This window comes from Schistocerca nitens, chromosome 2 (assembly GCF_023898315.1).
Source record: "Schistocerca nitens isolate TAMUIC-IGC-003100 chromosome 2, iqSchNite1.1, whole genome shotgun sequence".
NCBI lineage: Eukaryota > Metazoa > Arthropoda > Insecta > Orthoptera > Acrididae > Schistocerca > Schistocerca nitens.
In genome coordinates, this window is record NC_064615.1 from 860,643,722 (window position 1) to 860,787,900 (window position 144,179).

Here is a 144,179-nt window from a genome sequence, read left to right on the forward strand (position 1 = left end):
ATGGACGTGTACGGGTACGGAGACAACCTCATGAATACATGGACCCTGCATGTCAACAGGGCACTGTTCAAGCTGGTAGAGGCTCTGTAATGGTTTGGGACGTGTGGAGTTGGAATGATATGAGGCCTCTGATGCGTCTAGATACGACTCGAACGATTGACAAGTACATAATCATCCTGTCTGATAACCTGCATCCATTCATGTCCATTGTGCATTCCGACGGACTTCGGCAATTCCAGCTGGACAGAACTGCCACAGAGTGGCTCCAGGAACACTCTTCTGAGTTAAAACACTTCCGTTGGCCACCAGACTGCCCAAACATGAATTATTGAGCATATCTGGGATGCCTGGCAACGTGCTGTTCGGAAGAGATCTCCACCCCCTCGTACTTTTGCGGATTTATAGGCAGTCCTGCATGATTCATGGCGTCAATTCCTCCAGCACTACTTCAGACATTGTATGTTGTATGTTAACCCGGGACCCAGAAACGACGGAGAGGCTCCGTCCCCGTTGCAGCCGCAGTGGTCCACAACCCCACGACGACTACCGCAGTCCACTTCACCCTTCCGCCTCCCCACACCGAACCCAGGGTTATTGTGCGGTTTGGCCCCCCGGTGGACCCCCCCCCCCCCCCCCCAAAGAACGTCTCACACCAGACGAGTGTAACCCCTATGTTTGCGTGGTGGAGTAGCGGTGGTGTACGCGTACGTGGAGAACTTGTCCGCGCAGCATTTGCCGACATAGTGTAGCTGAGGCGGAATAAGGGGAACCAGCCCGCATTCGCCGAGGCAGATGGAAAACCGCCTAAAAACCATCCACAGACGGGCCGGCTCACCGGAACTCGACACAACTCCGCCGGGCGGATTCGTGCCGGGGACCAGGCGCTCCTTCCCGCTCCGGAAAGACCTGCGTTAGACCGCTCGGCTAACCGGGCGGGCACATCAGATATTAATCGAGGCCATGCCACGTCGTTTTACCGCACGTCTGCATGCTCGTGGGAGTCCTACACGATATTAGACTGGTGTACCAATTTCCTTGGCTCTTCAGTGTATATGACCTGAATTAAGAAGTTGACATGAGATTTTCATTGCCCCCGAACCCCTCTTTTAAATGAGAATTAGTGAGATTTTGCTGGACCCCTACCCCCTCACTTTGATCTCCCGTCCCCTTAAACAATCATTGCTCCCGAGCTCGAGATGAGAGTAGAACGATGAGAGCACTAACAAGTAACAAGACGTCCCGTACACTGTTCAATGAAATTCAGAGTCTGCACAGATGCAGGTGTAGTGCCCGACGGTTTCCATGACCGCGGCCTGCGGAAAGATTAGTGCAGCACGTGAGAGGGGGCGAGCTTAGCGTAGGTCGCTGAACTCGCGCGAAGATTACCTGGAGTGCGGAGGGTCCGGGAGCGCCTAAGCGGTTTTGCGCGCTGTCTGCGGAGACTCGCGAGGCGTGGGCGGCCATCCGAGGTCTTTGTGCCCCGGAGGAGCCGGGGCGGGCGGCGGCAGATGCAGATATCAGCAACTCTAGACGCAGAAGCCATACGCGTGGCCCAGCCCGGCCCGGCGCGGCGAGGCCCCGCCGCTGTCATTGTTTCCTAATGACAAAAGGGAACAGATGGCGGCTGCCTGCGCCTCCTGCTGCTCTTGTTGCTCCTGGGACGAGAACGGGGGCACCGGGCCCGGGCCTCTCCGCTCCCAGACAGCCTTGGCGGCCTGCAGGCGGCGGCGCGTGCAGAGCATCCCACCCCTACCCCTCCAGCGAGCCATTGTCGCCCGCGTCTCAGCGGCCTCTGGGAAAGCGCTCTCTCCCCTACTCCGATAGCAACACTTGTTGCGCTGTCATCGAAGTACCACACACCGAGAGCTGTCGCCCTAAATTTAAATATATGACAGTTTAATCAAGTCGCGATCTCAAATGTTGTGAACTGAAGTGCCAAGGCACGAAGGTATTAAAAACAGTAGCCGCCTGTAAGCATTGACATATATCAGTGTGGCAACTTGAAAATTTGTGGTGGATCTGGATTCGAACACGGGTCTCCTGCTTCCTAGCCAGATTCGCTGACCACTACGCCACCCAAACGCAGTGGCCACCAGACGTTTGGTCTACCCTGGCACACCTCCCGTCAGACCAAAGTTCTCAACCTACACCACACACTATAGATATACCACCCGTGCTCATAATGAGCGTGCTACGGTAGTCCGTGGGGTTGCGGTGACCACTGTGTTCGGATGGCGTAGTGTCATCGCATCTGACTAGTAAACAAGAGACCCATTGATATAAATCAGTGCCCACTGACTGCTAATGTCTTTAATTCCTTTGTGTCTTGTTTCATAGTGGCTACAGGGTCAAAATGGTGTCTGTTCTTTCGGACATGTTAGTTAAAATTTTATTAATACCACTATTACGATTCCGAGCCAAAGGAACGAAATTAAATCTACTGTGCAAACCAAAAGCATTAGAGCACTACTTATATACTCGTAATGTTACTTTAATTAAACATGCAGAAACCAGGAAGAAGAAAATTAAATATCGATCATTGTCAGGTATTAAGTACACTTGCCACAAATATACAGTACCAATTTTGAAGAACAATAAGTAAGCATGCATCCGAAAATGAAGTCACTTTCTCTAAATACACTGACGCACCGCACCCATGCAACTACGCGTAACATTACAAACCAACCAGCACCAAAATGAAATGAAATGTGCGTGTGACATTTGTTTGCCGGGAGTCCATTTCTAGGGAGTTCGGCCACCTGGTGTAAGTCTTTTCATTTGTCGCCTCTTCGACGACTTAAGTTCCGATGATGACGAAATTATGATAAGGACAGCACTTATCCTCAATTCAGAGCAGAGAGAATCCTTGATCTGCCTGGGATTCGAACCCGCATCTCCATAATAGAGAGTCAGCAACGCTAACCACAAGATCCCAATTCCAAACACTTGTACATCACGTGTACACGTATGACAGATTTGCGCGGGATGGATATCTGTTCCTTTGACAAAGTTATTTGTTATGAGGGGGCTCGCAATCTGCAAAAATTGAAAGTTGCACTGAATGAATGGGAGCAGGTGTGACAATTTCTTTTTCTAAACAGTAGAAAAAAATATGGGGAGAGTTGTGGGGCAAACACTGCATTTATATGTCGGTACTGTTACAATACTCAATGTTGTCATAGATCGATTAATTACAATCTTAAGAGTGGGACAATGACGGAAAAAAAAAGAATGATTCAGAAGTGTGTTAGAATTTACATCTGAGGAAGAATTACAAGACATGTTTATTGGAATGAAGAATCTAATGAGCATAGAATATGGACAGAGTAAACCAAAAAAAGGCGAATGTAATGAGAAGTAGCAGAAATGAGTGTAGCTATAAGCTTAAAATCGGATTTGGGGGACAACGTAGTACACGAAGGAATTCTGCTACCTTTGAAGCAAAATAGTGCATGAAGGACGAAGTAAGGGGGCTATAATACGATGACTCGCTCAAACAACGAGTATTTCTCGCTAAAAGATCTCTAGTAGTATCAAATGTAGGCCTTAATTTGGAAAATAAATTTCTCAGAATTACGTCTAGAGTGCAGCATTGTCTGAAAGTGAACTATGGATTGTGGGAGTACCGGAGAAGGATAAAGGATAGAACGTTTCAGACGTGGTGATGGAGAAAGGTTCTGAAAATTAAGTGGATTGATAAGATAAGAAATAAGGAAAGTCTCCAAAGAATCGGTGAGAAAAGGAACATGCGGATAACAATGACAAGAACAGTAAGATAAAACTTGTCTTAAGATATCAGGGTAGAACGTCCATGCTACTACATGGAGCGACAGAGGGCGAAAAATGCATGAGGAGACTGAGAACGGAATTTTTACAAGAAATAATCGAAGACGTTCAGTGTAAGTGCTACAGTGAGGACGGCACGTGTGAGGAAGCAGTGGCGAGGAGCTCATGAAAACATGTGTGAAGGCTGAAGAACACACAAACTGTAATCCAACAAAAAAGGAAATACGTTCTACTTTTTAAGGTGGGCCGTGGTTGCCTAGCGGGTGGAGCACTAGACCCCGGGCGTCGACATCCCGTGTTCATTCTTGGACAGGAACGTGTGCTGCTTCTCACTCCAGTCGTTCCAGGAGGGCCCCAGGTCGACTCAACCTACTATCACTTGCTTACTGGAGATCTTTTCCTGTGGTAAAAGGCGAGAGGAGCGGTGGGCCCGCCACTCTCCTCCTCCTGGAGCTGCGGCGAAGAAAGGTTGCACTCTACCTGCATTCAGACCAGCGTTCGATAACAGGCTTCTGCCAAGAATTTTACTCTTTCTGTCGTTTAATATGACAGAATTTTGATAAATTATAACTGCGGATTGGCAAAGAGTTTTCAGATAGTCTGGCAGAATCGTCATCACTCCATGTTAATAAAACCCACACTCTTTTTTATTAACATTCATATTATTCAGCTGTGGAGCAGAAAATGTCAACAACAATTTTTTTATTTATTCTTTTAATTACCGTTCTAGGTGACACAGATACAACGGCCTTTATTCGCATTTGGGAGGACTGGGACTCAGTTCCCTCTTCATTCCTCGAGCTTCAAGTTTACCGTGGTTTCCTTAGATCGCCGAAGGCCAATATCGTAACTGTTCCCTTGAGAAAGTTGCAACTTTGGGAAGCAGCGAGCTCCAACTGATGCCAGGCTGGTGCCAAAATGACTTTCCATACCATGGACGCTAACATAGGCGATTTGCCAGTTACGAATGAAGTCCAAGGCGCTGTGGTTGCCGGAGACAGTGGACGCAGTCGAAGACCTATTGATGAGAGATAAACACAGGGCAGGAAAGGGTTTCGGTGAAACACTGCGGTAGAGCAGTTGGCCGGTAAAGAGCTTACTGGCAGCTTATATTGGAAGAAGTCAGTTTACTGACCGCAGCGGACGTATAGGTTTCTTCATTACTCGACAAAGCGAAGAGTAGCCCTGCCGTAATTGGGATCTAGCTTCGTCACGTGACTAGGTACAGTCACGTTGCAGTTCAAAGTACTGTGCGTTGCTATCTCGTTGCGTTAAGCACGCTGAGCGATCGCGGAAAATGCCTTCGCGGGGAGCCACGACCGATTACTGTTAACGTCATTAAACTGATTAATGGTTAGAAGCAGAAAGGAGTGATAATGTTCACGGAATGTGCAAGTATTGTTTAAGCCAACTGAGTGTAAATTATGGCAGGAGCAATGCTCTAGTACGTTTGAACCAGTTGACAGCTGCTACCATAATCAACAACAAATAACGACGGACGCCAAATAGCTTAGTGCAACCTCAGCAGCAGGAAGGCAAGTAGTCTCCGTGACAAGGTACCTCAGCAAAAAGACAGTAATACCTCCTAAACAACTTCCTGACAAAAAAAAAAAAAGAGTGAAGCACCCAGAGGACGTGGACGGGTGTCGATGTAACTTCGCACACATGCAACTATCGATGAGTAAGTAAATGATTACAGTTGCAATTCTTTGTGACTGGCAGAAAAAGCCACCAAAGTCCATTGGTGTTGTTCGTGTGGGTGATCAGTGCAAAGGACACGGAGACACAGCTTTTTCTGTGATACAGCTGTATCAGCACCTCTCTTGGTTTGAAAGGTGCCTCAGTGTGTGTGTCTCCATTTTGGCTGGCTGTCAAATCGTGCCACATTATGATCTGTGGCATTCGTGTTGACAGTTGCCTGGTATTTGACACGTGGGAATGTGATGACACACTTACTTGTCCTGTAGCTTTCAGTCGACCGCGTCTGACGCCACGAGGGTGAAACGCCGTATTTTACACCAAGCACAGCGTAACTTCTTCACAACTGCGCCTGCCATCCGAGAACAGATTCTGGACTCCTTGCAACATTCTACACTGTGTGATCAAAAGTATCCTGACACCCCCAAAAACATACGTTTCTCATATTAGTTGCCTTGTGCTGCCACCTACTGCCAGGTACTCCATATCAGCGGACTCATTAGTTCGTTAGTCATTAGACATCGTGAGAAAGCAGAATGGGGTGCTCCATGAAACTCACAGATGTCGAACGTGGTCAGGTGATTGGGTGTCACTTGTGTCATACGTCTGTATGCGAGATTTCCACACTCCTAAACATCCCTAGGTCCACTTTTTCCAATGTGATAGTGAAACGGAAACGTGAAGAGACACGTACAGCACAAAATCGTAAAGGTCGACCTCGTCTGTTGACTGACAGAGACCGCCGACTGTTGAAGAGGGTCGTAATGTGTGATAGGCAGACATCTATCCATACCAGAGGAATTCCAAAATGCTTCAGTATCCACTGCAAGTACTATGAACGTTAGGCGGGAGGTAAGAAAACTTGGATTCCATGGTCGAGCGGCTGCTCATAAGCCACACATCACGCCGATAAATGCCAAACGACGCCTCCGTTGGTGCAAGGAGCGTAAACATTGGACGATTGAACAGTGGAAAAACGTTGTGTGGAGTGACGAATCACGGTACGCAATGTGGCGATCCGATGGCAGGGTGTGGGTGTGGCGAATGCCCGGTGAACGTCATCTGCCAGCGTGTGTAGTGCCAACAGCAAAATTCGGAGGCGGTGGTTTTATAGTGTGGTCGCGTTTTTCATGGAGGGGATTGCACTCCTTGCTGTTTGACACTATCATAGCACAGGCCGACATTGATGTTTGAATAATCTTCTTGCTTCCCACTGTTGAAGAGCAATTCGGGGATGGCGATTGCATGTTTCAACACGATAGTGCGTTCATAATGCACGGCCTGTGGCGGACTGGTTACACGACAATAACATCCCTGTTATGGACTGGCCTGCACAGACTCCTGACCTGAATCCTATTGAACACCTTGGGGTTGTTTTGGAACGCCGACTTCGTGCCAGGCCTCACCGACCGACATCGATGCCTCTCCTCAGTGCAGCAGTCCTTGAAAAATGGGCTGCCATTCCCCAAGAAATCTTACAGCACCTGACTGAACGTATGCCTGCGAGAGTGGAAGCTGACATCAAAGCTAAGGGTGTGCCAACACTGTATTGAATTCCAGCATTACCGATGGAGGGCGCGACGAACTGGTTAGTCATTTTCAGCCAGGTGTCGGGATACTTTAGTCACATAGTGTACACCTACATCTACATGGATACTCAGCAAATCACACTTAAGCGTCTGGCAGAGGATTCATTGAACCACCTTCACAATAATTCTCTATTATTCCACTCTCGAACAGCGCGCGGAACATCTTTCCGTGCGAGCTCTGATTCCTCTTATTTTATTACGTTAATCGTTTCTCCCTAAGCAAGCCGGTGTCAAAAACAAAATTTCGTATTCGAAGGAGACAGTTGGTGACTGGAATTTCGTGAGAAGTTCCTGCCGCAACGAGAAACGCTTTTGTAGTAATGATGTCCATCCCAAATCCTGAATCATGTAAGTGACACTCTCTCCCCTATTTCTCTATAATGTAAAACGTGCTGCTCTCCTTTGCATTTTCTCGACTTATTTATTAATCCTACCTGGTAAGGATCCCACAGTGCGCAGCGCTATTCCAGAAGAGGACGGACAAGCGTAGTGTAGGCGATCTAGTAGAACTATTGCATCTTCGAAGTGTTGTGCCAATAAAACAGTCTTTGGTTCGCCTTCCCACAAAATTTTCTGTGTGATATTTAGTTGTATTTACGGCCGAAATTCAACGGATTCTTTTTAGCACTAGTGTGGATGACCTCACACTTTTCAGTGTTTAGGGTCAATTGACAACTTTCCCATCATACAGATATCTTTTCTTAATCGTTTTGCAATGGTTTTTGATCTTCTGATGACGATAAAAGACAGCATCATCTGCAAACAACCTAAGACGGCTGCTCAAATTGTCTCCTAAAACGTTCATATACATAAGGAACAACGGAAGGCCTATTACACTACCTTGGCGAACGTCAGAAATCAGTTCTGTTTTACTCGATGACTTTCCGTCAGGTACTACGAACTGTGACTTCTCTGAGGAAGTCACGAATCCACGTAACTGAAACGATATTCCATAAGCACGCAATTTGATTACAAGCTGCTTGTGAGATACAGTATCAAAAGCCTTCTGGCAATCTACAAATACGGAATCAATTTGAAATCCCTTGTCAATGACACTGAACCCTTCGTGTGACTAAAGAGCTAGTTGTGTTTCGCAAGAACGATGTTTTCTAAATCCGTGGTGACTGTGTGTCTTTGTCACCCCGCACCATTGTTCGGCCACTAGCAGCTGCCTTACTTGGGAATTGCCGACACAAGCGTATGTTGCCGTTACGATCACAACACAAACGGCTGCGTTTGGAATGGTGCCGTGAGCAGGAATCGTGAAATGCTGACGAATAGCGTCAAACTCTATTCAGTGGTTTTGTACCACCCTAGAGACCATTGTCGGTGAGTATGGCGCCTACCTTGGGAGAAGTGCCATTCTTGAATTGTTTTAGAGAGTCACAGCGGTGTCATGGTTTGGGAGCCATCGGATATGATCTCAGTTCACGTCTGGCCTCCACTGACGGAAGTCTGAGGGTACAACCTTGCGTCACGGATTATTCATATCCTCTTATGTAACCGCTTAGGGTTACATTTTTCGACGAATAATGCTTGTCCACTCATGGTACGTGTCTCCATGAACTGTCTGCGCGTTGTTGAGGTATTCCTGTCACCAGCAAGATCTCCAGACCCGTCCCCGTAAGAACATGTGTGGTACCAACCTTGGACATCAACTTCGTCCCTGTGGCATTATTCAGGATGTAAATGGCCCATTACAAGAAACGCGGGCCTTCTTGCCTCAGGAGACACCCTTCCCAACCGAATCAGTGTATGCTCTGGCAAAGAACAGGTACAGCTTCACACTGATAAGTATGTCAGTTATCACTGCAATAACAACTCATACTCTCTCAATGTGTGAAGTTTCATTTCGTTTCCTCCTTCCCCTCTGAGTGCTTCAATTTATATGTCAGGCAGTGTATTATGTAATTTCCGGAGATAGCAAATGATTATATCAAGAACTGGTTACTGCAGTTGATTAATTAGATACTGCGTGCCCGGGAGAGTACCGTACGCTGTATTACTAGCACTCATGCATGTGTAGTCGCACATATTAAACCAGCCAGCGGGAAACCTCACAGAGGAGGCGCCGCCTCAGCGGGCGTCGGTGCCACACCTGCCGCGGACATCCGCAAGGCGTCTCAGAGTAGGCCACAAGTCCCCATCTCCCAGCAGCCCACACAGGAGAGCTTATATTTCCCTAAGTTCTGGGCCCATAAGGAAATCGCTTCTCGGAGTCACGTTACTGCCGCACGTGCTCACTCGTTTCCACACCTGTCCGTAGCATCGTGCAGGCGCTGGGGTTCTCTCACAGCGGACATGTAACGTGAGAGTACCAATGACGCCTTGTTATAAAACAGAAGAAGATCTTTCTAAACTAGCATGTATAGAGCACAGTACTGTTGTAATGTTGATGCATTAAGTTGTTCTGAAAGCGGTGCTGATATTCAAGACAATAAAAGCGGGTTAAAAGCTATGAGCTATCTGGGGAAGTTAACCTTGCATTACTGAGCAACTGTTTCACCAAATTCCCAACCAGACTAACATTAATTATAATCTTTTAATAGTCATCTTACGACAACCGAGAATTTAAATAAAAAGAAATAAATCAGTTTATATTTGGACATTTATTTTAACATTGATCATTGTTCCGTTAACATTTCAGCATATTAAACTTGATTCATAATTAGACTGGTGCCTTATTTAGGATTGTAAAAATGTGAGTTTGTAATCTTACGTAACACATCAAATATGGAGCCAAAATTGGGAGACTGCATACAACACTGCATTCATAAAATAACACACGAAGAACGTTGAAACATATGCAAGAGGGAATTAACCACAACCAACCGATTCAATTTTCACCCAAAGAAGTTACGTTCGTAGTGCAATCCTGTCCGTCATGAAATTACCACACACTGGTATACTAAATTCATACTAACTCTGTGTGAAATCTTCCCGAAAAGAATAGCTGAGGGCTACTTTGAAGATTACACCACATGCTTCACTTGGTCAACTTGGTTTACACAAAGAGTGTAGCTCCACAATAATTTTGATAGTTAAAATAAATTACATCGAAACACAATTTACAAAAGAAAAACGTCGAACTGGTTACTATTGTCTTACTATTAACCTGATGGGTCAAACAATTGTATAAGGACGGGGTACTGGTCTCACAAAGTACACCCCACGTGGGTTGAACATAAAGAAAAGTTGCCATATTGAAAAATATTGTCAAGATGAGACGTTATAATCTCACGCACATTCGCATTTAAGATTGATGATCTTAGTTAGAGTTACCGATCGTCAACACGTGGTTCCACTTTACTCACAAAGTAGTGACAAAGCAACTACTGGAAGATATTCTGAACTTCACACTCGAATTACACTGCGTTGCCATTTAAGATAACATATTTTAGATCTAAACCTGAAATAAAGGTGATTAAATTTTCAGTTAACTTAAGAAATCCATTGTCCTACAGACTCAGCAGAGACGCGCTTAGCCGGAGATCTTACCACTTCAGACGCTCGCTGCGGACAGACTGTCGTGGGCCCCTACCGAGGGTGCTTCACAGCTACAGACGGAAGTGACCAGAGAGGCAGCTTCCTATACCAACATGACAAGGGATGGACAAGACCATACTAAGAATAGAAACTTCTTTGCCTTTAGAAAGCGTAGCTACCTGTTCCGACGTTGGTCCTACTGTTCTCTAGCAGACCAGCTCGTCTGCTACCATCGAGCATGCAACTAGAAATACATTTGCTCATTCATCCTTTCACACAGAAGGGAAGGGGGATGACAGTATCTTATCATATACAGTATATAAAAGAAAGCGGATGTAGGTTCCGTATGAGACTGTGTGACATGAATTACATATAAACTGTGCTTCAAAGTGTTGTAGTGTGACAGATCGTTCTTGATTATGTGTAAAAGTAACACGTTCCACTGCTCAGTCTCCTCCCTGATGGAGTCAGAAACACCACAGTAAATTCAGAAGTGGAATGTATGCCGTAAATGACAACAGATTTAAGAAATTAACATGAAAGGAATCAACAGAGACCTTTCACTGTGTGTAGATGAACTGTAGCTAATGATTTTCGGTCCTTCTCTCTCACGCCTTTGTCGGTGGACCACTAACTGTCGACATTACCAATGAAACTACAACATACAGCTGAGGAAGACCGTTCTGAAACATTACAGACACGGGATGGAGAAAAATCTGAAAACACCGGGAGAAGTGCATGCTTGAACATCCATGCAGATGCTAGTCAAGCCTGCAGGTAGCGTTGTTGTATTTGACAGTGAAAGGTCCCAGTGCAATGTCCTCAATACGTTGCTAGCGTCAGTCATGGGCCGTGCAGTGCTCTGTGTAAACGTGAGTGCAGTATGTCGGAATCCAGTGAATTAGAACGTGAACAAATTGTTGGTGCTCGTGTGGTAGGTGCTTAAGTAACCAAGGTAGCCGAGGTGTTCGGTGCTTCAAGAGTCAGCATATCGAAGATTTATACCGCATACAAGGAAAGCAGAATAACATCAAACTCTTAAGTCACAACGCGGACAAAAGTCTGTGTTTAGTGAACGTCACAGAAGGTCTTTGACGAGGATTGTGACGAAAAAAAAAGAGGACGACAGCAGCAGAAGTCGACGCAGAACAGAACGTCACACTCGCAAACCCTGTCAGCACCAAAACAACAAGAAGGGAGCTCCAAAGTAGGGAACTGCAGGCCAACCTCGAATTCCAAAGCCACACATCAGTGATGTAAATGCCCATAACAGGAAAATGTGGTGCCGAAGCCGTACAACCAGGATCATGGAGCAATGGAAGAATGTAATTCGATATGGTGAGTCTTGCTACACACTGTCTCCAACTTCTGGCCGAGTTTACGTCACAGGAGTGAAAATGACGGGTATTCGTTGATGATTTGGACAGCCAATCGTGGTATTCCATGGCACCATGGTCACTCTGCAAAGTCACATTATTGCAATGACTATGTGACCATTTTATCTGATCAGGTCCACCCTACAGTAGAAAGTTTGTTTACCAATGGTAATGCTATGTACCAACATGACAGGACCCCTTTTCACACCGCTCGCAGTGTCCAAGACTGGTTCTGACTACACGAGGTTGAAGTGTCGCGTCTTCCCTGGCCACTACAGATTGCAATATTATCGATTTTGTGTGGTCTACTGTGGATAGAAGGGTTCCTGACCGCTATCCATCTCCATCACCGTTTCCTAAACTTGCCACTATTTTGCAGGAAGGTACAAGAATCCCTTAAAAACCCCATAGCACCTGTATTTATTGATTAAGAGACGATTGGGAGCTGTTTAGAATGCCAACGGTTATTAAGCATGGTAAAATGTAGTGGTTTTGTTGCGTTTCCATGTTTTAGTCCACCCCTTGTATGAAGTAGAGTACTGTATGGAGATGAAGTATGGATAATGAATTTTGTTTCTTATCTCTTGTCTCTTTATTTGGTGCACTTATATTTCGGATTAGTGCCTTGTACACATAGTCGTATAGTTAACCGCATTACCATGATGTCATCTGTTTCATTTTTGTGAAACTAGAAAAAATTCTGTATCGTATTACGCGTGTTACAGGTAGACACCGGGAAAGGCAACAAAGATAAGTCACTAGTTTCAATGATGCAACACGTCGGAAGAAACCTCTAATTGGTTTTAGCTTGTTCAGAAGAATGATAGTCACGAAACCCCGCATGGAAAGACGTCGGGAGAGAATCACATGCAGAGATCAGCCACCCTATGGAGAAAGAGGCATCTCAATACAAGAAACAGTCAGAAGTCTAATACAGTCTGACTGTGAAGAAGAGAGGCCTCAAAATACCTGTTCAATGGTCTTTAGAGGAGAGGCTGGCGAAGAATGTATTTTATAAGGTAGATTTTCCGTAATTTTGATCTTTGTGTGTCGTTTTCTATTTAAACCTGCAGGAACCATTTTTTGGGATGTCTCAGTCCTATCATGTGATTTGATAGTTTTACTGCTTTTTTTTCCAGCAGTGTGTAACACGAACGACAGTAGGCAACCACCTAGGATCTTCGGTTGCTTATTGTTGTACAAACTCATTTACGTTTTTAGGACGCGAAATCATATCTGAGCATGCGCTAAGTGAAAAAAGAGTAAACAGATTTTGTTTAGCATTGCTATTTTTTTAAAAAAAATACGTTTATTGCTATATTAACCTTCAGACGAGGTATAAACACTCGTGAAATGTGGTGTAGACTACCTGTGATAACCATAACCAAGTTCATTAAGTAATACTCGGGCACTGACAGACATGCTGTGTGCATTATCATATTGGAAAATGAAGACCGCTTTACTACAACTTATCAATGACTTTTTCCAATGTGAGCACAGGACATGATAGCTCAAACAATTATTGAATTCCACTCTGCTTCAAAACTGAAAGAAGATTGGATTGTGTGTAGTCCACATGTGAACATTTCGAGGTTTAAGGAACAGTGTAAAAGTATACTCACTGGGTCACATTAATTGTTTAAATTGGTCGACACGTTTTGTACACAACACTCCACTGAAGGCTCTTTTTTGCATTCATCTAGTTCACGAGAGGTTTACCAGTAGCTGCCCTACAATGCACATTTGATGTAAGTTGTTCTCGCTCCCGTGTTTTCGTAGATAAAGTGTTTTAATGGTTCAAATGGCTCTGAGCACTATGGGACTTAACATCTGAGGTCATCAGTCCCCTAGAACTTAGAACTACTTAAACCTAACTAACCTAAGGACATCACACACATCCATGCCCGAGGCAGGATTCGAACCTGCGACCGTAGCGGTCTCGCGGTTCCAGACTGAAGCGCCTAGAACGCTGGGCCACTCCGGCCGGCTAAAGTGTTTTATAAACGTCTCTTAAGCTCAATATTAACAACGATAACAGTAGACTTTTTTGTTGGAAGTAGTAGTTCTCTGGAATTCAATGGAATGACGGAGAATGACGGCTGAACCAAAGGGCGGCAGTAGAGTGATGATGCCCCTCCAGGACACACGGCGGTCGCCTACTTCACAGAAGTCGCCGATTCGATGCCTCTTGACGGATGGATGACAAGTATCTATATACACCAGTGTCAGGCGTGTTGATATGCAGGTGCCCCATCCGTCATGTAGCCCCTGTCGCAGTGAATTTCTTTCGGCATGTCCGAAAGAACTGACTCCTCGCATTCATATAATTGATTCGCTTAGATCGGCCATGAATCCACCGTCTTCAGTGCGCATGCACAAATACGTCTGACCTCCTGCGGGTATCTCAGAGCAGCGAGCATAGACGAAACGGACAGGGATTTCGGATAGGTGGCACTCGGTGGAATGTGGATCGGTAGGGGGCGTTCGAAGATAAGCCAAGCAGAGGTAACAGCTCTATGTCTCAAATGGTGCAGTGGTTAACGCACCTGCTTACTAAGCAGGAGACACCGGGTTCGATTCCTGGTCTGGTACACATTTTCTGTCGTCGCCTGTGATTCTGCATAATGTCCCGATGCAACTGAGGAGATCAGTAATCACTTCCCATTCATTTCCCTTCCTTTCACCCCCCCCCCCTCCACTTCACCAGTGCAATTCAAAACTGATATAATGATTATAAAGAATCCGCCTCGATTGCAAATAGAAACCGGATGTTGACCTAGGTTTCGGCGCGGATAACCATGCCTTTTTCGGAACACACTAAAACTGCAAACTGCCTAAAGATACATGGTCCAATATTAATACAGAACGCCCAAAAGGGCAAAAGACTCGCATGAAATGTAAAATAAACGGTACATGTGTACCATGTCAATAGCTGTACTTGCTCAAACGTCAGAAGATCTTGTCACACCATTCCACAACGGCGGTTTTCGAGAGATACGCTGTCCAATACACATTCTTTATTCTCCGAAGGGTGGCTGCTGGTGTTTGCCTTTCAGCAGCATAGAAAAGAGTGACAGCACGTTGATCCTGTTTATACGCATGTGGCAATAACGTCGCCATAGTTCACGTTTACCGTACGCACATCAGAAAGACACGAATGCCACACTAATCTCTTATATTGTCAGTGGTTATATAACCGCATCAGAGTTGCACTGGTTGTACACAAGCTGCAGCAACACCCTAAAACCGATGCTTTTTGGCCACGCTTGGACGATAACTCAAGCAGTTTCAAGTCAATTGTTCTGTAAGGTGAAATCCTCATGTTTGCGGGATGTGTAATATTATCGGTTGTAAGTGTAATATTGTGAATTGTAAGTGTAATAGTACGAACAGGCAAGTCAGGACGCAACAGACACATGCACACCCTCTCTTCAAGCAACCTCCTAGGAATGATGGCATTATCGTCATTCTTCTTTATTAACAGTTTATTATTTGGAAAATTTTGTGATAACTTGCTTCTTCATAAAGGCATTAACTGCAAGTCTGCACTTTCGCATCGTCATTCTTCTTTATTAACAGTTTATTATTTGGAAAATTTTGTGATAACTTGCTTCTTCATAAAGGCATTAACTGCAAGTCTGCACTTTCGCATAACGAGTAATTCTCCATCTTCGACGACAACTCAGTGAATGCAATCACTACAGACTAATGTGTATTGTTTTTTGTTACATCACCACCAACTTAGTTGAGATGGGCAGTTTTCGTTAATGGACCATAAGGAGTTTGAAAATGAGTGGGTCGCTTATTATAAACTTCATGTGACTTGAAATACACATTTCCAATATTGATTCCTCAGCTCCTGACACCTGAACTGCGGTGGTCTCGCGGTTCTAGGCGCGTAGTCCGGAACCGTGCGACTGCTACGGTCGCAGGTTCGAATCCTGCCTCGGGCATGGATGTGTGTGATGTTCTTAGGTTAGTTAGGTTTAAGTAGTTCTAAGTTCTAGGGGACTGATGACCACAGCAGTTGAGTCCCATAGTGCTCAGAGCCATTTGAACCATTTTGAACACCTGAATACAGGAGATTTCAGAGAGTTCCATCCGATTTCACGAGGCTATTCAGCTGCCCCTGCCGATGAGTTTTATGCAACCCCCAATGCCTTCAAAAACCATTCGTGAGATTTTCATATTCTCTCCTTCGCTATATGTAAACTATTAATGCTAATGTAGCTGAATTTCGTACTGGGCTACGTTTTCGGTGACGGCCACAGATTTCGAGTTAAAAAAAAAAAAAAAAAATTTGAAGGTTACTTTTGTATGTTTTTTTTGAAAATTCGAAAAATACGGTCTCTAGCGAGAAAAAGTAAACTGCATTAAATTTCCTACAAAAATGCGCTACTAGTTTTTTCTATATGACTAATAGTTTGCGTGTAGTGAGTGAGAGAATCTTGTGTCTGGTATCTGAAGGCTTTGTGGGTTGGACAAAACCCATCAGTAGGGGCAGCTGAATCACCCTGTACCGCTTTCATTGCTGAATACAGAAAAAAAGAGGTGAATTTTCAGCTGCATATACGACTATGAAGTGTTTGTTTTGAAAATAACTTTCTGATTATACAAGGGTATATCATTTACGTCCATGCTCATTCAGCCTTGGTGTACTTTTTACCATTACATTTTTAATTTAATTCTAACAAACGCTGAATATGTAATAGCGTTTATTGAATCCTGTACAGTCCGAAGCACAAATGTCGCCAAAAAACCACGACAGAAGACACACGGGCAATGAAGGACAAAATTTCTGCCGGAACGACCAGTGGACTTTCATGGACTGCATGCGAAATTCTGTTGATTTCACCCGATGTCTTGAAAGACTACACGGGTGCGACCTTACACTATGTGATTAAAAGTATCCGGACACCTGGCGCCCTCCATCGGCAATGCACGAATTCAGTATGGTGTTGGCCCACCCGTAGCCTTGATAACAGCTTCCACTGTCGCAGGCATACGTTCAGTCAGGTGCTGGAAGGCTTCTTGGAGAATGGCAGCCCATTCTTCATGGAGAACTGCACTGAGGAGGGGTATCTATGTCGGTCGGTGAGGCCTGGCACGAAGTCAGCGTTCCAAAACACCCCAAAGGTGTTCCATAGGGTTCAGGTCAGTCCATTACAGGGATGTTATTGTCGTGTCGCCAGTGCCGGCCGCGGTGGTCTCGCGGTTCTAGGCGCGCAGTCCGGAACCGTGCGACTGCTACGGTCGCAGGTTCGAATCCTGCCTCGGGCATGTATGTGTGTGATGTCCTTAGGTTAGTTAGGTTTAAGTAGTTCTAAGTTCTAGGGGACTTATGACCACAGCAGTTGAGTCCCATAGTGCTCAGAGCCCGTGTCGCCAGTCCGCCACAGGAAGTGCATTATGAACAGGTGCTCGATTGTGTTGAAAGATGCAATCACCATCCCCGAATTGCTCTTCAACAGTGGGAGGCAAGAAGATGTTTCAAGCATCAATGTAGGCCTGTGCTGTGATAGTGCCACGTAAAACAACAAGGGGTGCAAGCCCCCTCCATGCAAAATGCGACCACACCATGAAACCACCGCCTCCGAATTTTACTGTTGGCACTACACACGCTGGCAGATGATGTTCACCTGGCATTCGCCATACGCACACCCTGCCATCGAATCACCACATTGTGTACCGTGATTCGTCACTCCACACAACGTTTTTCCACTGTTCAATCGTCCAATGTTTACGCTCCTTACACCAATCGAGGCTCGTTTGTATTTACCGGCGTGATGTGTGGCTTATGAGCAGCCGCTCGACCATGGAATCCAAGTTTTCTTACCTCCTGCCTAACTGTCGTAGTACTTGGCGTGGAAAATGATGCAGTTTGGAATTCCTGTGTGATGGTCTGGATAGGTGTCTGCCTATTACACATTGCGACCCTCTTCAACTGTCAGTCTGTACGCTTTTGTGCTGTACGTATCCCTTCACGTTTCCGTTCACTATCACAACGGAAACAATGGACCTAGGGATGTTCAGGAATGTGGAAATCTCGCGTACAGACCTACGACACAAGTGACACCCAATCACCTGACCACCTTCGCAGTCCGTAAGTTCCGCGGACCGCCCCATTCTGCTCTCTCACAATCTCTAATGACTACTGAGGTCGCTGATATGGAGTACCTGGCAGTAGGTGGCAGCACAACATTCTTAACATAAAAAAGTATGATTCTGAGGGTGTCCGGATACTTTTGACCACATAGTGTAGATTTCCCTTACATAAACAACAGACGGCTTCGAGCTGTAGGGACGAAAATCACGTTGCAGACTTGTAGCTGAATTGCTCCTATTGTAATGGAGGATACAAAACAATTTTTGTCGCTATATTATTGCCACCTCGAGTCGATGTACATTGGTTAGCGAAAGTCAGAACGAGCTAACTAGCCAAACCATGGATACCCTATCGGCAACGACATGTACCAGCAACTTAACAGCTGGCGCCAACGTAGAATTTTAGTTTTGATGCGTAAGTTAACATGTTACCAAGTTTCTATCTTCATTCACGTAGAATATATAGTCTTATGAAATGGGATGAATCTCTCGCAGCATCTTGCATTATTGATTTTGCTAACAGGCAATTGGTCTCATGATAATCAAACTCAGTCAAAATCTCTAACATATGAACAGAAAATAAAGCTACTTAGACTGTTTCTGTAAAATACTTTGTAGTTGTTGATCGCAATGTTTTCCTCGAGACTCTATGTCTAAGGTTACTGCACAGGGCAAGGATAAAGTCTTTTCATGATTACAAAAAATTTAGTTATACGGTTTGTTGCAAATGGTAACTTAACTCATAATATTTTTCTGTTTACACTTCCAGATGTATGTTTATGTATGTAGTTATTTATTTATGAATTTTTTGTTGCAAATTGTAGTTTAACTGACAAAGTTTCTATGGATACTCTGTCTGAGTTTGACTTTTTTTTACCTCTCTTGTTACGGGTAGGGTAATTTAGTCTGTCACTGAGTCATCCATGGCCGGCCGGAGTGGCCGTGCGGTTCTGGGCGCTACAGTCTGGAGCCGAGCGACCGCTAAGGTCGCAGGTTCGAATCCTGCCTCGGGCATGGATGTGTGTGATGTCCTTAGGTTAGTTAGGTTTAAGTAGTTTTAAGTTCTAGGCGACTGATGACCTCAGAAGTTAAGTCGCATAGTGCTCAGAGCCAAGTCATCCATGCAGGAGAAAGCACAATGTGTTTTGTGGTTCCTTGAAACACAGTCGCCATTACAGTTCAGCAGGAGTTCTGAAGTGCCTATGGTCGAGTTTCACCACACGTAAAGAGCATCAGATGACGGAATGAAAAGTTTAAAGGGACCGACCATGTTCGTGGCAAGGGAAGGAAAGACAGACCTGGTGTGAGCACAGCATTTCAACGCAATCTGTGGAAATCGACGCGTCGTTTCTCCAGGGAAGCTGGCATACCTCAGAGCCCCGTGGCGAAGATTTTACACAAATGGGTGCATTTTCATGCATGCAAAGTACGACCCCCTGCAAGCTTTGCAGACAGACGATAGGTTCAGACGTGCTGAGCCTTCTAGGAAAATGCTGGCACAAATCGATGCACACAATATCTGGTGTGTCGGAGAACCCACTTGCTGAGAGCATGTTCACTTACACTACCTTTATGGTGACAGTTCACCTGGACATGCTGTAACTTTACACTGCATCTCAGTTACAGGAATTACAACCGTGCCTAGTGTTTGAAAAAGATGGTGCACCATCACACTGGGATTTATTTGATGGCCAGTTTCTGGATGAGATCTTCTTTGGGACAAATGGTTAGGTAGAGGCAGTACTACAACATGGTCACCATGTTCATTGGGCGTAACCCCTCTTGATCGTTTTGTAGGATTACGTTAAGCATTACATGTTTATTTCACCAATTGGTGCACGGTCTTACGGTACGTTTACGAGATGCTGTAGAGACGGTGACGGAGGATATGAAAAAGCCGTAGAGAAGATTGAATTCCGCCCAGACTTTCTACGGACAACATACATGTCTTTATAAGAGTGCATAGTTTCAGGCGGTATGTACTAATAAAAGTTTATCAGGCTTCCAGCGGCGTCAAGTGATTTAAAATCTACTCCTCGGCCATTGTCAAGTGGTGACTCTCTTCTGGCTGCTGCAGCCGTCCTTATATAGTCGCGCTGCCATCCGTTACGTCACTGGTACCCGCTCCGGTACCATATACAGCCGGCCGGAGTGGCCGAGCGGTTAAAGGCGCTACAGTCTGGAACCGCACGACCGCTGCGGTCGCAGGTTCGAATCCTGCCTCGGGCATGGATGTGTGTGATGTCCTTAGGTTAGTTAGGTTTAAGTAGTTCTAAGTTCTAGGGGACTTATGACCACAGCAGTTGAGTCCCATAGTGCTCAGAGCAATTTGTACCATTTTTGGTACATATACGGTAATGTTTGCGTTGTGCCGCCGCCGCGAACGCTCCAACCTTCCGATGGCCGGGTTGCACGCTATGCTTAGCTGCAGGCCGCCGTCCTTATTGATCGTGTTGTCACAAATTATTTTTTTTTTTCGATTACTTATTTTATTATGCTATCCCAAAATTGTTAGTCCGTGTGATAATAGACGTCTCGTCGAATGCAATACGATGACCGTTTTCTAGTGCATGCTCTGCTACCGCTGTTTTCTCTGGGTACCGTAGACGAAAACATCTCTCGTGTTCTACTTAGCGCTCTTCATTGGTACGCCCAGTCTGTCCGATATAGAACTGTCCACACGCATTGAACAGCGCTGTGTGGAACACGAGAGATGTTTTCGTCTAGGGGACCCAGAGAAATCAGCAGTAGCAGAGAATACACCAGAAAAGGTCATTCTACTGCATTCGACGAGACATCTATTATCACACGGACTAACAGTTTTTGGGGTAGCATAATAAAAGACGCGATCGAAATAAAAATTTTTGACAACACACTCAATAAGACGGTGGCCTGCAGCTAAACACAGCGTGCGATTCGGCCATCGGAAGGTTGAAGCTGGCGCGGCGGCCGCACAACGCAAACATTATGGTGCCGGAGCGGGTACCACTGAGGTCACGGAAGGCAGCTCGGCTATATGACGGCAGCAGCAGCCAGAAGACAGTTCGCAGGCTCACCTGGAAGCATCACATCCGTGATGTGAGAGGGAGAGCAATAGGACGCCTTCGCGCCCTGTATCCGCTGCTAAACTCGCAGTCGTCATTACCATCGCAACACGGCATAACGCTTTACCTAACATTGGTTTGCCCTCTGTTAGAGTATGCGGCCGTGGTCTGGGGGAAAGCCCCAGATGCTCACATTGTGACTCAGCAGCGGATACAGAACCGCGCCCTGAACACTGCTATGCATCTTCCGAGGCGCTTCTCGACGCGCCAACTCCACGAGGACACCGGGATCCTGCCTCTCCGAGACGGGTTTCGCGCCATCGCCAGGAAGTTCTACGAGAACACGGGACGCTCCCGCAACCGGCTCATCCGTGGATTGGGCCAACACCCTCATCACAGGCCAACCAAGCGTTGGCCTGACCTGCTGAGGGATTGTTTTACAAATCCCCTATCAGAGTGTGTCTTTCTCTTTTCCAGGTCACACCAACTACGACCAATCAACAAGAGTGGTATTATACCTTTCTCTCTTTTACAGGAACCGCAGGAATGACAAATTTTGTCTAAATTGCACCACCTCGAGCCAAGGATAGGCTCGTCTTTTTCAGCGTCAGCGTCAGCCAGAAGACAGTCACCACTTGACAATAGCAGAGGAGTACTCGGCCAAAAGCTCGTGGATTTTAAACCACTTGACGTGGCTGGAAGGCCGAGAAACTTTTATTATAACATACATGTCTCTAAAAAAAATTATGGGTTGAGCTACCATTTGCAATAAACAGCTTAGTTGTATCTAGCACAGTTCCTTAGAAATATTATTATTATTATTTTTTATTTTATTTTATTTTTTTTTGGAACCAGGAAAGGAAAACACTTTATACTTATCCTGTACTATTATACACTGCCAGAAAAAATTGCAACACCATCATGTACTCTGTTCAGAGACACCAGGGTATAATAAGTGCCTTCTAAAGGAGAGAAGAAATAAAAACTTTGAGGTATGACGATGATATTGTAATTCTGTCAGAGACAGCAAAGGACTTGTAAGAGCAGTTGAATCGAATGGACAGTCTCTTGAAAGGAGGATATAAGATGAACATCAACAAAAGCAAACCGAGGGTAACGGGACGTAGTCCAATTAAATCAGTTGATGCTGAGGGAGTTAGATTACGAAATGAGACACTTAAAGTAATACATGAGTTTTGCTATTTGGGCAGCAAAATAACTGATGATGGTCGAAGTAGAGAGGATATAAAATGTAGACTGGCAATGGCAAGGAAAGCATTCCTGAAGAAGAGAAATTGGATAACATCGAGTGTAGACTTAGGTGTTAGGAAGTCTTTCCCGAAAGTACTTGTCTGGAGTGTACCCATGTATGGAAGTGAAACTTGGACGCCGCCCGCTGTGACCGTGTGGTTATAGGTGCTTCAGTCCGGAACCACGCTGCTGCTACGGTCGCAGGTTCGAATCCTGCCTATGGCATGGATGTGTGATGTTCTTAGGTTAGTTAGGTTTAAGTAGTTCTAAGTCTAGGGTACTGATGACCTCAGATGTTAAGTCCCGTAGTGCTTAGAGCCATTACAACCATTTTTGAAACGTAGACAGTAAGTAAACGTTTAGACAGGAAGAGAAAAGAAACTTTTGAAGTGTGGTGCTACATAAAAACGCTAAAGATTAGATGGGTAGATCACGTAACTAATGAACAGGTACTGAATAGACTTTTAGAGAAAAGGAATTTGTGGCAGAACCAGACTAGCAGAAGGAATCGGTTGACAGGACACATTTTGAGACATCAAGGGATCTCGAATTTAGTATTGGAGGGAAGCGTGGGGGGGTAAAAATCGTGGAGGGAGACCAAGAGATGAATATAGTAAGCAGATTCAGAAGGATATAGGTTGCAGTAGTTACTCGGAGATGAAGAGGCTTGACAGGATAGAGTAGCATGAAGAGCTGCATCTACATCGATACTCTGCAAATCACTTTTAAGTGCATGGCAGAGGGTTCATCGAACCACCTTCACAATTCTCTATTATTCCAATCTCATATAGCGCACTGAAAGAATGAACACCTATATCTTTCCGTACGAGCTCTGGTTTCTCGTGTTTTATTTTGGTGACCGTTCCTCACTATTTAAGTCGGTGTCAACAAAATATTTTCGCATTCGGAGGAGAAAGTTGATGATTGGAATTTCGTGAGAAGATTCCGTCGCAACGAAATACGCCTTTCTTTTAATGATTTCCAGCCCAAATCCTGTATGATTTCTGTGACACTCTCTCCCTTATTACGCGATAATACAAAACGTGCTACCTTTCTCTGAACTTTTTCGATGTACTCCGTCAGTCATACCTGGTAAGGATCCCACACCGCGCAGCACTATTCTAAAAGAGGACGGACAAGCGTAGTGTAGGCAGTCTCCTTAGTAGTGTAACGTTCCCTGGCAGCACACACTATTAATAAACTAAAATTTAATTGTACTATATACGCCGCTATGAAGCAATTTGTATATATTGCAATTATTTAACAAAAATATTATTTAATTTTGTATAAAGGACATTCGTTATTATTGTAATATTTTCTGTAATAATATTCTCGATGTATTTATGATTGTAATATTTCTATACTCATAATGTAAAATACAGCCGCAGATTGCAAAGAGACATTAACGGTCGGGAGTGGTATAAATAGGAATACATAGTGTGCATTCTTTGTCGTCTTCCTCGAGAGCTGAGAGAGAGAGGAACCTGTGACGTAGCATTTTATGAATGAGTAGACTTCTTTTGTCTGAATCTATCTTTAGCCGCCATTAGAGGAGAAATTACAAACTAATGTAAGTTGAATTATTGTTGTGGTCTAAATACATTATAATTTATCAAAATTGTGTATTACTAATGTAAATTAGCTTGCCCATGTCATGTATAATATTTCTTTAAAGAATTTTCAGCATTTTTAGCAATTATCGCTGGTGTTGCTGGGGTGTGCCGCGATCGAACGATTTGCAGTGGCGGCACATTTAAAAAATTGTTCCGCTAAGAAAAATTAACCAAACCCGTAAATCGGGAGCAGATAAAATTAGCAGTGAATTCCGAAAATATTTTTCTTTTACAGCGATCCTGAGACTGACGGAATTTATTACTGGTTTCACATTTGTGCATTCATAGGCGGATAGTTAACGTTGAAGTTTAACAATCTGTTGGTTCTTTCAATTTCTAAAGCAAATAACTTAAACGTATAGTGAAGTGTGTTTTATCAATGATAATTAAACGTTCAGGTTGGCTTGGCAATATTTAATCAAATGGCTCTGAGCACTATGGGACTCAACTGCTGTGGTCATAAGTCCCCTAGAACTTAGAACTACTTAAACCTAACTAACCTAAGGACAGCACACAACACCCAGCCATCACGAGGCAGAGAAAATCCCTGACCCCGCCGGGAATCGAACCCGGGAACCCGGGCGTGGGAAGCGAGAACGCTACCGCACGACCACGAGATGCGGGCAATATTTAATCATTTTCTGCTAACAGAGACAGTCTTGTGTTCCATAGCTAACGCCGTGAAAGAATTCAGTAAATATTAAACAAAAACACTGCATTTAGAAAATGTGTGCCAAGGCCGAAATACGTAAAAAAATTTAATTTATACAATTTTCAACTAAATTTTCTTAATCAGTTAATATGAATTTATCAGCATGAGAGGGTTGACTAAGTTCACGTAATTTTAAATGTGCTTAATTCTGTCTAAATGAATTTTTATTACCACACGTAAATAAGGGGTTCTACAACAAAGTTCGTACGGAAAGAAAAAATAATAAAAACAATTTAAAGTAACATTTCCAATTCCCCCTACGTTTTTAAATCAATTCACATTTCATTTTAAATTAAATTTCATTAAAGTAGGTCTGTTACATTTTCTAAATGTTCTGCCAATAAAACGCAGTCCTTGGTTAGCCTTCCCCACAACATTTTCTATGTATTCCTTCCAATTTAAGTTGTTCGTAATTGTAATACCTAAGTATTTAGTTGAATTTACGGCTTTTAGATTAGATTGATTTATGGTGTAACACAAGTTTAACGAGTTCGTTTTAGCACTCATGTGGATGACCTCACAGTTTTCGTTATTTAAGGTCAACTGCCACTTTTCGCACCATTCCGATATTTCGTCTAAATCGTTTTGCAGTTTGTTTTGATCTTCTGATGACTTTATTAGTCGATAAACGACAGCGTCATCTGCAAACAACCGAAGACGGCTGCTCAGATTGTCTCCCAAAACGTTTATATAGATAAGGAATAGCAAAGGGCCTATAACACTACCTTGGGGAACGCCAGAAATCACTTCTGTTGTACTCGGTTCCATAATCACGCAGTTTCACTACGAGCCGCTTGTGTAGTACAGTGTCAATAGCCTTCCAGAATTCCAGAAATACCGAATCGATCTGAAATCCCTTCTCAATGGCAGCACTTCGTGTGAATGAAGAGCTAGTTGTGTTTCACAAGAACGATGTTTTCTAAACCCATGTTGACTGTGTGTCAATAGACCATAACAACAACAAAGCGTTGTAGTGTTGGTAATTAATTTGTCACAGTCATGGACCATCAGATGGCGCCCTGGAGGCCTGTCTGTGTGTCCCCTATTTCGTCTCTGTAGGCAAAAATTTTGGTGGTGCAGGACGTGCAGCATTCATCCCAAGATACAACATTGCTGTCCCCCTCCCCCGGTGAATACGTGCGACTGTTGAACAACTTCTGCCATTTGAATGGTGTCGCATTCTGGGCCAGTGGGAAGCTGACTGGCATATCGACAGGTTGCTGCACATGTTGGGCTCAGTGTATCGCTGGTGTGCCGCTGCGCTGAAGAACATTGCCAGACCCGTACACCAGGTTCAGGATGTCCACGTAGTACAGGTGCATATCAACATCGACGCATTGTGGGAGGAGCAGTGGTCAACCAAACATCATCCAAGTCTATGCACATGTGGCACCTGATGTGTCACCAAGGAACTTTCAGAACCACTGAGACTAAGCTCACATGTGACTCTGTCTAGGCTACCAGACATCACGACACCACCAAGCAAGTCTAGTTCGGTGCCGTGAACGAGTCGACTGGAGAGTTGAACTGGGACTAAGATCAAGTATGCTTCAGATCCCGTGTGCTCTGACCAGAATACCACAGACGTCACGACACCGCAAAGAATGTCTAACCCCATGTCGTGAAAGAATCGACGGGAGAGTGGGACTGGGACTAAGATCAAGTTTGGCTAAGACCCCGTGTGACTCTGACCAGGGTACCACAGACATCAGGACACCGCCAAGTACGTCTAGTCCAGTGTTGTGAAAGGGTCGACTAGAGAATAGACTAGTGCTCTTTGAATGGCCTACTCTAGAGTGTATACTCTCACTTCACATAGGTCACATCCCAGGCTTCATTATCTGGAGGCGTTGGGGTGGGAAGGGGGGGGGGTTGCAATTACAAGTCGTGGTCACATTTGATTTTTCTGCGGGTAAAGTAACCAGTGCCCGCTATATTGTGCACCTCGTTATTCATCCGTTACTACCATTTCTTCAACAGGAAGGTGACGTGTTTTCCTGGCTGAACAATGCGCGTCCATGTAAAACACCTGCGACGCAACGTGCTCTTCATTGTGTACAACCACTGCCTTAGCCAGAAAAATCACAGATATCTCGCTAATTGATCACATGCTGAAGCGGGAATTTAATCTTTCTCCAGAGCCTGCAAGAAGCACTGCCAAATTGCAACAAGAGGTGCAAGGTGCTTGGGAGAAGCTATCGTAGAATGCCATTTCTATGATCGTTTGCATGCGAGAATAGATGCCTTCCTTGCAGGGATTGAAAATACCGACCGGTTAAAACCGATATCGGTATTTTAGTTCTGAATAGCCGGTATATATTGGTATTTGTTTGGTCTGGATTATAACAGGTTTCTTTTATTTTTTACTAATATCCGAATTAAAAAACCGAATTATAAATTAGTCACAGTAGCAGTGCCAAAATTTTTCATTTTTATATAAACGTTGTTTAAAAAACGAGTAATTATTATTCGTAAAATTTCCATTGGTTTCAAATATGTCGTTATTACAGAAATAGGAAAAACGATCAGTGCTATTTTAATAATAGTGCCGACAGAAACGACGAACAAATAGATGGCGAAAAATTGGTACAGCATTGCTGAGACAGTAATATCCCTGCTGCCCTGCGTCGTGGCTTAAGATAAGCGTGTACACGCAGCGTGTCGTGTACACTCAGTGTGCAAAACATGCCGCCAAATGATCTTCACAGTATCTTCTCGCTGTCGTCGCCGGACCACCGTTGTACTGTACAAATGCATCAACTCTAGTCTCGAAATATTTTTCCGAACTATCGTAGCAGTTAAGCGCAATGCTTCAATTGCTTTAAGACGTTAAAGATTTGTCTGCCATTTCTATGAGATAATAAGAGAGGAAGGAAATTATGGTAACATTAATGAAATAAAAAATAATTCATTCATAGCGTACAATAATAATAGAGAGTTGCTGATCTGCTGCCTGTGTCTACATATTATGCCTTTATCTGCTTGTAGCGTTCTTCAACCCGAGTCTTCACCCTTTAGCACTGAATATTCCTAACCCACAGTGGTATGACCCCGATTGCAATATATTTTTGAGCCGAATTTCCGGGAAAAGCAGCGAAATGTGGACAGTGTTTCTTTTTTCTTTTTTTTTTTTTTGCCTGTTTAATTTAATAATTTGTATCTTGAAACTCATAGAGTCAAAATTTTTCATCTTTGTTCTGTTTCTGCGTTTGTTACAGGAAATAATAGGAATAAAAAACCAGAAGTCAATTAATTCAGAAAACAGTTATTATGAGCGGTTTTAACAGTCAGGTTAAAATGGCGTGGAAGAAAAACGGTTGTTTCAGCGATAACCTCCCCTTTGCTTTGGCGCAAGACGGGTATACATTGTGTATTGATGAGACTACTGGGCAACATTTACTGTGACGTGGGCGTTTGATTTGGTGTCATTTGTTATCATATACTCTACCGGTGTTGAGCTACCTGCCACATTACTTGTCAACAAAATAACCTTGTCCTTGAGGGGCTGCATCCTTTTCCGGCAGTGATAACGGAGCGGTGAGTGCGGCCACGGTTGCTAGGCAGCCCTGCTCGGTGTGGGGATGCGTGGGCGCGTGGCGTGCAGCGGGCGCAGGCAGTGGCCAAGGTCAGGCGCGCGTCAGGTGCGCACCCACCTGCCTTCAGCTTCAGCGCGCTGTCGCGTGCCCGACAGTTGGCAAGCGTGCGCCCGCCGGGCCCCAAATTATTGTTATTACGATATTAAGTCGTTCCGCGCAGCCCTTTACCTGACGTTTATGCGCGCCTTAAACTCCCGAACCGCAAGCCTGTTGTGACAAACGCGCCGCATTACGCCGGTGAGTACGACTTCCGACCCGGCGTGTGTTACTGATGCTCCACAGAGATACGACCGACTGTTTCTCGACCTGAGCCCTGGGTGTCTCATTAACAGGCCGTTTCCTGCTCCTCTGTGGAGAGAGCATAATTTTTGGCTCACTAGAGGATCAGCACATCGCGACAAGCCAACGATGAAATAGTGAGTTTACTTCAGTAGGTCAGCAAAGTGTAAACACCTTTTCACTCCGCGACTTTTCCGTAGACCGTATGCGGTGAGCAGTTGTCTATACCTGTGTCGTCATTATGTGGCCGGATGCTATTCTCGTCGACAGCAGGAAGAGAAGTTTAGTTCTTTCCGTCAACATCGTGCTCATTAGAGACGGAACATTCGTACGAAATGGATAAAAGAAGGGGGAGTCAGATTTCCCTTTGTTTAAGAAACTTTGTATTCGCCGCAAATGATTTAGAGAAACCATGGAAAACATGAATGTGGATGTTCCGAATATGACCCTAATCTCTCATACCCTCCAACTACTTAACTGACAAAATTTGTTTTTTACTTTTTAAAATTAATTAATTCCTTGAGTAAAATGAATAATTTGAAGGCTATGTTGGGAACAGTTAAGTTCTGCATCAACATTGGTACGACGCTGTGTACAGAAAAGTAAATGATTTCCAGTAACAAAAAATAGAAAAAAGAGTGACTTGTTTGTTAAGACATTCGACTTGAACCGTGGTTCAAGTGAAATGGACCGACAGACGAACAAGTACTCCTAAGAACAGGGGAGGAAGTGGCAGGCATAAAGAAAACATCCGTCTGGGATGTAAACTCTGCAGAAACTGCAGGCAACTAAATCACGTTGAAGAAAAGAATGCAGGGAAGAAAGGGGAGGAAGAAAAAGTTTGGTATGCTAGCTGACGATATTACCAGCAGAGTAACAAAAAAAGACACAGAATAGAGGAAAGTAGAGCGCCTCCAATCGAATCTGTTCTATGATACGTATACGAAAGAAGACATGCAGCAGCATCTAATGCAGTCATCCCAAAACTAATCCATCCTATTTTTAGTGTTGACTTGAAGAATGCGGGTCATGTTATGTTGATGCAGTACTAATTCATGATTCTTCCTGCTAATGGCTTGTTGGTTTCATTCACCTGAGACGGATTGCAGCACCGTGACAGCCTACCGAAATGGACATCTAGGTCCGTGTAAAGCACAGACGTGTGACTGAACACCTCACCGCTCAACAATATACGCCATTTGAAGTCATCGGGCACGTGACCAAGCTGTCTAGTGACGATACGGTAGTAATGTGAGACGGTGGATACTATGTTTCAGTAATGGTGAGAAGGATGTGCACGGGAAGCCGCGTGGGTGTCACGTAGAAGCCACGTTCCTGTCGACCACGCTCAGCTGCCATCCCTTGTAATAAACGTCTCGATCAGTTCATTCCTCACGGTCGACGGACTCCACTCAAAGAACTGTGTACGCAGTCGTATGTCGACTGTAATACCTTAGACAAGTTGTCACACAACCTTGACTAACGTCAAGTGTGATAAGGATCCCGTGATTTCTTACACAGACAAGAAAAATATTTGGAAATTTGTCTGGACGTGATGTACGCTGCGTCCGGCTATCCTAGTTTAGGTTTTCCGTGCTTTCCCTAAATCGCTTCAGACAAACGCCGGGATGGTTCCTTTGAAAGGACACGGCCGACTTCCTTCCCCATCCTTCCTTAATCTAATGGGACCGGGGAGGGGGAGGCGGTGTGGTTCTTTTGGATATCTTGGAACTTAATCCAATTGTCAATTCAGAATACTACAAGGCGACACCGTATATGTTACAAGTCTGAATTCCCAGAGTCAGGCAAGAAGAGATGTTTTCATTTTGAACACAGGAAACGAGAGTCCCCACAAGAGTTATGAGATGATGGAATTCATTGTCAAATTTAGCTTGACTGCCCTACGACATCCACTGTACAACCCTGATTTTTGACCTACAGACTTCCGTCTGTTTTGATGTGAAAGCTGGCCTAGATTGCTAATATTTTATCTCTCAGATACTGTCGTCAAACATAAGTTGCTAGCAGCAGTTTAGTGAAGCGGGACGCGCAGATGCACAGTGGGCAGGACATTTATAAATGTGCATTTGTCCGGGAATTTGTCTAAAGCAGTTTTAAATGCCCAAAATCCGTGGATTTTATATAAAAAAGCACTTTTTTAAAGCTGTTATTGTTAGAATGTATAATTTACCAATTAAAATAGGGGAAAGGGACGATACTCCCGATATTAAAAGTTATTAAATGCTTATTCTTGCCTTGTATTGAACTGGGGACCTAGAAACGACGGAGAGGCTTTTTTCCCACAGTAGCCTCAGTGGTACACACCTCAGTGGTACACAACCCCACAACAGGCTACAGCAGTCCATTCACCCCTTCGCCGCTCCCCCCCCCCCCCCGGAACCCAGGGTCATTGTGCAGTTCGGCCCCAGTGGACCTTCCTCCCCTCTTCCCCCCCCCCTCCCCCCCAGGAAACGTCACACACCAGGCGAGTGTAGCCCCTATGTTTGCGTGGTAGAGTAATGATGGGGTACGCGTACGTGGAAAAAGTGTTTGCGCAGTAATCGCCGACATAGTGTAACTGAGGCGGAATAAGGGGAACCAGCCCACATTCGCCGAGGCAGATGGAAAACCGCCTAAAAACCATCCACAGACTGGCTGGCACTAATCAGCCGGGCAGATTCGTGCCGGGGCCCGGCGTCCCTTCCTGCCCGGAAAGCAGTGCGTTAGACCGAACAGCTAACCAGGAGGACATTCTTGCCTTTATTACTAACAAGTGAAACTCCCCATAAAAACTTCCTCATATTTAGTTGTATGGCCCAGTGGATAACCCGTCAAAATCTGTACACAGATCAAGCATGAAAACAGGAAGAAGGTGTACTGAACTATGAAAAAAGAAGCAAAATAGAAAAAAAGATCGGCCTAAACTCAGGATGTGCAACGTCGAGAGAACCACAAGAAGCACGGCGTCGTTGTCGTGTGATTACGGCGTTGGCCTACAATGCGGTGCGGGAGATCCGTGTTCAAATTTCCCTCGAGCTCTCTCTCTCTCACACAAAACTATGAACTTCCCGTCCGGTCGTTGATGTGCTTGTTCTTCTCCTTCTATAATCTTGGCATTGGTCATACTATACATTGATTACAGAGTATGAGTCATGTGGTAAAAATATATTACCGTCGCACTTGCGATGGATGAATAGCGAGAGCAGGCGAGACGCCGCACAGACCTCTCACAGTAAGGAAAACTACAAATAAATGGCTGTGAACTATGTTACAAAAAAGGAGTTCAGGAATCAATACTTCCACTACGGAACGCAATAGTCATAATGAGAGGTTCTTGTGTAGAACAAATACTAAGTCTAGAAGTCTCTTTCTTAGACCTCGCATTTACAGACGGACGTTACACCACCACACAGACGCAAATCTGAATAAAGCGAACAGACACGTCAATGACCGGATGGACAGTTCATAATTTTGTGGGAAAAAAAATATATATGTATGGGATACGACGGCGATTTGAACACGGATCTCTCCCTTTCTAGTCCAACACCGTGACTAGATAACCACGAGGCCGTGGGTACGCCCAGTCGCTCGATGTTGCACATTTTGAACTTGGACGTTTACTGTTTCTACTTTGCTTTTTTTCATACTCAGTACACCTTTATCCTGTTTTCATGCTTGATCTGTTTTCAGTTTTTGACGAGATATCCACTGAGCCATCTTACCATTAAATCTGAGGGGAATGCGATGGGAGTTTCCCTTGCAAGGAAGGGCGCGTGTTGCTGACAGCTCTTATCATTTATAATGTCCTTTTTTTGTATCCTTCAGGCGCGCGCGCCGCGTTGAACAACTTTGTAGTGATAAGCCGGTATAAAAAATATAGTCCATTCTTAGGTCATCGCTTTGTAATAACAACATTATTACTGAATGTATTGAACAACTCGCATGTGTTTCTTGATGATAAATGCATTCTTAAATGTTAAACTGTTTTCAGTGAAAAAACCAAAAAATGGTTTAGTGTCAGATGAAGTGACATTTGAGACAGACCATAATTTTTTACTCTGCTCCTTTCTTTATCTGTTTTCCTATGATTGCACTGCTGTGACAAAGAAACGAGAACACTAACATAAAAAAGATTTAATAACAAAGAATCTATGCCCAAGACACTGGAATATTCAAGTCCGATGCTAGTCGATTCCTAGAGAAACCGCAAGTCTTGAAATTGTGGAATCGGTTAGGTACGTGACACATCCCTCAATAAAATAATTACGCTTGATTTTTTACTCTAATTGAGTTATTCTAAGTAAATGTGTGCTATTGCTATTGTTGCAAATAGATAGTAGATGAAATTTTGAGTGAGTGGCTGGTAATTTCAGGTAGTTCATGCAATTCTGTGGGTTATTTAGATAACTGAAATTGACAACACGGTCTGACTATCTAACAGTCATTCAAGTTTATGTGGTGTTATTTACAGCGTTATAGACAATAGGCTATTGAACAGTTGCAAGATGGCTAAGAAAAAAGGACATGTTTTGAACTTTTTCAATTTAAAAGGGAAAGGAGTATCTTGTAAATATTGTTTTAAGGAATACAGTCATATTCCAACAAAATGGAAAAGCACATCAAAAACTGTTTCAAGTGCCCTCATAATTCGAAAAAAGTGCTTGAGTTAGCTACAGTGATCCAGAACAACTTTTAAATTTTTTGCAGTATTATAGTACAAGTATAAATACTACCTACAGGCTAGCAGCTTAATATAAACTATACTTTATTTCAAGAACTACTTTTAAACTTGAGTATAGATTTCTTTTTTTTTTATTATGTCCGACCCCAAGAATTGATCTCTTTAAAGATGTGAAAATTTATATTTACAGAACAGTTTATTTCCCCTAATAACCCTCTCCTAACTCTCAAGAAACTCTTTCAATTTGATTACTCAATCACTGAAAAACCAGCGTTGCAAAACATCCTTTCCAATACAAAATATCGGTTTAAAATTTTTATAAGCACCGATTATAAGTTAATCTTTAAAATGTATAGATGCCTGGGCATTTATGAAATTTGGACATTTGCCGAGGTATTTATCCTGGGCACTCAGCCCAATTTGTATATGCCCAGGCATTTTACACCACAACCTCAGTTTTACGAGTGAGGTAATCTTGTTCATCGTTGGCAAAAGTGCATAACGCATGATGATGGCGATGTGGACAAATGAAATTATGTAGCTGCAAAATTGATCTTTTCACTGTGTCCATGACGCTTTCTGCATCTGATGTAGGGGAGACCGGAGTCATTTGGCAGAAGTGGCTACTTGGCATTCAGCTTCTATTTCCCGCCACCACGATGCTAGAGCGCTGTCATCGTGCTAGTGGAAAATACTGTATATGTAAAGGGGCACACTCCACCGTAAGTTCAGTCTGCTTGGAAGCGTCTCACTCTTGTGTAAATATTTTCATCGTAAAACTGCAGTTTGAAGTGAGGCACTGCTGATACGGTTTTCAAAAGAATGGCTAACTGTCGTTGCATGTATAAGTCACCTTTTGTGTGTTGTATTTGGGGCGGTGTAATACCCATTTTGCTTTTGCTTTTGTTATCCTCTTGGGGATGTCATAGCTAGGTATGGGGTCATTTGGCATAGTTGTGAGAACTCGCCCCGCACCTATGCCAGCTAATCCATCCATTACTGTTTATTAAAAAAGAAAAAAATTCTGTAAAGAATCAATAAATAGACGTTGCCTCAGAAGAAATTCGTCTTTTCGCTAAAGCCGGAACACGACAGCAATCCAGGCGTAGGCAATAAAGAAGGTTGAAAGGTGGCTACACTGAGCCACAGCGCCAGAGATCGCGCTAGAGAGTATTGTTCCGCCGCCTCCACTGGCAGTGATTATTGAGAACTCGTAGTGGGCAGTGGTTGTTGAGAACTCGTAGTAGTCAGTGCTTGTTAAGAACTCGTAGCAGAGAGTGTTTGTTGAGATGTGCTAGTAGAGAGTGCTTGCTGAGATGTGATACTGAAAAGTTCTTGTTGAGATGTGGTAATAGCGAGTCGGTGTGCAGATATATTGTAATGATAAGAGTGATTTTGGTCAATATATGAAGGTAACGAAACTTGATTTATTTTTCATTATTTAATGTCGTAAATAATGCTTCATTACAGGTTCAGTCAACAAAGCATCTGGCTTGTGTTCTGGGATTAGAGTGTAATTCTGGTTTTCTTGAGTAATTATGGTATTTTTATTTCCTTTAATTAATTCAGTATAAATGATATTTAAAATTTCTTGTGTTGTTGAAGAAGAACCGTGCCAGATGCGTACGTTGAGTCATACTTCCACACACAGAACAGTTATACTTGTGCTTTGGTTTCGTAGGTTTTATAGTTGCTGGGGACTTAATTAATTAATTGTGTTAATGAAAATTTCTATTTCATTCTTTGTTGTTGTTCTATGCAGTCAGATAGCGTAATAATACTAGTCAGGGCCAACCGTTACGAGACTTCGTAACCGAACAGACAGCTACTGAAGCAAAAAAGTAAAATTATTTTAATTATATTTTAATTAAGCCCCCATGCAAGGTCTACTGCTATTCTAACAGATAGTTCCATCAACGACAGAATCTTAATAAGAGCCGATAAGAAGAAAAGAAGGGCGACATGGGTAAGATTGACAAATCGACGACGAAAAAAATTTCCAGGAGACAAGACACATCGGATTTACAGACATTAGCTGCCAGGGGACACTAATTTATACCAATGGGGCGAGCTGACAGTTTGTACTGGGCCGGGATTCGAACCTAGGTCTCACGTTTACTAGACAGATGCGCTGATCACTATGCCATCCGGGCACAGCGGTCACCACCACCACACGGACTACCCTAGCACGCCTCCCATCAGATCCAAATTTCGCATTGATATAAATCAATGCCCACTGGCAGTTAATGTCATTAGTTCCTTTGTATCTTGGTTCATAGCGGCTGTAGGATCTAAAATGTCTAAAAGATGTCTAAAATGTCTGAAAGAACAGACATGTTCTTTCAGACATGTCCGAAAGAACAGACACCATATATATTCCCAGAAAACGTTGCTTCGAGTTTTCTTTTACGTATTCTGACGACAGTGTGCCAGACAGACATTGTGCTTGCTGAAAGTGACGACGGCTTGGCCCTTCTCAGTGAACCTCTCCATGGCTAACAGCATTTACACTCAGCCTCCTGCCGAAACAATGGTGAGGGTTCTCATTCCACAGTTCCCACAAACCCTGAGAATCTCAAAAAGATGTCAAAATCTCACATCAAACAACACTAACAACGAATCCCCCCTTCCCCCCCCCCCCTGTTTCAACGGCCTCTTGATCACCCTGAATACCATGTAAATGACTGTTTTGGTGAAATACCATGGCCGCCAGTACCCTGAGAAAATTATTGAAACCGATGGCAAATGTGATTTGCGAGTCAATCATCGTCAAAAAAAAGGGAAAAACTGGAGATCGACAGACGAGGATGATTGAGTTTGTAAAATTGCGTGGTAATAAATAAACGCGCGGACAATTCTCACATTCGTGGTTGATTTAAAACACTGAGCTAATTTTGTTTAAGTAACTACACTTAGCTATAACAATAAGCTGAATTTATTTATTTTGGAGAATTCATCTTTTGCTCTACTTTTAAGTTCAACCTGTCTGAGCCGTGCTGCGGCTCGCGTCGGTGCTGTTTGTAGGTTTCCGCTCTTTGTTGGAGGCCAGACGGTATCGTTTAGTTGGCATGGTTGTGGTTGTCTGTCTTCTTCTCGTGTTGACAGGCGCTATTCGGTTTCACAAGCGTTGCCTGTCCGCTAGTGGCAGCAGCGGCGGTTATCGATATGTAGTAGTTGTTGCCCTATCTTTGGGGCTGCGTCGTTGTTTTGCCGGGTCGTGTGAGTGTGCGAGTTCGGTTGGTGACTGAGGAGAGGGCAGGTTCGCGCAGTGCGGGAACACGCCGGGGCCTCTGGCGGCACGCATGGACTGCCGGATGGAAGGGCTGTGGTCACGAGGGTGCACGATTTCGTCGTATACCGGATCCAGCAAACTTTAAGATGAGTGTATTTCAATCCAAGTAGAGCAACCTTCACCATTGTGATATCCCGCGATTCTCCAGTGACTTGGGTTCGTGTTGCTGCTCATAGTGTCGCCGAGGCGAAGAGCAGCGAATGGAGTGCTTGGCGAAGGCGGATCTGATTAGCTTCTCTCGACTTCTTGTTTCTATTTACTGCGTTCAACTTGTTACAATTTGTTACGTTCAACCAGTGGTAATTTTTCTTGCCTGGTGGTCGCTAACGCCCCAATTACCTGCCCTGGGGGTTTGCATATGTAACGGCTGTGTACATTTCCTCGCGTTGCCGCTGCTGACCGGTAAGGCGTGTAGTTTTGGCAGCTTTCTTGATTGTAGGCCGGTTGGTGATTCTTCTACTCTGGTGGTAATGATTTCTTTCTCGTTTCGTGAGCTCTAAGCACAGTATTCTGGACGTAGTGCAGACCGCCGGCTCCGGCTTTGCCATATTGTTCCATCATTGCATTTGGTTTATCGGACATCAGGTAGCTTCAGCAAGATTATAATTAGCCATTCGTTAGATTGCCACTAGTCTGAGTTACCATCTTGTGAAGTGAATGCAACTCTTGGCTGCCTATGTCATCGCTCGCGAAAGTGTTTGTTGCCGGACCTTCTCAGAGGTCGATTCCTGGAGCACCGTCTGGATCAGTTGCTTGCTTTTTTAATTAACTTTTGCTATTGTATTTGGTGTTTTACAGCAGGTTTCAATTTTTTTTATATTATTTCCGTTCCTGGCGTGTAAAGCCTTCATCCGTGATTGTGGTCATTTGCCTTAAAATTCTAAATTGGTATCTGTATTTTAGCAGCAAGTCATAAAATTCTATTTACTGCCATTCCTGGAATCTGATGCCTTCTGCTGTGTTGGTGGTGACTTGCCTTTAATAGTTCAATACCTGTAATTTGTAAGTTGCAGCGAGTTTCAAACAATTCTTAATTTATTGCCATTCCTGGCGTGCAAGCCCTTCTGCTCAGATCACAGTGCCTCGTTTTTAAAACATTATCTGTTGTATCTGTATTTAATGGTGATTTTCTAAATTGTAGCTCACTGAAAACACTATTATTTGCACAGTTGTTTATTCCTTCATTAATAACGTATGGTATTTTATTCATTGTTGAGTCTGGAATTACTAGTTAGAAATAAATTGTATTTAACTGCAAAAGGCAACCAATAGTAACTGATTACGGCCCCGACAACAATCGTAACCGAATCCTGCCTTCCCTTCTGCACCAGGTCACGCTGTTGTTTATACATTTAAGCAGAATTTAAAAAAAAAAACTTTCTAATGCCAAGATCGCATAAATATTTCTGTATTTTCAACAAATGGTTTCGACAGACTTTTCTATCATCTTCAGGTCTTCAAAATCTTTGTTGGTAAACGTGTTCTTTGTGAGTCGGAACTTCGCGCTAAGTTGTCATAGTGGATAAAATGTAGCAACTTTTACAAAGGTTGCTACACTATATCCATTGACAGGTCAACTTAGCGTGGGCATCCAACTCACAATGAACGCATTTTGTAACAAAGGTTCTGAAGACTTTAAGACAAAAGCGAAGACTGTCGAAACAGGTTGTTGGAAATAAAGAAATATAAATGCGATCTTCGATTTAGAAAGACTTTTTACCAAATAAAATAGATAACTCCTCATTTCTCAACGTGAGAAAATTAAACTAAGCAGAATTTATTTTTGTTCAGGTCTCATGTTGAAACGAATTTAGGGCAAGCTTTGATAAAATAAAATGATTTTCCCCGAAAATTGTTGACACATGTCACGTTATCCCAATTCACTACTAGTTATATTCCAGTTAACTCCAGGTGTGGGGTTAGATGGAATAGTTAAAAGTTTTTAGGTAAAGAGTTTCTAGGCTTACATAAATACGTATTTCATTAATGGGTGCTTCGTAGTCAAGAAGTTAAGCTATCTGCCGCAGTCACTAGAATCTCTCCAAGCACTGCACAAAAAGTAATAAACAAATAAATAAAAATAGAAAAATATCTAAGTCTGAAGTGTATATCAAGTAGCCCCAGTTTTCCCTGCTTCGCTGGCCAATAAAATTCCAACGTCAGGAGGGATATCAAATTAAGAAATTATAGTTAGTGTGTGTATACAGTATAGTGGGGACAATAAAGGATGAAATTTATATCTGATTGGGAATGTACATGGTGAGGAATTTGGTAAAAATAGCTGGCACCTCTTGCAGCAGCTGTGGATCTAACCCAGCTGGGCATCAAGTGGAGCTGAATCTGGATGACAATGATAGGTACATCGTTAGACGCTGCTTCAATTTCGTACCAGAGTTCATCAGTCGAAGTGGCGGTCGAGAGGTGGCGAGCCACTCTCTCGGCAACTCATGACCTGACGTTTCCAGTGGGTCAGAGTCTCGAAGAAATGCTGGCCTGGCCTGGGCATTAGTCGGACACCCTCTGTATCGAGTTGTTTCAGTACAACACAGGCAAAATGCGAACTTACTTTAGCCTGTTGAAAGAACAGTGATAACAGAATTATTTGGGCTCAGGATGTAGAGGTCTTGAGAGCCCAATAAAAGGTAACGTCACAAGTAGGGCACAGACACCGGCCTTAGCACGTCACAAATCCAACGGCTGCTGTCCGAATTGCCGACTATGCGAGCCAGAAGCGATCGTGTTGTGTACCCAAATGCTCCCCCATACCATCACCTTATGTCTTAGACCCATATGACTCTGGCACTGAGTTGAAATCCCTATCGTTTAAACCGAAAGTAAGACCGACCGCTGCTTTTAAAACTTCGTACGGGATCCTGATCAATGGAAGCAGAGGTATCACGGACTGGTAAAACACAGTTTCCGTAGATCACGATACTGCCGCTGTCGAATTCCGATGCATGCTCGTTTAGTCAGTCTACAAACTAAAGAGCGATCAGCCGAGCCCCAAATCTCTACCCATCTACATTTTCCAGTACATGACAGGGATGATACAGCAACCAGTAATATACCATAAAGAAACAAGCAGTCAGTCTTGGTTGCGGGGATGTATTTATTATTTAAGTGACAATGACATGTTTCGCCTGATTCAGGCGTCTTCGGACTGGCTGCATTTTAGATGGTGTTAGGTACGTGGGATACTGAAAATTCATAACGTCCCAGCAAATAATTGCCCTTGTCAAAAATTTGGAAACATTGCGCATGCCTCAACAAGGACACCGCATAATGTTTCCAAATATTTGACGAGGACAGTTATTTGTTGTGACGTTCTGTATGCTCGTTATCTCAATGTATCTATTACTATCTAATATTAAGCCAATCACAAGAGACCTGAATCAGTCGAAACGCATCATTAGTAAATAAATAAAAAGTAAAACACTGCAACCAAGACTGTTTCTACATCTACCCGTCTACGTCACGAGATACACCTACAGGCTGTTCCACAAAGATCTACCCACTCCTAAGCAGCAGCGTACCTTTCAAATCAGTGGAGATACAGCGTGCATACACACCTGGAGAGTACGTTTATTTTTCGCTAAATATCTATACGAAATTAATGATTATCGCAAGAAACGCATACGAAAATAATCTATGTTAATCACCACTCTCTCTACTGCTTTGCTAGACGAGAGTTGCTTCTTAGTCTTATCATTTCAAAAAGAAAAGGAATTATAACTTGAAACTATTATAGACAGAGAATCACGATTTGTTTAGAACCGTTTTGCAGCTGTCAATTTTTTTCTGTGTTATGAATTTGACTCGGACTGCATCAGAATGGTGACAGACAAGGAGAAGGCGTGATTTGTCATCTGGTATGCAAATTCCAAATCTGTGACAGCAGTACTGCGGTATTATCGACGTCAGTATGGGAGGGTACCACCGGCAAAGAACAAGCATAATAGGTTGGTTGAAAATTTTTAAAGGGCGCCCAGTGTTAGACTTCCCTTGAAGTGGAGGACCTCCCGTGTCTGCAGCAAGCGTTGGCAGAGTTCAAGCTGCATTTTAAGGTAGTCCACAAAAGCCATTTCGTCGTGCATCAAGCCAATTGCAGAAAGCAAGATCTGCTGTCCATAATGTTGCATGGGGGCTTAATTATAATAAAGAATGCAAATAATTTTTATTTTTTAGTCGCTGTAGTATGTCCGATTACGAAGTGTCGTAAACGGTAGGCCCTGACTAGTATTATTACGCAATCTGACTGCATAGAACAACAACAAAGAATGAAAGAAAATTTTCGTTAACACACTGCAACCAAGACTGTTTCTACATCTACCCGTCTACGTCACGAGATACACCTACAGGCTGTTCCACAAAGATCTACCCACTCCTAAGCAGCAGCGTACCTTTCAAATCAGTGGAGATACAGCGTGCATACACACCTGGAGAGTACGTTTATTTTTCGCTAAATATCTATACGAAATTAATGATTATCGCAAGAAACGCATACGAAAATAATCTATGTTAATCACCACTCTCTCTACTGCTTTGCTAGACGAGAGTTGCTTCTTAGTCTTATCATTTCAAAAAGAAAAGGAATTATAACTTGAAACTATTATAGACAGAGAATCACGATTTGTTTAGAACCGTTTTGCAGCTGTCAATTTTTTTCTGTGTTATGAATTTGACTCGGACTGCATCAGTCCCCAGCAACTATAAAACCTATGAAACCAAAACACAAGTGTCACTGTTCTGTGTGTGGAAGTATGACTCAACGTACACATCTGGCACGGTTCTTCTTCAATAACACAAAAAAAAATTTAAATATCATTTATACTGAAGTAATTAAAGAAAACAGAAATAGTATAATTACGCAAGAAAACCAGAATAACACTCTAATCCAAGAACACAAGCCAGATGCTTTGTTAACTGAACCTGTAATGACGCATTATTTAAGACACTGAAATAATAAAAAGAAAGCATGGAATATTTTACCTTCATATATATTGACGAAAAGCACTCTGATCATTACAATATCTCCATTCGAATAACATCTGCTGTCTATCCATCAAACAACTGCATAAACACTTTTCACTACGACATCTCAGCGAGCACTCTCCTTCGCTACCTCTCAATAACCACTGCCTACTACGAGTTCTGAACAAGCACTGACTACTACGAGTTCTCAACAAGCACTGCACTCCGCTACATCTCAATAATCACTGCCTACTACGAGTTCTCGACAAGCACTGCCAGTGGAGGCGCCGAAACAAAACTCTCTGGCGCGATCTCTGGCGCTGTGGCTCAGTGTAGCCACCTTTCATATGCCCTTCCTCCACGGGCCAGAATTTGATGGTATATTTGCCAGCATTGGTGGTGAAAATACCACCAAATTCGTCCAAAAAGAAATACAGACAAAAATAAAAGATAATATTAATACGTAAATATCCCATAACGAGATAAAATTTTGGCTTTGCACTGACCTTTCAATAACCTAATATATAAAATACAGTAACCAATACAAATTCTTTCATACATGTGGCTTTACACAATAGTTTACACAATACACAAAAAATCAGTTTATACAAATGTTCACATAAAATGATTTCAAAGATAAAAAAAAGTAATTGATAGTTCCAGCAGTAGCACCCAGCAATGATCAACAGGTGCAAATACCAACAAGTGACATCATTTTAGTAGAAGCAGTCCATCAGTGGCACCCAGCATTGTTGAATAGGTGCAGACACCAACAAGTGACATTATGTCATTAGAAGCAGTTCCATCAGTGGCACCCAGCAATGTTGAACAGGTGCAGACAGCAACAAGTGACATCATCTCAGTAGAATCAGTTCCAGCAGTTGCACCCAGCAATGTTGAACAGGTGCAGACAGCAACAAGTGACATTATGTCAGTAGAAGCAGTTCCATTAGTGGCACCCAGCAATGTTGAGCAGGTGCAGACACCAACAAGTGACATCATTTCAGTAGAAGCAGTCCATCAGTGGCACCCAGTAATGTTGAGCAGGTGCAGACAGCAACAAGTGACATCTTCAGTAGAAGCAGTCCATCAGTGGCACCCAGCAATGTTGAGCAGGTACACACAGCAACAAGTCACATTATTTCAGTAAAAACAGTCCATCAGTGGCACCCAGCAATGTTGAACAAGTGCAGACCAGTTCCATCAGTGGCACCCAGCAATGTTGAACAGGTGCAGACACCAACAAGTGACATCATTCAGCAGAATCAGTTCCATCAGTTGCACCCAGCAATGTTGAACAGGTGCTACAGCAACAAGTGACATTATCTCAGTAGAAGCAGTCCATCAGTGGCACCCAGCAATGTTGAACAGGTGCAGACACCAACAAGTGACATCATTTCAGTAGAAGCAGTCCATCAGTGGCACCCAGTAATGTTGAGCAGGTACAGACAGCAGTCCATAATATTCACTATCACTAATCACACTGTTCATCAGCAGTAATTAAACATATCCTAGTGGCATCAATCATGTAGAAAAAGTGCACGTAACAGTCCATAATATTCACTATCACTAATAAGTCAGTTAATCAAAGTTCATTAGCACAAATTAAACATTTCCAAGTGGCACCCATGATGTTGAACAAGTGCAGGTAACAGTCCATAATATTCACCATCACTACTGAGACAGATCAGTCATGAACAATAGTTTGAATGCACACACAATTACTTTAACAAAATTATTATCAATGCTCTTACACTAAACATACAAATCATAATAAACACACAAATGATATCAGGTAATTGTCATATTAACTATTACAGTACACAAATAACAGTAAACCTATAATGTTTATGGGTGTCAGTGCAAGCCACAACAACAAGTAAAATAATATTTAGGAGATAGGTTGGTACCAATTTGGGGTAGGGAAAGGAAAACACACAAAACACACTCACTCATCTTTCATCCACATTAGTGCTACTGTGTAATTGAATAGTGTTAACTGTGTAAATGCAATTCTGTCAAAATTTTATGTTCATCATGTGTATCAAGTAGTAGTGGCAGCAATGTATAACAGTCAATAATAGTTAGTCAACGTTGTAGTCATCATGTCAAGACCAATGTTTGCGAAGCCAGATCAAAATGTACGGTTGCTGAACAACTGTCAGTGTGCCAAGATATGCAATTACTTCCTCTCTCCAAAAAAAAAAGTATATACTGCTTAGTGATTTAACAAAGTGTGTGTGTAGACAATCTTCCTTCCACTTAACTGTTCTAGTCTGCCATCTTCATCCTCCTTGTTCCATATAAACCAACAAAAACAAAAAAATATGCTCCTCACTTACTTTACCTCTTATCCACCAAAACTCCAATAATCATCAGCATCACATAGTGTCAATACTTCAATAATACCTCTTACTTCGATACATATAAACCTTATCATCAATATAATTTACCTTACCTCTTGTCCACTAAAACTCCAATAATCATCATCATCACTTAATCTTAATACTTCAATAATACCTCTTACGTCGATACATATAAACCTTATCATGAATATCATTTACCTTTTCTCTTGTCCACCAAAACTCCAATAATCATCAACTTCACATAATCTCAATACCTCAATAATACCTCTTACTTCGATCACCAAGACTCCAATAATCATCAACTTCACATAATCTCAATACCTCAATAATACCTTTTCAATACGTCGATACATATAAACCTCAGCACCAATATCATTTCACTTTCATAACAACTCTCTCCTCTAGTCAGTCTCCTCGAACAAGTACAGACAAAATCCTAGTGCAAACTTCAATTCAGCATCCCATACAATCCGAAGACACAGTGTCCACACACAACCTCTGTGTAATCCATCTGACCCAAATCTTCTACTCATTATGAATCATAAAATATATTTTGGTTACCTTGTCCATCATTAAATAAAAGAAATGCATACATGACTTCTAACAGCCTTTAGTTCGAAGAACTTTCAGTAAGTAAGTACGATTACGAAGTGTGAATAATCGTGATATTTCAGTGTGTACACCACTTCAAGAATTATGGCAAACAGAAGCAAACATGTGGAGTATTTCTTGTGTCAAGTGTCACTTGCTATTTCAATTGCTCACGAAGAATGCAGTGTAATAACTGTCAATGGTCTAAACCTAGTGTTGTTGGTATGTCATGTCGTCAGCTTCCTTCCTATTAGCATAAATTTATACAGATTCCATAAAACCTCCAGCTCATGTGACTTCAATGCAGTTTCTTGTACCAATGTTGTTCGTAGAATTATAGCAGTTCATTTTCTTATCTTAAAAATATAATCCACTGAGCGTAAGCAAAACATGCAATAGCGAGTAAATATACCAGTAGAGAACAGAATGTCAACAAGTGGATGCAGCACAATCCCTACAACGAGGCTCTGCCAAGCGAACAATCTATAATTAATACTATAGTGTGACCTAAACTCTATGTTCATGCCCAGTATATCAGCATTTCTACATACCAAATTAGAGTATATTTATGACAACAAAACAGAAATGTGTAAATATGCAATCCATACGCAAGGCAGCAAATATATATCTCACATAATAAACAGGTCATTATCATCATATCAGCATAAGCAAATAAATGTTCATATGTAATCTCAATAAGTAAACATGAAGGCGCAAGCAGATAAATCACAAAGTATAACTTACATACATAACCATATCAGCACAATTAATCAGGTGACAATTATAATTTGAATAAATAAGCACAGCAGGCACAAAATAAAGAAATGTGACATCAGTGAAAAAGCAGTGCAGCCAAGCGATGCATAATATACACAAGTAACAAGCCTATTCATTAATCAATCATTGTCAAAATCAGTTAATGTACGCAAGCACGTTGCTTCACAAGTAAATTCATAGAACATGAAATTTAGCACAAAGTATGAATCACGTAATCGGAAGCAGCAAATTACGTCTAAAGTACGTACCTAAGTGGAAATATGTTACCTGAAAAATAAACTCAATTAATCGTTACCTTTTTGGTTTTTTACTTCTTTTTTTCGAAATTACATTCTTCCTGAAATTTTCTCCATAGCAAGTCCTCTTAACGTCGGACACACACAGAATTTACCTGAAGGTCTTAAATACTTTATACAACCGTATCCTGAAAAATACTGAACGTTAATAACATAATTCATAAAGTTACTATAGCTTTATACTGAATTTAATCCGAGAAATTAGACTGTGTATTTGTTTACGTCTGTCAGTGCATTCGCACTGAGCGCTCGATCAGCTGTAGGCGCGTGACGTAGGAAGTAATTGTTTGCGGTCAACGACTGCCTTGTGCGGCGCGCAGACTGTTGCTTTGAGTATGTGCCGCCGCCAAAACACAGCGCGGTATCCTTGCATTCTCCGTGTGTTTACGTAGCTGTTAGTTTCTCACAAGTATGTCATTCCACAAAAATTTTAACGTTAAATATATGATGTATTCCCTTAGAGCGTCGAGATTTAAGAGTTTCTACTTCAACAGTGTTATCATGAATGATTTTGCGAACTCTATATCGACCGTTATAAAGCAGAAAAAATTTGCGACACAAGCCTTTTCCTTTATGAGACAAACGATGGGACTTAATTAACACCTTCTGACCAACTGACAAAGTTTTTAAACGACCAGGACGTTTAGCTGATTTCTCTCTTCTAGCAGCCGCAGATGCAATATTTCGTAGAGCCAGGTTGACAACTTCAGAATGCCGCAGTTTCCGTGTAGGCGGAAAAGGAACGATTTCAGAAATACGATTTGTCGGTGCTTTGTTTTTTAATATCAATAGAGGCGGTAAAGAAGTTGAATCATTAGGAAGTTCATTCAGAATGTTTTGAAAAATATGAAGACACTGATCCCATGTTCTGTGATTCTGATGACAATAAAGACGGCACAATTTATTGATTTCTTTCATCCATCTTTCTGAAGCGTTAGACTGAGGGTGAAAAAGTGAAATGAAAATAGTTTTAATCTTACGACGCCGTAGAGTACGAAGCCAAATTTTAGAGCGAAACTGTGATCCATTATCTGATATAACCTTATCAACATGACCCACTTCTTTAAGAAAATGTTTGATGAAAGCGTTAGATACTGAACGAGCTGTTGCTTTGCGTAAAGGTGTAAAACACACGTATTTTGATGTCAATTCCACTGTTACCAAAATGTACGCAAAACCATTAGTAGAACGAACCACTGGACCGAACAAATCGACTGCAGCCATGTCCTTTAATTTCGCTGGAATGATAGGAAACAACGGTGCTCTGTGAGAAACAGTTGGCGGCTTAGCCTGTTGACATAATTTGCATTTGGCAAGAACAGAACGAATACGTTTTTCCATATTACTGAAGTAACAATTTTCTCGTAATTTATGAAAGCATTTTGGGACCAAAGTGTGCGTAACTGAAATGTGTAAACGAGGTGTGGCCAAATCATCCAATCTAACAAAGCGTCTAAGAAAATTACAGACACCAAGGAAAATACGAACATCACGTTTTGTGGTAGGAACAGCATAATTAGGAATAGCGTCTAGTTTCTCTGGATCAGGAAGAATACCTTCTGTAGAAATAATGTGACCGAGAAATTTCATCTGAGAACGACCAAATTCAGATTTTTCTAAGTTCACTGTAATGTGAACTCTTGCAAAGATACGTAATAATGAATCCAAAATTTTGTTGTGCTCACTCCAAGAACGTTTAGCAATAAGAATATCGTCAACATATGAAGTAATATTATCACGAAGATAAACAGGTAAAATTTCGTTTAAACTACGAATGAATGCTGCAGAAAATATAGTAAGTCCAAACGGTAATTTCCAAAGTCACTTTTGGGTAAAATAGTCATATCCGGTTTTTTTTACCTACTGTCTAGATAGATGGATAGTAGAAGAATTGTTTTTTATAGATACAAAGAATAGTGAAAGAATAGGCAGCGGTGCAGAAAACTAAAAGGGAAATAGCACCACTACAGCTCGGGGCCCTGTGAGCGCTACGGCACATATTCACTTAGTGTAGTGAATCCCCTGAGGACATTAATAACTGCACATAAATTTCAGTTTGTGACTTAGTGGCAAATTTGGCGGAAGTGCGTACGTAAATTGATCTAACCATGAACATGGATGTATGTCATTCTTGGAATTGCGAAAGATCTTAAATTTCCGAACAGTTAAGAAGTGTTTATAGTCAAAGTTTTCGCCTCGTGGCGACAAAGACCTACCACAACTGTTCCAGTCCGAATGTCGATTATTGTCAAGTTCGCGCGCCTGGCGCTCTCTTGTTGCTTCTCGTAAATGAAATAAATTACTTTCTTCAAACCCCTCAGCTATCTGTGATTCTAAATTTCTTCTGCTGTCTTTACCTACGATTTCGCTTTCAATATGTTTGTCTTGCTTTTGTAATGCCTCAAATTCCCTTTTGACGCGTTCATTAAACTTTCCCTGATTTTCAACATGCTTATTTATGTTCTGGTACTCTTCGGTTTCTGCAAATGGCAATGGAGCTGTATCATCTGATTCTCTGTCCCCATTTAAACTAAGACTTGTCAATTTATCAGAAATCTCCTCATCTCTTTCCGATAAGTCACCTAATTGTTCTTTCTGTTTATTTACGTCTTCCGTAAGTGTCGCGACTCGGGTTTCAGTATTGACACATTTGGTAGTTAACTGTTCATATTGTTGCGTTAGATTATTTATTCTGTCATTTGGTACGGATTCCTCAATTCGCTCAAATATTTCTTCCTTATCGTGTGCACGTTGTAAATTTAACTCTGAAAATTTTTGTACTATCACGCGATCTCTTTCTTCCTGTTCTCTATCCTGTTCCCTTTGTCTAATCTCTACTGCAATTAATCTATTATTGTGAGAATTCAAAATCGGTTGTACTTCTTCTCTGATTTCTTTCTTTAACTCATCTTTCATATTTTTGAAACATGGCCCTATTCGTGAGTCTAACCGTGTTTCCAGTGTTCCCATCTCAGTTCTGATTGTTCCTATTTGTGAGTCCAACCGTGTTTCCATTGTTCCAATATCAGTTTTTAATTCAGATCCCAAAATTCCCATCTCGGTTTCAATTGTTCCTATTTGTGAGTCTAACCGTGTTGCCAAAGTTCCCATCTCTGTTTTAAATTTAGATTCCAACTGTGATCCCATTGTTCCCATCTCAGTTTTAATTGTTCCTATTTGTGATCCCAAATTTAATATTGCACCTATCAACTGCTCCATAATAGCCGGTTCGAAATTCTTTTCGCCCCTAACATTTCCCGCGAAACCAACTTCTTTCGTCATAGCTGTAAAGCTATCTGTGTTCGATACTATTTCAGAATCTTCTATCGTTAATCTCGTATTCTGTGAATTTTCTGATTGAGAAAAATTTTGAAATGGTTCCGGACTATTTTCCGACTTATTAAATTGTTTTCCACTTCATTATTCATCATACTGTTCTCCTGTGTTGGCGAGTTCGCCATGTCAACAATTTCGTCATTCTGACTATCCATCATTTTTGCCTTTTTCATCGATCGCGTAATCATTTACAAAACATACAAGACTCGTCACTGTACGAAAATTACACACAATGACTCCTTATCTCCAACAATACCATTCACACGAAATGTTTCCTTCAAACACGATTAACGAACAATTGAAATAATTGCACTAAATTGTCAAACGCGTATACAAGACAACAAAATTAAATTCTGAAAAAAAAATACCATTAGAAGAATGACAATTACCAAATCTACACATGCAAAATAGACTACAATTACTAAACTACAAATTACTACAACAATACTACTGTCTACTATTTTTACAATCAGAAGAATTCCAAGGGACGATCCTGCCAGCGGTCGCCACGTGCATGGGGGCTTAATTATAATAAAGAATGCAAATAATTTTTATTTTTTAGTCGCTGTAGTATGTCCGATTACGAAGTGTCGTAAACGGTAGGCCCTGACTAGTATTATTACGCAATCTGACTGCATAGAACAACAACAAAGAATGAAAGAAAATTTTCGTTAACACAATTAATTAATTAAGTCCCCAGCAACTATAAAACCTATGAAACCAAAACACAAGTGTCACTGTTCTGTGTGTGGAAGTATGACTCAACGTACACATCTGGCACGGTTCTTCTTCAATAACACAAAAAAATTTTAAATATCATTTACACTGAAGTAATTAAAGAAAATAGAAATAGTATAATTACGCAAGAAAACCAGAATAACACTCTAATCCAAGAACACAAGCCAGATGCTTTGTTAACTGAACCTGTAATGACGCATTATTTAAGACACTGAAATAATAAAAAGAAAGCATGGAATATTTTACCTTCATATACATTGACGAAAAGCACTCTGATCATTACAATATCTCCATTCGAATAACATCTGCTGTCTATCCATCAAACAACTGCATAAACACTTTTCACTACGACATCTCAGCGAGCACTCTCCTCCGCTACCTCTCAATAACCACTGCCTACTACGAGTTCTGAACAAGCACTGACTACTACGAGTTCTCAACAAGCACTGCACTCCGCTACATCTCAATAATCACTGCCTACTACGAGTTCTCGACAAGCACTGCCAGTGGAGGCGCCGAAACAAAACTCTCTGGCGCGATCTCTGGCGCTGTGGCTCAGTGTAGCCACCTTTCAATCTATTACATAAACAGTTACACCTGTAGCGACACAATGCATGTGGTCCAAACATTGCCACCAAGCGATCGTTCAAAATGGCTCTGAGCACTATGCGACTTAACTTCTGAGGTCATCAGTCGCCTAGAACTTAGGATTCGAACCTGCGACCGTAGCGGTCGCACGGCTCCAGACTGTAGCGCCTAGAACCGCACGGCCATTCCGGCCGGCTTAGGTGTTTTAACGTGTGGGATGTGTTGAATGACACATTTCGAATGAGGTGGATGCATCATCATGGTCCCGTCGCATGGCTCCCGCGGTCTCCGAATGTCACACCATTAGACTTTTTTTCCGCGGGGTTACGTCGAGGATCGAGTGTACGCAACATCAGCCAGTGACGCTGCTGCCTTCGTGCAGGAACCAGAGAAGCAATCACAACTGTTGATACTACAATGCTGACCCGTACATGGATAGAACTCGAATATCGCCTTGATGTTTTTTGAGTGACGAGTTCGATAGACACTGTAATGCTAACATTACAGAAAAAAAAACTTTCAGAGGTGTTAAACAAACCACAATGCTTTATTTCTAATAATTTCCAAATTACGATTCTTTGAAATGACAGGAAAACTTAATGCACGCCATGTATAGTTTCTACTTCTTAAAGTTGGCATTCGAGAGTAGGTAGCAGAGAGTGGTGTGTTCGCGTGCCACTGGGCGGAAAGCGAAAGAAGGAGCAGGTCGCGCGGCTGGCTCCCTAAGCCTTAGCAACAGGTACGAGGTGGTACCCACCTCGTTGAGTCAGCACGGGATGCCTCTCCTGTTGGGCCAGCGGCCGATTTTCCTGCCCAGTCTGGAAGAGGGGAGAGGGTGATATCCTTGTCATTGGGAGCTCCAGTGTTAGGTGGGTGATGGAACCCCCTCAGGGAATAAGTAGGCGTGGCGGGAAAGAATGCCAGCGTGCACTCGGTGTGTTTGCCGTGGGGTCTCGTCCGTGATGTGAAACAGGACGTGCCGGCGGCTATCGAGCACACCCAGTGCACCGGCTGCTCATAGTGGCACATGTCGGCATGAATGACGACTGCCGCTTGGGTTCTAAGGGAATCCTCGGCTCCTATCGGCGGGTGGGTGATTTGGTGAAGGCAACTAGCATCGCAGGAGCGGTGCAGGCTACGCTGCCTACTTGTATAGCATCACACCCAGAGCTGATCGCGGTCCTCTGGTTTGGAGCAAAGTGGAAGGCTCAGACTACTCTGCGACCTTATCGGATGCGAATTTCTCGATCTTCGGTGCCAGATAGAGAATCGAAGTGTTCCCCTTAACAGGTCAGGCGAGCACTACACGCAGGAAGCGGCTACTGGAGTAGCGGAGTGCATGTGGCGTGCACATGGGGCTTTTTTAGGTTAGGGAAACCCTCACTTAGGATGGAAGACTATTTGCCTGATAAATTGGCCACAATATCCTCAGAGAACGTTCGTCGTCGCAGATCAGAGATGGAAAAGGTTAATATGATCTTAGTGAACTGCAGGAGCATCCAAGGAAAGGTCTCAGAATGAGTAGTGCTTACTGCAGTTTATAATGCACACATAGTATTAGGAACAGAAAGCTGGTTGAAACCAAACGTTAATGACAACGAAATCCTAAGTTCAGGCTGGAATATTTATCGTAAAGGTACGTTAGTCGCCAATGGTAGAGGCGTGTTTATTGCGGTAAAGAATTCGATGAAATCTAGCGAGTTTATCACGGATTCCAATTGTGAATTAATGTGGGTGAAGTTAAGTATCAAAGATCGCTCAAAAATTGTAATCGGGTGCTTTTATAGACCGCATTGGTCAGGAGCTGTAGTGGTAGAGCACTTCAGACGAACACGCAGAATATCGTTGGTACTTTTCCTCATCATGACGTTACAATAGGGGGTGGCTTCAACTTTCCAGGTTTACATTGGGAGTGTCATACTATGAAAACTAGTACCAGATACAGGGACTCGTGTGACATTCTGGATACTTGTCCGAATATTACTTTGAGCAGGAGAACCAACTCATGAGGGTAACGTCTTAGACCTCCTTATTTATCGAAATAGTTAACATAGAGGAAGGTATCAGTGATCAAAAGGTTGTGGCAGGATCTATGACAATGTTTTGCGTAGCAAGAGTGACGGTATAGAAATTTCAGATTATCTAAGCAGTCAGCATCAAATATTCGGTAATGAGGACGAAGGTGTGGAAAACAAATGGTAACAATTCAAAGGAATCGTGCAATACGCCCTAGACAAGTATGTTCCGAGAAAGGTCTCCAGGGAGGGGAAAGACCCACCATTGTTTAATACTCATGTTAGAAAACTACTGTCTAAACAAAGAGAACTTCATCTCACATTCACGAGAAGCAAAAACTTAGTTGACAAACAAAAACTGAAATAAGCGGAAATGAGTGGAAGGAGAGCAATGAGAGAAGCTTTCAATGAGTTTGAAACTTTGTCAGTCGATCTCAGTAAAAACCCTAAATGGTTTTGATCGTATATAAACTCAGTAAGTGCTAAAATCATCTATTCACTCACTCAGTGACTATCCTGGCATCCACCGAAATGGAAGATAACTGAGAGAAGGACGAAATACTGAATTCGGCCTCACGAAATTATTTCACCGCGGAAGATCGTAACACAATACCTCTCTTCAATCGTCGTACGAACGTTGAAATGGGATAACTACAGTGGCTTAATAGTGGAAAGGTGTCAAGATCAGATGAGACACCTACAAGATTCTATAAAGATTAAGCGAAAGAATTTGCTCCCCTTATCGTAGATTGCTTGAGCAGCGAAGAGTGCCTAGCGACTGGAAGAAAGCGCAGGTCATTCCCGTTTTTAAGTAGGGCCGTAGGACAAATGCATAAAATTTTAGACGTATATCGTTGACCTCAATCTGTTGTAGAATTATGGAACATTTTTTGTACTCGAGAATTATGACGTTCTTGGAGAAAGAAAATCTCCTCTATAAAAATCAGCATGGATTCCGCAAACACAGATCCTGCGAAGCTCAGCTCACTCTGTTCCTCCATGAGATCCACAGCGCCATAGACAATGGCGCTCAGGTTGGTGCCGTGTTCCTTGATTTCAGTAAGGCATTTGACACCGTCCCGCCCTGCCGCTTAGTGAAAAAAATACGAGCTTACTGACTTTCTTGCAGACGGAACTCAACACGTCTGTCTTAACGGAACAAAATCGGCAGATGTGAAGGTAATTTTCGGAGTACCCCAAGGAAGCGTGATAGGACGTTACTGCTTACACTATACGTAAATGATCTAGTAGAAAGCGTCTGATGCACTTTAAGACTTTTCGCAGATGATGTGGTTGTCTGTAACAAAGTAGGAACGCCACAGGACAGTAAAGATATGCAGAAAGACCTCCAGAGAATTGATGAATGGTGATGGCTCTGGCAGTTGACCAGGAACGTAAATAAATGGAATATATTACGCGTACATAGGAAAAGAAATCCACTTCTGTACAGCTACACTGTTGATGACAAACCGCTGGAAACAGTATCTCCAAGAAATGTCTGGGAGTAACTATCCAGAGCGATGTTAAGTGGAATGAACACATGAAACAAAGAGTGGGAAAAGCAGATTCCAGACTCAGTTTCACAGGAAGAATTTTAAGGAAATGTAGCTCATGCACGAAGGAAATGGCTTATAAGGCGCTTGTTCGACCGATTCTTGACTACACCTATCTGGGATCTCTACCAGATGGGACTGACGAGACAGAGAAGGTCCAACGATGAGCGGCACGTTCTATCACGAGATCGTTTAGTCGGCACGAGAGCGTGACGCAGATGCTCAAAAAGCTCCATTGGCAGACGTTACAAGAGAGTCGTTGTGCATCAGGGAGAGATTTAATATTAAAATTCCGAGAGAGCACTTTCCGAAGAGAGTCGGGCAACATAGTACTTCCTCCTCACATACGTCTCATGTAATGTGTAGTGACTTGGCAAGACAGTCAAGCCACTCGGAGATAGCCGAAAGGCTCACGCAGACTGGCGTGAGGTCTGGAACAGGACAATGTCTTGAGAATTGCAAATAAAGTACGAAGATCTTGGAATACTTAACTTTAATCCATAATTGGAGAACATCGCTCTTGATGATACATAATTTATAATCTCAATATAAACTGGTAATGGCGCCTTGCTAGGTCGTAGCAAATGACGTAGCTGAAGGCTATGCTAACTATCGTCTCGGCAAATGAGAGCGTATTTGTCAGTGAACCTTTCCTAGCAAAGTCGGCTGTACAACTGGGGCGAGTGCTAGGACGTCTCTCTAGACCTGCCGTGTGGCGGCGCTCGGTCTGCAATCACTGACAGTGGCGACACGCGGGTCCGACATATACTAATGGACCGCGGCCGATTTAAAAGCTACCACCTAGCAAGTGTGGTGTCTGGCGGTGACACCACATAATGACCATGAGGAGAAAATTCGAGATATTAGAGCCAATATAGATCTTACCGTCAATCATTCTTCCAATGCGCTATTTGCGAGTGGAACAGCGTCGGTTGGCTCATTTAGTTGTACAAGAAATACCCTCCGCCACACACCATTATGTGGCTTGCAGAGTATGATGTAAATGTAAATGTAGGCATCCTCTGAAAAACATTCAAATACCATTTCTGAATGAGGAACCTGTACATAATAATTTCTTGTATTCAGACAGTAGATGGTGTAACTCCAACCTACTTTGTAAGGATGCACTGAAATGCTAATCATTTGCATCCCAATCATGCAGCGTGATTCATGACAGTTTGAAGTTTATGATTAAAACATCCGCTCTGCCCTGTAACGTAAAATAAAATAAAATCTCTAAACTGCAAGACAGTAAAGAAGCTAACAGTACTACAGAAAAAGTGACATAAAAGCACTCCATTGAGCATACCTGTAAATAATAGGTCGAAACATCCATGTCAAACTTAACTTAGAAGGCAACCCATCTTTCCGTACGTGACATCAGACTGAATAACCAAACGCTCCCGAGCAGAAAGCACCTTTCAGTTGTAACTGTCATAAGTCATCCTTATCCCGAAAGTGACGTTGAGAGGGCACCGAGTCTAAATAAAACAAATAAAGCCAGGTTAGACACCCTGTGGGAAGCAGGAAAATGATAACAGCATGCTGAAAGCTGTATGACGTGCAGGTACACTTACGAAATGGCCAACAGATCAAATATTTAAGTAGCGCTGTCATTGGAAGGCAGCACGCAGATAACATGTAACAGGAACAATGAAATTGCTGCTCAAGTATCATTCACTAAGAAACCCCAACACCTGAAATATGAGGCTACTTATGCAATTTACATATATGGTTTTATTTTACATATACACCTGAAGATGGGGCTGAGACCCTGAAATCTGGTAGTGTAAAGACTATAAAACTTCAGCGCATGTTTAATCATGAACATTACGTATAACAGCTGTGTGCGTTCCACAAGCAGCTTGAAAGAATAGAAAGATATAGAGCGGGGATGGGGCTGACAATCTATCAGTCAAGGACCAAGTATGTGTTAACAACCGGCCGAAGTGGCCGAGCGGTTCTAGGCGCTACAGTCTGGAACCGCGCGACTGCTACGGTCGCAGGTTCGTATCCTGCCTCGGGCATGAGTGTGTGTGATGTCCTTAGGTTACTTAGGTTTAAGTAGTTCTAAGTTCTAGGGGACTGATGACCTCAGAAGTTAAGTCCCATAGTGCTCAGAGCCATTTGAACCATCTTGTGTTAACATCTAGGAAAAGGTACAGTGAAGGAAAATAAGCACGACATTGAATGGGAAAGAATATGAAGCTGTGAGAGCTATCTATCTTGGGTCATTGGTAAATTAGAATAATGATATGAGAGAAGAAATACATGCAAGGGTTTCAGCTGATAACAGCCGCTATTTTGCACTGATTAAAGTATTTAAAGCAAGAAGCCTTTGTAGGAATCTGAAGCTGACAGTGTATCGTACAGTAGTGAGATCTGTGGTTATATATGCTTCGGAGACTTGGACAATGAGGCGAAATGATGAGAAGTTGTTGCAGAGATGGGAAAGGAAAATACTCAGGAAACTTTTCGGGCCAGTGAACCATAGGCGGTTTTGGCGAATCAGAAATAATAATGAGATCAGAGAGTTGTACAACAATCCAGATATCGTGACAGAAATAGCAAGTTAGAGACTAGGTTGGGATTTGTACAAATAATGGTGGAGAGCAGCGCAATCAAGAAAGTTTTCAAAGGAAAACCAGGTGGACGTCGTATAAGGGGCAGACCAAGGACCAGATGACTAGACAACGTGGTTGAGGACTTGAGAAGAATGAAAGGTATAAGATGGAGGGCCCAGGCAGCCAGCAGGGACGATTGGGCGGAGATAGTCCAGGAAGCGAAGGCCCTACACGAGGTGTAGCGCCAAGTACACTCATGCTCATAAATTAAGGATAATTGCAGGATGTGGTGCCACAAAACGTGGCACTATACAAAACTGGCGCTAATCGGAAAGGCACATAGGGAACACACACGACACAGATCTCTAAGTCCACGGTATTGGTGATACGATGAGAAAACCGTCCCGAAACACATGTGCTACAAAACGCCACTGTTTCCTGGTGATGTAGCCCGACATCAGTATGGGGTTTGATCACCATGCACACGTACACAGGCCGCACAACGGGTTGGCATACTCTGGATCAGGTGGTCGAGCAGCTGCTGGGGTATAGCCTCCCATTCTTGCACCAGCGCCTGTCGGAGCTCCTGAAGTGTCCTACACGTTTGAAGACGTGCAGCGATACGCCGACCGAGAGCATCTCAGACGTGCTCGATGGGGTTTAGGTCTGGATAACAGGCAGGCCGCTCCATTCGCCTGATATCTTCTGTTTCAAGGTACTCCTCCACGATGGCATCTCGGTGAGGCCGTGCGTTATCATCCATCAGGAGGAAGGTGCACCCCTGAAAAGGCGGACATACTGGTGCAAAATGACGTCCCGATACACCTGACCTGTTACAGTTCCTCTGTTAAAGACATGCAGGGGTGTAAGAACACCAATCATAATCCCACCCCACACCATCAAACCACGACCTCCATACAGGTCTCTTTCAAGGACATTAAAGGACATCTGGTTCACGCTAGATGAAAACCCGGCGAGGTTCAAACTATACCTGAACTCGTCCGTGAACATAACCTGGGGCCACTGTTCCAATGACCATGTACTGTGTTCTTGACACAAGGCTTTACCGGCTCTCCTGTTACCAGGGGTCAGTGGAATGCACCTTGCAGGTCTCTGGGCGAATAAACCATGCCTGTTCAGTCGTCTGCAGACTGTGTGTCTGGAGACAACTTTTCCAGTGGCTGCGGTAAGCTCCCGAGCAAGTCTACCTGCAGTACTTCATGACCGTCTGCGGACAATGATGGTGAGATATCAATCTTCTTGTGGTGTTGTACACTGTGGACGTTCCGTACTGTAGCGCCTGGACACGTTTCCTGCCCGCTGGAATCGTTGTCATAATCTTGAGATCACACTTTGTGGCACACGGAGGGACTGTGTTTGACCAGCCTCCAGTCGCCCCAGAATTGTACCCATCGTAGCGTCATCAATGTGTGTTCTTTGAGCCACACAGTCACAGTCACCATTAGCACGTCTGAAAACGTCTGCATACTTAATCGCTGCACCGTACACTGACATGCACCAACAAACCTCTGCTTATGTGGACTGCTGCCAGCGCCACGTGCGACGACCGCAGGTCAAATGCACCGCATGGTCATACCCCGAGGTGATTTAAACCCGCAAACCGCCCACCAGAGCATTGATTCACCATGTATCAGCATTATCCTTAATTTATAAGCATGAGTGTAGTAAGTTAATATGTCGCACAAGTGAAAATTTGACATTTGTTGCAATCCGCCTTCGTGGTCTTGCAATTTTAGGGCTCAGTACTGCTGTTTCCATGAATATTAATGGGAGGCGTTAGCTGCGGAATGACCCTAGTATCTGTTTACAAACATAAGCTGTCGCGGCGTACTTATTGGAACAGTACGTGGGGAGGGACAACCTGCGACGCAACACCGCCGAGCGCTCAGCTGGCGTATAAAGTGGCAGCACTTACATTACGTTAGGGGCGGGCGCCGCCCCTCTCTGGTCCGCGGCACCACGGCTGCAGCCGTCCGTGAAAGAGGGCCCATTATCCGCCTGCGGGGACGTCGTGACTCAACCGCGATCGGCAAACAAGTGGGCGCCGCGCACAAAGGGCCGCCGCCGGCGACGCGGTGGCGCTGTCGCCGGTCCGCCAGAAGTGTAGGGGAGGCTGGCCCGGCACCCCGGCCACCTGCGACGCGCCGGCCAGCGGCCGTCAAGTGCGCGCGCCCGTAACGAGCCCAGCGCAAACACCGGACGCACGCCGCCGTCGCCGATTGGGTCACATGGGAGAGCCTCCACTGATACGCCAGCTCGTCCTATTAAAGAAACATGCTCCGCACGAGGGGCGGCCGATACGGCGCAGAGACAAGTTTACGGGAGTTGTAAGATTCCTCGCCTGCTGCTAGAATCCAAGCAGAGAATTTTCCATACCTTTTAGTGTTCAGCTGTTTAGTGTCACCGCCAGACACCACACTTGCTAGGTGGTAGCCTTTAAATCGGCCGCGGTCCGTTAGTATACGTCGGACCCGCGTGTCGCCACTATCAGTGATTGCAGACCGAGCGCTGCCACACGGCAGGTCTAATCTAGAGAGGCTCCCTAGCACTCGCCCCAGTTGTACAGTCGACTTTGCTAGCGATGGTTCACTGTCTACATACGCTCTCATTTACAGAGACGACAGTTTAGCATAGCCTTCAGCTACGTCATTTGCTGCGACCTAGCAAGGCGCCATATTCAGTTACTATAATTACTTCAAGAATGTATTCTGAACAGATAATATTGTGAATTATGTACCGTCAAGAGCGGCGTTCATCATTAATGGATTAAAGTATCAAACTAATTACGTCCGCTTTCTGAATTCTCATTCCTTGTCATGTCCCAGACCTCACGTCAGTATAGTCCTTCCCTCCACACGCCAGCCTGTGTGAGCTAAAACGCGTGCATTTCGGCCTCCACTCGTAACACGGTGTTGGCTCTCTGCCAGCACAAAAAGCTGTGCGTAGGCGCACCCCTAGGTAAGTCAAGCTGAGGTCGTGTGATATCGCCTGCGGCTTCGTCAAGACACAAATTTCTTCAGGAATATGATATACACTGAATCCACTCTTTCGTGATCCCCTGCAACTACCAAACTGCGGGGATGTTGAAAGGTGGCTACACTGAGCCACAGCGCCAGAGATCGCTAGAGAGCATTGTTCCGCCGCCTCCACGGGCAGTCATTATTGAGATGTGCTAGAAGTCAGTGCTTGTGGAGGACTCGTAGTAGTCAGTTCGTGTTCGGATGTGCTAGTAGAGAGTGCTTGCTGAGATGTGATACTGAAAGGTTCTTGTTCAGATGTGGTAATAGCGAGGCGGTGTGGAGATATATTGTAATTATGAGAGTGATTTTGGTCAATATATGAAGGTAACGAAACTTGATTTATTTTTCATTATTTCCATGTTTTAAATAATGTGTCATACAGGTTCAGTCAACAAAGCATCTGGCTTGGGTTCTTGGATTAGAGTGTAATTGTGGTTCTCTTGAGTAATTATGGTATTTGTATTTTCTTTAATTAATTCAGTATAATGTTATTTAAAAATTGTTGTGTTGTTGAAGAAGAACCGTGCCAGATGCGTACGTTGAGTCACACTCCCACACACAGAACAGTTACTCTTGTGCTTGTTGTTGCGTTGGTTTTATAGTTGCTGGGGGCTTAATTAATTAACTGTGTTAATGAAAATTTCCATTTCATTCTTTGTTATTGTTCTAAGCAGTCAGATTGCGTAACAATAACAGTCAGGGCCAACCGTTACGAGACTTCGTAATCGGACAGACAGCTACTAAAGCAAAAAAAAAAAAAAAAAAAAAAAAAAAAAAAAAAAAAAATTAAAATTATTTGCATTAATATTTTTATTAAGCCCCCATGCAATGTTGATGGCTTCGCTTCATGCGCTGTTACAAACAGTCCGAGACTTTTACTATAGAACTGTGATCGGATGATTTGGCGGGCTGCACGAAATGCTATAGGGTATCTGAATGTTTTCCAAACCAGAGAAGCATGGATGTAGCCCTGTAAACACAGCGTTGCCAACACGGAAGACGGAAGTGATCACGGCATACACACCATGAATTACTGCGGAACGATAAGCGGAGATTGCTGATTATTTTCGTACTAATTAACTGTAACTGTTATAGGAATGATGGTACTGGGATGGAAGGGTATGCGTACAGTTTGATCATAAACCTTTCGGGGTATAAAGTCTGGGTCCACGACACTCTTCTGTTTCTTGTGCAGAACTGCGCTGGACATCAGAGTCGCTGCTTCTCCGCTGAGTCTTGGCGACTGACAGCTCGGACGTCTGAGACTGACATACGTACTATCAAAGATATCTTTGACAAGACGACAATCGATAGTTAAGTTTTACCTTTGACAAGGATCATCTTTGCTTATCGCGTGTAACTCCGGCCACTCGCCTTTTCTACAGTGTATACAGGGTGACAATTATTCAACTATATGAAAAAAATCATAAATTAGTTACAAACTACGGCGCGCACGCTATTTGTTCAACATGTAAACGTCACAACAGATATTCGGATTTAGGTTGTGACATGTTCGATATGCCTGCCATCCTTGGCGATGATGTGACGCAGACGATGCTGTCGATGAACTCCTGAATGGCTGTTTTCAGCACAGCAATGGTTTTGGGTTCATTGCCATGCGTTAAGATCTGGAGAATATGGCGGAAAATCGAAGCCAATGTCAGTGGCCTCTGGGTATGCCAGAGCAACAATGTGATCCATAAAGTGCTCTCCAGGGCATCGAACACTCTACTGCTTCGATGGGGTCGAGCTCCGTTTCGTAAAAACCACATCTTGTCGAAATGAGGGTCACTTTTCATAATGGCAATGCAATCATCTCCCAAAACCTTCACGTACTGTTCGATAGTCACCGTGCCATCAAGCAATATCGCACTGATTATTCCGTGAGTGGACATTGCAAACCAACAGTCATCTTTCGAGGGTGAAGAGACTTCTCGATCGCGAAATGTGGATTCTCAGTCCCCCCAATGCGCCAGTTTTGCTAATTGACGAACCCATCCAAATGCAAGTGGGCTTCGTCGGTACACCAAACCAAACCATACTAATTCCCAAGATGCGTCGCGGCGAACCATGCAGTTTGAACGTCCTAACGCAAACCGTTCAGAAGTTATGACGATTTTATTTCATATAGTTCAATAACTGTCACCCTGAACAAAATTTTCACCCTGCAGTGGAGTGTGCGCTGATATGAAACTTCCTGGCAGATTTAAACTGTGTGCCGGACCGAGCCTCGAACTCAGGACCTTTGCCTTTCGCGGGCAAGTGCTCTACCGACTGAGCTACCCAAGCACGAGTCACAACCCGTCCTCACAGCTTTAATTCCGCCAGTACCTCGCCTCCTACCTTCCACACTTCACAGAAGCCCTTCTGCATACCTTGCAGAACCAGCACTCCTGGAAGAAAGGTTATTGCGGAGAGACATGGCTTAGCCACAGCCTGGGGGATGTTTCCGGAATGAAACTTTACCCTGTATATCGCACTGACGTCCAACCTGCCAGTCGCAAGTCTCAACGGAAGACCAACGCCTCTGAAGACGTCCAGGGCAGTTCTGAACGAAACATATGGAACCGCAGTTTCATGGACCACGTCCATATACCACGAAAGGTTTGTCAGATGCAATGTCATCCGGTCGTGGAAGACTCCTTTCTATTATCAGCTTGGTCATGATCTAACATTTCTTTATTTCCTTAAAACCATCTTAAACATTCGTTCTCTGCCAGGAGGTGCGACCTCCAGATTAGCCTTGTACTAATAATTAAGACACCAACATGCCAGAAGCGTTAAAATGGTATCAAAGAACTCTCTTTAAAGTTGGCCAACAGTGACATACACACTTAAAGAACTCTCTAATAATAAACAAAATAGTTTTACACCAATAAATCTTACTAAAAAATAAATAACGTTTAGCCAGAAATGGGCCTGGAGAATATTAATTGAACACAGACGAACAAGAAATGATCTCAGGAACTAATGTGCCGTAGCAAGTCATGATATCATAAAACATCAAGAGAGGCTTTAAACAATAGATAAGATTTTCTTAAAGGAAGCACTAAATATTGCCCACTAACATAGGCCTCGCCAGTTGGATTACAAAATGTTCTGACTTCGCACACTCAAAAATCACAAAACGTTGAAAATAGTGCATTCACCTTCTGATTCAATTCGATGTCCGTGAATTAGAATGGTACAGTGAAACTGCTATCAAACCATGCAAGAACAAGTTCCTCTCGATACACGGTTCTGTGGCTTCTCAGTAACATGTGCTCAGTGGACTCAATAGACGGACGCACTCGTGATCGTAAGCTGACGCACAGCCAGTCATAGCCCACCGTTGTACCGTAGTCCACGTTCGAGCGATCTGACCAGGCTGATCGTTCAACAGGCCTCTCCGTCCACCGGGAGTGCACTGCTCTTCCTGTTCGCGAAGCGCCTCTCAGCACCTGCAACGCTGCGTGCATTACTACAGCGTCGCAGGCGCAGCACGCTGCACTTGCTGAGAGGGACTTCAAATCAGCAGGTACTGGTTACGGAAATGAACCGTCACATTAATCCTTGCAATCGAATGGAAACATAAGTCAATCTCCAATGTAACTAGAGTCCTACGTATCCTGTCCTTCATGTTACTAAAGATTAGATGTGCCTTTCGAAATTTATACTTTGGATGCAGAACGTGCGAGGGGCCTAGCTGTACTCTGCCACATCAACGCAGAGCAGAAGACCTGGTGTCTTCTAAAAATGTCCCCGCGCGCAAGCAGCTTGCTCTCTGGTTCAGGTTTCTCGATAATAGGCTAAAAGAAACTGACTACTGAGTGGACTAAGGCACTCTATTCTATGAAATAAGCTGTCAAATTTTAATCATGGATGTCAGTGACATTTTCTATAAATTGCTAACAACCTATACAATAATATTCGACTACAATGACACTTGTTGCCCAGTTCAAGTTCGTAACAATTAGAATGTACATAAAATGCTTTACATAAATCACATAAGAAAACTAACTTCCTATTTAGACTCCTCACTGCATTGCTCGTAGGCAAGAGGTTCACTAACTTACACGGAGGGCGTGCATGTAAGATGCTGATCGTGCGGCCTTCTGCCTACAACCGAACAGTGCGGCTTCTCCGACCGGGCGCATTCACTCGACTCTAAACTCAGTTACTATACCCAGCCCGAAACACTTCGCTTGGTACGCATTGTTGAAGCAACGAAGGCTTACGAAGTGCACAGTGTAAAATTGTAGTTGTTGTTGTTGTTGTGGTCTTCAGTCCTGAGACTGGTTTGATGCAGCTCTCCATGCTACTCTATCCTGTGCAAGCTTCTTCATCTCCCAGTACCTACTGCAACCTACATCCTTCTGAATCTGCTTAGTGTGTTGATCTCTTGGTCTCCCTCTACGATTTTTACCCTCCACGCTGCCCTCCAATGCTAAATTTGTGATCCCTTGATGCCTCAAAACATGTCCTACCAACCGATCCCTTTTTCTAGTCAAGTTGTGCCACAAACTTCTCTTCTCCCCAATCCTATTCAATACCTCCTCATTAGTTACGTGATCTACCCACCCTATCTTCAGCATTCTTCTGTAGCACCACATTTCGAAAGCTTCTATTCTCTTCTTGTCCAAACTGGTTATCGTCCATGTTTCACTTCCAACATGGCTACACTCCATACAAATACTTTCAGAAACGACTTCCTGACACTTAAATCTATACTCGATGTTAACAAATTTCTCTTCTTCAGAAACGATTTCCTTGCCATTGCCAGTCTACATTTTATATCCTCTCTACTTCGACCATCATCAGTTATTTTACTCCCTAAATAGCAAAACTCCTTTACTACTTTAAGTGTCTCATTTCCTAATCTAATCCCCTCAGCATCACCCGATTTAATTTGACTACATTCCATTATCCTCGTTTTGCTTTTGTTGATGTTGATGTTGATATCCTCCTTTCAAGACACTGTCCATTCCGTTCAACTGCTCTCCCAAATCCTTTGCTGTCTCTGACAGAATTACAATGTCATCGGCGAACCTCAAAGTTTTTACTTCTTATCCATTAATTAAAATTATAAAAAGAAAACTAATAATGAAATAATCTCAGTAAAGTGTACGACAGCTTACAACTGAGGATCACTGCGATAACTATCTATCAGATGTGAATATACACTGCCGGAAAAAAATTAGTACACCCTTTTAGAGATTTCCAATTCACTCAAGATTTATTGTTGCAACAGTGAATACTGAGTACACGAAATGATTACATTTATAGACTGATGTTCTGTACCAGGCATCTAAGGTACCAGGCATCGAGCCATGCTGAAACACTCATTGCAGGTGCTTACTCTGGTATTCAGTCGATAGCACAGGTGGCGAACACTGCGCTGGGATACGTTATGCCACGACTGTTCACATAGTTCTGTAAGAGTTGTTGGCTAAAGAGTTTCACGAGGCATTATATCCCACACGTGTTCAATTGAGATAAGTCCGAAGATTAACACGGTGCTTGTTAGGCGTCTTAAACACTGCGTCTCATCGCACAGGCCCGGTTCGAGCCCTTAACGTGGAATATATATCAGCAGCAATTGGTTGCAAGTGATTACTTGAAGTTCTTGGACACAGAAACGTATGCCTTTGTCAGGAGTTAAACCACCCAAATGTGTCAATAATAGGACATTGTGTGACGGTATGTTACACCTGAATCTATCTGCCAAATGCTTAATCTGTGGGACCCCCTCGGTGCTATCTGAGAGCAGTAGGTTATGTGTTGACGTGGGGTTAAACCTTCTCCCTTTCATTCTTATTATTCTAATTCCCAACCACAAGCAAACACACACACACACACACACAATGCGTGCTAGCATACACACACTATTCACATTGCACATTCATCCACACTGTACATACACGATGGGAACTGCATAACAGTTCAGAGGAAGGTAGCAGAAAGCCGAGTGCAGTAGGATACTGTCTAGGCAGGCAGCACAGCTTTCGCGCACTGCTCTCGTCGTTCATTGTGAAACGTCCCCTTTGAAAAATTAATGAATTACTGTGCTGATAAACATCTTATGTTATTTGATTTTCAAACAGCTGAGCAAAATTGAACGTACTCAGACATTCACTAATTGTGCTTAAACTGACACACAATATTTTTAGCGCAACGCAATCAGACTTTCAATAATCCCTACAAAAGAATGGCCCTGACTAACATTAAACTATACCTTTCACAAATCACTTACCTCACAAAAATCTTCGTTACTTGAACTACTGCAATACAGCGAGCGCCAATACTGCTAGCTAAATAAAAGATTCAAACTACTGAAGGCACTAACTACTGATAGGCATAGTTAGCAAATGAAAGATTTTGATAGAAAACAAACAATGTATTTACCTTAATACTGTTCAAAAGTCATTATATATATATATATCGGTTCATGACATCCAGTCTTACAAATTTACTGTCTCTGAAGGACACACGTCCAGATCACCCGCTCTCAAAACTCCGCCATCTCTCTCCCCACATCCACCACTGCTGGCGGCTCACCTCCAACTGCGCAACGCTACGCGCTGTTAACAGCCAACTGCCCAACACTACAATAGCAAATTCCAACAATGCCACACAACCACAGACTGCACACAGCACAGCCAGTGATTTTCATACAGAGCGCTACGTGGCGGTGGCGTTACCAATATAAGAACCTAAACAGCCTACTTACAATTGTCCGAGTATGGACGCGATCTAATTCTGGAATTAATATAAGTGACGGAGAACACTGAAAAAAAAAAGAATGTTTGAAGAACCTGATATGGAGAAGTTACTGGAAAGACGTTGGCTGCTACAGCGGACCAAATTACAATTTTTTCCTTCCGTATCTCGCTTAATGACAATAATTGTAAAATTAAAGAAAATATGGCCGATATAGAGCTGTAAGGAATTCGTACTTCTAGCGAACCGTATGAGGTTATAGTAAGACTGAGAATGCGAAATGATGTTGGTGCATTATGTAGCCACCGTCACCCACCGTACCGTCACTCGTGGAGAATCCAATAATGTACTTAACACCACCTCTGGCTCTAGGAAGTGGTCCAAAAATATCACATGATATAAGTGATCTTGGTGCTTCAGGTATTATTGAGTGAAGCGCAATTTTATTTCCCTTGTTGTCCGGCTTAGCCTTTTGACAGAGAACACATTTCTGTATGACTTTGTGCACTTTTCTCCTTATATTTGGGAAGTAACAATAATATCTAATCTTATTAGCACACTTTACAACACCAACATGACCCCAGGTCAAATGTGTAAACCAAATTGATCGTTCTTCATATTCTTCGGGTATGCAGACACACCACTCTGGATTCTCAGCCTTCCCAGATTAAAAAAAATATAATATTATTCACAAGCCGGTAGTATTCCAAATTGACCGTAGGATTTTGTTGATTGAATTGTCGTATTATAGCATTCCATCGCCGATCCTTCTTCTGAAGCTGAGCCATTGTCTTACATAAATGAATATAATACACTCCTGGAAATGGAAAAAAGAACACATTGACACCGGTGTGTCAGACCCACCATACTTGCTCCGGACACTGCGAGAGGGCTGTACAAGCAATGATCACACGCACGGCACAGCGGACACACCAGGAACCGCGGTGTTGGCCGTCGAATGGCGCTAGCTGCGCAGCATTTGTGCACCGCCGCCGTCAGTGTCAGCCAGTTTGCCGTGGCATACGGAGCTCCATCGCAGTCTTTAACACTGGTAGCATGCCGCGACAGCGTGGACGTGAACCGTATGTGCAGTTGACGGACTTTGAGCGAGGGCGTATAGTGGGCATGCGGGAGGCCGGGTGGACGTACCGCCGAATTGCTCAACACGTGGGGCGTGAGGTCTCCACAGTACATCGATGTTGTCGCCAGTGGTCGGCGGAAGGTGCACGTGCCCGTCGACCTGGGACCGGACCGCAGCGACGCACGGATGCACGCCAAGACCGTAGGATCCTACGCAGTGCCGTAGGGGACCGCACCGCCACTTCCCAGCAAATTAGGGACACTGTTGCTCCTGGGGTATCGGCGAGGACCATTCGCAACCGTCTCCATGAAGCTGGGCTACGGTCCCGCACACCGTTAGGCCGTCTTCCGCTCACGCCCCAACATCGTGCAGCCCGCCTCCAGTGGTGTCGCGACAGGCGTGAATGGAGGGACGAATGGGAACGTGTCGTCTTCAGCGATGAGAGTCGCTTCTGCCTTGGTGCCAATGATGGTCGTATGCGTGTTTGGCGCCGTGCAGGTGAGCGCCACAATCAGGACTGCATACGACCGAGGCACACAGGGCCAACACCCGGCATCATGGTGTGGGGAGCGATCTCCTACACTGGCCGTACACCACTGGTGATCGTCGAGGGGACACTGAATAGTGCACGGTACATCCAAACCGTCATCGAACCCATCGTTCTACCATTCCTAGACCGGCAAGGGAACTTGCTGTTCCAACAGGACAATGCACGTCCGCATGTATCCCGTGCCACCCAACGTGCTCTAGAAGGTGTAAGTCAACTACCCTGGCCAGCAAGATCTCCGGATCTGTCCCCCATTGAGCATGTTTGGGACTGGATGAAGCGTCGTCTCACGCGGTCTGCACGTCCAGCACGAACGCTGGTCCAACTGAGGCGCCAGGTGGAAATGGCATGGCAAGCCGTTCCACAGGACTACATCCAGCATCTCTACGATCGTCTCCATGGGAGAATAGCAGCCTGCATTGCTGCGAAAGGTGGATATACACTGTACTAGTGCCGACATTGTGCATGCTCTGTTGCCTGTGTCTATGTGCCTGTGGTTCTGTCAGTGTGATCATGTGATGTATCTGACCCCAGGAATGTGTCAATAAAGTTTCCCCTTCCTGGGACAATGAATTCACGGTGTTCTTATTTCAATTTCCAGGAGTGTATAACTTGTAATTATTTTCTTGAAGAAGAAGCACTGGAAATTCTACCTTGTTATTTACATCCATTTCAGGTGTTATTCCTTCTGGAGATCTTGACAACGCGTCAGCTGTAATATTTTCTTTTTCGGCTACGTGAATAATTTGAAACTGACATTCTTGCAGCGCCAGCGTCACCCTGACAAGCGAGGATGCAGCAACTTACAAGTTTTTAAAAAGGCTAGTGATTGGTGGTCACAATAAACGGTTATCCTTGAGCCATATACATAATAATTAAACCTTTTCAAAGACCAAATAACTGCTAAAGCTTCCAATTCCGTAGTGGTATATGCTCTTTCACAGGTGGATAAAACTCTGCTAGCAAATGCAATTGGACAAAAGGCTTTTACACCATCGATGTACCTAATTTGAAATAAACAAGATCCTAATCCCACATCTGATGAATCAGTGGCTAAACAGAATCCGACATTCATATCAGGGTGGTAGAATAACGGAGCATTTATCAGTTGATCCTTAATTTCACAAAAAGCCTTTTCACGATCATTAGACCATTGCCATGGTACATCTTTCCTCAGGAGCCGGTTTAGTGCTTCAGAGTTCATTGCTTGAGTTTTAATAAATCGACGAAAAAATGAAGCCAAGCCTATAAAGCCTTTCAGTTGTCTTCTGTTTCTTGGAGTTGGAAAATTTTTTATCGCACTAATCTTCGCTTCTGTTGGAAGAATGCCTTTTGCATTAATCATATGTCCTAAGAATTTAATTCTCTGTAGAGAAAATTGGGATTTTTTTAGATTTGCATTTATACCAGTTTGTTTGAACACAGCAAAAATCCTCCCAAGTTTTAGAGGCAATTAATAGATCGTCCACAAAAATTGTTATTCGACTACGTAGTTCTGGTCCAAGGGCATAGTTCAAAGCAGAAATAAAAACTCCAGAGCTGATACTGAGACCAAACGGAACGACCTTGAACTGATAGCTTCTCCCTCCATATATAAAAGCAGTACATTTTCTTGAGTCCTTGTCTAACTGGACTTGCCAGAACGAACTTCTCAAATCAATACTGGTTAAATAGGATACATTTTGAAATTTCTGTATTAACTCATCGATGTTCTCCGGATGTGTGCACACAGGTACTAAAATTTTGTTAATTTCCCGTGCATCTAATACCAATCGAACTTTTCCTCCTGGCTTTGGTACTACAAGCAACGGAGAACAATATGGGCTGTTCGACGGTTCAATAAGATTCCAGTTTAACATTTTTGTATCTCCTCCTGAACTGGTTGTTTTAATCGTCAGGGAATGGGATAGTGTGTGTGGCAAAATGTCTTATGGGGCTTAATCTGTAATGTACAAACATATCCTCTAATAATGCCGGGCTTTTCATCGAAAACTGACTCATATTCTGTTAATATATTGAATAATTGTTCCCTCTGACTATCCGTTAGGCAATCTGACTCAGCAATTTTCTGTTCGACTGTTTGTCTGAAATCCTCTACTTGAACTGACTTGATCGGTAGTCGGTACATATTATTATTTTCAGCACAAATCAACTGCACAACAGCACCACGGAAATATCGCTCATACACTGCCTCCTTTCTCAGTAAGATCAGTGTAACAAATTGATCTTCGATTTTAAAATGCACCTTTCCTTCTACCAAGTCCAACTTGCAATTGCAGGCTTGCAAAGTTCAATGCCAAGAATACAATCTACTAAAAACTTTTCCACTACAAGGAATGTGCATTGTTTAGCTACATTTCCCAATTTTATCTCTATAAGCGTTTGTATCTTGACGTTCCGGGATTTTGCTCCCACTGCACCTATAACTCGGCAATTTTGTACTGGTAGAACAGGGATTTTCTTAATTTTACTAATTCTGCGATACAAAGTTCCGGATACTACGTCTGTAGATGAAGCTGTGTCCAATACAATATTGGTTAAAATTCCTCCCACTTCTGTGATGATCTCAGACACAGGAACCCTTTTATCTTCGACTACACAGGCCTCTAAGTCTCTCGTTAATTCATCTGTCATTAATTCGCCTTCATTATATCTCAACATAGCCACGGAATTAATTTCGTTTAAAACAGGTTTGTCCCTTTTGTATTCGCCGGCCGACTTTACGGAGCATAAAGCGGCCCTCTTCAGTTTAAATGTCGATTATTATTTCCTCTTGAATCATCTGCTACTTCTGTTATGACTGGTTGTTGTTGATGACTGGTTGTGTTATTTGCTTCAAATCGAGGGTCAGAATTTCTGTACGCATTATTATTGTTTGAAAACTGCTGGTTCTGATAATCTCTTGCATTTCCAAACATTGGGTTGTATCTGCGACCTGTTCGATTGTCTCTGAATCTGCCCCTTGCAGCACTGTTATTGAAATTTCCATTTCCGTTGCAATTGTTTCCATTGAATCTCTGACTATTCCTAGTATAATAATTATTAAATCCGTTTCCGTTCAGGTTTGCGTTTGGCGCCTCAATCGCTCTCCTCTGCATAACCGGTTGTCTTGGCCGATGTTCATCTTCCTCGATCATATCTGTAGTGTCAAGCGTAGTCATGAAAGAGTCAAGGTTATGCTCATTAATATACAGCATTCTATTTCTGATGCTGGCCGGAAGTCGAGATTTTAATATGCCAATCACGTCTTGTAGAGGCATAGGCTTATCCCAATGCCACGATTTGTTTATATATTTCTCAAAGTATTTCTTTAAAGACCCGCGTGAAAAGGAAAAAGGTTCCGGGTATAATACCTCCTGCCTTAAACGTTCTTGTACTCCTTCGGACCAGTATTTGGACAAAAATGCTCGTTCAAAATCTTCATATGTGTCCCAAGTTGATATCATATCAGATGCCCATATAGCTCCTGACCCCTGAATATAACTGGTCACGAAACTAACCTTTTGCCACTCACTCCAATTTTTTGGCGATACTCCCCTGAAACTTCTTATAAACACTACGGGATGAACATTTTTTCTTGTCTGGGTAGTAGATATGGAATTGACGCTATTTCAGCATTTTCTCCTCAGTATTGCTTTTACAATTACAGTCATTATGACTACCCTCATAGTGTTGTGATTGATGTTGATTGCAAAAACGAACGTGTGCATTAATGTCCCTTTCTGTACCTGATCGGTTAAATAATGTAGCTTCATTGATAGATCTTGTTATGGGTTTATTTCCTTGCGTGGTCCGCAGCTCGTGGTCGTGCGGTAGCGTTCTCGCTTCCCACGCCCGGGTTCCCGGGTTCGATTCCCGGCGGGGTCAGGGATTTTCTCTGCCTCGTGATGACTGGGTGTTGTGTGCTGTCCTTAGGTTAGTTAGGTTTAAGTAGTTCTAAGTTTTAGGGGACTGATGACCATAGCTGTTAAGTCCCATAGTGCTCAGAGCCATTTTTTCCTTGCGTGGAACACAAATCTTCTCCAGATAGATTAAAGGATCTAGATCTCTCAATGTAGCTTCATTGATAGATCTTGTTATGGGTTCATTTCCTTGCGTGGAACACAAATCTTCTCCAGATAGATTAAAGGATCTAGATCTCTCAATGTTTTGTTTTCATTGTTTAGGTTCTTCGCCTAGTTGTTCTCTGGCTTCTCGCAAACCTTTATTAAATAAATTTTCTTCAGAACTCTCGGTCATAGATTGTTCTGATTGATAGATCTTGTTATGGGTTCGTTTCCTTGCGTGGAACACAAATCTTCTCCAAATAGATTAAAGGATCTAGATCTCTCAATGTTTTGTTTTCCTTGTTTAGGTTCTTCGCCTAGTTGTTCTCTGGCTTCTAGCAAACCTTTATTAAATAAATTTTCTTTAGAACTTTCGGTCATACATTGCTCTGTCCGTTTGTTCAATATTGTCTGAACAAATGCTTTGCCTTTCCAAACTTAACTGCGAGAATTTTCCCACGAGAATGTTTACCTTATGATCAACCTCGTTTCTCCTGTATGTTATTTATGGATTTATCCAAATTCTGGATGTTCTTCGGAATCTTGTCTTGTGATTGTCTCAAATCCTGCATATCTGCTGACATCTCGTTTACTTGTTGCTTTAATTCATCTTGAACTTCAACTAATAGCGAAATTACCGCCATAGAACATTGCATCTGTTCTTATGCTTGAACTATCTGTGGGATTGACTCGACCTGCTCTTTAATAGTATCAAGCTTAGTAGCAACATACTCGGTTAGCTCTAGGCTTCACTTCCTCGCATTTTCATTACACTGCTGAGTGACTTGCTCAATTTGAGCAGCTAATTTTAATTCTGTCTTTTCATACTGAATTTTCAACTCTTCCGCAGTTTTATTTAATTTATCATCAAGTTTCTGAAAACTCTCTACTAATTTATTATTTAATTCCACTTGGTTAGCTTCTAATTGCTCATTCAACTTTGTTTGATTAGCTAGTAATTGCTCCTGGACTTTCACTTGATTGGCTGCTAATTGTTCCACTTTCACTTGATTGGCTGCTAATTGTTCATTCGTTTCCCTTTTAGTCTCTATTTGCGCTTTAGTTAAGTCTGTTACATTTTTGGCTAACAGTGTTAACTACTGCATGATTACAGTCAATGGGTTTATTTCGTCCTGCTCAGATGACATCGAAACACTTAAGCTTTGTTGTGGGGCCTGATTAATGCTGCCGCAAGGCACTACTTCAGTTGAGCTAGCGTCTAATGTTTCACTAACCTCAGAAACAGCTGAGGGCTGTTGTGATTCGCTCTGCTGTTGCATTGCCATTTTATAAGCCGCACTAGTAAGAACTATTAATACACAGAACAACAAATATATAGTCACTCGCATCTGAGTTAATAATGCCACTGACCTAAACTTTGCATAATACTCACTCATAATAAACATTTCCTATCTAAAGTTCAACCCAACAGTCACTCAATCAATCTGATTCAAACCGATAGACATTTAAATAGTAATTCTAAATTTCTGTCTACAAAAATTTAATTGTATATTGTATGGCCTGAACGACGTTCTCGTAGGTTGTGGCGAAATTGTGACTTCTGGAACAGGCCTCGTCTTCTTTTCTCTCGTGCACATGCAACATAAAATTCACACAATGTTTAAGTAATGCTCAAAAATGTGTCCTGTCACAGTGAAGCCAAATTTAATATTTTTTTGTGGTATTCAAAAAATTTAAAAAACCTCTCTCACACCGGCCTGATTTAGCTTCACTGATCAGGATAGTAAAAACATGCGTATATTAAGGGAATTTTGATTCACAAAGCAGGCTTATCACATTCACACAGTTCAGTACTGTTCTATCCTGATTAAATTGAGCTTAACTTAAATTCCCTAAGGCAGTGAAGCAATTTCGAAGTCTCGGTGCGACGAAAATTGTCAGTCGATTTCCTGAAAACATTTGTAATAATTATTAACTTTCGGTGATCACATGGGGAAGACAGGAGATCTGCTGGTAAGACCGTGTTAGCCTATTTATTTCAACTGGATATCTTGAGCATACTAAACGTCAGGTTCGTCCAGTGTAAATCAGACGTTTCCCACTGATCCCGTGCAACACAGCTTAATAAGCAGACACTGTCAATAATAATCAGTTAAATAATACGCGAACACACTTACTTTAGCTTAGTTCATGTATTAAATTCCTTCTCATACAGAATCTCATCAAGATGGCGACTAGCTCAACAATACATACATATACATCCTCCTTCTTTCACGGCTAATCGGCAAGCTTCCTTCATTCTTTTCACAAGAGAAAACATAGATAGCAGAGAAGCTATTCCATGGAGTAAATGGACGCTCCAAGGAATAATAGGGCTTGAAACTACTTTGCATTGATAATCATCGTATATTAAAGTTTAGGAATCGGTAAGATAAGAAGAGGTATTTCGAGATATGTACTGAGTTATATAATTTATAAAATTTCTGAAAATATCGCGGAAAGACCGCTGCAAGAGACATTACAAACTAATTTACGTCCTTGTTGAATTTTGTTTTGTGGGAATTAGGCCCTGGTCCAAGCCATATTTCTTTCTTTGCCTAACGGTTCTTCTCCTAATGATGGAGACGTCGTAAGAAACCATAAAGTCTCAGAAACGAGTGTCAAACTTAAATGAAGCTCAGCAAACTGAACTCTTCACACTATCGGCTTAACGCTCCGGTTGTGACGTCATGAGACCACTGCGGAAGATCGCAGATTCGCGCGGAGCTGTGCTGTGGAGCTTTTCTTGGACGTATTAGGGAGGAGAAGTTTTATTTTGCACTAAGGCCCACAACTTGTCTAATTTCAATCCTCCTCCTTTTCTACTGAAGTTATTTTGTAGTTTCGAATTTCTACGGCCGCTCTGTATATCCCAGCATAGTAATTGTTGGTTGGTAATAAAACCATAATATCGAAGCGATGAATTTGATGGTAGGGTAGTCCCAGTGGATGATCAGTTACTGCTTGTTTTCGTACTTCCTATGTTCACTTGCCGGCATTTACAAAGGATCTTTGTGTACTCCTGCTATGTCATACAGTGAGCGTACATACTTCGCAGTGTTCCAGTATTCACACACATTTGTGGCTGGTTTAAACGCAGTGCCTTCACAGTACTGTGCTGATGAAATCTGTGACTTGTTTTTACGAGTGGAAGGATTATTTTTTCTTCTGTTGGTCCTTTTTCTCTAGACTCTGCAGTTATTTTAAGATTCAATGGCTTCTTTATCTCTTAGAGTACACACAGTTTCTGAAAGAAGTTCTGAAGTTCACTAAGGATGGGAACGTCCGCCATGAAAAGCTGCATCGTATGATTGATTTAGTTGTAGATGTAATACAAAACACAGGAGTGAAACAAGAAAGTGTTCCTAATTTTGTGGTTGACCATGAATATTCTACACTTAAGAGCCAAAGAAACAGATATAGCTGCCTAATATCATGTAACCGCGCGGAGTGGCCGCGAGGTTTGAGGCGCCATTTCACGGACTGCGCGCCCCTCCCTAGGGAATGGATGTGTGTGTTGTTCTGAGCATACGTTAGTTTAATTAGTGCGTAAGTCTAGGGACGGATGACCTCGGCAGTTTGGTCCCTTAGGAATTCACACACATGTGAACATGTAATATAGTGTAGGGCGCCCGCGATCACCCAGAAGTGCTGCAACACGAAGTGGCATGGACTCGACTGATATCTGAAGTAGTGCTGGAGGGAACTGACACCACGAATCCCGCAGGGCTGCCCTTAAATCGGTAAGAGTACGAGGGGGTGGAGATCTCTTCTGAACAGCACGTTGCAAGGTATCCCAGATATGCTCAATAATGTTCATGTCTGGCGAGTTGGTGTCCCTCGGATGTGTTTAAACTCAGAAGAGTGTTCCTGCAGCCATTGTGTAGCGAATCTGGACGCGTGGGACGTCGCATGTCCTGCTGGAATTGCCCAAGTCCGTCGGAACGCACAATGGACAGGAAAGGATGCAGGTGATCAGACAGATGCTTACGTACTTGTCACCTGTCGTACCTAGACGGATCAGGAGTTCAATATTATGCCAACTGTACACGCCCTACATCATTACAGAGCCTCCACCATCTTGACCAGTTCCCTGCTGACACGCAGGGTCCATGGATTCATGAAGTTGTCTCCATACCCGTACACGCCCATCCGCTCGATGCAATTTGAAACGAGTCATAAATAGTCCAATGTCGGTGTTGACAGACCCAGGTGACACGCAAGGCTTTGTGTCAAGGGTACACAAGCGGGCCTTCGGCTCCGAACGCCCATATCGATTATGTTTTGTTGAATGGTTGGCATGCTGACACTTGTTGATGGCCCAATATTGAAATCTGCAGCAATTTGCGGAAGGGTTGCCCTTTTGCCGGCCGCAGCGACGTCGGAGATTTGATGTTTTCCGGATTCCTTACAATCATGGTACACTCATGAAATGGTCGTACGGGAAAATCCCCACTTTATCGCTGCCTCGAAGATGCTGTGTCCCATCGCTCGTGTGCCGACCACGTTCAAACTCACTCACATCTTGATAACCTATCATTGTAGCAGCTGTAACTGATCTAACAACTGCACCAGGCACTTGTCTGATATAGGCGTTGCCGACCGCAGCGCCGTGTTCTGCTTGTTAATATATCTCTGTATTTTAATACGCGTGACTATACCAGTTTCCATGGCGCTTTAGTGTAAATAGAAGGAACAATTTCTGTGTACGTGCATCTATGTTTTGGCCGCGCAATGACGTATCATTAAATACCTGGTGCGCTACCGCAATGAATTCCATTTCTTCTCTTAATACACTCCTGGAAATGGAAAAAAGAACACATTGACACCGGTGTGTCAGACCCAACATACTTGCTCCGGACACTGCGAGAGGGCTGTACAAGCAATGATCACACGCACGGCACAGCGGACACACCAGGACCCGCGGTGTTGGCCGTCGAATGGCGCTAGCTGCGCAGCATTTGTGCACCGCCGCCGTCAGTGTCAGCCAGTTTGCCGTGGCATACGGAGCTCCATCGCAGTCTTTAACACTGGTAGCATGCCGCGACAGCGTGGACGTGAATCGTATGTGCAGTTGACGGACTTTGAGTGAGGGCGTATAGTGGGCATGCGGGAGGCCGGGTGGACGTACCGCCGAATTGCTCAACACGTGGGGCGTGAGGTCTCCACAGTACATCGATGTTGTCGCCAGTGGTCGGCGGAAGGTGCACGTGCCCGTCGACCTGGGACCGGACCGCAGCGACGCACGGATGCACGCCAAGACCGTAGGATCCTACGCAGTGCCGTAGGGGACCGCACCGCCACTTCCCAGCAAATTAGGGACACTGTTGCTCCTGGGGTATCGGCGAGGACCATTCGCAACCGTCTCCATGAAGCTGGGCTACGGTCCCGCACACCGTTAGGCCGTCTTCCGCTCACGCCCCAACATCGTGCAGCCCGCCTCCAGTGGTGTCGCGACAGGCGTGAATGGAGGGACGAATGGAGACGTGTCGTCTTCAGCGATGAGAGTCGCTTCTGCCTTGGTGCCAATGATGGTCGTATGCGTGTTTGGCGCCGTGCAGGTGAGCGCCACAATCAGGACTGCATACGACCGAGGCACACAGGGCCAACAGCCGGCATCATGGTGTGGGGAGCGATCTCCTACACTGGCCGTACACCACTGGTGATCGTCGAGGGGACACTGAATAGTGCACGGTACATCCAAACCGTCATCGAACCCATCGTTCTACCATTCCTAGACCGGCAAGGGAACTTGCTGTTCCAACAGGACAATGCACGTCCGCATGTATCCCGTGCCACCCAACGTGCTCTAGAAGGTGTAAGTCAACTACCATGGCCAGCAAGATCTCCGGATCTGTCCCCCATTGAGCATGTTTGGGACTGGATGAAGCGTCGTCTCACGCGGTCTGCACGTCCAGCACGAACGCTGGTCCAACTGAGGCGCCAGGTGGAAATGGCATGGCAAGCCGTTCCACAGGACTACATCCAGCATCTCTGCGATCGTCTCCATGGGAGAATAGCAGCCTGCATTGCTGCGAAAGGTGGATATACACTGTACTAGTGCCGACATTGTGCATGCTCTGTTGCCTGTGTCTATGTGCCTGTGGTTCTGTCAGTGTGATCATGTGATGTATCTGACCCAGGAATGTGTCAATAAAGTTTCCCCTTCCTGGGACAATGAATTCACGGTGTTCTTATTTCAATTTCCAGGAGTGTATTTGGACCGTATGACTTTCAGTCATGATCCGTGTGAGCCGACAGAGAGACGCTACAGTACTCACACAGTGGAGCGCACCGCTGCGTATGCGGCCACAGATACTCATCATGCGCCAAAGACATATGCATAAATTGAATCTATGGCTATGCGGTCCACTGGTGCATCATTATGAGCTATACTAAAGCGATGTCTTTGCAAGTCTATTAAAGAAAGCAGCGGATAAAATTATGTCCATCCTGAAACTCCTATCTCTCTGATTAATTCTTCACCAAATGAATTTCATCTTCTTCTTTCACCACCGAGACCCAAGAAGATGAGGTCCACGCTAGAATTTAGACATTTTTAAGACTGCACACAATGACAGGTGTCGATGCAATGCTCTGCCGAAGATGATTTATTGGCCTTTTAGAGCCGGGTGTACCAATGGTGTTCCGTGAATCTTTCGTGGATTGTACGAGTCATCTGCCCGATGTACGAAAGGCACATACGCAGAGATCTTGTAACCCTCAGCCTTGACTGAACGAAAACGTGTTGCTGGCTTCGGCGAAGGGCGAGAAATCACTTTTCGCTTGGAAAGGATCCGACTTATTTTTGACGACAGGATCTCACATGCGGTAGGACAGCCGTGGGTTTTAATCTCTCTGTTTTCTTTCTAATTAGTTATGTCCACCGTAAGTCTTATCCGCCTGTTGTGGAGAATACCCTCTTGCTTCAAACTCCTTATACGTGTCGAAGCTCATCTCCAGACTGTTCTCGTCAGCAATACTCTCTATTGGCTCAAATGGATCTGAGCACTATGGGACTTAAAATCTGTGGTCATCAGTCCCCTAGAACTTAAGAACTACTTAAACCTAACTAAGGACATCACACACATCCATGCCCGAGGCAGGATTCGAACCTGCGACCGTAGCGGCCACGCGGATTCAGACTGAAGCGCCTAGAACCGCACGGCCACACCGGACGACTCTCTATTCTGTGGGGCCGAGGTTGTACAGAGGGCCGCTTGGTAAACGTCCAAAATATTAAGAGGGCAAACAGGATTTAAGCGGCTGCATGCACGAAATTTAACAGATCAATTTCTCTACAGCTTACCCTAAAAAAATAGGCACTTAATTTATTTTAGAATCGGAATAGAAGACACTTTCGCATAGGTTCGTTGTCTTTCCCCCCTTGTGCTTCTTGTCTACCGTGCCCGTCAAGTCGACGCCAAGTAGGGTTTCGGCAGCACGAATATCTTGTAATTCTGTTAAAGAGGTGGTAAACAAGTTGGCGCCCCGAGCGACACGCTGAAACGTTCCTTATTAGGCGCGGCCGAATTTTGACGGACTGATTAATAACCATCGACCGTAAGAGCGAGCTGAAAATCGCACGCATTCACCAGCAGCAAAAACAGCTCCCGTAAAAGGAGCCCCGCAAAGTGGCCGCGGGAAATAATAACAACGTGCCGCGGTCGATAATGGACGGGGTGCGGCAGCGGCGTGCGATGAAGACGGCCGTCCGTGGATAACAAGCCGCCGCCGGCTGCCCCCGCCTACCTGAGCGTCCACAGCCACCCAGGGAGCACAACGCACCCGACTGTAAGCACGTCCAGAGAATGCGTTCCACGTGGCGCTTGCACCTACGATCTGCCTTGTTATGACACCCCGCTGGACATGTTTCAATCCACGACTATATGGAAATGCACTACTATCCATTAAAATTGCTACACCAAGAAGAAATGCAGATGACAAACGGGTATTCATTGGACGAATATATTATACTAGAACTGACATGTGATTACTTTTTCACGCAATTTGGATGCATAGATCCCAGAATAACCACCTCTGGCCGTAATAACGGCCTTGATACGCCTGGGCATTGTGTCAAACAGAGCTTGGATGGCGTGTACAGGTACAGCTGCCCATGAAACTTCAACACGATACCACAGGTCATCAAGAGTAGTGATTGGCGTATTGTGACGAGCCAGTTGCTCTGCCACCATTGACCAGACGTTTTCAGTTGGTGAGAGATCTGGAGAATGTGCTGTCCAGGGTAGCAGTCAAACATTTTCTGTATCCAGAAAGACCCGTACAGGACCTGCAACATGCGGTCGTGCATTATCCTGCTGAAATGTAGGGTTTCGCAGGGATCGAATGAAGGGTAGAGCCACGGGTCGTAACACATCTGAAATGTAACGTCCACTGTTCAAAGTGCCGTCAATGCGAACAAGAGGTGACCGAGACGTGTAACCAATGGCACCCCATACCATCACGCCGGGTGATACGCCAGTATGGCGATGACGAATACACGCTTCCAATGTGCGTTCACCACGATGTCGCCAAACACGGATGCGACCATCATGATTCTGTAAACAGAACCTGGATTCATCCGAAAAAATGACGTTTTGCCATTCGTGCACCCAGGTTCTTCGTTGAGTACACCATCGCAGGCGCTCCTGTCTGTCATGCAGCGTCAAGGGTAACCGCAGCCATGGTCTCCGAGCTGATAGTCCATGCTGCTGCAGACGTCGTCGAACTGTTCGTGTAGATGGTTGTTGTCTTGCAAACGTCCCCATCTGTTGACTCAGGGATCGAGACGTGGCTGCACGATCCGTTACAGCCATGCGGATAAGACGCCTGTCATCTCGACTGCTAGAGTTGTGAGACCGTTGGGATCCGGCACGGCGTTCCGTATTACCATCTTGAACCCACTGATTCCATATTCTGCTAACAGTCATTGGATCTCGACCAACGCGAGCTGCAATGTCGCGATACGATAAACCGCAATCGCTATGGACTACAATCCGACCTTTATCAATGTTGGAAACGTGATGGTACGCATTTCGCCTCCTTACATGAGGCATCACAACAACGTTCCACCAGGCAACGCCGATGAACTGCTCTTTGTGTATGAGAAATCGGTTGGAAACTTTCCTCATTTCAGCACTTTGTAGGTGTCGCCACCGGCGCCAACCATGTGTGAATGCTCTGAAAAGCTAATCATTTGCATATCACAGCATCTTCTTCCTGTCGGTTAAATTTCTCGTCTGTAGCACGTCATCTTCGTGGTGTAGCAATTTTAATGGCCAGTAGTGTATTCAGTCTAGGGGAATGACCTGTGGATACACTATTATCGAAGGCTAAGCTACGTCAGAACCTCAGCTTTCGATGTCTGCTGTCGGCGCTAAAAAGTCGGAATATGGCGGGATTTCCTACGTATACCATTTGAAAAATGGAAATAGAAAACGTTCAGAGTTCAATTTTTTCGCCAGACGCGTTTTCGGTGCTGTTGTGATCTCGGGACTCCATTGCACGTCCCAAGACTTTATCTAGGAACCAAACAATTCTGAAAGTCTTTAAAAGTTACCTTAGTAGATGGCGCATAGTCTTTGTGCCAAGCTGTACCTCCCATTGGTGTTCTAAAATTTGAAACATGTCAGAAATGGTTTTCGTTGGCTGTTGCTCACTAGTTAAAAACCTAATGCTATATTTCTGTACTTTTGCTATCTGTATCGTTAAAGAAGAGTGTCTGCTTGTTAGTTTGCTTGTAATTCATACAAATCTACAGCTTCATTCGTACCTTCATGAAATTTTGCACACTTTACGTTCAAGACAATAGGAAGACCACTGCCTACTTAAGATTTCGTGATCTGTCTTGAAACATATATGTACTTGCTTACTTACTTACTCCAGCTGCCCGCTGTGGCCGAGCGGTTCTAAGCGCTTCAATCTGGAACCGCGCTACTGCTACGGTCGCAGATTCGAATCCTGCCTCGGGCATGGATGTGTGTGATGTCCTTAGGTTGGTTAGGTTTAAGTAGTTCTACATCTAGGGGACTGATGACCTCAGATGTTAAGTCCGATAGTGCTTAGAGTCATTTGAACCATTTGAACTTCCTTACTGCTTGGCGCTACGGCTCATGTAGGGCCTTGGCTTCTCTGATGATCACAGATCAATCCTGACGATTTTCTGCTTGTTTCCTCCATCTCCTGGCTCCAATCTTTCTCAAATCATTTTCCACATCCTCCAGCCATTGTTTCCGGGATCTCCCTTTGTTCCTTTTGCCACCTGGATTTCCTGTGTAAACCTTTTTGACAGCTCGATCTTCCGACATTCGCTCTACATTGCTCAGCCATCTCAATCTGTTACACTTAATTTCAGTCACCAAGTCAGGATTTCTTAACAGTTCTTCCAAATTCTTGTTCTTCCTATCTTCCATTGCCCCGCCTCATACACGGCTCCAAAATCTTTCTTAATATTCCCCCCCCCCCCCCCCCCCCCCGTCTTTTCAAGAGCTCTTCTTCTGCTACAGGCATTGTCCAAGTTTCTGAGCCATACATTATCACTGGTCTTATGACTCTTCGATAGACAGTCACCTTCGATTTTCTGCTGAGGCTGCGTGACTGAAGGATTTTGATTCAAATGGCTCTGAGCACAATGTGACTTGACATCTGAGGTCATCAGTCCCCTAGAGTTAGAACCACTTAAACCAAACTAACCTAAGGACTCACACATCCATGCCCGAGGCAGAATTCGAACCTGCGTCCGTAGCAGCAGCGCGGTTCCGGACTGAAGCGCCTAGAGCCTCTCGGCCACAGAGGCCGGCGAATAATCTTGATCAGGGCCCAGTAAGCTCTATTTCCTGCAGCAATCCTAGATTTTATTTCTTCTCTTATTCTGCTATCCTCCGTAACCAGCACTCCCAGGTATTGGAACTTCTCACATCTCTCATAATTGCCTCCATTCAAATTAATATATTTCTCTTTAACAACAGCATGTTTCCTGGAAGCAAAGAGATACTGTGTTTTTGTATTGTTTACTCTAAGTCCCAACTGTTCTGCCTCCTTTTCCAGTCTGCCAAATCCTTCATCCAGTTCTTTGAAACTTCTAGACAGCATACACACATCATCGGCATAAGCTAATCTTGGTGCATACGGCTATCAGTCTCCACCCTTCGCATCGCTCTCCCCAACACTATGTTGAAGAGTAGCGTGGGTAATGCCTCACCCTGTCTTAACCCTTGGTTGCCCTCAAATTCTTTATAAAGCTTCCCTTCTACATTTACCCGGGATTTTGTGCTGTTGAGGATCATTCGTACTGTCTGATAAGTTTACTTAGGAATTCCATCTCCATTAAGATGTCATATAGCTTTTTCCTTTTAACACTATTATAGGCCCGTTTAAAATCTACAAAAAGCAGTTGTACATCCACATTATATTCATAACGCTTTTCCATTATTTGCCCTGTCGATAACCGCACTGGTAGTCTTCAAGCATTTCTTCTGTAATTGGTGCAAGTCTCATAGCAATGATTTTTTCTAATACTTTGTACCCCACACTGACTAAAGCAATACCACGATAATTTTCACAGCTTGCTTTGTCCTTCTACTTATGAATCGGGCATATAATGGCCATGTTCCATTGGTCTGTCATCTCTTCCTTTTGCCGTATTTCCACTACCAGCTGATGTACCAATCTTGTTAGATGTTCGCCTCCACCCTTGATCATCTCTGCTCAAATGTTGTCGTTACCTGTAGCCCAATTATTCCTTAGGCTTTTAATTGCCTTCCTAACCTCCTATATTGTTGGTATAGGTACAGGTCTTTCGTCCTGACTAACATTCTGCCATAAATGTTCACCCTCTCTTTCATTTTCTTCCAGAACTTCTCTCTCTGTAGTGACATTCAGCAGCTCACTTCAGTATTCGGCCCATCTGTCTACAACCTCTTCTTCTCCTCCTGTTAAATTTCCTTCTTCATCTGTGCAGAATACCGTACGTGGTTGGAGGACTTTATTCAGTTCCTGAACTCTCTTGTAGAATTTTCTTACTTCTTGATCATTATACTCTTCTTCTAGCTCCGTATTCTATCTCCTCTCTCATTCTAGTTTCTTTCTTCTGGAAATCCTATCTGCCTCTTTCCTTTTTTTCATGAATTCTTCTGTATTAGATCTTGTTGTCCTGTTTATTCTCTCTTCCACTGCCTTTTCACAATCTTCATCGTACCATCCTGCCCTTTTCACCCTTTCTTGTAAACCTAAAACTTCTTCTGCAATTTCTTGTAGATCCTCTTTAATTATACTCCACTTCGATGCTTTCTGCAGTTCTGTTTCATACTTTTCGGATACTCCCTTCTCTTTCAATTTGGAAAAATTGTATCTTCGTGGAGCTTTTCTCTTCCCGCTGCGTCTATAGACAGCTATGCGTTGTCTGTATTTCACTCTTTCCATATAATGATCCGAATCGCAGTCAGCCCCCCTGCAGCTACCGACTTCAAGGATGTCAGACGCATGTCCCCTGTCGATTACCACATGGTCATTTGATTAAAAGTAATGCCATCTGGGGAGCGCCTTGTGGCTCTCCTTATGTTCTTTCTGAGCCATGTACCCTTCACTACTATTGCTTTGCCCATGGCACAGTCTATAAGTCTTTGTCTATTTTTATTCGACACCTCATGCAGGCTTTCATTTCCTACTGTTTCTCTAAACGCTTCTTCTTTTCCCACTTTTGCATTTACATATATGTAAGTAATGTAAAAAATGCAAATGTTTTTAAGAAAAGTCCTCTAAGCGTTCTTGGCCGATTTACTTCAGATTTCTACACGATCCTCGAGTGAACATTTTGGCGGACATCGGGACAGGTCGAATTAAAGTAATATATTTGTAATGCATAATTCTCCCAAAATCTAAATGTAAAATCATACGTTTATCATTTCAAAGAACTTTAATAGTGGCAACTATTTATTTACAGCTCGTACAAAAGAGATACGTCTTTCAAAGTTTCACTGACCTTCGAGGTAGTCACCAGCATTGTGTATAACCCGTTGCCAGCGATGTGGAAGTCGTAAAATACTCTTAGCAGTGTCAGCTGTGTTGACCGGTCTATTGCCCAACGAATTTGTAGCAGTTCTGAAGCGAATGCCGTGAAGTGTTTCCTGCAGTTTAGAAATCGAATTGAACTCACGAGGGCTTAAGTCAGGGGAGTGCAATAGGTGGTATAGCACTTAGCAGCCCCATCAGTCAAACAAATCGATAACAGAATGAGATTTTCACTCTGCAGCGGAGTGTGCGCTGATATGAAACTTCCTGGCAGATTAAAACTGTGTGTCCGACCGAGACTCGAACTCGTGACCTTTGCCTTTCGCGGGAAAGGGCTTTACCAACTGGGCTACCGAAGCACGACTCACGCCCAGTCCTCACAGCTTTACTTCTACCAGTACCTCGTCTCCTACCTTCCAAACTTTACAGAAGCTCTCCTGCGAACCTTGCAGAACTAGCACTCCTGAAAGAAAGGATACTGCGGAGACAGGGCTTAGCCACAGCCTGGGGGATGTTTCCAGAATGAGATTTTCACTCTGCAGCGGAGTGTGCGCTGATATGAAACTTCCTGGCAGATTAAAACTGTGTGCCCGACCGAGATTCGAACTCGGGACCTTTGCCTTTCGCGGGCAAGTGCTCTACCATCTGAGCTACCGAATCACGACTCACCCCCGGTCCTCACAGCTTTACTTGTGTCAGTATCAGGAGAGCTACTGTAAAGTTTGGAAAGTAGGAGACGAGATACTGGCAGAAGTAAAGCTGTGAGGACCGGGCGTGAGTCGTGCTTCGTTAGCTCAGATGGTAGAGTACTTGCCCGTGAAAGGCAAAGGTCCCGAGTTCGAGTCTCGGTCGGGCACACAATTTTAATCTGCCAGGAAGTTCCAAATCGATAACAGCTTGCACTGTACCTGCTTCAGTACTGTCCTGCAAAATGATGGTCAGGTCCTGCAGAAAGTGTCATCACTTCTGTCTCTAAGCCGGTCGTAGGTTGTGTTCCAAAAATGAATAGCATAGAGAAAGAAGTGATGACACTTTCTGCACGACCTGCCCATCATTTTGCAGGACAATGCCCAAGCACTTACAGTGCAAGCTGTTATCGATTTGTTTTACTGATGGGGCTGCTAAGTGTTATACCACCTACTGCACTCCCCTGACTTAAACCGTCGTGAGTTCAACTTGATTTCTAAACTGAAGGAAACACTTCACCGCATTCGCTTCAGAGCTGCTACAAATTCGTTGGGCAATAGAGCGCGCCGCTCTAACTGCCAACGCAACTGGCACTGCTAAGAGCATCTTACGACTTCCACATCGCTGGAAACGGGCTGTACACAATGCTGGTGACTACTTTGAATGTCAGTAAAACTTTGAAACGCGTATCTATTTTGTACGAGCTGGCCAGCTGGAGTGTCCGAGTGGCTCTAGGCGCTACAATCTGGAACCGAGCGACCGCTACGGTCGCAGGTTCGAATCTTGCCTCGGGCATGGATGTGTGTGATGTCCTTAGGTTAGTTAGTTTTAATTAGTTCTAAGTTCTAGGGGACTGATGACCTCAGCAGTTAAGTCCCATAGTGCTCAGAACCATTTGAACCATTTTTTTGTACGAGCTGTAAATAAATAGTTGCCACTATTGAAGTTCCAACCCTCGTATGTGCATCTAAGTGATTTGGGAAAATCACGGAAAAACTAAATCTGTATGTACGGACGAATTCGAGTCCAGTGTGCTCATCCTGTGTGATAACCACTGCGCTACCTCGTTCGGTACACAAATTCCGACAGGTGGAATTAACGGGGTGGCAACAGGAAGGGCATCCGGCCATCTTGCTAAATCCTTTAATAACTACGCCGAACCTACGCCGAAACGGACACAGAAAAGAGAAGAAAAGAAGAAGAAGACATCACCATTTTTTATGAGCGCCACCTCGTAGATGCTCGTATATCTAGTACAAAAATTCCCATTACCGGTTTCAGTATATTATTGCCATCTTCAGATGTAATAAAAATCCACGCTCACACCCGAAGATGGCAACAGTATTGTGAAACCGGTAAAGTAGTTTGTAGTATTTAGGCGATTTGTCTTTTATGCAAGTGCATTTTTTGACACACTTATTAATACCACTGACATCCAATTCAGCAACAGTGAACGTACTTTATTAAATAAAAGTCTGAAACATAATCTTGGAACAAATCTCAATAATCACAGTGTTAAAAATCTCATAGCTTCCACAAAACGTGCTTGTGACACAGCAAAACTAGACACATGTGAGAAAAATGCACTTGCATACAACACAAATAAACTGATAATGAAACAACTACAAACAAATAATACCCGCAAAAACACTGAACTTAAAGATTTGAAAAATATTAACAGCAAACTATCTGCAAGTAAAGCACTCATAGTAAAAGCTGACAAAGGAAATTCTTTATTCGTAATGCATGAAAGAGAATACGCAAAGAAAACCTTGCAATTTTTCGTTAGCAACAATATTACTGAAATAAAGCCAGATCCTACAATAAAATTCCAAACTAAAGTCCGAAAGTTACTACAAAACTGTAACTTTTTATTGAACAAATATGAAATACGTAACTGCATAGCAATGAATCCCTCAGCACCAAAACTGCGTGCACAGCCAATGGTTCATAAAGAAAATTGTCCCATTCACCAGACTGTTGACTTAAGAAACAGCACTGAATACTTCATAAGCCGTAAACTAAAAGATCTCATTACCAAATACTATACATTTGAAAATAACTACACCATACATAACACACATGAACTCATAGGCTTAATCAAAGACATCCACAGCCCACCAACAGCTAAATTAGCATCACTAGACATAGTCATCCTATACACGCACATCCCTGTCAACGAGACTATTAACATTATAAGAAACAATCTACTTAAATATAAGAAAATTAGTATTGCAGAGATTTGTGAACTCACAGAAATACTTTCACTTATTCTAGAGCATAATTACTTTAGCTTCAAAAACAAACTGTACCAACAACATGATGGTTTGGCAATGGGAAGTAGCTTAGCAGGGATATTAGCTGATATTTGCATCAACCATATAGAACAAAAATTCTTCTCAACCAACCAGCACATCTCAAACGAAATAATTTACTTCAGAAGATATGTTGATGATACAATCTTGCTTTTTGATGGTACAAACAATGAAATAGATACATTAGCAGCAGATCTAAGCAAAATGCCCAAAAATATTAAATTCACAGTTGAATATGAAACTAATAAAAGCATTAACTTTCTTGACCTGAAGATTTGCAATAGTAACAATAAACATCAATTTAGTATTTACAGAAAACCTACCACCACATGTGTCAGTATTGACAACTCATCTTGCCACCCCTGCAAACAAAATATGGCATATTTCAGAGCAATTCTACACCGAATTAAAAAATTACCATTGAGTGACACAGACCAACAAAATGAAATCAATATAATTAAAACAGTGGCTCGTAATAATGGATATAAACCCATAATAATAGAAAAACTCCACAACAAAATGCAGACAAAAACCACAGATCCACTTTACAGGAATCACTTCAAGCCAAATCAGTGTGCTACAGAAGCCAAACCTAAATATGCTAATCTCCCATACGCAGGCCCACTATCACACCAAATATCAGACTTATTTAAAAAGAAAAATATCACAATCAGCGTTTCCACAAATAATAAATTACAACAAAAAGTAATCCCTGATGTAAACATCTCCAAGAGTCCCTACCGCAAAACAGGAATATACAAACTCAAATGCGATACATGCCCAAAATTCTACATTTCATAGACAGGCAGAAATTTTGAAATTAGATACAAAGAACACATTGACGCCTTAATGGTTGGCAACTTGAACAAATCTGCATTTGCAGCCCATATTGTTGAAGAAAACCGTTCAGTGAGAAACACTGAGAACAATTTAAAAATTTTACATCTAGCAGAGAAAGGAGCCACTATGAATATATTAGAAGAAATAGAAATACCCACACACAAAAATAGCACCCCAGACTATATCCTTAACGAATAATCCGAGTTAGCTAACACCCCTTTCCTGAAAAAATCCAAAAATTATTTTCCACTCTGCAAAGCAAATAATATTCCTACGCCTATCTGCAGATCAAGTAGCAAATTTATATTAATTCTCATGATGCTAAATTTAATTAAATAATGTACTGTTTTACCTATGCCGTACTAAAAAATTCAACAACTTTATAATGAATGTAACAGTATCCGCTCAAAAACTCACTAAATCACTGTCTCTCTGTACTAGTGTAAAAGGCGTTTTAGTTGCATACGTGAATAAATGATCATTTTCCAAACATAGGACATCTTCAAATGTTACGATATATCATAGCATCTTTGATACTCATATGTTTGTAAACACTTTGTATGTATCAAAACATGTGGTGCGTGGTAGAAATATTTTCAGTAACAAATCTAAAGTGTTCAGTGAGAAGAATTTACGTGTGCAACAACAAGAATGCAATGGGAATGTGTTCACATCTGTTGGACGAATGTTTTGAAAACAAACACTCGAAACCGACATTACACATCCAATGAAAATCCGTAACGTAACCATCTGCTTGTGGCGTGCTTATAATTATGTATTATTTATACTTTAGGACAATTAATTTGTAAATAAACGCACCACATGTTGTAAGGAAAGCATGTAAACCGTCTGAAGATTACTCATAACGATTCGAAACCGGTAACGGTACCCTTTGAATAAAGGAACTGAAAGTAAATTTGTGGCTGGTTGCTGTCCCTACATCATCAAAATAAAAGATTTACTTTACTTTGACGCAAATCTTTGACACAGGATATGTTACAACTATTATCGACTATCAAAGCGTTACTTGATACACAGATTAAGAAATTATTCTTCTACAGTGCAGTGTTCTACAATTAAATGAACGAGTCCGTCAGGTATTGTAATCCATCAGGCACTTTAGCTATCACATTGTTTCTGTGCTATCATGTTGACTCCTTCAGATGAGCTCTTGCTAGACCTCAACGTGAGAGCGCTACAGAGTTGATAGGCGAGGTCTTCAGGAGTGACTCCCATACGTCTTTCCGGATGCACCGAGCACTCGCTAATGTCTGTGGTATACATTCGTTTTGCCAGCTTTGGTGAGGCAACGCGATTTCTGTACCATACCACAGACTGGTCGTCTTCCCGCCGGTGGAAGAAGCGCTATGTTAACAGACAGTGTTCTGTTCGGTGACTACATTCCGGCGGAGTGACGAGTGAGACACGCCATGACCAGACTGTTAACTTCACCGACTGTCCCTGCATGGCCCGAAATGGCTTTTTACTGAACAGCGAAATGATATGCAGGGGAATGGTACGCGGTCACATTGAGTTCTCTGTAGGCCTCCTTCCCTGCTCCACCTGCTAGCTCATTTTCCCGACGTCCTACGTGGCATGTGCCCAGCAGAATATCTGTTTCCATTACTGTTGAAGCAGTGGTAGTTTCATCATCAGTTCTCCACTCCAATTGCCTGCCTATGGTTCACGAGCTCTATCCATTTGTATCTGTCTCCATACCATTCTTCATTCCTCTTGTTCTTGTTCCTATATCCTCCTTCACTTGGTCCATACACCTCTTCTGTGATCATCCTACCGGTCTTTTAGCAGTCACATCTGTTATCTTTTTTTTTTTTTTTTTTTGTTCTCAAATCGTTCATTCGTTTGACATGCGCATGCTTTCTGAAATGGCCCTTATTCACTTTTTCTTTCAAAGATGGGTTTACTCCAGCTTCTGCTGTAGCGGTCTGGTACCCCGCTGCATAACTTATAAACTAATGAGGATGAGATATGGAATGTGACTGCTGTGAAAAATTGCAGCACCGAACATGCTAACAGCGCAAGTTGTTCTTCTCGAACTGTTGCTTGTGGAGGACTAAGGTGAGTGTATCGCGAGAAACTTCTTTAGCATTTTCCCCAGATCGTCTCCCTGCGTGACTTCGGAAAGTACTCATGCGTCATGTCTTCTATAGCTGACCCGTTCTCTCCACTGGATTTCTTTTTCATTTTCCGCAGAACTTAACATACATGTATCGTTCGAGTGGCATGTGGAAATATGTCGGCACTACGACAATCAAAGTTGAAAATACTGGGTGCCACCATATTTTTCACTACCTCAATCTCAAAATCAGGAAAAGATGTGTTATAACATATGTTTTCTGAGAGACAGCCTAATATTAAGATTTGTGTCAAAGATCCTGGAATCTTATTACCACTTTTTTTTAGGCTTCTAACTGCTTTGATGCGGCCTGCCACGAATTCCTCTCATGTGCCAAACTTCTCATCTCTAGCACTTGCAACCTACCTTCTCACTTATTTGCTGAATCTATTCCAATATCTGTCTTTTTCTATTGTTTTCACCCGCTCCGCCTCCCTCTATTACCATGGAAGTTATTCCCTGATGTCTTAACAAATGTCCTGTCATCCTGTCGCTTCTTCTTGTTAGCGTTATCCGTGTATTCCTTCCCTCGCCAATTTTTGGAGAACCTTCTCATTCCTTAACAGTCAGCCTAACTTCCAACAGCCTTCTGTAGCGCCACATCTCAAGTCCTTCGATTCTCTTCCGTTCCAGTTTTCCCATAGTCCATGTTTCACTACCATACAGTGCTGTGCTCCAAATGTACATTCTGAGAGAAAAGCGCCTAAGATTAATACTAGCAGACCTGTCTTGGTCAAGAATGCCCTTTTTGCCTGTGCTAGTCTGTTTTTTATGTCCTCCTTGCTCCATCCATCATGAGTTATTTTACTGCCTTTCTTGAAATTCGTCTACTACGTAATCCCAAATTTTGATGTTAAGTTTCTCGCTGTTATCAATTCTGCTACTGCTTATTATTTTCGTCTTTCTTCGATTTTCTCTCCATCCATATTCTGTACTCATCAGACTGTACCTTCCATTCAACAGATCCCGTAATTATTCTTCACTTTCACTCAGGGTAACAGTGTCATCAGGGAATCTTACCACTGTAATCTTTTCACCCCAAATTTTAATCGCACTCTTGAACCTTCGTTGCTTCTTCTATGTATAGATTCAACAGTATGGTCCTAAGACTGCAACCTTTCTTACATCCATTTTAATCCGAACACAGCGTTCTTGGTCCACACTCTTATTGTTCCCTCTTGATTCTTGTGCATGCTGTATATTACCCCTCTTTCCTTATAGCTTACCTCTATTTCTCTCACACTATTCAACATCTTGCACCATTTTACGTTGTCGAACGCGTTTCCGGCCGACAGATCCTGTGAACGTGTTTTGATTTTTCTCTAATCTTACTTCCATTATTATCCGCAACGCCAGAACTGTCTCTCTGGTGCGTTTAACTTCCCTTAAGGCAAACTGGCCGTCATTTAACACATCCTCAATTTTCTTTTCCGTTCTTATGTATATTGTTCTTGTCATCAACTTGCATATATGAGTGGTTAAGTCGATTGTGCGGTAAACTTAACAGTTGTCGGCTGTTGCTCTCTTCGGAATTGCGTGTATTATGTTTTTCCGGAGGTCTGACGGTGTATCGCCAGTCTCATACATTCTACATATCGATGTAAATAATTATTTTGTTACCACTTCCTACAATGATTTTAGAAATTCCTATGGAATGTCATCTGTCCCTTCCGCGTTATTTGGTGTTAAGTCTCCCAAAGCTCCTTTAAATTCTGACTCTAATACTGGATCCTTTATCTCTTCTATATCGAATCCTGTTTCTTTTATCAAGTCATTCGATAAGTCCTCCGCCTCATAGAGGCATTCAATGCACTTTTTCCACCTTTACGCACTATCATCTCCATTTAACAGTGGAACTCCCACTGAATTCTTAATGTTACCACTCTTGCTTTTATTTTCACTAAAGGTTGTTTTACTTCTTATAGTGCTGAATCGGTCCTCCCGACAATCATTTATTTTTCGACCTCTTCACATTTTTCATGCAGCCATTTTGTCTTAGCTTCTCTGTACTTGCTATTTATTTCGTTCCTAAGTGACTTGCAGCTCTTTATTCCCAAATTTTGCTTAACATTTCTGTAGTTCCTGCTTCCGCCGATCATATGGAGTATTTCATCTATTGTCGTTAGTTTCTTCGCAGTTGTCTTCCTTGTACCTACGGTTTTGTTTCCAACTTCTGTAACTGCCGTCTTTAGAGATGTCCTTCCCTCTTCAACTGTCGGCCTGCTCAGCTATTGTTTATTGCAGTATCAATAACCTTAGATAACTTCAACGGGATCTCGTCATTCTTTAGCACTTCCGTATTCCACTTCTTTGCCTATTGATTCTTCCTGACTAATCTCTTAAACTTTAGCCTGCTCTTCATCATTACTACCTTGTGATCTGAGACTCTATCTGCTCCTGGGTACGCCTTACAGTCCAGTATCTGATTTCTTAATCTCTGTGATGTAATATAGCTGAAATCTTCCCAGATCTCCCGGCCTTTTCCAAGCATATCTCCTCTTCCTATGAGTCGTGAACAGAGCGTTAGCTGAAGTGCAAAATGGCTAAGCAGGGATGGCTAGAGGACAAATGTAAGGATGTAGAGGTTTATATCACTAGGGGTAAGATAGATACTGCCTACAGGAAAATTAAAGAGACCTTTGGAGAAAAGAGAACCACTAGCATCAACATCAAGAGCTCAGATGGAAACCCAGTTCTAAGCAAAGAAGGGAAAGCAGAAAGGTGGAAGGAGCATACAGAGGGTCTACACAAGTGCGATGTTCTTGAGGACAATATTATAGAAATGGGAGAGAATGTAGATGAAGATCAAATAGGAGATATAGTACTGCGTGAAGAGGTTGACAGAGCACTGAAGGACCTAAGTCGAAACATGGCCCCGGGAGTAGACAACATTCGATTAGAACTACTGACAGCATTTTGGAAAGCCAGGCCTAACAAAACTCTACCACCTAGTGAGCAAGATGTATGAGACGGGTGAAATACCCTCAGACTTCAAGAAGAATACAATAATTCCAATCCCAACGAAAGCTGGTGTTGACAGATGTGAAAATTAGCGAACTATCAGTTTAATAAGCCAAGGCTGCAAAATACTAACACGAATTCTTTACAGACCGAATGGAAAAACTGGTAGAAGCCGACCGCGGGGAAGGTCAGTTTGGATTCCGTAGAAATGTTGGAACACGTGAGACAATACTGACCCTATGACTTATCTTAGAAGATAGATTAAGGAAAGGCAAACCTACGTTTCTGGCATTTGTAGACTTAGAGAAAGCTTTTGACAATATTGACTGGAGTACTCTCTTTCAAATTCTGAATGTGGTAGGGGTAAAATACAGGGAGCGAAAGGCTGTTTACAATTTGTACAGAATCCAGATGGCAGTTATAAGAGTCGAGGGGCATGAAAGTGAAGCAGTGGTTAGGAAGGGAGTGAGACAGGTCTGTAGCCTATCCCCGATGTTATTCAGTCTCTGTATTGAGCAAGCAGTAAAGGAAAAAAAAGAAAAATTCGGAGTAGGAATTAAAATCCATGGACAAAAAATAAAAACTTTGAGGTTCGATGACATTGTAATTCTGTCAGACACAGTAAAGGACCTGGGAGAGCAGCTGAACGGAATGGACAGTGTCTTGAAAGGAGGATATAAGATGAACATCAACAAAAGCAAAACGAGGAATGTAGTCGAATTAAATCGGGTGATGCTTCGGGAATTAGATTAGGTAATGGGACGCTTAAAGAGTAAATGAGTTTTGCTATTTGGGGAGCAAAATAACTGATGATGGTCGAAGTAGAGAGGATATAAAATGTAGACTGGCAATGGCAAGGAAAGCGTTTCTGAAGAAGAGAGATTTGTTAACATCGAGTATAGATTTAAGTGTCAGGAAGCCGTTTCTGAAAGTATTTGTATGGAATGTAGCCATGTATGGAAGTGAAACGTGGACGATAAATAGTTTGGCCAAGAAGAGAATAGAAGCTTTCGAAATGTGGTGCTATAGAAGAATGCTGAAGATTATATGGGTAGATCATATAACTAATGAGGAGGTATTGAACAGAATTGGAGAGGAGTTTGTGGCACAACTTGACTAGAAGAAGGGACCGGTTGGTAGGACATGTTCTGAGGCATCAAGGGATCACCAATTTAGTGTTGGAGGGCAGCGTGGAGGGTAAAAATCGTAGAGGGAGACCAAGAGATGAATACATTAAGCAGATTCAGAAGGCTGTAGGTTGCAGTAGGTACTGGGAGATGAAGAAGCTTGCACAGGATAGAGTAGCATGGAGGGCTGCATCAAACCAGCCTCTGGACTGACGACCACAACAACAACTGATATTTATTGCAGAACTCAATTAGACTTTCTCCTCTCTCGTTTCTGCTGTCAAGCTCATATTGTCCCGTAACTCTTTCTTTCACCGCTTCCTCTCAACTGTACTCCAGATTCCCATGTACTGAATTACTCGTTCAGTATCATCATATACTTTTTCTGTCTCTTCATTTTCTCCTTGAAATGTCGGCATGTATACCTGAATTATTGTTCTCGGTGTTGGTTTGCTGTCGATTCTGATTAGAACAACCCTAACACTGAACTATATCTCTGCCCTACATTACTATTCATAACGAATCCAACTCTCGTTGTACCAGTTTGCTGCCGTTGATATTACCCTATACTGATCTGACCAGAAATCAGTGTGTTATTTCCATTTCACTTCATTGACCCCTATAATATCTGGATAGAGCCTTTGCATTTCCCTTTTCAGATTTTATACCTTCCATTACCACGATCAAGATTCTGACAATCGACGGCCCGACTCGTAGAACGTTATCAAATGTTCAAATGTGTGTGAAATCTAATGGCACTTAACTGCTAAGGTCATCAGTCCCTAAGCTTACACAATACATAACCTAAATTATCCTAAGGAGAAACACACACACACACATGCCCGAGGGAGGACTCGAACTTCCGCCGGGACCAGCCGCACAGTTCCATGACTGCAGCGCCTCAGACCGCTCGGCTAATCCCGCGCGGCAGAACGTTATCCTTTTGTTGGTTATTCAGTCTTTTTCTCATGGTCACCTCCCCCTTTGGCAATCCCCTCCCGGAGATGGGAATGGGGAACTATTCCGCGTCTTTTTCAATTACAAGTCACATGTCCTGTGCATACACGTTACGTGTCTTTAATGCAGTGGTTTCCATTGCCTTCTCCATCCTCAAATCTGTAACTCGTTTGCTTCCGAAATTTTATTACAGCACCTGAGCAACTTTTCGCTCTCCATCCCACGGCACGTGCCAACGCAGATCGGGATATAGTCTGCCGCTTGTGTGGTTTCAGGGACTGCCGAGAGTGTCAATTAAGCATAGGCGCGGCAGGTGGAGAAGCCAGGGAATGCAGAGCCGCGGCAGAATCCCCACGGAGCGGCGCGCCGGAGAATAATTCAGCGGCGCACCCTAAAACAGAGGCGGTTATCAATAACGGCTTCCGGCCCCCCGCGGCCGGCGCTGCCATTGTCTCGCGGCCGCTCGCGCATTCTCCACGCAGCGGGCTCCGAGCTGGTGGGGGCTGCGCCGATATTGGGGTCAGGGGGCGGCCGGTGAACCGGCGCCGCACGCAAAACCCACCCCCCTGGCGTGGCGGCGCAATCAGTGTCACGGCCCTGGCTCTCGCCATTACTGTCACCCTGCGGTCGCACCGCCTTTGTCGGCTTACCGGGTGCCCCGCGGGAGTCCGGACCACCGGCTGCCGCCGATCTGCAGCGCTGATTTCGTGGCTTCAGCGCGACGCCCGCCGGCGCTATCGTCGTTCCACGCAGTGAGCATCAGTACAACACTCTGGTCTGTGATCATTGTTTCTACATACACTACTGGCCATTAAAATTGCTACACCACGAAGATGACGTGCTACAGACGCGAAATTTAACCGACAGGAAGAAGATGCTGTGATATGCAAATGACTAGCTTTTCAGAGCATTCACACAAGGTTGGCGCCAGTGGCGACACCTACAATGTGCTGACATGAGGAAAGTTTCCAGCCGATTTCTCATACACAAACAGCAGTTGACCGGCGTTGCCTGGCGAAACGTTGTTGAGATGCCTCGTGTAAGGAGGAGAAATGCGTACCATCACGTTTCCGACTTCGATAAAGGTCGGATTGTAGCCTATTGCGATTGCGGTTTATCGTATCGCGACATTGCTGCTCGCGTTGGTCGAGATCCAATGACTGCTAGCAAAATATGGAATCGGTGGGTTCAGGAGGATGACACGGAACGCCGTGCTGGATCCCAACGACCTCGTATCACTACGAGTAGCAGTCGAGGTGACAGGCATCTTATCCGCATGGCTGTAAAGGATCGTGCAGCTACGTCTCGATCCCTGAGTCAACAGATGGGGACGTTTGCAAGACAACAACCATCTGCACGAGCAGTTCGACGACGTTTCCAGCAGCATGGACTATCAGCTCGGAGTCCGTGGCTGCGGTTACCCTTGACGCTGCATGACAGACAGGAGCGCCTGCGATGGTGTACTGAACGAAGAACCTGGGTGCACCAATGGCAAAACGTCATTTTTTTATGAATCCAGGTTCTGCGTACAGCGTCGTGATGGTCGCATCCGTGTTTGGCGACATCGTGGTGAACGCACATTGGAAGCGTGTATTCGTCATCGCCATACTGGTGTATCACCCGGCGTGATGGTATGGGGTGCCATTGGTTACACGTCTCGGTCGCCTCTTGCTCGCATTGACGGCACTTTGAACAGTGGACGTTACATTGCAGATGTGTTACGACCCGTGGCTCTACCCTTCATTCGATCCCTGCGAAACCCTACATTTCAGCAGGATAATGCATGACCGCATGTTGCAGGTCCTGTACGGGTATTTCTGGATACAGAAAATGTTCGACTGCTGCCCTGACCAGCACATTCTCCAGATCTTTCATCAACTGAAAACGTCTGGTCAATGGTGGCCGAGCAACTGGCTCGTCTCAATACGCCAGTCACTACTCTTGATGGACTGTGGTATAGTGTTGAAGCTGCATGGGCAGCTGTACGTGTACACGCTGAAACGTCCCCTTATAACAATTATACATTACTGTGCTTAAACTGACACACAATATTTTGTTAGCGCAACGCAATCTGACTTTCAATAATCCCTACAAAAGAATGGGCCATGACTAACATTAAACTATACCTTTCACAAATCACTTCCCTCACAAAAATCTTCGCTACTCAAGCTACTGCAATACAGCGAGCGCCACTACTGCCAGCTAAATAAAAGATTCAAAGAACTGAAGGCACTAACTACTGATAGGCATAGTTAGCAAATGAAAGATTTTAATAGAGAACGAACAATGTATTTACCTCAATAGTCATAATATATATAGCAGTTCATGACAAATTTCAAAACTCCGCCATCTCTCTCCCCACATCCACCACTGCTGGCGGCTCACCTCCAACTGCGCAACGCTACGCGCTGTTCACATCCAGCTGCCGCTGCCCAACACTACAATGGCAGACAACAATGCAAACTAGCCACAGACTGCACACAGCACAGCCAGTGATTGTCATACATAGCGCTACGTGGCGTTACCAATAAGAAAACAGAAACAGCCTACTTACATAGCCCCCATGCTCCGCACAAAAAATTTTAGAAATTGTTTTGGGCACTGGCCAATACATATTTGTTAAAAAATTTTTCACAATTACAGTAACAGAGAAATCAAATGCACACACTTATTGATACAATGTTGGTCAAAAGCTAAAATTTTCTCACAGTCCATAAAGACAGTCCTGATCATTCATCACAGTAACATTGCAGTGTTTTTCTAAAAGTCTGAGTAGTAAAAGAAAATGCACACGGAAGTAGTGGATTTCCATGCAATCTTGAAGAAGTAGTGTTGTCCTTCCAACGGAAAGACAGTGCTGACTTTTGACATGCAGACAGGTATTGGTCCACAACAGAGCAAACCCACAGCAGAGTCAGTCGAAATTTTGAAGAGTATTGGTAGGTAGGTCATCACAGAGCAGACCCACTGTAGTCCTGGTAGAGATTACGGTACTGGTGGGCCACCAGAGGTGCAGACCCACTGCAGTCCTTGTAGAAATAATGGTATTGATGGATCATCAAAGATGTAGACCCACTGTAGTCCTTGTAGAGATAATGGTACTGGTGGGTCATCAAAGATGCAGACCCACTGCAGTCCTTGTAGAGATGGCCAGCAGCCACCTGTTGTGACTGTGCAGGTGCACAATCACCATTGAAGAGTCTTGCGGATAATATAGCAAGTCCATAACCACCACTTGTGCACTCACAAAGTTTTTGGAATTGTCCTTAGAACCAGCAATGCTGTTATCCAGTCCCTTGCTGAATTATTAACACACATGCAAACACTAACAGTCCCTACTTCTCACATATTGTCCATATACTATGACCAACAGAAACGTGTGCAGTGAAATGGAACTTACAAGTTACTTAATTTGATGACATGGTGTCAATTACAATTTTATAACATAAGAATACAATTACAAAGGTACAAAATACATCATTAAAGAACGTAACAATACAGATAAATTTGTAGTAATACAGGCTTTACAAAAGAATAGAAATATACATATACATCAGTGTTACAGGAATTATGACATAAGTAAATAAATAAAAGATCAGATAATTATTGAAACATCAACTTCACACATGAGCATTAAAACAGAACAGAATAAATAATGTCTAAACATCTTTACAAAGAAAATAACATATTATTAATGCAAATTATATTTGTGGATAACAGTATTCCTCATCACAGTTCATGTAGCTGAGTATTAGATAAATTCTACAACATAAGTCTTATCAGATAAACATATAAAGACAGGAAGAACACAAATACACAAGGGTACACAAACACATAGGGGGATAACACAAAAGGAAAGGACAGGGTTTGTTGTACTGCAGTATTTTGCAAACAAAACTTTCTTTACTTCTCAGAGATCTCCCTTCGTTCTTCATTATTTCCAAAAAGTCCTATCTATACCTGCTTTCTGTACTTTTCTTGTATAACCTCTCAGTGCATTTCTTCAAATTCATCGCAACTCATTCTCTTATAGGCTACCCCCTCTTAAGCTAACTTAAATCTACTGGGCTCAGATGCTAAACTAAAGGACGGGGCAATGCAGCAGCACAAAACAATTAACACAAACAGCAATGATCAAAAATACAAATGGCGAAGCAAGCAGCATAAATTACAACTAATATAAGGCAATGAGCAGCAAACAAGAAAAATAAATCAGTAGTAAACTGGCTTAGCAGAGTAACACAAAGTCAAATTCAGTAACACTATGCCTGGCAAACAGCAGCTTATACCTAAACATGACAAAGCTCAAGCAGAAAAAAATAGTACACCAAAGACAACAATGCATATAAGGGAAACGTCTATTCACATCTTAATGTCTATGTAATTAAAGTGGTGCACCACAAAAACTAATTCTACAAAAATTACCAAGTACGTGAAAAGAAAATTATATATGCAGTTACTGTTATTAGTCCCTCTTTATTGTTCTTTCCTTTCCAAGTGCTCCTTTTTTTTAAGAATGTGGATTACAAAATTATTTTTTAATAGATCTGTTGACAGAAAGTGTTCACATTAGCAAATGCATTTTATTTGATTTTATAAAACCAATGCTGCAACACAGCTGGAAACTAGATATCAAATGAAATAAGCAACTATGAAAAGCAAAGCATAAAAATATCATTCAATAGTCATGTGACATTTCATAAGTTAGTAGAAATTCTCTCAACTCTCGTAGAAAGACGCTTGCCATAATCAGGTGTGCAGATGTATCTTTCCAAGTAATGAGCGTGTCGTTTTTGCGATGCTTTCTCTAAAGGAATGTCAATGGTGAGGATAATGGCCTCTTTTTTTCTCCACATAATGGCTTTCTTTTGTCAGACGACTACCTCTCAGCTGGGCGCCAAAAACGCATTACGTCAAGGTCACTTACCTTTCTTGCTGAAATATTTACGACAGCAGTTTCCGCTACAGTGACAGTCTCATATAAAAAATTCATAGGTCAAGAATTGGCGTTACAAATGTGTAGAAACAAAATTCTATAAATATAACAGTGCCCAAAAAATTTTCGCCGGCATTGTGATACATTCACGCAGGTACATACATTTAATAAACCTTAAAGTACGATCCTTGGTTTCCAACAACCTTTTTCACAAACCAGAGTCCCTAACCACTACTCATTATTCCTTACCTTATTCGTCGACACTTCTTCAATATTTTATGATAACAGATACGTAGCATACTCAAATAACTCATATAGCATCAGCTTATTGATCATAAACACACCGCAACAGCATAATACACATAGTCATCGTAATAATAACATCATAACACCTCAGTCAAATCTCGAAAACGTCGTAGCTTCCTCCAATAATTTCAAAACCTAAAAAAAATTCTCTGCTCATGTCAAAAGTGTCATCTGCCTGAAACGTACCTTAAAAATCATGATCCCATACCAAATACATCATTCAAAGCTCTCATAGTATCACAATGGTTCTGAAAATTATGAAGGGTTCACACAGTACACACAAAATAAAATTTCATAAGTGTGAAGTTATCCAGATGTGTAATTGAGTAAACATCTGTCAGTGACGTAGAAAAAAAAATGTTTGTCTCTCTCAGTTAAATGATCAGACAGCTGTGTAATTCTGTGTTAGAGAAATATGGTACCGATGTGTAAAGTTGTATAAGCAAATACCATATTAGCTAGGGCTTCTTGTGCTTGCCACACACATGGTACACAAAGTAAGCGTGTAACCCCCTGAGGATTAATGTAATTATACCCTCAGGTGTTACAGATTACAGCAATGGAATGAAATGTATCACGGAAAACCCTTGTATCATTGCACTTCAAATACCTTAAAAAAAAATGTTTTAAGTGCGAAATTAATCACTCAAATACGTGTACTGTGGCGCTAAACTGTGTGTCATGTTGTAAGATAATCTCTGTGGAAGTCTCGTAGTTATCGTTCTCCGAAAGCTAAGTTCTGCAGAAGTCAATGTACTTACCTCATGATAAACAAAAGTGAAATGCTTTGTGTATAGATATCGTAGTTATTACGCTTATTGTTGTGATGAAGAAAGTACTGTACTATAACGTATTGTTGTGCTACAGAAAAGGCTGTCTCATTGTAGCTATACCACAAAAGTTACTACTAAAACATGTTTTACTTTCCAGAATAATACAGAAAACTGTGCAGATACAAAACAGAAATACTGCAACAGCAACATTGTAAATTGTCACTCATTAGCAGCGTCGTGATAAAAATCGTGTAGCTGTCACATAAACTAACCACTGTGTCATCTGGTATCTCACAGAACGTACTTTAAATCCAGAATGTATTTTCAAGTAAACCAAAATGTTGCATTAAAATCTCACTAGCAGTACTGGTAAATGTTCTAAGTATGTGAGCCTTATAGTCGTTACGTAATCGTGCAACTAACAAGCAAGAATGTACACACACAATAACACTGTGTCGTCTGTTCACAATAACAATGCATTCGTAATTTCTGTTTAAATAAGTTCTCTTGGTTCTTGATTGGATATTTAACTTCAAACATTGTTGCATGTTAACAGTTTCTTAATTCTGACAAAGGATACTAGAAATGTGAAGTGAAATGTTTTATGGCAAAGACAAAGTTAAAAAGCAGATTATCTTTCAATAAACGGTTTTACATGTGAAATGTGGTGTAAACCTTTACTCTTCCTAGTATGCAGACTTTCAACTGAAAGGCAATTGTCATGTTTTATATGTCGGTAAGGAATGCTAAATCTTTTCTCAAGGTTAGCGTCTGTGTTATATTTCTCTGAGCCAGCCGTTGCAGGTAGCTGCCTGCTGTGCGAGTCATTGTCTGTTCCTTTGCTGGCGCGCGTCGTTATTGGGATTAGGAGACCTAACTTCTACAAATTCGCCTTGCCGAGAGGGCCCAGCTCTGTTAGAATCCCGCCAGTTCTGATGAAATTCAGGTCTGTCGTTATGATTATCTCGTCTGTAGTCATGTCGGTAGATTTCATAATTTCTTTCTTGTCAGTCATGTGGTGGAGAATAATTTCTTCCTGAATCGTACCTGCTCGCTGAACTGTTGCGTCTGAAGTTATTCTGTCTCCCTTGATAATTGTTTTGGTTCCCATATTGTCTGTTTCTAAGGTAATCTCTGTCACATTCATTACTACGGAAATGCGATCTTTCTCTGTAACTATTATTACTCTGCCAGTGGTTGTCATACGGGTGGTGTCTGTTTTGGTCACGATTTGCATTGTAAGAATAGCCTTGTCGTGTCCAGTTATTGTTTCTGTCATCACGGAATTGTGACGTATGTGACCTGTAGTGATTGTTTTCCTGTTTTCGCATCCGGCGACTGTCTGTGTCAATTTCTAATTCTTGTAACAGTCCCTGAAAAGCTTCAATGTCGTCTTTGCAACGTCCTGCTAAAATAATATGTCGTAAATGTTCAGGTAATTTGATTAAGCAAATGTGGATGAGTTCTGAGGGGCTGTATGGGTTTGGCTGGTACTGATTCTTGTGCAACATGGCTTCAAAATATTTCACAAGACTGGAGAATTTAGATTGTTCGAAATGTTTCATCATTATGATGCTATGTTTTACTCGGTCTTGTGTAGCTTGAGACCAATATGCAGAGAGGAAGGCATGATAAAATTCTCCTTCACTGTGACAATCGTGAATGACCGATCGCATTCTTACAGCTGGTTCATTCTCTAAGTAGCCACACATAAATTCTAATCTGTGTTCTAACGACCAGTTGGGAGGAAAACAATGAGAGAATTGATGGAGCCATGCCTGTGGATGAATGTCGTTGGCAGAATTCAAAATGTTTTGAATTTACGTGTAGTAATGAACAGCTTATAGTCAAAGTCATCATGTCGGCGAGTCGCATATCGGTCATTGTTACGTCGTTTCGGCAGTTCCATTTCAAAATTCGGTGCACCTTGCCAATTTCTTTCATAGTTTCCGAAATGCCCTGTGTTATTATTTTGTGGCTTTTCCGTATTTCTATGTCCCTCTTCCCGTATTGGGGCGCGAGTGTCCTCTGAAATACGTAATTCTTGTATTACCTGTGTCAGCTGATCTTGTACTTCCCGGATTTCTCTTTGGTGTTGCCTATTTATTTGATTCTGATTTTGTCTGAATTTCCTAATTTGTTCGCACTCTTCTGTGTCATTAAAAACTACCGGTCTTGTGTCATTCAGATCATCATCTACCTTTGTAGATAAGTTAGTGAACTGATCCGAAAGTTCGGCTACTTTCTCCGATAGTGTACTTATTTCCTCAGTGTGTTTTTCTGAACCAAGTTTCAGAGTATTTACTGTGTCCTTTAAATTTTCCTGAGTTTTTGCAAGTTGCGTAACCGAATCGGTAGATGCAACTGAGTCAGTTTTTGCTTGCAAGGTGTCGTGATTTTCATGAACAATAGTTTGCAGTTCTTTTATGGCTGCTTCGTGATTCTGTAATACATTTTCATGACGCGAAAAAATAGGTTGGAAATGCTCACAAATTTGTGTTTTTACGTCATTACAGGCTTTTTGACATTTCGATTCAATGTTATGTAACTCAGTAGTTACATCTTCACGTGTTTGTTCAAGAGTTTGTTCCAATGAGTCTAACTTTTGGAGCTGTTGCTGTGTTTGTCTCTGGTGTTGTTCCATTGTGTCTAACTTTTGAAGATTTTGTCCCATTTGTTTCTGATTTTATTCGAGCGTTGTGTCTAACTTTTGTAGCCTTTGTCCCATTTGTTGCATTAACTGTAATAACAATACATTAGTGTCTGGACTCTGTTCCTCTACGCTTTTCGGCAGTGCATTTGCACCGGCAACATTCACATTTTGACAAGCAGAACATGTGTCTTGACTTATTTGAGAAAACGGTGAGGACCCAAAACCTAAGTCTACAGTATTTGCAATATCGTGTTCTGTCATTTCGGATTCCTGAGGCGAGCTGTTGCCGACCGATCGATCGATAATGCTTCCTTGTTCACTACCTGTTTCACTGTCTACACCATTATTTGCCGCCCGCTCCATTTCCCTATGTACAATTACCAAATTACTACTTCGAATGTCTGTTAATTCACTACACAGTGGTGCTGATAAGCTACGCTCGTCGTCACTATTATTTCTCAGTTTACTTTGAAACCTAGTGTTACGTTTTTCACACGCCATTATTGTCACAATATTTCGTACGATAACACAGAACAGCACAATTTGAAGAGCAAAATAACAAAACACATTAACATAGCATTGAAAATAATATCTAGTTAATTCCAAGCGCAGCTGCGAAATACTTGCTGCAAATCTACATGCATGCCACAACTGTTTTACTGTACAACAATGAAAAACTACAACTACAAAGGAAATTCTCTCTATAATTATGCGCTAGTAATAAACAAAAGCTACACTAATTACACAAACTACAAGAAAAAATCAGAAGATTCCATGTTCGAATCCTGGCAGGGTCGCCATATGAAACGTCCCCTTATAACAATTATACATTACTGTGCTTAAACTGACACACAATATTTTGTTAGCGCAACACAATCTGACTTTCAATAATCCCTGCAAAAGAATGGGCCCTGACTAACATTAAACTATACCTTTCACAAATCACTTCCCTCACAAAAATCTTCGCTACTCAAGCTACTGCAATACAGCGAGCGCCACTACTGCCAGCTAAATAAAAGATTCAAAGTACTGAAGGCACTAACTACTGATAGGCATAGTTAGCAAATGAAAGATTTTAATAGAGAACAAACAATGTATTTACCTCAATAGTCATAATATATATAGCAGTTCATGACAAATTTCAAAACTCCGCCATCTCTCTCCCCACATCCACCACTGCTGGCGGCTCACCTCCAACTGCGCAACGCTACGCGCTGTTCACATCCAGCTGCCGCTGCCCAACACTACAATGGCAGACAACAATGCAAACTAGCCACAGACTGCACACAGCACAGCCAGTGATTGTCATACATAGCGCTATGTGGCGTTACCAATAAGAAAACAGAAACAGCCTACTTACAACGCCATCCAAGCTCTGTTTGACTCAATGCTGAGGCGTATCAAGGCCGTTATTATGCCCAAAGGTGGTTGTTCTGGGTACTGATTTCTCAGGATCCATGCACACAAATTGTGTGAAAATGTAATCACATGTCAGTTGTAATATAATATATTTGTCCAATGAATACTCGTTTATCATCTGCATTTCTTCTTGGTGTAGCAATTTTAATGACCAGTAGTGTAGGTATGGAGATGGTCACCAATAAGCAAACGGATGTGAATTATTGTGGTCCATAATTTAGATAAATACGTAAAACTACTCTCTGCAATTAAACTTACACATTGACAGAAAAGAATGGCAGCACCAAAAAATTACTAAGTAATTTCGGGAGTATATTTCTCCAGGTAACATATGAGGGTGAGTCAAATGAAAACCTTTAATTTGTAATAACAAATCGAAATTTCGAGCCGTTATCCTGTAAGTTGGTAAGCGTGTTACAAAGAGCGTGCAGAATCGTCTGTAGGTGGCAGCATAGTGCAGATGCACACATACCGTCGCAGTGCCAGTATAAAGACGGCCGCCCCACTTGCGACTTGCACCAGGGAAGAGATGCGTTCTGTTATTCGGTTTTTGCGTAGTGAAGTTGTGAAACCTTTCGAAATTCATCTACTAATGAGGGTTCAGTACGGTGATGCATGTTTGTCACAGCAACAAGTCTACGAATGGACTAGGAAGTTCGCAAATGATGTGACTTCAGTGGCAGATGCTCCTCGTACAGGTCAGGCACAACGAGTTGTGACTCCAGCAGTTGAAGCCATAGTGAAGGAAAACCGCCGAGTGACAATGAATGAGATTGCAGCATGTTTACAGATTAGGCATGGGTCAGCACACCACGTTGTGCATGATGTGCTCCAGTGCGGTATTAGCCGAGCGGTCTAGGGCGCTGCAGTCATGGACTGTGCGGCTGGTCCTGGCGGAGGTTCGAGTCCTCCCTCGGGCATGGGTGTGTGAGTTTGTCCTTAGGACAATTTAGGTTAAGTAGTGTGTAAGCTTATGGACTGATGACCTTAGCAGTTAAGTCCCATAAGATTTCATACATATTGTGAAACTTTTTTTGATGTACTCCAGTTTCACAAAGTGTCTGCAAGATGGGTGCTACAACAGATGACTCCTGAAATGAGAGAACGACGTGTTTATGCTTGTGATGAGCTTATTAGGCGCTTTGAACTAGAGAATGATGGCTTCCTTGCAAGAATCGTTTCTGGGGACGAAACCTGGGTTCACTTCCACCAACCGGAAACGAAGAGAGCGACCAAGCAATGGCGCCATTCCTCATCACCAAAACCAAAGAAGTTGCGAACAGAACCCTCAGTAGGGAAGGTTACACTGACTCTCATTTGGCACGAAAAAGGCGTTATTTTGGAGCATTACATGCCTAGAGGGACCACTGTCACCAGTGCATCATACACAGATCTCATAACAAATCATCTGCGGCCTGCAATCAAATCAAAGGGACATGGATTGCTGTCAGCAGGTGTCCTTTTGCAACATGACAATGCAAGGTTCCACACTGCCCGTACAATAGTTGCAACAGCCACAGACCTGCATTTTGAGTGTCTTCCTCATCCACCATACTCATCAGACCTTGCCCCAAGTGATTTCCAAATGTTTGGACCACTCAAACATGCAGTGGGAGAAAAGAAGTTCCGTTCTGATGAAGAGGTACGCCACGCGGGATATGAGTGGTTGCTCGGAGTACCAAAAGAATTTTTTTCTAAAGGAATTTATGCACTTTGTAAGCGATGGAGGAGTTGCATTGAGCGTGGGGGAGATTATGTTGAAAAGTGCAAATGGTTTAAATGGCTCTAAGCACTACGGGACTTAACTTCTGCCGGCCGGAGTGGCCGAGCGGTTCCGGGCGCTACAGTCTGGAACCGCGCGACCGCTACGGTCGCAGGTTCGAATCCTGCCTCGGGCATGGATGTGTGTGATGTCCTTAGGTTAGTTAGGTTTAAGTAGTTCTAAGTTCTAGGGGACTTATGACCACAGCAGTTGAGTCCCATAGTGCTCAGAGCCATTTGAACCATTTGAACTTAACTTCTGAGGTCATCAGTCCCCTAGAACTTAGAACTACTTAAACCTAACTAACCTAAGGACATCACACACATCCAAGCCCGAGGCAGGATTCGAACCTGCGACCGTAGCGGTCGCGCGGTTCCAGACTGTAACGCCTTGAACCGCTCGGCCACCCCGGTTGGCTGTTGAAAAGTCATACAGTTTTGTACCACTTCTGCACAATAAATAATATTTAAAAAAGTATTTAAGTTTTTCATTTGACGCACCCTGGCAACGGCCTTGCCGCAATGGATACACTGGTTCACGTGAGATCACCAATGTTAAGCGCTGTTGGGCGTGGCCGGCACTTGGATGGGTGACCATCCCGCCGCCATGCGCTATTACCATTTTTTCGGGGTGCACTCAGCCTCATGATGCCAATTGAGGAGATGCTCGACCGAATAGTAGCGGCTTCGGTCAAGAATACCATCATAACGACCGGGAGAGCGGTGTGTTGACGCCACGCCCCTCCTATCCGCATCCTCCTTGGAGGATGACACGGCGGTCGGATGGTCCCGGTAGGCCACTCGTGGCCTGAAGACGGAGTGCTTTTTTTTATTTATTTGACTCACCCTCGTATGACAGTGACTAACATTTCAAGGTCCCAGGTGAAGTAAACGCTAGATAAACCATTTGCAAATCTGAAATACTGGTACGTCAGTAACTGCTGTAACCGCCGGAATGATGAATGCAAGCGAACAGCCAAAGCAACATGCCGACACTCTTTAGAGCATGTTGGGTTACAACAGGAGCGAGTGTCATTCTGGTGGAAAACACACCCTGCAATGCTGTTCACGAATGGAGCACAACAGGTCGAATCACCAGACTGACGCACAAATTTGCAGTGAGGGTGCGTGGGATAACCACCACAGTGCTGCTGCCCACGAAATCGCACCCGGGAACATAACTCCAGGTGTACGTCCAGTGTGTCTAGCACACAGGCAGGTTGGTTGCAGGCCCTTAGCTGGCCTCCTTCTAACCAACACTCGGTCATCAATGGTACTTAGGCATAAGTTAGTAAGAGACGGCACTGATCGAGCATGGTACACAAAACACGTCAGAACACTGTTGCAGAAGCAACGAAAAACCCATGCCAAATTCAGAAGAACATAAAATCCCCAAGACTGGCTAATTTTCACGGAAGCACGAAATTTAGTGCGGACGTCAATAAGAGATCCTTTGGACAGTTTCCACAACATTGTCTCAAAATATGGTAGAAAACACAAAGAGATTCTGGTCGTATGTAAAGTACACCAGTGGCAACAAAAAACTGTCAATACCGTCACTGCGCGATAGCGATGGAAATGTTACCGATGATGGTGCCAATAAAGCGGAGTTACTAAATACAGTTTTCCGTAATTCCTTCACGAAAGAAGACGAAGTAAATATTCTAGAATTCGAAACCGGAACAGCTGTTAGCACGAGTGACATAAAAGTAGATATCTTAGGTATAGCGAAACAAATCACTTAAGAAAGGCAAGTCTTCCGGTCCAGATGGTATACCAATCAGGTTCCTTTCAGTGTATACAGACACAATAGCGCCTTTCTTATCAATCATATACAACCGCTCACTTGACGAAAGGTCTGTTCCTAAAGACTGAAAAGTAGCACAGGTCACACCGATATTCAAGAAAGGAAATAGGAGTAACCCATTGAATAACAGACCCATATCACTGACCTCAATTTGCTGTAGGATTTTGGAGCACATTCTGTACTCTAACATTATGGATCACCTCGAAGAAAATGACTTATTGATGCATAACCAACACGGATTCAGAAAATATAGTTCTTGTGCAACACTGCTAGCTGTTTATTCCGATGAAGTAATGAGTGCTGTCGAAAAGGGATCTCAGATCGATTCTATATTCCTAGATTTCCAAAAGGCTTTTGATACCGTTCCTCACAAGCGATTATTAATCAGATTGCGTGCATATGGAGTATCGTTTCAGTTTGTGAGTGGATTCGTGATTTCCTCTCAGAGAGGTCACAGTTCGTAGTGAAGACGGTAAATCATCGAGTAGAACAGAGGTGATATCTGGTGTTCCGCAAGGTAGTGTCGTAGGCCCTCTGCTGTTCCTGATTTACATCAATGATCTAGGTGATAATCCGAGCAGCCCCCTTGGACTGTTTGCAGATGACGCTGTAATTTACCGTCTAGTGAAATCATCAGACGATCAATTCCAATTACAAAATTATCTAGAGAGAATTTCTGTATGATGCGAAAAGTGGCAATTGGCACTAAACAAAGAAAAGTGCGAGGTCATGCACATGGGTACTAAAAGAAGCACAATAAATTTTGGGTATACGATAAATCGCACAAATCTAAGGGCTGTCAATTCGACTAAATACCTAGGAATTACAATTACGAGGAGCTTAAATTGGAAAGAACACATAGATAATAATGTGGGGAAGGCGAAAAATAGACTGCGCTTTGTTGGAAGAACACTTAGAAGATGCGACAAACTCACTAAAGAGACAGCCTGCATTGCACTTGTCCGTTCTCTGCTGGAATACGGTAGGACTGACGGAGGACATAGAAAAAATCCAAAGAAAGGCAGCTCGTTTCGTGTTATCGCGCAATAGGGGTGAGAGTATCACTGATATGATTTGCGAGTTGGGGTGGCAGTCACTTAAACAAAGGCGGTTTTCTCTGCGGCGAGATCTATTTACGAAATTTCAATCACTAACTTTCTCTTCCGAACGCGACAATATTTTGTTGACACCCACCTACGTAGGGAGAAATGATCATCACAATAAGAGAAGTCAGAGCTAGAACGGAAAGATTTAGTTGTTCCTTTTTCCCACGCACCATTCGAGAGTGGAATGGTAGAGAAGGAGTATGAAAATGGTTCGTTGAACCCTCTGCCAGGCACTTAAGTGTGAACTGCAGAGTAACCCTGTAGTTGTAGACGTAGATGTAGAACCAACTTTCATTAGAAAACACAACAGACCTCCACCCTGCCCTCAAATGAGTTCTCGCTTGATACCACTAAAGTCAGTGGAATGTACGCTACAGAACCATCGGCTAGGAGCTGTCCTTGAGGTAACCGATTTGTGCCAGTTGGTTGTGTCACTGCGGTGACAACTGCTGCTGAACATGCTACTGCAGATTCAGTACGAAGTGCCAGTGCCATACGCCGAGCACGATGTCCTGCCTTATCGGTAGTGCCACGCGAGCGTCAGGAACCCGGCCTTCTTGCGACCGTACGTTCTCGTGACCACTGCTACCAGCAATCACGTTCAGTGGCTTCATTCCTGCCAAGTTTCCTGTAGTATCGCAAGAGTAACATCCATCTACTCGTAGCCCTATTACACGAACTAGTTCGAACTCAGTGAGGTGTTGATAACAGTATCTTTGCCGGCTTAAAGGTATCAAATCACGACGTCCAATCTCGAAGAATACTAACTTCAAGACCTCTACAGCGTGTATTTAAAGCTCACCTGATTTGAATTCTCATACTGCTGCCAAGAGCGCCAGTCTTTGCGACTTTCGCAAAATCTACCCTGGCGTCGTCTTTCAGATGTAGAAACACGCCTACGAACTTTCGTTTATGTCGCACAACTCCTTCATGCTGTTGAGACTTTTTCCGTCAATATATGTACCGGAAGCCACTGTATAGTGCACGACGCACGCTACTTCTCAGCAGTATCAGTGACTTTCTGTCCTATGCCGTGCCAGGCGCAGATCAAAGGGAGGGTGGGTTCATTGGCACACGACCACCGCCCCCACCCCTACTTCCCAAAATCGAAAGATCTGGTGTAAATTGCGGTATCGTCCAGACATCGCAGTTTCGTAACAAAGCCGGCACTTCGCATTGATACCGCAAATGTTAACGACATCCAGCTGCACTCCACAACAACGACGCCACGCCCTGTCTCCCAGCGCAGCAGAGCCCCCTTACGTAGGCCGATACATGGCCGAGGAGAGAAAGGCTCAGCCCAGATCGTGATCATCATTTAAGACGACAGTATCATCTTACATAGGGCACCAGTGCGTTTAATATCTTACATACATGTACTCCATGTACAGAGCCTTGTAAATTTGTCTGTGACCAGTGACTGTTGTAAATGCTCAGAACGTTCCTGTGGAAATGGATTATACAAAATTAAGTAAATCTTCATATCTATCTTCTAATAAAGTGAACTAATATTTTACATGTTTTAGTTTCCACTCGTTCTTCTCTCGGAGAAAGTAAAGAACACAGCGTTGTAGGTGACATATTTGCACCAGATGCAACATAAATAAAATATCAGAATTACAATTTAAACATTTATATACCACAATCGAATGTTACTGTTATTAAAGTCCTAGTCGTCTGTGGCATGCTAAATGTGAGTGTGGCGCTATGTTCCACAGCGTCACGGAATGAAGATGAAACTTCACGGATTGAGAGAGCATGTTATTTCAAAGAAGGTTTTAGTATAACAGTAAGAGGCTGTGTAACATCCCTTCTATCACGTCATCAGACAAGTCCTCCCTCTCACACAGCACTTCAATGTATCATTTCCACGTAACGGCTCTCTCTTCTTGCATTTAACAGTAGAGTTCCCAATGCAAAGACATTGGTTTTAGCTTCAGGGAAGTAGTACTTTTTTTTCTATGCAGTATGCTGAGTGAGTTCTTCCGTCAATCATTTCCTTATCAATTTCTGACGTCGTAGAAGAAGAAACTGGATTCACTGTAGAAGACGCAGGACATCCAGTATCAGAATTAGAACTTAAAAGAGCTTAGGAAAAGACCAAATAAGACAGAAGGGATACATAACACTCCATCAGAACTTTTAAAATCATTGGCGAAAGTGGCAACAAAATGGCTATTCACTTTGGTGTGTAGAACGTATAAGACTGGCGACATACCATCTGACTTTCGGAAATATATCACCCACACAACTGCAAAACCTGCAAGAGTTGATAAATGCGAGAATAATCGCACAATCGCTTAACAATTTATGCATCCAAGTTGTTGGCAATAATAACATATAGAAGAATAGAAAAGAAAATTTAGGATGTGTTTGATGATGACCAGTTTGCCCTTAGGGAAGGTAAAGGTACCAGAGAGGCAGCTATGATGAGCGGTTTATAATGGAAGCAAGACTAAAGAAAAATCAAGACACTTTCATAGGATTTGTCGACCTCGAAAAAGCGTTCGACAATGTCAAATGATGCAAGATGTTCGAAATTGTGAGGAAAATAGGGGTAAGCTACAAGGAGAGACGGGTAATATACAATATGCAAAAGAGCCAAGACGGAATAATAAGAGCGGAAGATAAAGAACGAAGTGCTCGGATTAGAAAGAGTGCTAGACAGGGATGTAGTCTTTCACCATTATTGTTCAATCTATTCATCGAAAAAGAAAAGAAGGAAATAAAAGAACGGTTGGAGAGTGAAGTTAAAATTCAAGGTGTAACTATATAAATGTCAAGATTCGCAGATGACACTGCTATTCTTAGTGAAGAAGAATTACAGCATCTGTTGAACGGAATGAACAGTTTAATGAGTACAGAATATGGATCGAGAGTTAATCGAAGAAATACGAAAGTAATAATAAGTAGCATAAATGAGAACAGCGAGAAACTTAACATCAGTAGTGATGGTCATGAAGTGGATGAAGTCAAGGAATTAGCTACCTAGACAGCAAAACAACCTGCGGCGGACGGAGCAAGGAAGACATCAAAAGCAGACTAGCACTGGCAAGAAGGGCATTCCTAACGAAGAGAAGTCTACTACTGTTCCATTAAGTTTCGGGTGTGCAGCAGCAAGAAATCTCCTTCTTCTGCTAATATTTCGGCTGTATAACGCTGAGCCATCTTCAGAGTGAGCCGCAAGACTGCCGCTCCAGTTTTTGTATTTTTTTTTCCTTTATTGAGTTTCGATTCCCCCTAGAGGGGGGCGGGCTGGCAGCAGCTTATTACGCCGCTCTTCAGCCTACAGAATTTGTTTTAAAAAGATGAAGATAATAAAAAAATAATAACAGTTGGCGGGAAAATCGGTGACTTAAAGGTAAAATGGCAGAAAATTCTGGAGCTTAAAACAAAAAACACAGGGTTGATGATGCTAATAAAATACACAGGAAGCAGAAAAATAATAGACAGACAATTAAAAAACACAGCGACAGTCTGGTTTCTGTTCGCAAGAGATATAAGAAGCACACCCAGCGACAGCATGATTTCTGTTCGCAACACTGTGGAAAGACGCACAACACTGAACACTCACTTAATCACTGCACTAAAAAGTTGGCACAAATATGACATACCACACCCGAGAGCAGGTGGGAGAAACTGGTCAGATGACGGGTAAAAAGGGGGGGAAGGAGAGGAAAAGTGAAGGGGGAGAGGGGAAAGGAGCCAATGGAAGATGAGGATCCATAAGAGGGGTGGGGGGTGCTGAGCAGACTTGCCAGGGAGTGGGGAAGGCAGAGGAGGGGAGTACAAAACGACTCGGGGGGAGGGGGGGAGAAAGGAGATAGGGAGAGGGTACGCGGGGAGAAAACACAGGATGGAAGGGAGGAGGAAGAGGGAGCCCAGGGAAAGGACAGAGGAAAGGAGGGGGGTGAGGATCAGAGTTGATAGGAGGGATAAATGGAGGGAGAGAGGGCACCATCCGAGAGGGGGAGTTGATGGAAACCACCTTGGGAAAGGAGATGTAGGGTGTAGAGATGGAGGGTAGGGGGGATACAACAGTGAAGACGTGGCAGGGGGCGGGCATGGAAGAGGAGAGGAGCAACCAGGGGGTGAGGGAGTTCAAGGCGGCGGGAGGTGTAGAGGATTATGTTCGAGGAAGAGGAGCAGATGGGGGAAAGGAATGAGATCATAGAGGATCTGCGTGTGGGACGGGAGGCGTATACGGAAGGCGAGGCGGAGTGCATGATGCTCAAGGATCTGGAGGGACTTATAGAATTTGGGGGGGGGGGACAGATATCCAGGCAGGACTGGCATAACAGAGGATGGGACGGATTAAGGATTTGTAGGTGTGGAGGATGGTAGAGGGGTGCAACTCCCATGTCCGGCCAGAGAGGAGGTTGAGCAGTCGGAGGCGGTTGTGGGCTTTGGAGTGGATGGAGCGGAGATGAGGGATCCAGGTGAGGTGACGGTCAATGGTGAGGCCAAGGTAGGTGAGAGTGGGGGTGAGGCGGACAGGACGGGCGCAGACAGTAAGGGAGAAATCCAGGAGCCGGAAGGACCGCTCCAGTGCTCGCTTCGTCCCTTTATACTGTTGTACCGCGCGACTGCGTATGCGGCCACAGATGCAAATGCGCCAGAGACGTTGGTCGGCGGCAGAGACGTGCATAGTGCGCGAGTTGTATCTATGACTCTGCAGTTGATCTGTGTTGGCATATCGATATATCGTTGTGAGCTGCGCTGTGACGACGTCTTTGCGAGTTTATTACAGCAGGTGCCGGATCCCATGATTTTTCAAGATTGAAACCACTACCTCTATTAATTAAATTCGTCAAGTGAATTTCAATTGCCTCCTTCACTATCGAGTCCCTGACGGGAATATTATGTCCTTATGTGGGTAACTGCCCTCGTCACATCCGTAATTCCGTGGATTTTGTTAAACGCCTTGATAGCTTCAGGTTGGATGAGTCAGATATCATGGTGAGTTTTGACGTCGTTTCCTTGTTTACGAGGGTACCTCTTCGAGAGTCACTAGAATTGATTAGTCAGAAGTTTGACGAGAAGACCACTGAACTTTTTAGACATGTCTTGATTTCCACGTATTTTCTTTTTAATGGAGAATACTACGAACAAACGGAGGGAGTCGCCATGGGTAGCCCACTCTCACCGGTGATAGCGAATTTGTACATGGAGAACTTCGAGGTGGAAGCCCTGTCGTCATCCGAATGGAAACATACTTGCGTTTTCCGTTACGTGAACGACACGTTTGTCATCTGGCCACATGGTATGGATAAACTCCTTGACTTCCTTACACATCTAAACTCCATACACCCCAACATCAAATTCACTATGGAGACTGAAACGGAGGGTAAATTACCTTTCCTTGACGTCTTGGTTAAGAGAAGGGCTGACGGCACCATAGGTCATGGGGTGTATCGGAAGACAACGCACACTAATCTGTATTTGCACGCAGACAGCTGCCACCACCCTTCACAGAGGAATGGGGTACTTAAAACTCTAGTACATAGGGCGCGCACTATCTCTGACGCAGAGAGTCTACCCCAGGAATTGGAACATCTGAGAATTGTATTTCGAAAAAATGAGTACTCAGAGTGGCAGATTCAACGTGCTCTCCGCCCAACAACCTGTGGAGATTGATGAAATCACGAGGGAGGAGGGAGGCACTGCGTTTATTCCATATACAGGCGCACTCTCGGCGAAAATTGCCCGCATTTTGAAGAAACACCGGGTCGGAACGGTGTTTTGTCCTCCGAATAAAACTCATGCACCGGTGGGGAGCGCCAAAGATGACCTCGGTTTGAGGAAGGCCGGCGTGTACCAGATTCCGTGTCAATGTGGCAAGTCCTATATTAGTCAGACGATGCGTACCGTCGAGGATCGATGCCGTGAACGCCAGAGGCACAATCGACTGATGTATCCGAGCAATTCGGCGGTCGCTGAACATTGTTTGTCGGAAAATGACGCTATGGAGTATGAACGCACGAGGATTCTGGTACAAACGTCGAGATACTGGGACAGCGTTGTTAGACAGGCCATCGAAATTCGCACCAATGACGACCTCATAAACCGTGACTGTGGCTATAATCTTAGCAAGGCTTGGGAACCAGCGATTGGGTTAATCAAGAGTAAATCGAACAACGTATAGTTGTGACGACCACGGCGGACAGAGCCATCACTCCGACGTCATCTCAGACGCCGTCGCAATCTGTTCCACCGCGCGACCATGGCGCGGGGCGTGGATAGCGGAGGGAGCGCGCCGCGTGCGGAGGGTATTTAAATCGGCCGCCGCCGCGACCGAACCCAGTTCCCTCTGAGCAGCCATAGCGTACGGAACGTGTTACTTTTACACATAATCAAGAACGATCTGTCACACTACTACACTTTAAAACACAGTTTATATGTAATTCGTGTCACACAGTCTCATACGGAACCTACATCCGCTTTCTTTTATATACTGTATATGATAAGATACTGTCATCCCCCTTCCCTTCTGTGTGAAAGGATGAATGAGCAAATGTATTTCTAGTTGGATGCTCGATGGTAGCAGACAAGTCTGTCTGCTAGAGAACAGTAGGACCAACGTCGGAACAGGTAGCTACGCTTTCTAAAAGCAAAGAGGTTTCTATTCTTAGTATGGTCCTGTCCGTCCCTTGTCATGTTGGTATAGGAAGCTGCCTCTCTGGTCACTTCCGTTTTGTACCTGGAAGCACCCATGGTAGGGGCGCACGGCAGTCGGTCCGCGGCGAGCGTTTGAAGTGGTAAGATCTCCGGCTAAGCGTGTCTTAAGTTCAGCCTAACTGAAAGTGTAATCACCTTTATTTCAGGTTCAGATCTAAAATATGTTATCTTAAATTGCAACGCAGTGTAATTCGAGTGTGAAGTTCAGAATATCTTCCAGTAGTTGCTTTGTCACTACTTTGTGAGTAAAGTGGAATCACGTGTGGATGATCCGTAACTCTAACTAAGATCATCAATATTAAATGCGAATGTGTGTGAGATTATAACGTCTCGTCTTGACAATATTTTTCAATGTAGCAACTTTTCTTTATGTTCAACCCATGTGGGGTGTACTTTGTGAGACCAGTACCACGTGCTTATACAATTGTTTGACCCATCAGGTTAATAGTAAGACGATAGTAGCCAGTTGGAGGTTTTTCTTTTATAATTTGTGTTTCGATGTAATTTATTTTAATTATCAAAATTATTGTGGAGTTACACTCTTTGTGTAAACCAAGTTGACCACGTGAAGCATGTAGTGTAATCATCAAAGTAGCCCTCAACTATTCTTTTCGGGAAGATTTCACAGAGAGTTAGTATGAATTTAGTATACCAGTGTGTGGTAATTCATGACAGACAGGATTGCACTACAAACGTAACTTCTTTGGGTGAAAATTGAATCGGTTGGTTGTGGTTAATTACCTCTTGCATTTTGTTTCAACGTTCTTCGTGTGTTATTTTATGAATGCAGTGTTGTATGCAGTCTCCCAACCTTGGCTCCATATTTGATGTGTTCCGTAAGATTACAAACTCACATTTTCACAATCCTACATAAGGCACCAGTTTAGTTATGAATCAAGTTTAATATGCTGAAATTTTAACGGAACAATGATCAATGTTAAAATAAATTTTCAAATATAAACTGATTTATTTCTTTTATTTAAATTGTCTTTATATATATATATATATATATATATATATATATATATATTACTTGTTATTGTTAGATGGCTACTAGAAGATTATAATTAATGTTAGTCTGGTTGGGAATTTGGTAAGCTAGTTGCTCAGTAATGCAAGGTTAACTTCCCCGGATAGCCCACAGCCTTTAATCCGCTTTTAATGTCTTGAATACCAGCACCGCTTTCAGAACAAAGTAATGCATCACCATTACACATGGCGACCTTATTCTGTGATTCCGCTAGACTCTGGAATCTCTGAAACGTTAGATTGAGAGCGTTGTATAATCTTAATTTTTTTCCCTTGTAGCGCTCAAACAACTTCTGCGTTGTTTCTGAGCAGACTTTCAAAAGATTCACGGCGTTGTTGAGCGGCGTTGTGTTGTTTGTGTTGTTGTTTTGTTTTCCATATTTGTGTGTTTTATATGTGTGTGTGGTTTTTTTTCTCGCTTGTAAATTGCACTGCTTTGATCAAAGATAAAAATTTGTTTTATGTGTGAAAAAGTGCGTACTAGGTTGGGTATCTTTAGTGTAACTGTCGTAATTTTTCTGGGATACATTTATTGTGATTAGTGTGTTGCGTACCAGATATAAATTGAACTAATGCAGACACGTAACCAAGCTAAAAGTAGGTGGTCCAACAACTTCAGCAACATGGACCAAGGGGATAATTTGATTTCGAATATTAACGCGTCGCACGGTTCCGGAAATACAATGGGGAATACTTCAGAGGAAATGCAAAACAGGATGAACGGGCTAACATCAGAGGCAGAAATTAATTTGCCTCCAACTAACCAAATTGACTTGGCAGAACTCATGAAAGCCTTATTGCAACAAAATAAAGAAAACGCAGAGAAATCTGAAAAATCGATCCGTGAGCTAGGCGAACAAATGACGCAGAAATCTGAAAAATCGAGCCGCGAGCTAGGCGAACAAATAGACGAAAAACTAATCCAGCAGACAAATAAAGTCGACAAGTCGATGCAGAGAGTGTCCGATGATATCCCACAAAGAATAAACAATCTGGCAAGTGAAATAAAAAGTGATATTATGAAAGAATTAGGCCGTACATTTGAACAAATCGATGATCGTCTGCAAGCCTTAGAACAGGGCAAGCGGTGTCACGATGCGGAATCGAAAAAGAGCGAGGAACAGCTACTTAGGAATTTCCAAACTTTGAGAGAAGAATGCCAAAGGGAATACCAGCAGGTACTCGCCAGGGTCCAGGAGGTGGAAACGCATTGTCCCGCGTCCGTTAGCAACACAGTAGCGGACAACAGGCAAGCGATTCACGCACTCGAACAGCAAGTAGAATAATTGAAGCAGACTGGAGCGGAGGACAACAGACAAATACATGATAAGATTGCGGCATTAGCGGACATCGTAGGCACGATGAAGGTGATGGAGAGCGATAACAATACAACACCGGTAGTGGTCGCAGAGACTGAAGAAGTGTGTTCGCTTCTTAGATTTCAGAAGGGACAGTTCGAAGTGAACAGGCGACACAAAGCTGTAACAGGCGAATTACAAGAATGCGTGGCGCATCTGGAAAGCCGCATGGGGTGTGATTCCGAACTCGCCAATAGCACTAAAAATAGCCGTACGAACAGTGCAGGGAGGGACTCCGGCCATGAGGCAGATTTTGGCGACAGGGAAGAATGTATTTTGAGGGGCAGACATGAGAAAAATGGAAACATTCAAGGGCGTCGCCGGGAGTAAATGCGGGGATTTGATTTCAACATTTCCTTATGGTGAGAAAGTTTGAGATATTTCGAAATTCGCTAAAAGGAATACATCCACGAGCATGGCTCGAGCAATTTGAATTCTGTCTTCCCCCCTGACTGGGCAAGTTCACAAAAGATAGAATATATGTGTGGCTATTTGGAAGGCGAACCGGCGATTCGCATGAGGTCGGCAGCGTGACACTGCAACTCCACTCAGGAGTTTCGACAAGCCTTTCTGTCCGCCTATGGGTCGGAAGCGGCACAAGATAGGGTCAAGCATGGCATAATTATGCTGCCAAATTTGAACCACTCTGGTTTCGGCAGCCCAGCACGCCTATTCGACCACATGCTGCAGGCGAATCAATTTCTATACAGTCCATACGGACCTGCGGAACTAATTAGGATATGCATCACCAAATTGCCGATGCACTTGCGCCACATCATTCTTGCGGGACGATGCGAAGACAACGTGGAAAGTTTAAGACACTTCTCCAAGAGTTGGAGTATAATACAGGAGAATGCCCGCCTAATCAGGCACAAAGTTATTACTGGGCACAGCAGCGCGACCGAAGTCGTGGCCGTAGTACTAATCAACGGTGTGACTGGTCGTCGCGACGCGAACGGAACAACAATCGGGACTGGCCGTAGAAACTGGGGTAACAGTCGCGAACACAGGTGGAACAACGGAAATGATCGAGGACGTGGACAGAATCGTGAACGCAACAGTTACGGCAACCAGAATCGATACTACGGTGAATACGGTGGGAATAGGATTGTAGGCGGAGCACCATATAATGTTGAAATTCGGCTGGCTAACCCAAAACATAATCCAGCAAATGGAAATGAACAAAACCGGCAATAACAAATGATCAGCGCAGAAGGCGCCCAATCAGAACAAATGAGTGACATGGGAATTGAGTACATGGGGTGTATAGAGAGGGAAGATATTAGAGAGGACAGTGAGGATGGTGAGGAGAAAGAATTGATTAGTTTACATTTGTGACATATGCATTTTTAATAGTAGGTTGGTAAAAATAATGATAAAGATGTTTCTATGTGATTGATTGAAGTGATGTTTGTGGTTTTTTTTCTTTCCTTGTGCAATTAGGATTTAGGTTGGTTCAAATGTGAAGATAAAAGATTTCTTTGTGAACGAGTGAAATGCTTTTTATGGTTTTTTTGTGTAAATTGAAAAGAGTCGCTTCTGAGACAAGCAAGATCTGTGTTGAATTAATGCAAAACTTGGGGGAATATCCGATCTTTGGGTATTATGGGTCTGGCAAACCCAGGTCCCCAGCAGTTAGTAGCCTTGTTTCCGATTTTCTACTTTCAGTGTTACTATCTATCTATTACTATTCTATATCTGTCAGTATAAATGAGGATCTCTTACTATTGTATGCGTGCTGCACGAATATTTTAAGATAGGAGAACTCTGAGAAAGGAATGAGTAAGTTTAGAATTTTGAAAACAGGATGCAATAATACGATTGTTTAACCATTGGCTTCCCAATATGCGATTATATGTTAATATTGATGATATATGTCTTTTTTGTTCTTTATACGTAAAGTGCTGTTTGTCGATTTCGTAAGTAGATTGATTCCCTTCAAGGTGAAAGAAGAATTGTGGTTTGTTTAATTTACGTGGACCCGAAATATTATTGTGGTAGTCAAATGACGAGCAGTTTTCCAGCAAATGAATCCTTTTTGTAGTCTTGATTGATGTTGAGCCAGAGCCTGAAAAATTATTCTGCGTTATACTTGTCCTAGAAAAGTGACGTTTATGTGTTTTGCTGATGCTGTGAACATTACAGCTTACTGTTTTCGCTGGTGTGGGATGCACTGCAGCCTATATGTGTTGAACTGAAGAAATTTCCCTCTTGAAGGTAGAGGAAGATTAAATAATTTTGATTATGGGACCGAAGGAAAGCTTGGTTTAATGTAATAAGGATGAAGCGAAACATTTCTCATTTAAGCTAAAAGAGGATTCGCATCTTTTGTGTCAGTTGTAAGTTCAATAGGATGTTAAGATGAAATTGTTTTACAGAATAGGGGAGACCACAATTTTGCCATTCACGAGAAATGAATCCACAATAACCACCACAGGCGAAATAACTGATTTGGAAGCGAAAGGTAACTTAAAGAGGAAACGAAATTGGAGCAAAATGGGTAAGAAAATGTAGTATAACCTGTATGATGAAAATATTTTTACCCTTCTCAGAGTCATCTGTGTGATTAATTCTTGTGATAACGAAATTTTAGATGAAATTGTCTTACTGTTTTATGTATAAACATATGAGTATCGTTAATGTATAATTGCAAGTCTCTTATCAGGTTGTAACCTCCCCCTCACTTATGGACCTTAATGACAGTGAAAAATTAAACCGCATGTACCTAATGGAAATTTGGGAAAAGCAATCGTCACCGACGTTTATCTGTCGCTAAAGAGGGAGGAAAGGGTTACATCTAAATTAAAGGAAAAATGCAAATGAAATTGGTAGAAATTAATTTTGAGAAAAGGGTAAAATTAATAAAGAAAGCAAATATGCGGTCGTCACGTTAACAATTAATTGGCGTTAATTAGATATTTGAGATTTGGGGAAAATTACGGTCGCCAGTCCTATGGACAACTACTATAATAACTGAAAAAAAAGGTTATTGCACATATAATTAGCACTAAAAGAATGGCAACTGAAGGTTGACACGTGTTGTGTGAAAACTGAAAGTTTGTCATAAGTAATAAATTTCGCTACACTCTGACTTAATTTAGCAAAAGAATTAATAAAACCGGAAAATTGAAAGTTAATTTAGTGACTGAAATTAATAGTGAGATTTGTCTCTGAAGCACTACGAAATTCAGTAAAATAAGGTTAGTCCTGGGCTACCTCAACAATCATTTCAAAAGCTACTTGAATCTACGCAATTTAGAAATAAGAGATTTAACTTTGAACTTGGATTAAATGATTCTGGACAATTAACAATAGTAACATTTAGTGCGTACCAAGCTGAGCGAGCTGCAGTCACAGGTAAGCTAAAATATGCTAACAAAACTCGCACTCATAATTTGTGCTTGTGTAATCTAAATATTGTAGCCAGCTATGAATACTTTAACTGAACTTTGTAATTAAAGCAGTGAAATGGAATGATATTAATTTAATGCTGGCGTCTGAATTTCAACGACACTCGGGTTCATTTCGGAAAAGGAAGGGACCCTGCTTGGTAATGCAATTGGGACAATGAGCAAAAAAGGTTCATGCTAAGTTGCTGTAATTTTGTGGTGCAACAATTTTAAAAGCTGAGCTCTGCCATACAGTTCTAAAACTTTACGTGCTTCCAGTCTTCCTTGTTGGTTGATTGAAGGTTTGAAGCCGTCGATCGAGGAGGTGGCGACAGTCACTCATTGTCGTCCGTCGCTGTTGCAGAAGCTGGATGTTGGCGCGCCTTCTTCTCGACACGGTCGCCAGGCGAAACGGGCTCTTGATGTGCGCCAGCTAACGCTTCCCGTCCGCGACACCATGTCAGAAACTAACATAGCAAGTCGAGCGCAATTACGTGCTGCCAAACCCCGAAAGCGCGGCAACTCGCGAGAGAGTCACACAACACACCTGCTCCACTGCACTACTCTAGCCAGACCCTCTCTGCCCGCGCTCCATGCGGCAGAGTTAACACTACCAAAGATCCTAAACACTTTTGTTCTCCACACGACCTATCGATGTAATCGTTCGATAGCATACTTTTCCCTTGGCAAGACCCAGCGTAAAAACACAAATAATATTTACAAAACAAACCAATTATTCATCGACATAAATGCATAAATATGTACATACAAATAGTAAACCAATTACAATATACAAAGACACAGAAATGTCATATCTTCAAGTAACAAAATAAGGAAAAAATTATAGTACAATAGATAGAAATAGGAGGATATGCATTTCCGGCGTTACACGTGCCCCACATTGTCTGAGGATGTTCGTGTAACCTAAACAGACTCAGAAAATGTCCCAAAAAGAAAAAAAAAACAGCGGAAATGCATATGCTCAAAACATCAAGAAAATTTAACAGTAGGCTAATTAACCATAAAACAATTTTTAGACCATAATAATTGACTGGAGACACTCCTAATCCTATTCCACTCTGTCATCTTACACAAAAGAAAACAGGTTGACAACGTATTAAAATTCATAGAAAACATAGAAAATGGTTTACCTATTCAAAAAATCAAAATTCCTAACAGTATCAAGAAATGGAATACTATTTACAAAATTACTCACAGTACATGGTCATAAAAAACAGGTATATCAAAATACGCAAATTAATAATTAATTACATAGAATACACATTTTATATAACCTTTTCATAATTAATACTCTCGCCATGAGAGTCCACTTAACGCTAAACAAGAAAATAATATACAGCAGATCGACAAAAACATAGATATTGACAGCAGAATTCTTTCACATCAGCTGTCCGGGAAGTAAAACGACTCCGCCTTCCGTACCCGCAAGTACAAAGAAAACCGACAGCGGCACAAGAGCCGACAGCGGCTCCGCCTCGCCTGTATTGTCGCGCCCGCCTGTGCGGCACGCTTGATCTCACTCGCCTGTGTAACGGCATTTCCAGAACGTCCGTTTCACTGAATTCCTTCGGAAAAACTCACTCCCGAGTAATCTCAAGGAGTCCAGTGGATAACTCAACACTGTCCAGCATCACACGCATGTACTAGCCTGTAACTTAAAACAGCGTCTAAGTACATCGGCAATGACTAGTAAAACACACATTCATGAAATCTTGCAGCTAGTTACAAAATCATATTTACATTCCTTAATCTACTGTGACTCAGCTGAAAACTTAAACCAGCAGCTTGGATTTTTCAATTGATAAATAATCACTCTCTCTTAAATCATTTAGTAAAAATTAATTACTTATTAATTAGAACTTCTTTAATGTCCTCTTGGTCAGGCAAAAGCATGGCAGTCTAGCAAATCGTTTAAATCTTACACTCTATATTTACATACAGTACAAATTACCCTTTCTGTGGTATTAATCAATCCTTGGTTGGTACAATTTCAGGTCTACAATGTTCCGTATACCGAATAGTTTTCCAGAGCTTGGATACTCTAAGCAATAAGCATTTGTGTGAGGTATACCAATGACTTTATATGGTCCATTATATACAAACTTAAATTTAGAGATTTCATTGTCTATCTCGCTCGATTTCTCATGAGCTTTTACAAGTACTAAGTCCCCGATTGCAAACTTAGCAAAACGCGCTTTAGCGTCATGACGACGTATGCGAGCATCGGCTTTTAGCTTCATTATTTCTCGCAAACGATCTTTTTTCACACCAACACTAATGTCAATCCGTGGAGGGAATTTGATTATCTCTTCCACTAAACTATTACTTCTGTCATCTAACAGGATTTCCTCTGAAGAAAATGCCGTAGACTCATGTCTCAAGGTATTCATAATTCTCTCAAATTCTGCTACATATTTCCCCATGCCCTATGGTTGTAATGGCAATAGGTACGGCAAAGTTGGCCTAGTTCGCGCATATACCTCTCAGCGGGATTTCCAGCCGGACAGTAAGCTGATATATGGATCACTTCGACCCCATTACTTGCCATGCCTTCATTCCACAACTTAGAAGTAAATTGTGCCCCATTGTCTGATAGAATCGCCTTGGGCTTACCAATATGAACAAAATAATCGTTCACAGCTTGCTATAGACCGCTTTGGCTGTAGCTTTCCTAATCGGGTATAGTTTGATGAACTTGGAAAAAGCTTCTAGCACTACTAAAATGTAGGCAAAGTTTCCTGATGTCTTGGGCAAAGGTCCGTACAAGTCCACACACAGTAATTCAAAGGTGTCGTTAGGCCTTATACTTTGCATAGGACCACGACTCGTACAGTTGGTAACCTTCACCTTCTGACATAAATCGTAAGTTTTCACTCTGTCAGTAACGCGTTTTAACATGTTGTTAAAATGCACTACTTCACTCAGCTTTTCCGTACATTTCTTTGGTCCACAGTGACCATACGCCAAATGGTAGTAGTCTATTATTTCCATGACGTATTTGGTGGGCCAGCATACCCATCAAATATTACTATTTTCACCCTTACGTATGCACAAAATATGATCGTATATCTTGTAATACTTCCTTAATTTCTCTCCTTCTGGACTGCTTTCGTCATATCGGGTTTTCACCATATTTAAACAACCATCCTCGTTCTGATGACGACGTAGATTCTTACAGATGTTCACTATTAATTTACGTCCCTCAACTTCTTTAAAATAGTATAATTTGACCACTCCATCTGACTCATCTTTCAATACATCTTGATTAGACTCGGGCAACCGCGACAGCGCATCCGCTACGCAATTGTCGGTCCCTTTCACGTAACAGATGTCATAGTTAAATTGCTGTAAATACAGCGACCACCTAGTCAGTCTTTCGTGAAGTAGTTTACAATCCTTCAGATAAGTGAGCGCCTTATGGTCCATATGAATAATCACCTTACGGTCCCATAGGTAACCCTTGAACTTCTTGAATTCCCACACGATAGCGAGACACTCTTTCTCAGAAATCGTGTAATTTCGCTCACTTTTTGATAAAGTTCGACTCGCGAACGCTATCGTCCGGTGTTCCTTATCCTCTCCTTTACCAACTTCTTGGAATAGTTCTACCCCCACCCCGTAATTCGACGAATCCGTTCCCAGATGGAAGGGTAGCGATAAATCAGGATGAAATAGTATGTTACATCTTAACAACTCGTCTTTTAATCTCTCGAAAGCGGCCTGACATCCGTCAGTCCACACAAACGGAACATTTTTGCGTAAGAGGTTATTCAAATTTTCATCATTAAACACTTGTCCTTTTACAAATTTACGGTAAAATCCTGTGAGCCCTAGAAAACTTCTTAACTGTTTCCTAGACTTGGGTGGAGGACAATTCCTTATTGCCTCTAGTTTCTCTGGGTCCTTCGTAATACCAGCAGTGGTAATTAGATGCCCTAAAAATTTCAGTTCCTGCTTCACAAATTCACATTTCTTTAGCTTTAGAGTCATTCCGCCATGGCGCAGTGCTCTAAAAACTTCATCTAACAGGTCACAATGGTCATGCCAAGTGGCATTGGCCAACAATACGTCGTCAACATATACAGTTAATCTTGAACTCAACGCCGGTCCTAGCACTTTATCTAGGGCCCTGATGAATACGGACACAGATATATTAAGTCCAAACGGCAGTACTCTATACTGATAACACCTGCCCGCAAACAAGAAGGCGGTGTATGGCCTAGATTCTTCTTCGAGTTCTATTTGCCTGTAACTAGCCGTCAGATCGAGGCTAGTCATGAACTTAACGTCATGAAAACGTTGCAAAATCTCCTCCATACTCTCTGGTCTGTCTGTTTCGTGTTGAACGACCCTATTCAACGTGCGTGCGTCAATCACAATACGCACACTACCATCCCATTTTGCTACAATGACCAAACCGTTATTGTATGGACTCGTACTTCTTTCAATCACTCCCCATTCAATCATCTTATCTATCTCCCGTTGCACTGCTGCCTTTGCAACGTCCCCTTAGAACAATTATACATTACTGTGTTTAAACTGACACACAATATTTTTAGCGCAACGCAATCTGACTTTCAAAAATCCCTACAAAAGAATGGCCCTGACTAACATTAACCTATACCTTTCACAAATCACTTACCTCACAAAAATCTTCGTTACTCGAACTACTGCAATACAGCGAGCGCCACTACTGCCAGCTAAATAAAAGATTCAAACTACGGAAGGCACTAACTACTGATAGGCATATTTAGCAAATGAAAGATTTTAATAGAGAACAAACGATGTATTTACCTTAATAGTGTTGAAAAATCATAATATACATAGCAGTTCATGACATCCAGTCTTACAAATTTCAAAACTCCGCCATTTCTCTCCCCACATCCACCACTGCTGGTGGCTCACCTCCAACTGCGCAACGCTACGCGCTGTTCACATCCAGCTGCCGCTGCCCAACACTACAATGGCAGACAACAATGCAAACTAGCCACAGACTGCACACAGCACAGCCAGTGATTTTCATACAGAGCGCTACGTAACGTTGCCAATAAGAAAACAAACAGCCTACTTGAAAGGGTACAGTACCGCCCAACATTGAGAATAGGTACGAAATTCTTGTCAGAACAACACATTTTTTGTGTAAAAGTAACTCAATTTCAATTAATACAGCGAAGCCGGATACCAGTGTGGGAAAGAATGACAATTTATTTATTTAATTGATCGCATGTGCACTTCCTCAAAATAAATCCCTACATCCAGTTTGGTGAGATCTGTGAAATGAATAAATGTATGGTCGTCTGCTAACCACAGATAGTGAATCGGAATATATGATCATCTTTGAGTCGATCCTTTGGCTACCTTTGGTGAGATCAAAGAGATGGAAGTTACCAGAGCTTTGGAGCGTCTGAAAGGTGGCTGACCAATAAGGTAGCAAGGTGCTTCTCCCACTTCGACAGAGGTGCGAGAGAACCGGAATACGGCCATGTTTCGGCACTCTGGCGCTGAACCTTCTGCTGTAAAGACCTGTTTTTTTGTTGTGCTCCGTAATGAAAGTGTGGAGGCATGGTATGGATGTGGAATATTTAAGAGTAGTTAGAACTAATCATTTCTCTTTCCTAGGAACTTTTGTGGGGAAAATTACAAAGTGTGCCAGGTAATTTTAAGGGAATTGTAGTAAACCAACGGTCACAATGAGACCACGTGTAGTTATAAGTTGAGATACTAGCGTGTGTACAATAAGCTGAAATATTTAAGAATTAATAGCGTGTGTACAATAAGCTGAAATATTTAAGAAATAGCGTGTGTATCATAAGTTGAAGTATTTAAGAAATATCATTCCGTGTGACACTAAATTTAAACTCTGAGAGAGAATCAAGGTGAGTCGGCCGTTTTTCCAGCAACGCCACTTGGCTTGCATTGCACAGGAAGACGTGCGTTTATCTCCAGAGTTCACAGTAGGAAAGTAAAATTACAAAGTGGGGCAGTGTCGTGTGAAACTGGGATAGATATTGATTGAAGTGGGAAAGCGGAAAGTGATGAAGTTGTAACCGTTCGTTGTGTAATATTTCATATTGTTGTGTTGTGTATGTCTTGTAATTTGGGTATGTGTGTTTTGCATGGGAGTAGCAAGGTGGTTTCGAAAGATTTGTGGGTTATGCTTGTTCCTTCTGTATCGCTCGATCTGGAGGAAAGTTTCGTGAGGATGAATGTGAGAGACGAAGTGTGAGGTATAATAAAAGATCCACCATCCGATCCAGGGAGTGCACTGTTGGGGCAAATAGATTACGAGACCATAGTATAGAGATTCACTAACGTAAAGCCATGCCCACTGGGCGGAATTTCTCTTGTGATTTTGTTCTAGGTTGTAGAATTTGTGTGTTTAGGAATAAATCAAATAGTGAATAGAAAGAGATTGGTGGCCTTTTTCATTAAATTGTACGTTATCATAATGTCCCGAATTTATATAAAAGCCGTTAAATCAAAGACAAAAAGTAAGTGTGGTATTGCCAATGCGTAGTGTGCAGTCAGAGTTCTATAAATCACTGATAGTCAGATGCGTGTTTCCGTTGCGTATTATTCATGCAGGAGGATAATTTGTAATTAAATAGTAAGATACGAGAATTCATGTTGCTCAATAAATTAAGGAAGAATCCACTCGCTTGGCAAACCACCCATCTTGCAGGCCTGACTGCTTGATGCCACAGTATGAGAAAGGCAAGTGGGTGCCTCTCATACTTACATAGCCCCCATGCTCCCCACAAAAAATTTTACAAATTGTTTTGGGCACTGGCCTATACAGATTTGAAAAAAATGTTTCATAATTACAGTAAGAAAGATATCAAATGCACACACTTATTAATACAATGTTGGTCAAAAGCTAAAATTTTCTCACAGTCCATAAATACAGTCCTGATTATTCATCACAGTAAAACTGCCGTTTCTTTTCTCAAAGTCTGAGCAGTAAAAGACAATGCCCCCGAAGTAGTGGATTTCCATGCAGTCTTGAAGAAGTAGTGTTGTCCTTCCAACGGAAAGACAGTGCTGACTCTTGACATGCAGACAGGTAGTGGGCCACAACAGAGCAAACCCACAGCAGAGTCATTCGACGTTTTGAAGAATATTGGTAGGTAGGTCATCACAGAGCAGACCCACTGTAGTTCTGGTAGAGAATACGGTGTTGGTGGGCCACCAGAGGTGCAGATCCACTGCAGTCCTTGTAGAAATAATGGTACTGGTGAGTCAGCAAAGGTGTAGACCCACTGTAGTCCTTGTAGAGATGGCCAGCAGCCATCTGCTGCGACTGTGCAGGTACACAATCACCATCGAAGAGTCTTGCAGACAATATAGCAAGTCCATAACCACCACTTGTGCACTCACAAAGTTTTTGGAATTGTCCTTAGAACCAGCAATGCTGTTATCCAGTCCCTTGCTGAATTTTTAACACACGTGCAAACACTAACAGTCCCTAATTCTCACATATTGTCCATATACTATGACCAACAGAAAAGTGTGCAGTGAAATGGAACTTACAAGTTAATAATATGATGAACTGCTGTCAATTACAATTTTATAACATAAGAATACAATTACAAAGGTACAAAATACATCATTAAAGAACATAACAATTCAGATAACATTTGCAGTACAGGCTTTACAAAAGAATCGGAGAAACATATACATCGGTGTTACAGGAATTATGACATAAGTTCATACATAAAAGATCAGAATAACTTTTGAAACATCAACTTCACACATGAGCATTAAAACAAAACAGAATAAATATTGTCTAAACATGTTTACAAAGAAAATAACATATTATTAGAAAAATTCTACAACATAACTCTTATTAGCTAAACACATTAAGACAGGAAAAACACAAATTCGCATAGTGTAATAACACAAAAATACAGGACAAGGTTTGTTTTCAGTGTGACATTTGGTACTGCAGTCCAACCTAAAACTTCATTCCATAAATCTTTCATCTTATTTCAACATTTGTTTCCACCAAAAAAATCCTATCCAAGCATGCTTTCTGTATTTATATGTTCACATATTTCTTACCTCATTATTTCTTTTCCATTATCTTACCTATTATTTATTTCCAAGAAAATCCTACCTAAACCTGTTGTCCCTAAACTATACTTTTTTTGTTCATATCCACTTTCAAAATACTGTTTTGGCCAAACCATTTTCTTATAGGTTCTTAATGCATTTCTTCCAATTCATCACAACTCGTTCTCTCATATAGCCTACCCCATCTTAAACTAACTTAAATCTACTGAGCTCAGATGCTAAACTAAGGGACGAGGCAATGCAGCAGCACAAAACAATTAACACAAACAGCAATGACAAATAAATGGAAATTTGCAAAGCAAGCTACAGTAAATCTAAATTACCAAGCAATGCAACATTACAACTAATATGAGCCAATGTGCAGCAACAAGAAAAATAAATCAGTAGTAAAACTAGCTTAACAGAGTAATACAAAGTGAAATTTAGTAGCACTATGCCTGGCAAACAGCAGCAGCAAATGAAATAACTTATACCTAAACAAGACATAGCTCAAGCAGAAAAAATATTACACTAAAGACAACAATGCAGACAAGGGAAATGTATATTCACATCTTAATGTCTATGTAATTAAAGTGGTGCACCACAAGAAGTTATTCTACCAAAAAAATTACCAAGTAATTGAAAAGAAAATTCCGTATGCAATTCCTGTGAAGGGAAATGTCTTTTTATGCTCCTTCGTTTTTTTTTAATAGATCATAAAATTATTTACTGGATCTGTAGGCATAAAATATTTATATAAGTACATCTGTTAAATTTTATTTTAACCAATGCTGCAGTGCAGCTAGAAACTGGACATTAAACAAAATAAGTAAATGTATACATAAAGCAAGCCATAAGGCATTTCTCTCAACTAGCAAGACAATAGCCATGAAATGTTTCTCATCGTTTCATTAGGCATTTTAGTAAATATCATAAACTAAGGGCTCCACAGTATAATCATATGTTTTCAAGTTTGAGCATGTCGTATTTGCGATGCTTTCTACAAAGGAATGTCAATAGCGAGGATAATGGCCTCTCCTTTTTTTTTCTCCATGTGCCTCTGAAAAGGCACACACTAATGGCTTTTTCTCCAGGCGTCTGACACAGCTGGCCGCTCAAGATGCATGACGTCAAGGTCACTTGGCTTTCTTACCATAACGACACCAGTTTGCAATACAGTGACAGTCTCATATAAAAAATTTCACAGGTCTAGAATTTTCGTTACAAATCTGTAGCAACAAAATCCTGTAAATATAACAGTGTCCAAAAAATTTTCGTCGGCATTGTGGTACATTCACGCATTTACATACATTTCATAACTCTTAAAGTACGATTGTTGGTTTCCAACAACCTTTTTCACAAACCAGAGTCCCTAACCACTACTCATTATTCCTTACCTTATTCGTCGACACTTCTTCAATATTTCATCATAACAGATATGTAGCATACTCAAATAACTCATATAGCATCAGCTTATTGATCATAAACATACCGCAACAACATAATACACATAGTCATCGTAATAATTACATCATAACACCTCAGTCAACTCTCAAAATCGTCGTAGCTTCCTCCAATAATTTTAAAACCTAAAACAAAATTCTCTGCTCATGTCAAAAGTTTCATCTGCCTCAAACGTACTTTAAAAATCGTGATCCCATACCAAATATATCATTCAAAGCTCTCATAATATCACAAAGGGTCCAAAAAAATATGAACCGTTCACAAAGTACAGACAAAATACAATTTCGTAAGTGTGAAGTTACCCAACTGTGTAATTGGGTAAACATGTGTCACCGATATAGTAAAAAAAAATGTTTATCTCTCAGTTAAATGCTCAAATAGCTGTGTAATTTGTGTGTTAGAGAAATATGGTACCAGTGTGTAAAGTTGTATAAGCAAATACCATATTAGCTAGGGCTCCTTGTGCTTGCCAAAGACATGGTACACAAAGTAAGCGTGTGCCCCCCTGAGGATTAATGCATTGTACTTCAATATCTTTAAAAATAAATATTTTAAGTACAAAATTAATCACTCAAATACATGTACTGAAGCGCTAAACTGTGTGTCTTGTTGTAAGATAATCTCTGTGGAAGTGTCGTAGTTATCGTCCTCCGAAAGCTAAGTTCTGCATAAGTTAATGTACTTACCTCATCATAAACAAAAGTGAAGTACCTTGCGTATAGATATCGTAGTTATTATGTACCTTACCATGATCAAGAAAGTACTATAATGTAACGTATTATTGTGCCAGGGAAAAGGCTGTCTCATTGTAGCTATACCACAAAAGTTACTACTAAAACATGTTTTACTTTCCAGAATAATACAGAAAAACACTGCAGATATAAAACAGATACACCGCAAAAGCAACATTGTATATTGTCACTCATTAGTAGCGTCGTGATAAAATCGTGTAGCTGTCACATAAACTAACCACTGTGTCATCTGGTATCTCTCAGAAAGTACATTAAATCCAGAATGTATTTTCAAGTAAACCAAAATGTTTGATTAAAATCTTATTAGCAGTACCAGCATATGTTCTAAGTATGTAAGCCTGATAGTCATTACGTAATCGTGCAACTAACAAGCAAGAATGTACAAATACAACACTGTGTCGTCTGTTCACTATAACAATGCATTCGTAATTTCTATTTAAATAAGTTCTCTTGGTTCTTGACTGGATATTTAACTTCAAACATTGTTGCATGTTAACAGATTCCAAGTTTGACAAAGCATACAATAATGTAAAGGGAAAAATTTTATAGCAAAGACTAAGTGAAAAAAACAGATTATCTCTCAATAAGCGGTTTTATATGTGAAGTGAGGTGAAATCATTTACTCTTCATAGTACTCAGAGTTTGAACTGAAATGCAATTGTCATGCGGTATACGTCGGTAAAGAATACTGGAATTTTTCTCAAGGTTAGGGTCTATGTTATTTTTTTCTGAGCCAGCCGGCGCACGTAGCTGCCTGCGGCGCGGGTCATTGTCTATTTCTTTGTTGGCGCGCATCGTTATTGGGATTAGGAGACCTAACTTCTACAAATTCACCTTGACAAGAAGGCCCTGCCCTGTTTGAAGCTCGCCAGTTCCGATGGAATTCAGGTCTGTCGCTTTGTCGGTAGTTTAAATAGTTTCTTGTTTGTTGGTCATGTGGTGGAGAACTTCTCCCGGAATCGTAACTGCGTGGTAGACCATTGCGTCTGAAGTTATTCTGTCTCCCTTGATAATAATTATTTTGGTTCCCATATTGTCTTTTTCTATGGCTACCTCTGTCACATTCATTACTATGGAAATGCGATCTTTCTCTGTAACTATTATTATTCTGCCAGTGGTTGTCATATGGGTGGTGTCTGTTTTGGTTACGATTTATGTTGTGAGAATAGCCTTGTCGTGTCCAGTTATTATTTCTTTCATCGCGGAATTGCGACGGATGTGACCTGTAATTGTTGTGTTCCTGTTTTCGCGTTCGCGATTGTCAGTGTCAATTTCTAATTCTTGTAAGAGTCCCTGCAAAGCTTCAATGTCGTCTTTGCAATGTCCTGCCACAATAGTATGTCGTAAATGTTCAGGCAATTTGATTAAGCAAATGCGGATGAGTTCTGAGGGGCTGTAAGGGTTTGACAGGTACTGATTCTTGTGCAACATGTCTTCAAAATATTTCACAAGACTGGAAAATTCAGATTGTTCGAAATGTTTCATTATGATGCCATGTTTTACTCTGTCTTGTGTGGCTTGAGACCAATATGCTGAGAGGAAGTCATGGTAAAACTCTCCTTCACTGTGGCAATCGTGAATGACCGATCGCATTCTTACAGCTGGTTCATTCTCTAAGTAGCCACACATAAATTCTAATCTGTGTTCTAATGACCAGTTGGGAGGAAAACAATGAAAGAATTGATGAAGGCATGCTTGTGGATGAATGTCGTTGTCAGAATTCTTAAATGTTTTAAATTTACGTGTAGTAATGAACAGCTTATAGTCAAAATCATCATGTCGGCGAGTCGCATGTCGGTCATTGTTACGTCGTTTCGGCGGTTCCATCTCAAAATTCGGTGTACCTTGCCAATTTCTTTCATAATTTCCGCAGTGCCCTGAACTATTATTTTGTGGCTGTTCCGTATTTCTATGTCCCTCTTCCCGTATTGGAGAACGAGTCGCCTCTAAAATATGTAATTCCTGTATTACCTGTGTCAACTGATCTTGTACTTCCCGGATTTCTCTTTGGTGTTGCGTATTAATTTGATTCTGACTTTGTTTGAATTTCCTAACTTGTTTGCACTCTTCTGAGTCATTGAAGACTACCGGTTTTGTGTCATTCAGATTATCATCTACCTTCGTAGATAAATTATTTAGCTGATCCGAAAGTTCAACTACTTTCTCTGATAATGAACTAATTTCCTCCATGTGTCTTTCTGAACCAATTTTCAGAGTATCTACTGTGTCCTTTAAGTTTTCCTGAGTTTTTGCAAGTTGCGTAACCGAATCGGTAGATACAGCTGAGTCAATTTTAGCTTGTAAGGTCTCATGATTTTGATGAAAAATAGTTTGCAGTTCTTTTATGGCTGCTTCTTGATTCTGTAATGCATTTTCATGACGCGAAAAAACAGGTTGGAAATGCTCACAAATTTGTGTTTTTACGTCATTACAGACTTTTTGACATTTCGATTCGATTTTATGTAACTCAGTAGTTAAATCTTCACGTGTTTGTTCAAGTGTGGTGTCTAACTTTTGAAGATTTTGTTCCATTGTGTCTAACTTTTGAAGATTTTGTCCCATTGTGTCTAACTTTTGAAGATTTTGTTCCATTGTGTCTAACTTTTGAAGATTTTGTCCCATTTGTTTCTGATTTTGTTCAAGCGTTGTGTCTAACTTTTGTAGCCTTTGTCCCATTTGTTGCATTAACTGTAATAACAATGCACTGGTGTCTGAAACATGTTCCTCAGTGCTTTTCGGCAGTGAAGTTGCACCGGCAACATTCATATTTGACAAGCAGAAACTGTGTCTTGACTTATTTGAGAAAACGGTGAGGACCCAAAACCTGAATCTGCAGTATTTGCAAAATTGTGTCCTGTCATTCCCGATTCCTGAGGCGGGCTGTCGCCGACCGATCGATCGATAATGCTTCCCTGTTCACTAATTGTTTCACTGCCTACACCATTATTTGCAGCCCGCTCCATTTCCCTATGCACAATTACCAAGTTACTACTTTGAACATTAGTTAATTCATTACTCTGCGGCGCTAACACACTGCTTTCGTCTTCACTGTCATTTCTCAGTTCACTTTGAAGCCTAGTATTACGTTTTTCACACGCCATTATTGTCACAATATTTCACACGACAACACATAAAAGCACAATTTGAAGAGCAAAATAACAAAACACATTAACATAGCACTGAAAATAATATCTAGTTAATTGCAAGCGCAGCAGCGAAATACTTAGTGCAAATCTACATGCATGCCACAACAACAATGAAAGACTGCAACTACAAAGGAGATTCTCTCTACAATTACGCGCTAGCAATAAACAATAGCTACACTAATGACACAAACTACAAGAAAAAAATCAGAAGATTCCAGTGAGGTATCCTCGGCTAAGGGTCGACATATGCAACGTCCCCTTAGAACAATTATACATGACTGTGTTTAAACTGACACACAATATTTTTAGCGCAACGCAATCTGACTTTCAAAAATCCCTACAAAAGAATGGCCCTGACTAACATTAACCTATACCTTTCACAAATCACTTACCTCACAAAAATCTTCGTTACTCGAACTACTGCAATAAAGAGAGCGCCACTACTGCCAGCTAAATAAAAGATTCAAACTACGGAAGGCACTAACTACTGATAGGCATAGTTAGCAAATGAAAGATTTTCATAGAGAACAAACAATGTATTTACCTTAATAGTGTTGAAAAATCGTAATATACATAGCAGTTCATGACATCCAGTCTTACAAATTTCAAAACTCCGCCATTTCTCTCCCCACATCCACCACTGCTGGCGGCTCACCTCCAACTGCGCAACGCTACGCGCTGTTCACATCCAGCTGCCGCTGCCCAACACTACAATGGCAGACAACAATGCAAACTAGCCACAGACTGCACACAGCACAGCCAGTGATTTTCATACAGAGCGCTACGTAACGTTGCCAATAAGAAAACAAACAGCCTACTTACACCTTTTTGGACAGCGGTATAGCATACGGTCTCACGAAGAATGGTTCATGCGGAATTACATGCAACTTGCATTTATATCCTTCCACAAGTCCCGGTTTGTCTGAAAACACACTCTTATTCCTCATTAATCATTCATACAGGCCTCGTCTACAATACTTTCCAATTCACTTTCTACACTATTGTCAATGCCGAGATTCCTCACGTTACAGTTGTTCAAATTCATACCTACGTCAATGGCATCCGGCCAGTTAACAATGTGTATAGGTTGGTATTGCCTATGCACACCATCTCCTGCCTCGTCAAAACCAAGTACTATTATTTTATCTTGTGACGTACATGTCAAAGTTTTGCTTTCGCAATTAATCACTGCACAGTACTTTAATAGCCAATCTATCCCGATAATTACTTCCGTAGATAAGTCTGGCACGACGACAAACTCTTGTTCAAATCTTGCCCCACATATCTCGAAGTTGACAAAAATCTGTTTTGTGACCGGTTTACTGGCCTTCCCAGTAGCACCGATAATTTTCACTCCTGTTGTTGGCATAACTACGATGCCAGGTTGTCTTTCAGTAACTCAAATATTTTCCCAGATACAGCACTCAATTCTGCACCGGTGTCAATCAACACGTTTAGTTGTAGGTCGTGCATATTAACAGACACTACTATCTGTCTACACTTATCCTCGACTGTTTCTTTATTTTCCCACAATAAATCCTCATTTATATCCATGTCATTCCAGAAAAAACCATTCGGCTTTGATCCTAAATCCGGCTTATCTGGCGGCTTTTTCAGCCTCTGTTCATATACAGTTTTAATTTCAACACGTTTGTCCTGAGGCTTAGTCTGTAGCTTCGCCACCAATACCGTAACCTTTTCCTGTAACTCGTCAACTAGTGAGAGATGCTTTGCTATCAATTCACTAACTGTCACCTTCGTTGATTCCTCTTTGGTCAGATTGATCTCATCTGCCAATCTACCTGGGGGAATGTGCCCAGTAGTATCTGCAATCACTTCCTCTGGATCTGCGCAACCCACACTGCTACCGTCCGACCGTATACCGTCAGCTCTTACCTCATACACGCTGTAATCTACGTGCTTTTCTACCAATCGTGTCCGGCTATCACAAAAATTCTCGTAATCTTTCTCCTCAATACTTTCGCAATGTTTAAACTGGAGTTTTGCGTCGGATGGGTCGGCCTCTTCTAACACTATAACCTTCGGTAAAGTCTGCCGGTCAGGGCCAGAACTTTCCGTTACTGCTTCAACATCCAACTCTTGCGGTATGAAACACAACGAATCTTGCTCGTGCTCCTTATTAACATCAACTATTACTGGTAAAGTCTGCCGGTTAGGGCCAGAACTTTCTATCACTTCACAAATACTATCTTCCAGTGGGACGAGACGCGGCAAATCCTGCCCGCGCTCCCCATAAACACTTCTCCCGTACAGGCCCCTATAATCTCTTAGTTCGTCGTATAAGCGACCGAACTGCCTTAACCAGACCTCATACCTCTCTGCATCCCCTCGCTCGATGACGTACGTGTTATCCGACATCTGATCTTCTCTCAACAGTTGCGAATCATTCTTAAACTCAATCTCCATTTCCGCTGTGGGTGTTACAGCTGCCACTTTATAATCGATTTCCGGAACACTACATAAATTGTTCTCACTGACAGTGAATGTATTTTCTGCTGCCGTGTCTACAGCTGATCTACTACTTGTGGGCGCACTCCTTTCTCGTAACACTGGCACACTCTCCCGCCGTTGATTATACCACACGGAATTTTCATAACGACGACACCTCGGTTTTCTACTGTTATTGGGCCTCCAAAATTTGTCCACGCCCGGTCGGCCCCTCACCGGCGCGGCTAATGGTTTCCCTGTCTCGTCCCAGCAGATCTGCTCCCCGGATGCTGCTGAGGCGGCTTATCGCACCCTTTGGCGTTATTACTATTCTGTGAAGCCCGTATCACGTTAGTATGATACTGGTGTCCGTTATTCCTATTATTATTTGCATTGTACCGACTGTTATTACGGTCCGAACCATTATTGTTATTGCTGCCATGGTTGCGGTATGCAATATTCCCATGGTTATCGTTGTTGTGGTTCCAGTTGTTGTTACCACGGCCTCTACCACTTTCGCGATTATTGCGCCAATTATCCTCGTCCTCAACTCTTTCCAGGAAATCATTGATTGTCTTGTAATTGCTTCCTACGTAGCGTTTTGTATCATCTGAAAGCTTCTTGTAGAGTTCCCAGACTATTTCGGATTCCGTGCGGCGATCACGCAAATATTCCAACTTGCGGATCCAGCCCTCACAAAACTCCTTCATCGAGCCACGCGAATTCGCATCGAAAGGCCTCGATACGACAAATTCGCGCCAGACACTTCGTTGCTTTTGCTCTGACCAGTATTCAGCCAGAAACAAATTTCTAAACTCGTCAAAAGTCAGGTTCGTGATGTTGAGGTTTAAGCCCCAACGCTTGGCATCACCAGCCAACACGTCAATAACCGCATTAATTTTTCTCTCATTAGTCCATGATCTGGGTAAAACTCTTTCACAATTTTTAATGAAATCCGTCGCGTGTATACCGCCTTTTTTCAAAGGGTCGAACCGCTCCTCTTTCGTCAACAATTCCGAACTATGTGCACAGATTGGCACATAGCTCTGTTTTTCGTCAAGTTTCTTTTCTAATTCCGAAACTCTCGTAATTACTTGGCAAGTAGTTGTCGCATGCGTTTCCACTTCCCTCTTTTTCTCTTCGCAGGTATTAGCCTGCTTCCTCACTTTGGTATCTACTTCGGATACTAAAGCCTTTAAAGTTTCCACCTTCTGTTGATACTCTTTTTTCACTAATTGAATTTGTTCCGTCACCTTATTCTCGATGATCGGAGCAACTGCTTCTCCTACACTTTTCTCGATTCTGCTAATTTCGGAATAAAAACGAGTATTTATGCTCGCAATTTCCGCCTGAACGCCTATCATTTCCTGTTTAAGATTACCGATTTCGGTATTAATTACAACAATATCTTCTTTGATTTTATCAACTTTTGTGTTAACAACTCCAACATTGTTGTTAACAACATTAATAGCTTTGTTCTGATTGTCTAGCTTCCGTTCAATTTTTTCAGACTGAGCTTCTTGCTTTGCAGACTGAGCTCCTTGCTTGGCAGCCTGAGCTTTAATTTCTGCCGATTGACTCTTAATTTCGTTAATCAAAACATTCAATAAATCAGTTAAATTCCCGGAAACTACCGGTTTTACTTCCGTAGCGGCTTCCTCTTTAATTGTCCCCCCGTATTCGTCATCAAGGGGTTCAGATTTGATTTTCACTTCTGAATCCGAAACATTTTCTAAAGTTTGGAAATCCGTTTCTGCTCTTTGTTGCGTTTCGGCGGTCGCGTCTTTCATGCTAGCCACCTGTCCCTGAACAATGGGTACGACGGTGCGCGTTTCCCACTGTTCGACCGATTGTTCTGTATCCAAGTCTACCAAATTTTGGTAATTGTTGCCTTCACTCATTTTAATAATTTTCGATATAAATGACAAATCTCAAATCTAATTAGGATTCCTCCCACTAATTAATCTCGCTGACGTAACGACCTGTTCGTAACCAATACTTTGTTACGAGATTTGCACCATACAAAATTCGTGTCCAGAACAACCTCAAATCTGGAGATTGTCCTGTCACCAGGTCGCCACGTGTAACCTCCCCCTCACTTATCGACCTTAATGACAGTGAAAAATTAAACCGCTTGTACCTAATGGAAATTTGGGAAAAGCAGTCGTCACCGAAGTTTATCTGTCGTAAAGAAGGAGGAAAGGGTTACATCTAAATTAAAGGAAAAATGCAAATGAAATTGGTGGAAATTAATTTTGAGAAAAGGGTAAAATTAATAAAGAAAGCAAATGTGCGGTCGTCACGTTAACAATTAATTGGCGTTAATTACATATTTGAGATTTGGGGAAAATTATGGTCGCCAGTCCTATGGATAACTACTATAATAACTGAAAAAAAAGGTTATTGCACATATAATTAGCACTAAAAGTGTGGCAACTGAAGGTTGACACGTGTTGTGTGAAAACTGAAAGTTTGTCATAAGTAATAAATTTCGCTACACTCTGACTTAATTTAGCAAAAGAATTAATAAAACCGGAAAATTGAAAGTTAATTTAGTGACTGAAATTAATAGTGAGATTTGTCTCTGAAGCACTACGAAATTCAGTAAAATAAGGTTAGTCTTGGGCTACCTCAACAATCATTTCAAAAGCTACTTGAATCTACGCAATTTAGAAATAAGAGATTTAACTTTGAACTTGAATTAAATGATTCTGGACAATTAACAATAGTAACATTTAGTACGTACCAAGCTGAGCGAGCTGCAGTCACAGGTAAGCTAAAATATGCTAACAAAATTCGCACTCATAATTTGTGCTTGTGTAATCTAAATATTGTAGCCAGCTATGAATACCTTAACTGAACTTTGAAATTAAAGCAGTGAAATGGAATGATATTACTTTAATGCTGGCGTCTGAATTTCAACGACACTCGGGTTCATTTCGGAAATGGACGGGACCCTGCTTGGTAATGCAATTGGGACAATGAGTAAAAAAGGTTCATGCTAAGTTGCTGTAATTTTGTGGTGCAACAATTTTAAAAGCTGAGCTCTGCCATACAGTTCTAAAACTTTACGTGCTTCCAGTCTTCCTTGTTGGTTGATTGAAGGTTTGAAGCCGTCGATCGAGGAGGTGGCGACAGTCACTCATTGTCGTCCGTCGCTGTTGCAGAAGCTGGATGTTGGCGCGGCTTCTTCTCGACACGGTCACCAGGCGAAACGGGCTCTTGATGTGCGCCAGCTAACGCTTCCCGTCCGCGACACCATATCAGAAACTAACATAGCAAGTCGAGCGCAATTACATGCTGCCAAACCCCGAAAGCGCGGCAACTCGCGGGAGAGTCACACAACACACCTGCTCCACTGCACTACTCCAGCCAAAACCTCTCTGCCCGCGCTCCATGCGGCAGAGTTAACACTACCAGAGATCCTAAACACTTTTGTTCTCCACATGACCTATCGATGTAATCGTTCGATAGCATACTTTTCCCTTGGCAAGACCCAGCGTAAAAATATAAATAATATTTACAAAACAAACCAATTATACATCGACATAAATGCATAAATATATACATACAAATAGTAAAACATGCAAAAACAGACATAATGTCTTATGGGATAACAGCAATCAGTGATTTTATAATGTTACTTAAAATCCGTCTTGATTGCAATTCTTTTTTTTTTTATTATTCATATGACCGGTTTCGGTTCATTCAGAACCCTATTCAGATCTGATATTTCAGTTACAGGAGTAACCCGTCCAAATCCAGCAACTTTCACATTTATGTGACGTAGCATGTGAAAGTTGCTGGATTTGGGCGGGTTACTCCTGTAACTGAAATATCAGATCTGAAGATGGTTCTGAATGAACGGAAACCGGTCATATGAATAATAATAAAATAATAAAAATAATTGCAATCAAGACGGATTTTAAGTAACAAAATAGTAAACCAATTTCAATATACAAAGACACAGAAATGTCATATCTTCAGGTAACAAAAAAAGAAAAAATATTTATAGTACAATAGATGGAAATAGGAGGATATGTATTTCTGGCGTTACAAGGTGTGTCAACTGGTATAAATGTTTTGGCGTGTAAATAACCATTGTTCTTTTTACGATGTATGTTTAAGGAAAGTTTCTCCATATTTATCATGTGACAAGACATATGCCGCAAATGTCAAGAAGAGGACGAATTAGAACAATGTTGTAGTGGTATAAACACTGTGTTGAAGTAGCATTGAAGTAGCTTGTTGGATTAAATAGTAGTGGACTGAAGTAGAATTTTGAGTAATGCATGTTTATGGGTAGTTAGTTTGTAGTATAGACAACAGGTGTGCATGTGTGTGTGTAAATAACATGTGGACCCTATGCTGTCCTGACCCACACTTGCATAAGGCATAATCCTGTTCATTTTAGTGAATTAATAAGTAGCATTTGATTTATTAAAACGGAACTGAATTGTTTGAATTCAAAGTATACCACATTAGTGATGTGGATTTAGATATTATATTGTCAGTTCATTTTATTTTTATTTTTATACTGTCAAGTCATTTCACTTTTATTTTTTTATATTGTCAAGTCATTTAACTTTTATTTTTATATTGTCGATTGATGTAACTTTTTTATTTAAAAAAATTAAGTCTCACTTTTGTTCTTAAAAATTGTGAAAGACAATACTAAGCGGTATTATGTATGGCATTTTGTAGTCGCATAACTATGATGAACAATTTCTGTGAATGCAGTTGAGAACGTGAAAGCGAACCGGCTAAACTCTTACGAAACAGCAGGAGCAGCGAGGAGGAGGACTAGTTGTAAACAGGCGGGTTTCCCAGCAGGACACACTGTCAACCGGGTCACTTCCGGAGCGCGGTCGACAACAAAAGAAGGGTACCGGGTAAACACTTTCCCTTGCACCCGGAGCTAATGGCCAACCACACCAGTGCGACCCTCATGGAGGCGATGTCCTGATATGGCCGAGTGGTCCACCGCGCGGAAATCCATCTGCTGGCAACGCACCACACGCACGTGACCGTGACGAGAGGGCTGTGGTGCAATGACAGAAGACAGGGGATAAAGGGGCGTGGAGCCTTTTGACAGGTACTGTCCAGAGAAACTTGCAGGCGTCAACGACGACTATCAACATTTCTTGGCGGAAGCTTATTGTCAGGCGACAGTAAATCATGGTTTGGTGTTCTCTGGTTGCTAAGGGTGGCACAAAGAAGAGCCACTAAGTGTCACCCTTGCCCAGGAATATCAAACCGGCGAGCCAGTTGGGGATAACTCAAGAATTTAACAACCCAAGGGGCGTGGAGCATTTTGACACGTACTGCC